This window comes from Triturus cristatus, chromosome 11, assembly GCF_964204655.1.
Source record: "Triturus cristatus chromosome 11, aTriCri1.1, whole genome shotgun sequence".
NCBI lineage: Eukaryota > Metazoa > Chordata > Amphibia > Caudata > Salamandridae > Triturus > Triturus cristatus.
Window position 1 is genome coordinate 181,034,343 of NC_140594.1, and position 144,179 is coordinate 181,178,521.

At 44.4% G+C, this 144,179-nt stretch overlaps 1 long non-coding RNA gene across 1 annotated transcript; it reads left to right on the forward strand.

Moving 5' to 3' along the window:
* Window positions 1–17,301: 17,301 nt before the first annotated feature.
* Window positions 17,302–86,502, forward strand: LOC146783868 (uncharacterized). Its single transcript, XR_014970625.1, has 3 exons — window positions 17,302–17,801; window positions 84,130–84,374; window positions 86,199–86,502. It is a non-coding gene; the product is annotated as an uncharacterized LOC146783868 (long non-coding RNA).
* Window positions 86,503–144,179: the final 57,677 nt, after the last annotated feature.

Sequence of the window (144,179 nt, forward strand, 5' to 3'; positions counted from 1 at the left end):
TTGGATCGCGGCTCTCCCCGAACTGTACGCCAGAGCCCTGCTGACGCCGTCGCGGCTCGACCCCTCCGAGATCCGGAGGTCCTCCAGCTTGAGGATAAGAACTGGGCCCCAGGTACCCTCGTACCGCACTCCTGCCAAAGACTGTCCCGCTACCCCTACCCTTCCAAAGAGACACTGAGACTTTTGGTGGATCCCTCGATCCCTTCGCGTAAAGATTGACCTCGTAACCTTTTTATTGCTGATAAAGAATTGCTTGTCTTGAGACAACCTCCTTGAGTCCTGTGTGGTGGTGTTACTGTGCTAGTACGTGATAGGAGAAGGATCTCTCAGGAGACTTCTCGGCAGCGCTCGGCTACTTCGTACAGTGTGAGGGCCCCCCTTGGTGGTCTCGCCGACTCCTCGGGGCCCGCCTTCCAACAGAGAGTAGTAGTAGAGAGAGAGTAGTAGAGAGTAGTAGAGAGTGAGTAGTAGTGAGTGAGTAGTAGAGAGAGAGTAGTAGAGAGAGAGTAGTAGAGAGAGAGTAGTAGAGAGTGAGTAGTAGAGTGAGTAGTAGAGAGTAGTAGAGAGAGAGTAGTAGAGAGTGAGTAGTAGAGAGTAGTAGAGAGTGAGTAGTAGAGAGTGAGTAGTAGAGTGAGTAGTAGAGAGTGAGTAGTAGAGTAGTAGAGAGTGAGTAGTAGAGAGTAGTGGAGTAGTATAGAGTGAGTAGTGGAGAGTAGTAGAGTGAGTAGTAGAGAGTAGCAGAGAGTGAGTACTAGAGAGTAGTAGAGAGCGAGTAGTAGAGAGCAAGTAGTAGAGAGTGAGTAGTAGAAAGTGAGTAGTAGAGAGAGTAGTAGAGAGTAGTAGAGTAGTAGAGAGTGAGGAGTAGAGAGTGAGTAGTAGAGAGTGAGTAGTAGAGTAGTAGAGTAGTAGAGAGTGAGTAGTAGAGAGAGTAGTAGAGTAGTAGAGAGTGAGTAGTAGAAAGTGAGTAGTAGAGAGTGAGTAGTAGAGAGAGTAGTAGAGTAGTAGAGAGTGAGCAGTAGAAAGTGAGTAGTAGAGAGTAGTAGAGAGCGAGTAGTAGAGAGTGAGTAGTGGAGAGTGAGTAGTGGAGAGTGAGTAGTAGAGAGTGAGTAGTAGAGAGTAGTAGAGAGCGAGTAGTAGAGAGTGAGTAGTGGAGAGTGAGTAGTAGAGAGTGAGTAGTAGAGAGTGAGTAGTAGAGAGAGAGTAGTAGAGAGAGTAGTAGAGAGTGAGTAGCAGAGAGTGAGTAGTAGAGAGAGAGTAGTAGAGTAGTAGAGAGTGAGTGGTAGAGCGTAGTAGAGAGTAGTAGAATGAGTAGTAGAGAGTAGTAGAGAGTGAGTAGTAGAGAGTAAGTAGTAGAGAGAGAGTAGTAGAGAGTAGTAGAGAGTGAGTAGTAGAGTAGTAGAGAGTGAGTGGTAGAGAGTGAGTGGTAGAGAGTAGTAGAGAGTGAGTAGTAGAGAGTGAATAGTAGAGAGCAGTAGAGAGTGAGTAGTAGAGAGAGTAGTAGTAGAGAGAGAGTAGTAGAGAGTGAGTAGTAGAGAGTGAATAGTAGAGAGTGAGTAGTAGAGAGAGAGTAGTAGAGAGTAGTAGAGAGTGAGTAGTAGAGAGAGTAGTAGAGAGTAGTAGAGAGTGAGTAGTAGAGAGAGTAGTAGAGAGTAGTAGAGAGTGAGTAGTAGAGAGAGTAGTAGAGAGTAGTAGAGAGTGAGTAGTAGAGAGAGAGTAGTAGAGAGTGAGTAGTAGAGAGTGAATAGTAGAGAGTAGTAGCGAGTGAGTAGTAGAGAGTGAGCAGTAGAGAGTAGTAGAGTAGTAGAGAGTGAGTAGTAGAGAGAGAGTAGTAGAGAGTAGTAGAGAGTGAGTACTAGAGTAATAGAGTAGTCAGTCAGTGTCAGTCAGTCAGTGTCAGTCAGTGTCAGTCAATCAGTGGCAGTCAGTCTCAGTCAATCAGTGTCAGTCAGTGTTAGTCAGTCAGTGTCAGACAATCAGTGTCAGTCAGTCAGTTTCAGTCAATCAGTGTCAGTCAGTATCAGTGTCAGTCAATCAGGGTCAGTCAGTGTCAGTCAGTGTCAGCTAGAGCAGCTCTGCTGACCTGGTTCTCTGGCTCTAAAGCAGCTCTGCTGACCTGGTTCTCTCTCTTTAAAGCAGCTCTGCTGACCTGGTTTCTCTGGCTCTACAGCAGGTCTGCTGACCTGGTTCTCTTGCTCTAGAGCAGCTCTGCTGACCTAGTTCTTATGCTACAGAGCAGCTCTGCTGATCTGGTTTCTCTGGCTCTACAACAGATCTGCTGACCTGGTTCTCTGGCTCTAAAGCAGTTCTGCTGACCCGGTTCTATAGCTCTAAAGCAGTTCTGCTGACATGGTTCTCTGGCTCTAGAGCAGCTCTGCTGACCTGGTTCTCTCCCTCTAAAGCAGCTCTGCTGACCTGGTTCTTAGGCTCTAGAGCAGCTCTGCTGACCTGGTTCTCTGGCTCTAAAGCAGCTCTGCTGACCTGGTTCTATGGCTCTAAAGCAGCTCTGCTGACCTGGTTCTCTGGCTCTAAAGCAGCTCTGCTGTTCTGGTTCTCTGGCTCTAAAGAAGATCTGCTGACCTGGTTTCTCTGGCTCTACAGCAGCTCTCCTGACCTGGTTCTCTGGCTCTAGAGCAGCTCTGCTGACCTAGTTCTTAGGCTCTAGAGCAGCTCTGCTGACCTGGTTCTCTCCCTCTAAAGCAATTCTACTGACCTGGTTTCTCTGGCTCTACAGCAGCTCTCCTGACCTGGTTCTGTGGCTCTAGAGCAGCTCTGCTGACCTAGTTCCTAGGCTCTAGAGCAGCTCTGCTGACCTGGTTCTCTGGCTCTACAGCAGCTCTGCTGACCTGGTTTTCTGCAATCCTGATACATGCACCCGACTTCGTGAAAATATATTTAAACAAATTATAAGTTTACTATAAGTACAAATATATTATTTTTATGAATATCTTACATAATCTCTTGCCCTAATATGTATATTAAAGACACATACATATCATTTTGGAACATCATTTTTTTTTTTGCGAGAGTCACGCACCCAGCGCGCCCAAGCACGTATAGGACGTCATCCGGGACCCGCAACCGCGCAAACATCTCGTACCGTAATGCGCATGTGTCGCGAATGCGCGGGAGCAGGAGTCGCGGACTGGTCGCATACCAATCGCGCACATCACGTGATATTAAATGTATAAGATGTAACTGAAAAGCACGCAGCCGTTGCACACCATATGCGGATCCTTCAGACTTTTCTAAAATGGCGGCTAGAATGCGCGCACCCACCGTGATGTGTACGCTTTGAGTGCGCGACTCCGAAAAAAAATTGATTTTTTTTTTAAAGAAAATAATATAAATATATTAAAATTAAAAATGAAAGCAAGAAAATTCATCAATATTTCAGTTTTTTTTTTTTTTTTGCAATTTTCTGAAAAATATATATTGTTATTTAATGAATAAAATATTTATAAATAAACAGTTAAAAAAACTGTAGAAAATTAGTAAAAAAAATAGGTATAACTACTATCACACTTAAAAATTTGCATTTAAAAAACCTTTGAAATTCACTGAAAAAAACATAGGTTTCAGAGACTTTATAGTTAGAAATTAGCATTTAAAAAAGCTTTGAAATTCACTGAAAAAACCATAGGTTTCAGAGACGTTATAGTTAGAAATTAGCATTTAAAAAACCTTAGAAATTCACAGAAAAAACCATAGGTTTCAGGGGTGTTATAGTTAGCTGGCCATTTCACTCCTACAAAACCATAGAAATTCCTCAGTTATAGTTAGTTCTGCTAACTATAACTCGCACATCCGCAATGCACTGCTGATGATGTCACATATTGCATCATTCATGACATGGTCAGTGACATCACTGATGACATCACTGATGACATCTCAAATGACATCGCTGATGACATCATCCACGTGACAATCTGATACACCTCATCATACACTAGTATAACCTTTCATCACTCACTGTAAAATACAGAGTACCATATTTGAAACCATTGACACACCAATACCAGTCACTACATACCCACTCACTGATTCCTAAGTCTACACACACAACTACCCATTCAACAACAGAATCATTTATACATGCAGTCACTAATTAATAGAACACTATCAAATGCACTTATACACCTATATAGACATTGACACATCAGCAGTCATCTTAGTCGGTTATGCAGTCATCCTACTCACTCATGAAAAAAATTAATCGCACTCACATTTACTCACTTACACAATTATCCAACAACACCTCATTTATTGAAACACATAGTAACTCATAGTTAATATGTTAAAAAAGCACCATTACAATTATACACTCATTCATATAGTTACTCTCACTATCACTGACTCTTACACATACTTATTTATATACACCAACTCTCACATACAATACCTTTTATTTTGTTACTTTGTTGAAGATGTACAACTAAAACATTTATTCGCTCACCAACACACAAATAAACACACTCAGTCACCCAAACAACTGTTTCCACATGCACTCTTAAACCTATACACCTAGTCAATCAACCATTCACACATCTATGCATAGAGTTACACACACCCCATCCAACCACACACAAACTCAGTGTCCCATACAAATACTCACCCAACTAATCAATAACTAATATACACACTCATGTAGTTAGTGACCAACTGATGCAGCATGTTATACAACAATAGAGACAGTGCTGCACACATTCACATAGTTTAGTTACTAATCCATGTATTAAGTGAGACACTTTTAATTACTCACTTAAACAGACAGTCAGACAGCTACTAAATCCTCCATCCAGACAGTTATATATCCACTCAATCTTCAATACAGATTGGTATATATATAATACATATTTAAATTTCAAACTAAACCACATTCACTGGATGATATCATCAGTGATGTCATCAGTGATGTCACTGACCATGTCATGAATGATGCAATATGTGACATCATCAGCAGTGCATTGCGGGCGCGCGAGTTATAGTTAGCAGAACAAACTATAACGGAGGAATTTCTATGGTTTTGTATGAGTGAATATATAATTGAAGTTTTAAAGTAGTTGCCTCGATGGACATGTGATGTGAGGCGAGGAAAAAAAAAATTGAGAAAAACATTTGTACAAATATTAATACAATTAAAAGTAGCCTAGGTTATAGCTTATCATACATTTGGGCTTGTTCTGGGTATTCTCAGTGTGACAGTAGGGGAAGCAGTCTTCAAGCAGAAGTTTCCTGGCGAGTACGGAGCATCACGATGCGCCTAGTGAGAGAGTGAGGAGATTCAACTAGAGTCTGGTAATACATGAGCTTACAGAGAGAGATACTCTGCAGGCTTGGGTGGAGAGAGTGATTGTCTGAATGAGGCTTCTAGGACATGTAATGAGCGGGTTACTGTGGATTAAGGGAGGAATTTGCTCATTAGGAAGGACTTAGCTTATTTTTTTAATTTAGAAGTAAAAGAGATTTCCTAATGCCTGGTAGGAGGGAGTTCCATATTCTTGGTGTGGTTCCGGAGAAGGCTCTGTCGTATGTTTTTTTCCTACGGCAGAGTGGAGGTTTTAGAAGAAGAGCGCTGGCGCTCTGTGAGAGTCTGCTTCCTCCAGAAATCGAGATTTTCTGTGCTAGGTAGAGTGGGGTTTTGGGATAGATTGCCTTATGAGTTATGCAAGCCATCTTTAGTTGGATTCTTGCTTCATGAGGCAGCCAGTTGAGAGCTTTCAGATGAGGTGTGATGTGGTCAAATTTTTTAGACCCAGTTAAGAGTCTCGCGGCTGCATTAGGACAGGCGTTAAGCGGTGCTGTTGAGGTTTTGGGTAGTCCTGATAGAGTGGTACATCCATATTCAAGTCTGGAGATGACTAACGACTGAACATCAGTTTAGAGGACTAGTGGTCCGGTGTACGGCTTCATTTTTCTAAGGTAGCTGAGGTGAGAACTGGCTTTTTTAGCCATTAGATTGATGTGTGATTGCATATTAAGGTTCTTGTCTAGAGTGATTCCTAGCGACTTGGTGGAGTCCACCAGGGTCGGAGTACAGTTTAGTGCAGTGATTAGCTTAGTCCAATCCTTCCTAACTGTGGAGTTTTTTGGGGGGGAGATTAGAAGGAACTCGTTTTTTGAGAGTTTAGCTTAAGGAGATTGTTTGTTAGCCAGTGTACCATCTTTTTTAAGGCTTGGTTTATTGTCTTAATTTCTACCAGGGAAGTGATCTTGATATATAGCTGAGTGTCGTCAGCATACATGTGGAGGGAGATGTTAGCCTGCTGTAGTATTATGGTTAAGGGTTAGATATAGAGATTAAATAATGATGGGGATAGTGTTGAGCCTTGTGGTATTCCTAGTAGGTTAGGGGATGGTGTGGATAGATTTAGATTAACCAGGAATCTTTGCGTTCTGTTGTCTAATATGGATTTAAACCATTTTAGGACCGTTCCCGATAAACACATCCTATTCTCAAGTCTCGAGAATTTTGCCATGGTTAACAGTGTCGAAAGCAGATGAGAGGTCAAGTAGTATAAGCAGACATGATTCATTATCGTCTAATGCTAGTAGGGCGTCATCCACAATATGTAGGATTGCTGTATTGGTGCTGTGCCTGGGTCCGAAGCCTGATTGGCAGGTGTCAAGCAGCTTGAATTCCATAATGTGTTGGTTAAGCTGTAGTTGAACACATTTTTCTATTACTTTGGCTAACATGGGAATGTTGGTTATCAGTCGGAAATTGTTTGGGTCCGAAAGGTTCTCTGTAGGTTTTTTAGGATGGGGATGACTTGGCCGGTTTTTAGGCAATCCAGGATGGATCCTTGAGAGAGCGATGCATTGATTATCTTGGTCCAAATGGGGATGATAGTATGGTTGATAGCTGTCAGGCAACTCGACGGGAGGGGGTCGTTGTAGTGGTTGTTTGATTATATAGACAATAGGATTTTGGTGATGTCTCTATGGTCATAAAGTTTGAAGGAGGACCAGTGGGCTTTATTTTTGGATCCTGATAGAGTAGGTTGAGTTGGATGAATGATTGGAGAATTTTTAGGGGAAGCAGGGTTATCAGCGACAGTCTTGAGTTCCTTCTCCAGGGAGGTGGTTTTAGCAGTAAAGAAGGAGGAGAATTCTTCGCTGCTTAAATGAGATTTCGATGTCAAGAGAGCGGATTTCGCCAGATTGTTTGATTGCTGTTTTAGTATTTTGAATTGTTTCCTCGCTCTGTTTTTGGCATTGTCAAGTTCTGATCTGAAGAAGTCTTTTTTAGATTTTAGGATACTTTTGTTGTAGGAGTTTCTGGACTTTATTAGCAGTCTTAAGTGAGGGGATGAAGGATATTGTCTCCATTGCCATTCAGTTATTCTCAGTTTACGTCTTTCTTCGTTGAGAGAACCATTGAACCAAGGGTTTTTGTCTTTGTCCGGTATACTTTTGAGTTTTGGCGGGGCTAGATCGTCAATAATTTTTGTCATTGTGGAACTGTAGTGGTCCGTGAGCTTGTTGACGTTCTCCATATTGGTGGAAGGTAGAAGTTCTTTCTTGTATTGTGTTGTTAGTAATTCCAACTTTTGTTTTTTTGTGTCACAAACCCATTGTTTAGGTTTGGTAGATTGTGAGGTCGCTTTCTTTCTTGTAGGGGGTATTTGGAAGGTGAGAATATGATGGTCTGAATATTTGCAGGGGTCGATTTGGATTGTATTAATCATTTTTTCTTTGGAGATGATCCAGTCTAGTGTTGCACCTTTATTGTGGGTAGGAAGGGTGCAGGCTTGGACTAGGGATTGGTCTGTAAGGAAATCTTTGACAGCATTGACTTAAGGATCATAGGGGTCTTCCCAGTGAAGATTGAAATCCCCAAGTAAAATATCATTAGAATGCGGGGCAAAGTTTGTTGTAATGATTTCTATTAGTTGGTCAATGTATAGGGCGTTTTTGCCTGGGGGGTGGTAAAATACGTGTAGTTTGCAGGTCTGGTTATCTGTGGATTTTAAGGAGATCCCAAGGTATTCACAAGATTCAAGGGGGTTGGAGTAAATTATAGTAATAGAGATGTCAGCTCAAGGGATACAGGCAATGCCTCCCCCCATTTTGTGTGGTCTGTCTAGCCTAACATTGTTGTAGTCGGGAGGCACAAGAAGGTCTAAGCAAGGGGAAGAAGATTCTGTAAACCCCAATTCCATCAGGATGGTTAGATCGAATTCTCAGCTCAAAATGAGGTCAGCGATGTCAGCAGCGTGTGTCATTGCTGAGCGGCAGTTGAGTAGAAGGCAGGAGATTGGTTTCGATGAGTTACCCCTGTTAGTTTCATGTATTTCGGGGGTAAATGTTACTTTTTTTTAGGTTATTTGGGTTAACCTTTCTGTTGTTTGGGTGAGTTGTTCTGTTTGCATTGATTGAGAGTGAGGGAATTCTATGTTCAACCAAAATGGGGGAGGATTAGGGGTGATTCGTAAGATAGTAACAGGGACTGCGTTTCCAAGTCTGTCAGGTATCGATGTTGTTTGCAGGTTCGGAGATTGGCGATAGAATGGAGGCAGGGGAATAGTATTTGACTTGCTGTGGTTTGAGAGAGTCGATTCTTGAAAAGGGTTGATTTTAGAGAGATAATTTTCTTAATTTCTGAAATGGCGTTTTGCAAGTTTAGATAGATCGTATCAGTTTGGGTTCTGAGTGTTTCTAGTTCTACTAAGGACAAAGGGAATGGTTGGAACAGGGTGCCGGGAGGTCTGGAGGTAGGAATGCTAGATTGTTAGACATCCGTGTGAGAGGGTCTGGTAGAAGTTCCATCTGACCTTTTTGGATTTTTTAAAGGGTATGACTTGGGATTCATTTCGGGGTTACATATTAGTCTTTGGTTGTCCTGGGCAGTGTTAGATGGTACCAAAATGACGCCGTTTTGAGTGGTTGAATTAGTAGTGTTCAGTGGTACGAGAGGTAGAGCTGGGTGTATAGGTTTTTCCTTTTTGCTATCTGGAGCCTGTAACTGTGTGATCCCAGTTGTAACCATGGTGGATTGAGGGGGTAGAGCGGGTCCTTGAGATGGGACTGGGAGCTGTGATGGTAATGGAGATGGGGGTGATTTGAGAGCTAAGAGAAGGGAGTTGCTGTCCCTTGTTTCAGGGATTCTGGTCGTAAGAGTAGGTTGCTGCAGCTCCTGAGAGATTATACATTCTATTGTGTCAAGGTGACGATCGGATTGAGGGTCAGATTGCGAGGAAACATCTCGATGGTGTGCAGGATATGATTTGTTGTATACAAGGTCTTTTAGTGTGGAAAAATAGCCGTTGAATAGCTCGAGGTCCTTATTTGCTGCTTGGATAAGAACTGTGCCATTTTTATAGGAGGTAATATTCAGAGTTGCTCTAAGATTATGTGAAGGTGCCGTTAGAATCTTTGAGCCGTATGGAATGTTTTTCTTTCCCTTGATATATAGCTGTTTAGTGAAGGTAGTACGCCATTTTGCCATTTTTCTGGTGAAAAATATAAGATCGTTTATAATGGTGCCTTTTTTATTAGGTCTCGCTTGCGCTGGTCTGGCGAGACTTTAAGTAAGGGCTTCAAAAAATGCTACCGCCGGCCACAGCTTGCAGTGCAGGTGCGCGGGCGCGCGCGTGAGCAGAGGCGCCATATGGCGTGATTACTGCTGCGCGCCCACCACTTGCACTGCAAGCTGTGGCCGGCTGTAGCATTTTTCGCCATCTGGCTTGCTGTAATGGCTCATTAAGCTTTACTCTACAAAACAAGAACAGTGCCAATGCTGCACTTAACTCTAATAGAGAATTGGACCATGAACTGAATGAAACAGTTTCACTCTTAACCACTTTTTCCGTTGGGTTTAATCCGCATTATTTTCATACAATACATTTGCTTTTTAATTTGCACGGTTTCAGTATAACACTTATCACATATCCAAGTAGAAAAAACAATTCAACATTGATATCCACATTACATATACACATTTTAACGACACCACCACTAACATACAACAATCACTCATGCATGAAACAGGCAAACTCATCAAACATACTAACTCGACACTGTTTATCACAAAAAATAATTGAATGTAGTAAATATACATCAAGCCATCAACAGGTATAACTTGTCACAGTTATAATATACTGTATTTGATTGTTTTATAAATGATTGGCCAAAAGCGAAGAAAGGTCTACGCGTTTCGAATCCCTTCGCATGTAGGGATTCTCATCAGGACCAACACTCTCTGAAACAAAACAGAAACAGAACTGAATTTTACTAAATAACCCTAAACCAATTGAATACCGAACCACGCACCTTATTCTGGCGTCTTACCTGCGACTGAATGTGCACAGAAGAGACTTTCAAAGTTAATTATAAATCCGTCAAATGCCCTAAAAAAAGTTGAGAATAACAAAGTTGTTACCTCCAAAACACAACCTTTATAATGAATAGGCGAGCTAAGGGGGCAGTCTTACTTGTCAGGCTGTTGTGGTGTCAGGATCTTGACACCACATTAAAAGAATCCCCGCTATTTGCTTTCAGGAAAGATAAAAGCATTGCCAACCAGATAGTGCGAGCTGCTCTACCGAAAACCAAAAGTCTCAACATGAGAAGTTTTTTAAGTCTTCCTCCAATCCAAGGCCATCACAAATGTGGAACGTGTGTGTGCTGCGAGTCAACTATGGAAGGCAACCACTTCACCCACAGGGGAATCCATTGGAAACATGACACCTTTTCCAACTGTAAAACGAAATTCGTGGTGTATGGAATCCTATGTCCATGTAACAAACTGTACATCGGGAAAACAAATCAGGAGACGAGGCTTAGAATTCAACAACATAAATCCAGAATTCGTAAGAATGTGCAAAACGCCCCGCTGGTGAATCATTGGCATCTAAACAATCATACGGAGAAGGATGTTAAATGGACCATAATTTCCAAAGTTGAACAAGACAGCCGAGGTGGTGACCTTGATGCTAAATTACTAAAAAGGGAAGCAATGCTCATCATAAAATTTAACACGTCAGTTGACGGCCTGAATGAAATCTCTGAGATCTACAATTTATAACTGCTCCCAGTCCTGACCTGGGCAACATTGCATTCAGTCTGTGTTGTTTCAGATATGCAAACATCGTGCGCAGACGCGACTTCTCACTTGACCATGCCAGTATATCACTGACGCGTTCCTATCAGGTTTAGACCTCTTGCCCCATGTGGACAATTATACCACTTGTTTTATAATAATGTCCTTTTTATTTTTGGAATAATTCAAATAAACCTTATGCCTTATGAGTCTGCTAATGCATTGGTTTTAGTTTCCTCTTTACACATCATGGTGTCTCATCTTTCGAATAAAGTTTTGTGTTCATATTCTGATAAAAAACATTTCAACAAGACTACAGTTCCCATGAACACCGAATCATCCGGATGCGTATACCTTGGTCATCAAGAAGCGACCACGGCTCCCTCACATGATAGCCACGGCACCCCTGCAGTCCAAATTGAACATTCCACGCCCACTCAGAGTAGGCTTCAATCCGTTTGCTGTCGCGAGTAATACACGCGCAGGACAAACGGCAAAAAAATCAATCTTGAAACCACAACTCCCAGGATCCAACTCTTGCGGAAGCATCTGCATTCAAATAGATGCCATTTCCACCTGAATTCTATTCCAATCACAATGGCGTCACACGCACGGATTGAGGAGTTTTCAATGACCTCTCACGATCGTCTTTAGGTAAGAGGCTCAGCCTTGCGCAGCTCCGCGACAACAGGTAGACCGCCATATTCGCCAAGGAGGACTACTAACTAAGTGCTCTCCTGATATTTTCTGTTTTACCAGAACACACAAACAATTGTAAAGGTCAATTCCTGCACTAAAGGCTTGGTGATTGCTGAACTGGGAACACAGCATTTCCAAAACTCAGACTTTGACGCTATAGGACAGAAACACCATCCTGACACCACAACAGCCTGACAAGTAAGACTGCCCCCTTAGCTCGCCTATTCATTATAAAGGTTGTGTTTTGGAGGTAACAACTTTGTTATTCTCAACTTTTTTTAGGGCATTTGACGGATTTATAATTAACTTTGAAAGTCTCTTCTGTGCACATTCAGTCGCAGGTAAGACGCCAGAATAAGGTGTGTAGTTCGGTATTCAATTGGTTTAGGGTTATTTAGTAAAATTCAGTTCTGTTTCTGTTTTGTTTCAGAGAGTGTTGGTCCTGATGAGAATCCCTACATGTGAAGGGATTCGGAACGCGTAGACCTTTCTTCGCTTTTGGCCAATCATTTATAAAACAATCAAATACAGTATATTATAACTGTGACAAGTTATACCTGTTGATGGCTTGATGTATATTTACTACATTCAATTATTTTTTGTGATAAACAGTGTCTAGTTAGTATGTTTGATGAGTTTGCCTGTTTCATGCATGAGTGATTGTTGTATGTTAGTGGGGGTGTCCTTTAAAATTTGTATATGTAATGTGGATATCAATGTTGTATTGTTTTTTCTACTTGGATATGTGATAAGTGTTATACTGAAACCGTGCAAATTAAAAAGCAAATGTATTGTATGAAAATAATGCGGATTAAACACAACGGAAAAAGTGGTTAAGAGTGAAACTGTTTCATTCAGTTCATGGTCCAACTCTCTATTAGAGTTAAGTGCAGCATTGGCACTGTTCTTGTTTTGTAGATTATATGTGGCTTGGCCTTGCTGCTATAGAGCCAAAACCCGAGTTTGTTCTTCATTAAGCTTTACAGCGCGCGCGTGAATCCCCTCCCCTACCCCCTCCCTTCTCCCGCGCGGCCAAAGCTTGTTACACTTGCACTATTGCTGCCTTGTCATCTTGTTGTGCCTCGTAAAGAAATCTCCAGTGTCTTCTCCTACCTCTGGTTTTCTCCTGCTTAAAGCATTGGCACTGTTCCTTGTCTAACCGCTGCTGCCCCTCTACTACTGCTGTCACCGGACTTCACACTGAAGCTTCCCTGCTTGCAAACATTTTTCCACTAACCGTGTATCTCGCTGTCGGGCTTCTCCTACTCACCTATTCTCGTGGGTGGGGGGTGCAACCCACGGGTCTCGCAGAACCCCCGCTGGACACAGAGCACGACTCCGTAGAAGAGCAGCCTTCCAGCTCCCAGCATGGTGCCACTTCTGACAGCTTTCAGGGAGGGTCAGCAACCGCTCTTCTACAACGGCGGTGGTTGAACGAGGCTGAGTGACAAATGACGCTGCAGGCATCTTTACGCAGTACAAACGAGAGTGATGAGGAAGTAGGCTGGAGTGGAGGGTCATGGCGGCTTTGCTTTGGTAGGGGCGGGGCGAGCTGCGGAGTGGCTGAGAGCGGAGGGGGCTACTTGAACTCGGAAGTAAAACACAGACACGGAATGTTACAAATTGTAATTTTATTTATATAGCGCTTACTAAACCCTGACGAGGCGTCATCATCCTGCTTCCAATTCGTGTCTATTTTCAACTAGTCTCACATTCTGTGTTCGTACGTCTCTTCTTCTGTTCGGTATTTTATTTTAGTTTTTCATAGCTGTCGAAATGTATGAAAAGTATGTTCATGAGAACAATGGACATAGCTGCCAAGGCTTCAGATAGCTATGTGTGACATTTTCATAATTTCAGTGTATTTATGAGTGACATTCAAATGACTACGAGTGACACTTTCTCACGAGTAAAATCAAGCAATGAAGACGGGGGAAACATACAAGTTACAGCCAGCCAGGGCGCTCATTGCTGCTCTCAAACCTGTTAATACTGGTCGAATGCTGAATCGACAGTGGAGTCACTAAGACAAAAAGTAATTAAATTCAGTTGTATGACTTTGGCCATTGCAGAAGAGCACTCCGCTTGTTGTCAGCTGTACGTATATTATTATATCTAGGGCCAGCTTGTTTGTTTATTGACGCCCCCAAATGACCACCTTTGCTACTGATTCCCTCAGTACCACCCTTTAACAGTGCCCCTCAAGACTCCATAACCACTCTCTTGCTCGCTCAGATCCATTTAATTAGGTTTATAGCGCCACACATACCCATGTAGGGTGTCAGAGCACTTTACATCACACACACACATTACAGAGACAATCAATCAAAATGTGTAAATCAGTATGAAGGGATGTTACGTAAGACAGGACTACAAGGTGTAAGAGTCACATGTCCTCCATACTGATAAGCAGTATAGTTTGAGTGTGTGGTCTAGAAAAGCACAAGTTACACCGTGGTTGAGGGTTCTCTTTAATTACAAGAACTTTTTTAACCAAAATGAACCCTTTTTGCACATTCTAATAATGAAAGACTGGGGGAAAGATTCATAGCGCTCTAATCTATACCTTGCAGGTTCCATGCAGCTCTTTTATGACAGTTATTAGCTCACTGGTCTATATTAGGACTTTAACTTATACAGTGCAAGTAAAACAAGCATTGGCATAGCCAATAGGTCTTGCTTTTGGGACCTTATAAGTGTTTAGCCATGCAACAGTTGATGTTGTTGCACCAAGGATATTGTGCTGCATAACTAAATACTTATAAGGTCCCAAAAGCGAGACCTATTGGCTATGCCAATGCTTGTGTTGAAGGAAGGGTCTAAGAATAGAATGTCTGGGTTCTTTCTGAGCAGGGTATATTTGAAATTTCTGGTTGCATTTTTAGAGAGGTTAGAGGGGTAAAGAATAGAGAAGGAGTTACTTCCAGTTGGATTCATATTTAATCTGTCATAAAGGCAGGGAAAATGGCGGGGCTATAGAGGGCTCGAGCATAACAAATCATAGATCTGCAAGGTCTACTTGTAAGGCAGCATTCACATCTGCCTAGCTGTTGGCATAAAGGGTCCATACATTCAGTGGCGGCTCCCCCATTAGGGCGTTGGGGCGTTGCCCCACTGCTTTCTCGCGGTGCGAGAAGGCAGAAACATAAATGGTAAAAACGACCATTTATGTTTCTGCCTTCTCGCATTGCGAGAAAGCAGAAGTGCCTCTGTGCTTGGTTGGGGGCGGGAGGGTGGGCGGTCATGCTCGAGGGCGGGGGGGAGTGGCTTACCCACTGTTGTAGATACTGAATGTTTGGCCATCGGCCCTAAGCCGACCAAACAGTCAATACCCACAACAGTGGGTAAGCCACTCCCCCCCCTGCCCTCAAGCACGACCGCCCACTCTCCATGTTTCTCTATGCGGGAGAAAATGGCGCGGCTGGGGCGCTCTCCCCAGCGCCTCACCAGCATTGTGATTGGTGGAGGGAGGGAGGCGGCCTTTCCAGAGCGAGGCGGCCTTTCGTTTCCAGTTGACGAGGAGGAGCTGCAGGAATTGGCGCTGGACCGGACGGCGGGAGTCGGAAGTCGTCGGACCCATCCAGAAGCTCTGTAAGTTTTATTTAATATTTTGAAGTATTAGTAAGTTATTTAACCCCTCCCGCCTCCCCCCATACCCCACCTGACTACCCCATTTCTACCCCCCCCGCCCATTATGCTGGCCGCGACTGTTAACTTCTAGCGAAGGTCTCACCCGGTTCGCGGGCTGCAGCCTAATTAGCTCCATTTTGTGACCCGTGGTCGGCGGCAGGAGATTAACATCAGGCTTAATGGAAAAAGCAGGGCAGAGGCAGACAAAAGGGGAGGCTTGCGGGGGTGAGTTTTTATGGCGCCTGTCAAAGTTCTGGGGCCGAGGGTGTGTTGTGCAGACTGCGCGGCTGGCTCGTGAGATGCCAACCTGCGCCTAGAAGCTTAGCCCAAAAGCCAGTGCTGAGCATTGCAACTTGAGCACTGATTCTCTGACACCTGCCTCGTGCAGCAGGGGATCCGCCCTCATTTTTCCGGCCTTAAGGCTTACACACCCTTGCTGTGTAATGTGTTCCGTTCCCTGCCGTTCTGATACCACGGTGTGAGGGAGGGCATGGGAAACCCCCCCATAAACAGTAATACGAGATTGTGAGTGACGATGCGATCAATTTAAAGAGTGTATTTTAATATATAATATGCGTGTGTGTTCATGCTTTAGTATCACTTGGCAGCAGTGCAATCAAGCAAGCAGTATTGCTTTCAGCAAGCCATAGCAATACATATTAAAAATATCAAATTATTATTGTATTGAGAAAAAAAAAAGCTTTAAATTCGCATTTTTACAATGCATGAACAGTGGGCAGCACTTAAAAGTATAAGGCGAATATGATTTGCCCTGGGAGGCGCTAAAGATGTCAAATTATTGTCCTAAAATGCAAACTGTATACGTTCATCCGGATCTCTGCGCAGCGCAGTCGGTTAATGGTTAAGCCTCAGACTGTCGCCGAGGAGTTAAAAGTATGTTCCCATAAACAAAACTGTGTTCTGCTGTCATCAAATGCACCCTCGAGAGCTGCAATCATTTTACCATCGAACGAAATCCAGTTCTCACTACTAAATTAACCTCGCTTCTACCCCCAACCCTGTGTTTTTGTTGCGACAACTACTGTGATCAGAAATGCTACCCCGTCCAAAGCTGATTCTAAGAAAGGCTGTGAAATGATCAGTACAATTAATAACAGCTAGGATAACTCCACAATAATCAGCGTAGCAGAGACTGGCCCCTGTGAAGAAATAAAAACGTGCTGTGTCTAAAAATTAAACCCTGGGTGCTCATTGCCAAAGGTTGCAATGGCTCGTGCATGGCCAGCATGCACGACTCGTCTGCGACAGTTATTTTAAAGGCTTCTTCTGGGCAGGCCTCTAAAATAACATGTGCTTCTCAGCATCTCCAACTAGGGCCTGCAGGGCCCCCGCTGGGACGCACGTCTCGTTCCTCTTCCCGGGTTTGCTGCGTTCTTTCACCAGCCGCCATGCTTTCCCTACACCTACATTTTCTCAATCATGCACTTCTGATATTATAAAGCAAAGATTTGCCCACTGTTTAAAGAAAAAAAGAACTCCCTCCAAACCTGCTTTATAATAGGCTCGATCACTTCGCTTGCGACATAACACTCAACAGCTTCTACGCCCCACAACTTTCAAATGTCACAAGCCGCCACTGCATACATTGTCGGTAAGACCCCCCAGAGTTCTGCAGGCAGGAGGCAATTGACCCAATACCCAGTAGAGACCGGAGCAAAGGCAGGGGAAAATGGAGAAAATGGCAGAACAAAAGGGTCAAAACAAAGCACTCTACATACTCGCAACGCTCCCCCGCGACGAAGCATCCCACTCTGCTTAGACGCCAGTAAAGCGGGCTCTAGACTGCCCCTACGTGACAGGAGACAGCTTGTGTGCTGCTTAGTAGCTCTGCATGCAGGGGCGTCTGTCTCGAGGAATGTCACATAAGTGGTGGCACGGTGGCCACTCTGCTGCAGCCCCGGGCACCAGACCACGCTAGACAAACCTGCGGCCAGCCTCCCTGGGGGGAGATCGCTGTAAATATCGAGGCTTCGATCCCCTGTCCCGTGTCAGCGCAGCGTCAGTGTCACGCAGGGCATCCCATCCTCGGGTAATTTTCTGCGCCACCTCCTCCGGGACTGGCGGCCTCTCCGTGGAGCTCACACCGGAACTCTGTGAGGTTGTTGCGCCGTTCCCTTGGGGTATCGGGAACCGTGGCGGCCACGTTGCAGCAGCAAACTGCCGTGATACAGAGGATGGGGGTGGGGGCGCAGTGACTAGCAAAGCGTCTGAGCTGCGCACGGAGGGGACCTGTGTGCACGCTGCAAGGAGAGCTCGCACCCGCCGTAGTTGGGTCGTACTCTCGACCGAGCGTCTGACTCGCTCACCTTCGCACGTCTCCACTTCCGAAGATCCCAGGAGAGGTGAGAGTGGCTCGCTATCCGCCGGAGTGCCTCCACGCCCAGCCCTGATGGCGTCTTGATCGTAGGTGGTGAGTCCTCATGTCCTCCCTTAATCCTCTCCCAAATGCATTCTAAGTCCATGCTGGGCTCTCAGCAGTGGCCGGTTGCTGTGAGTGAAATGGCCCAGGTCTGATGTATGGAAACAAACCTTGTAGCGCTGAGCCAGAGACTTAGTTTACGCAACATTTGGCGCTTCGGCATTCAGATTTTCGGGACTTTTTAGTAGTTTCTGATTGCACACTCAAAATACCAAATTTATGCTTAAAAATGGATGTCTAGACTATTCGGTGTAATATTTGTGTTACCTCCTACTTGTTAAACAGGGAGCGCCATATTTAACATAGGTTTAAGTGCTTGACTGATAAAAGGTTATTTCCAATTTGACTTGTATGAAGCTTATGGTTATTGAACCTGTATGCTAACATGGCACAAGTAGCTTCTATTGTGATAGGAGTTATTCCAGGGCACTCACACATATCTCTTAGCTAGATGTGTTCCTAACAGGAAGAGAGGGTGAATGCACATGCTGCATACCTCGTTGAAATATTTGTAAATGCATTCACAACTATAACCTTGCAAATACTGTAACTTAAGGGGGGAGTTTTGGAGTTTGATGCTATAGTCCCCAACACTGGGAGCTTTTAGACTTTACAAACCTACACCGTTTGTAGATAAATAGGTACACTACTGATACCTAAAGGTCTGTGTGAGACATCATGTCCACCAGGCATGGTTTGGTGGGTAATGCGCCATACATCACAGAATGTTAATAGGGTTTGCTAAATAATCACAAAGTCGCCTGTCACATGTTGGCAAGGGTTTCGACCATGTGCTGACATACACATTTTTACACTTCTACAAGTAATACGCATACTGAAGTAATATCAGTCTATAGGCGACTTAGACAATAGGTCATACAAATGACTTTTATAGGACTAGGTCTGACTGGACCAGCACAAAATGTGCACACATGCAATACATACAATACATGTTTATGTAATCAATACACAAATAGCACTTCAGGTTTGTGCAGCAAAAATGACATTTCCCTAGAATCTTGAAAGAACATCTGGTGGTAAATTGACCTAAACCATATACAGATTGTAGTGGGCATGCCACACAAAATTGAGGGAACATTCTGGCTGCATTTATCTAATGTTTGTGACATCATTGTGTGATGATTGTTTGCAGAAGTTAACTGGCCTCCAGGGTGAGAGGTAATAATATTGCCATTATTTCCTCCTCAGTACCTGAAGAGGGCAGGAGAAAATTATTCAATACAAGTGGGCTTTTAAAATAGGCTCCAGCCCTGTACAGGAATAAACCCGGGGTGGGATAACAAATACAGGTCCACGCCATTGCCTTCAGGAGTGAGCCCCAAGTGCAAGCTTATGTCTTCTGAGGACAAAAGCTAAACACGCCATAATAGCTATTTTAAACTAGCTAAAATATCAAGGCACTATAGTGCCTCGCAGTTCTATAATTGGACTTTATCAACTTCAACATGGATATAAGACATGCATGCACGCTCACAACACAGGATTAGAAATTAACCTAATAGAAAATGTACATTTAAAATAAACCCCGCACCTCCCAAGTTCAGGGGGCCGAGTGACCAATTAGGCCTATGACATAATCCTTAATGCCACTGCTTGCTTACCTCGGTGGCGGTATCTTATATCTCCTTATATTGGCACAGGGGCTTGATTGGCAGAAATAGTCTTGGGCACTTGATTTTCTGCTGCGGTGGGCTGCTGCCCTCGAACACTGCCCTTAACCCATGCTCATTAGTCAGCATCTGTAGGAAGGCACATGTGGCTGGAGAAAGCGTTTCAACAAGCTTTATTCGGTATGTGTAGCAACCAAAAAAGCGACAAATAAACACATACATACAATTATGTCCAATTATAAAAATGTAATAAAATTAATTTATACATTAGGATCGGTTAAAAACAGGGAACCACCTTTACAACGCAACTTTTACAACGCACTACACTTACAACACATTTTTTACAACGCAACATCCACTACAACGCATTCCATTACATAGCATGACACTACAACGCATTTTTAAAAACTACCTTTACAACGCATTCCATTACATCGCATACTACCTTTACAACGCATACCATTACAATGCATAATATTACACTACACTATCCAACACTTACCCTACTGTTGCACCCCCTGGAGTTAGAATAGTAATTTTTACCCCTATACTATCCAACACTTACCCTACTGTTGCACCCCCTGGAGTTAGAATAGTAATTTTTACCCCTATACTATCCAACACTTACCCTACTGTTGCACCCCCTGGAGTTAGAATAGTAATTTTTACCCCTATACTATCCAACACTTACCCTACTGTTGCACCCCCTGGAGTTAGAATAGTAATTTTTACCCCTATAAAATCCAACACTTTCCCTACTGTTGCACCCCCTGGAGTTAGAATAGTAATTTTTACCCCTATACTATCCAACACTTACCCTACTGTTGCACCCCCTGGAGTTAGAATAGTAATTTTTACCCCTATACTATCCAACACTTACCCTACTGTTGCACCCCCTGGAGTTAGAATAGTAATTTTTACCCCTATACTATCCAATACTTACCTTAAATGCAATTTAATATTATGCGTTGTAATGGTATGCGTTGTAAAGGTAGTATGCGATGTAATGGAATGCGTTGTAAAGGTAGTTTTTAAAAATGCGTTGTAGTGTCATGCTATGTAATGGAATGCGTTGTAGTGGATGTTGCGTTGTAAAAAATGCGTTGTAAGTGCATGCGTTGTAAAAGTGTGCGTTGTAACGACATACATCCGTTAAAAACTGTTAAAAAAGCATGATACTTTTCCTCGCATGGATTGATTTTAAAATAAATGTTGCATCATAAAAGCAGAGCTCAGGGTCTCTTAGTGCGATCAATAGGTTCATAGCACCGTTCTTACAGTATATTTTGTAAACAAGGGTTAAATAGGTAAGTCTATAATACAAATAAGACTTGCAGAAAAGTAAAAAGTGCATAGTGCTCTGTGGCAAGGAATAATAGGCCGTGTTTTCATTTCAGGAAACGCAACTAACTGATGTGCAATACCCAGTCTCGACCTTGTTAGTACAAAACGATGCGAGGGCCTTGTAACAAATAACAAATAACTTTGGAAACCATCAGTATCTACAATTGATTGGTAGAACAAGTATGTCGATTGTTTCCCAACGGTTCTCCCACGGATCTCATTTCTTTTGGTCAGGAATGTAGCCTTCATTTCTTGCTTAGACAATCCTGTCTCATAAATTGGGTTTTCCTGGATATTAATCCCAAACAAATCTCTATGAACATCCACAATATATTTTAACCAAGGGATAGATGAACTATTAGCCAACTGGAGGCAATCTCGAATAATAGTTTGGGTACATTTTTTCTCTTCTTTAGCCAAAATTAATTTCCATAACATTAGAGGTCTGAAGGCAATCAAATCTGACAAATATCCAAGCCCCACTTCTCGATGTACAATCTCGGTGGATGCGGAAGCCGGCAGGCATAAAAGTTGTTTTAGGAATGAATTTTCCTCTGTTTGCAATGCCTGACTAGTATTATGGCCCCACACCCCAGCACCGTATAATGCAATTGAGGCGCATCTTGCTTTATAAATGTCTATCATGTCCTTAATACGGCAGTCCCCCAGTTTAGATGCAAACCGGAAGACCCTGTATGCGCTCTTTAACATCTTGGCTCGGACGTTGGATATTTCAATTGCTCAATTACCCTTACTAGAAAAAGTAATCCCTAGGTAATAAAAATTGTTAACAGTATCCACTTTCGCATTATCGATAAAAAAGGATTTAGGTTTCCTGGGTTTTAGACCACTCACCAAGGTAAATGTTTTCGCCTTATTAATAAGCAACTTCCTTCCGGTAATAACATCTACAAACTTGTCTATTAGTCGCTGAAAGCCAACTAGGGTTCTAGATAAAAGCACAGCATCATCTGCATAACGCAGAACGGGTACCGCCTGGCCTGCAACTTGTGGTGTATCCGCCTGCATCAACTTAAGGGCTGTGTCAACTTCGTTAATAAATATTGTAAAAAGAAAGGGTGCTGAGACACAGCCCAGTGGGTAGTCACAATTCTTATTTAACCAATGGACCACTTTGTTTTTTAGAGTATCGTCCAATTCTTTTTGGTGCACTGTTAACCGAGGTACATTCGCCAAGACTACCACATATGGGCAGCATTCGGGGGATAAATTTATACAAATGCCGGTACCTCCCTCGGGGGCTCTCTTCGCAATTCACTTGTTCGGATTCAAGGTCATCTGGGTCCTCTCTGTCCTATCCCCTCTGATAGGGCATGGCTGATTATTCAGGATCTCACTCCGATTGGAAAAACCTGGGGCTACATTTGGGCCTTTTTTATTCCTTAAGGGTATTCTATTATGTCCCTCACAATTCCCATTATTAATAGCTAATACACTAGTTACCTCATTGGCAGTAATTAAACCCTGTGGTAATTGATCGTCACAACCCTCCGCAGCACGTATGTCTTCGCCCGGGTGCTTCTATCAATATTCTCCAATAAGGTACTAAGCTGAGCTATTTCCCCATTCAACTGGTCTAGTTTATTATGGAATGGCTTGAGTGATTCTTCCAGCTTTTGGGCTATCTGAGTGGTTTGCAAATCCATAGTGAGACCTTGGCCACGTGGATCTTCATGTACATCAGCTATCATGTTCTGTATAGGGCCTTTCTTTTTAATATTATTCTTCCCTATTTTCATTTGGCTTTTTTTTACGGCCCCTTTTCCTTTTCGGGGTAGGTGATCCCCTAGGCGAATGCAGTCGCAGTGCATCGGTTTGTGTATGTGGGACTCTACCAGGACTCCCTATGCTCTCTATTGTCGAAGAGGTACCTAGTTGTCTATTACAAGGAACGACCTCTACTTCTTGCTGGTTTATCCCACTACTCTCTCCAGCCATATCTTCTATCACTATGCCCGCTCCTAGTGAAATACGGCGTTCCGCCCTATCAATTTCAACATTGATTGCACTAACCACCCGCATCAAGTTTTTGTAATTTTTGTTGCTTACGCTTCGTCATCTTGAATTATATTATACTATTTTATTGGTGCAGACTGTATCCTCAAAGTGTAGAGTACGAAATACCAATAAATACCCTGGAAGGAAATACAACCTTAATAATAAAACAAGCCGTATCCTAAAAGTACAATGTATAAAAGTGCCAAATGCAAGTTGTAAAGTGCAAAGTGCCAGTAAGTACCCTGGAGGGATATACAGCCTTGGTGAAATTGGCCGTATCCTCAAAGTGCAATGTGCAAAATGTCAATATAAACTACAGAGCGAAATAGCAAAATACATTAGTATATGGAGGAAGGGGAATATAAAACTATCAAATATAATAAAACAGGGCTAGGTACGACAAATTAGTGACCCATGAGGATTAAAATAGGTTTTGTGTTAAAAAAACACCAAAAATTTGGGTTTTAGAAAAAAATTAAATTAAATAGCGCTAATCACCCCAAAAAAATTCACAATAAATTCGATACTAAACATATAATAAACAATATGCTACACATGGATAAAATTTAACCTATACGGTTGACCCGGTCTTAAAAATCCTATCTATAAGTACTTCAAGTAGCACAGACTACTTACAAACCATCCTGACTACAAAGTCAAATAGAGTCACACAGTCTTGGTAGCCATCTACTGCAAACAAAATGGACGGACCTTTATCTTAACAGCTCACCGTCGTACTGCTGAATCGGGCACCAAAAATCAATCCACAGGATCTGAAGCAGTATTTAGGCTCTATAATCAGCAAACCAAGAGGGGTTGCCCAGCCTCTTTCGGGCTCTGATGGGCGCAGACGGGCCTGCCCTTGGCCCAGGCACGCCCGCGTGCGTCCTGTGCTGTGGGAGCCCTGTCCGGAAATTAAGCACCTCCTGGCGTGAAAGGGAAATGTTGGCGGCGTCCTCGCCACAAGGCAGGCCGGAGATTGTGGTTCCTGTGGGCTTGGCTCCTTTGCTGTGGCTGAAGAACAAACTCGGGTTTTGGCTGTATAGCAGCAAGGCCAAGCCACATATTATCCAAAAAACAAGAACGGTGCCAATGCTGCACTTAATTCTAATAGGGATTGGACCATGAACTGAATAAAACAGTTTCACTAGCAACCACTTTTTCCGTTGGATTTAATCCAAAATATTTTCATACAATACATTTGTCTTTTTCCAATTTACAAAACATGATTTCAATATAACACTTATAACATATCCAAAAAGAGGAAAAAACAATACAACATTAATATCCACATTTAAATATACTGATTTGTTCGACACCACCACTTACATACAACAATCCCTCATACATACTCATCAAACACACTCATCAAACGTGCTCAGTAAACATTGTTTATGACAGAGAAAATAATTGAATGCAGTGAATGGACATAGGGCAGTGAGTCAACCATGGAAGGAAACCACTTCACCCACAGGGGAATCCATTGGAAACATGACACCTTCTCCAACTGTAAAACCAAATTTGTGGTGCATGGAATCCTATGTCCATGTAACAAACTGTACATTGGAAAAACAAATCAGGAGACGAGGCTCAGAATCCAGCAACATAAATCTAGAATCCGCAAGAATGTGCAAAATGCCCCGCTGGTCAATCATTGGCATCTTAATAATCATACGGAGAAGGATCTAAAATGGACTATTATCTCCAAAGTTGAACAAGACAGTCGTGGTGGCGACCTCGACGCCAAACTATTAAAAAGGGAAGCAATGCTCATCATAAAATTTAACACGGCGGTTTACGGCCTGAATGAAATCTCTGAGATTTATAATCTGTAATTGCCCTTAGCTCGTTTTGTAGAAGAGACCGTATCAAGTCTGTACCATCATACATTCAAAATATGGAGAGATCACAACTTTTATGAGCCTTGCCTAGATGTGATTTCCGTTTCCGTGACATGATCATGCCATCATGTCACTTGCGCGTTTCCAAAGATAAGATCATATGCCTTACATAGATAATTCCACAACTCGTCACACTACCCGCTGTAATAAAGTTTTTTTCGCCCTTGTTTCAAACAAATACAAATAAGCTACAAGCCTCGTGAATCTTAATACGCATTAGTGACAGCATCTAACTAGATGTCTTACACACTCAACCATGACGGTGTCACACGCTTTGAATAAAGTTTTTGTCAATATATATATTTTTTTAAAACGCAAGAGAAAGACTACAACTCCCATGAACACCGATTAACTACGACGAACGCACCCTGGTCATCAAGCAGCCAACACGTCACCCTAATGTAAAAGCCACAGAGTTCAACCATGATACAGTCCAGAGTTAAGACCATTCACCCGCCTAGAGCAGTTTTTTAATTAATCGCTCCTTTGAGTCGCAAGTGCGCAGGGCAGATAGCACAAAAATCAGGAAACTACAACTCCCATGAGTTGTCACCGGCGGAAGTGCTCGCATTTAAACAGATGACAGACAAACCTGAATTCTATTCCAACTACAATGGCGCCGCACGCCCGGAATGAGGAGTCATGTTGACTTTTCACGATCTTCTCGAGGTAAGATCCCCAGCCACGCGCAGCCCCGATAATAGCTAAAACGCCATACTTGCCAAGGAAGACCATTAACCAAGTGCTCTTGATATATTTTCTGTTCCATTAGAGTCTACATAAACAATTATAAGGGTCAATCCTTGCACGAAAGGCTCGGTTATTGCTGGACTAGGAACACAGCAGTTTCAAGACTCAGACTCTGACGCCATAGGAGTTTACCATTATTTGACACCACAACAGCTTGACAAGTAAGACTGCTACTAACCTCTTAGCTGGCTCATTTATCAAAAAGTTTTTTTATTGAGGTTACAATCCTGTTGGTCTTCACTCTTTTCAGGTCATTTGACGGTTTTAGAAATAATTTTGAAAGTCTCCTCTGCATGCATTCAGTCGCAGGTAAGACGTTAGAATAATGTGTGCGGCTTGGCATTCAATTGTTTTGGGTCATTTAGTAAAACATAGTTTTGTGTTTGTTTCGTTTCAGCAAGTGTTGGTCCTGATGAGAATCCCCACATGTGAAGGGATTCGAAACGCGTAGACCTTTTTTGGCTTCTGGCCAATCATTCAGAAACAATAGAATACAGTGTACCATAATTGCGCTAATTTATGCTTGTTGATGGCCCTATGTCCATTCACTGCATTCAATTATTTTCTCTGTCATAAACAATGTTTACTGAGCACGTTTGATGAGTGTGTTTGATGAGTATGTATGAGGGATTGTTGTATGTAAGTGGTGGTGTCGAACAAATCAGTATATTTAAATGTGGATATTAATGTTGTATTGTTTTTTCCTCTTTTTGGATATGTTATAAGTGTTATATTGAAATCATGTTTTGTAAATTGGAAAAAGACAAATGTATTGTATGAAAATATTTTGGATTAAATCCAACGGAAAAAGTGGTTGCTAGTGAAACTGTTTTATTCAGTTCATGGTCCAATCCCTATTAGAATTAAGTGCAGCATTGGCACCGTTCTTGTTTTTTGGATAATATGTGGCTTGGCCTTGCTGCTATACAGCCAAAACCCGAGTTTGTCCTTCAGGTTGTCTGGCGGGTGCACACTCGCGAGGTTGTTTTTCATTTGAATTTGTAGTAGTAGTTTCTTGTGGTGAGTAGTCGTCGCCTGTAGGTTCCCCATTTTGAACACTTGGTGTCTCTTTGGGCTTTAGTTTGGTGTATGAAAAGGAAATTTAGATTGTTTGAGCACTTAGTTTTTGTTTTTATTTATCAAAATTATGTCAGATCGCGACACTTTTGCATACAGTGAAGAACACATATTGAAATTAATAAATGACCCTCCATTGTTTGCGTCTGCCGCGTTGAGCGCAACAGCAAAAATCAATAATGAATCTGACAGACTGATAAGACTGAAAAAGAAACAAATCCGGACAGACCTACACGGACATTTTCTAATCGAACATCTGAGGGCAGGAACCAGCCCAGGAGGCCTCCAGATACGTAATGTTCCAGTTATATTTACTGATGATCCAATTTACAAAAAAGGATATAGTCTGATTGAAACTAAATGTAGTAGAGATCTAATGGTTTTCACTGTTGAGACAGCACAAAGACTCTCCAAACAACAATTAGAAGAAATTGCCAGTCTGGAAATTGAAATTAAATCTAACCAACTTATCACGGACGCTAAGGCACTTTTGGACAAAGTGGAAAAAGAAATTCTAGAATTCAAAGACTATTCGATCAACCAAAAAGGGACCAAATTCGAAAAGGACAAAAATAATTTCTCATTGGAGAAAGTCTACCCATACCTTCAAACTGACTTCTATTCAAGACCAGAATCACGAAAATTTCTACCGGACTATCAAGGTAGATCTAGAAATAATTTTATCACTTTTTCCGAAATGTCATCTTCATCGAGTGGCAGTGATACAGATAATCCTAACATTCGTGCAGATTTCAATAGACGTGGCAATTTCCAGCAAAATTTTCAACAAAATTTTCAACAACCGCCTTTTTCAGGAAGAGGCCAACGGAAACCTCGAGGCAGGTCCAGATATACCAATCAGCCATGGGAAATGTCGACAAGGCGCCAAAACTACAATAACTGAATACATCACCTATTTTCAACTTATCAGATAAAATTTTGACAGATGTCGAGTCCAGTGTATTAGAGAATGGTCTATGCTTCGTTCCATCAAAAGTAACCAACTTCGTCCAACTAAAGACAGAATTTATTGAATTTTGCCGAAAGATACGTCTCAAAACTTTCTTTTCTGAGAATCCATTAAAAGACAACATAGCAACAACAGGATTGAAGAAAAAATCTATGTTCTGCCCACCAACAGCAAAAACTCCTAAGGAGGTAATTATGTTCAAAAAAGTCATCTTGTCAGCCATAGCTGAAGCTGAAAAACAAAAAAAGGAGATTCACCAAACCTAATATCACCAGAGTTCAGAAAGAGGCTTTGATTGATTTAAAAAATGATTCATTCATAGTAATCAAACAAGCCGATAAAGGCGGTTCAATTGTCATCTGGGCAATAGAACGCTATACAGCAGAAGTGACTAGACAACTTTCGAATGAACAATGCTACAGAAAGATAGCAAAAGATCCAACGTATGAGCTACAAGGCAAACTGTTCAATATTCTCCAAAAAGGATTCGATCAAGGGTTCTTAGGTAAAAAAGAATACGAGTTCTTGAGAAATAAACACCCTCGCATTCCAATTTTTTATGTACTACCAAAAGTGCATAAAGATCAAAATTGTCCCCCAGGACGACCAATAGTCTCGGGCTGTGAATCACTCACTGAACCTATTTCGAAATTTGTTGATTTCTTTCTAAAACCATTCATGCAAGAGGTGAAGTCATATCTACAAGACACCACTGATTTTTTGAACAAATTGAACACAATGGAATTTGAAGAAAACATACATTTCCTTATCACGCTAGACGTGACATCACTGTACACGGAGATACCACAAGATGATGGATTGGCTGTCTTGGAAGCATTCCTTAATAGCAGACCCAAACCTGAAAAGGTTCCCACACAATTCATCATGGAACTAGCCACCTTCGCTCTAAAAAACAACTACTTTTGTTTCAAAGACGAATATTTTTTTCAAACTAAAGGCGTCGCAATGGGGTGTCCTTTCGCCCCAGAGTTGGCAGTCCTTTATATGTCCAAGTACGAAGACAGATTCGTACATAACAACAACCCCTTTGCAATTAATATTGGAAATTGGGTCCGGTACATCGATTATGTTTTTTTGACCTGGACTGGAGAAGAACACTAACTACAAGCCTTTGTAGATTGGCTAAATAACAGAACACCAGATATTAAATTCAGTCTTAACTACTCCAAACTCAGAATGCCATTCTTGGACGTTGAGGTCTATCCAAGTGAGGGCCGCCTTGTCACCACACTCTATAAGAAAAAAACTGACAGAAACAAAGCCTTACATTACTCAAGCAACCATCCACGTAGTTTAAGGGACAATTTGCCCTATGGTCAATTTTTGCGAATCCGCCGAAATTGTTCATTTAAAGACGAATATTTTTTCCATGCTGAAAACTTAAAGAACAATCTTTTATCCAGAGGGTACCCGAAAAAACTATTGAAGAAAGCAATCAAACGAGCTTGGTGGACCCCGCGAGAGACACTTTTGGAAAGGAAGGATAAATCCAAAATGGACAGGATTGTATGTGTGTCCACTTTCAGCCCCACGTCTAACTGGTTTAAAAAGATCATCACCCAAAATTGGCATTTGGTCAAGAATCTGGATACCACACTAAAAGAATTCCAATTGTTTGCTTTTAAGAAAGATAAAAGCATAGCCAACCAGATAGTGCGAGCCGCACTACCGAAACCTAAAAGTCTCAACATGAGAAGTTTCCTGAGTCTTCCACCAATACAAGGCCATCACAAATGTGGAATGTGTGTGTGCTGTGAGTCAACCATGGAAGGAAACCACTTCACCCACAGGGGAATCCATTGGAAACATGACACCTTCTCCAACTGTAAAACCAAATTTGTGGTGCATGGAATCCTATGTCCATGTAACAAACTGTACATTGGAAAAACAAATCAGGAGACGAGGCTCAGAATCCAGCAACATAAATCTAGAATCCGCAAGAATGTGCAAAATGCCCCGCTGGTCAATCATTGGCATCTTAATAAACATACGGAGAAGGATCTAAAATGGATTATTATCTCCAAAGTTGAACAAGACAGGCGTGGTGGCGACCTCGACGCCAAACTATTAAAAAGGGAAGCAATGCTCATCATAAAATTTAACACGTCGGTTTATGGCCTGAATGAAATCTCTGAGATTTATAATCTGTAATTGCCCTTAGCTCGTTTTGTAGAAGAGACCGTATCAAGTCTGTACCATCATACATTCGAAATATCATGGAGAGATCACAACTTTTATGAGCCTTGCCTAGATGTGACTTCCGTTTCCGTGACATGATCATGCCATCATGTCACTTGCGCGTTTCCAAAGATAAGATCATATGCCTTACATAGATAATTCCACAACTCATCACACTACCCGCTGTAATAAAGTTTTTTTCCCCCTTGTTTCAAACAAATAAGCTACAAGCCTCGTGAATCTTAATACGCATTAGTGACAGCATCTAACTAGATGTCTTACACACTCAACCATAACGGTGTCACACGCTTTGAATAAAGTTTTTGTCAATATATTTTTTTTTTAAAAACGCAAGAGAAAGACTACAACTCCCATGAACACCGATTAACTATGACGAACGCACCCTGGTCATCAAGCAGCCAACACGTCACCCTAATGTAAAAGCCACAGAGCTCAACCATGATACAGTCCAGAGTTAAGACCATTCACCCGCCTAGAGCAGTTTTTTAATTAATCGCTCCTTTGAGTCGCAAGTGCGCAGGGCAGATAGCACAAAAATCAGGAAACTACAACTCCCATGAGTTGTCACCGGCGGAAGTGCTCTCATTTAAACAGATGACGGACAAACCTGAATTCTATTCCAACTACAATGGCGCAGCACGCCCGGAATGAGGAGTCATGTTGACTTTTCACGATCTACTCGAGGTAAGATCCCCAGCCACGCGCAGCCCCGATAATAGCTAAAACGCCATACTTGCCAAGGAAGACCATTAACCAAGTGCTCTTGATATATTTTCTGTTCCATTAGAGTCTACATAAACAATTATAAGGGTTAATCCTTGCACGAAAGGCTCGGTTATTGCTGGACTAGGAACACAGCAGTTTCAAGACTCAGACTCTGACGCCATAGGAGTTTACCATTATTTGACACCACAACAGCTTGACAAGTAAGACTGCTTCTAATCTCTTAGCTGGCTCATTTATCAAAAAGGTTTTTTATTGAGGTTACAATCCTGTTGGTCTTCACTCTTTTCAGGTCATTTGACGGTTTTAGAAATAGTTTTGAAAGTCTCCTCTGCATGCATTCAGTCGCAGGTAAGACGTTAGAATAATGTGTGCGGCTTGGCATTCAATTGTTTTGGGTCATTTAGTAAAACATAGTTTTGTGTTTGTTTCGTTTCAGCAAGTGTTGGTCCTGATGAGAATCCCCACATGTGAAGGGATTCGAAACGCGTAGACCTTTTTTCGCTTCTGGCCAATCATTCAGAAACAATAGAATACAGTGTACCATAATTGCGCTAATTTATGTTTGTTGATGGCCCTATGTCCATTCACTGCATTCAATTATTTTCTCTGTCATAAACAATGTTTACTGAGCACGTTTGATGAGTGTGTTTGATGAGTATGTATGAGTGATTGTTGTATGTAAGTGGTGGTGTCAAACAAATCAGTATATTTAAATGTGGATATTAATGTTGTATTGTTTTTTCCTCTTTTTGGATATGTTATAAGTGTTATATTGAAATCATGTTTTGTAAATTGGAAAAAGACAAATGTATTGTATGAAAATATTTTGGATTAAATCCAACGGAAAAAGTGGTTGCTAGTGAAACTGTTTTATTCTGTTCATGGTCCAATCCCTATTAGAATTAAGTGCAGCATTGGCACCGTTCTTGTTTTTTGGATCCTTTGCTGTGGCAGCAACAGTCGCGGACTTGCTCGGCGCTCTCCCACACTGTGGGAGCCCTGTTCGGCAATTAAGCGCCTCCTGGCACGAAAGGGAAATGTTGGCGGCGTCTTTGCTGCAAGGCAGGCCCGGAAATTGTGGTTCCTGCGGGCTTGGCTCACCCGCTGTGGCAACGGTTGCGGACTCACTCAGCGCTCTCCCGCGCTGCGGGAGCCCTGTCCGGCAATTAAGCGCCTCCTGGCGTGAAAGGGAAACGTTGGTGGCGTCCTCGCCACAAGGCAGGCCGGAAATTGTGGTTCCTGCGGGCTTGGCTCTCCTGCTGTAGCAGTAACCATCGCAGACTTACTCAGCGCTCTCCCGCGCTGCGGGAGCCCTGTCCAGCAATTAAGCACCTCGTGGCGCGAAAGGGAAACGTTGGCGGTGTTCTCGCCGCAAGGCAGGCCGGAAATTGTGGTTCCTGTGGGCTTGGCTCCCCGCTGTGGCAGCAATGGTCACGGACTTACCCAGCGCTCTCCCGCGCTGCGGGAGCCATGTTCAGCAATTAAGCGCCTCCTGGCGCGAAAGGGAAACGTTGGCGGCATCCTCGCCGCAAGGCAGGCCGGAAATTGTGGTTCCTGCGGGCTTGGCTCCCCCGCTGTGGCAGCAACAGTTGAGGGCTTACTCAGCGCTCTCCCGCGCTGCGGGAGCCCTGTACGGCAATTAAGCGCCTCCTGACGCGAAAGGGAAACGTTGGCGGCGTCCTCGCCGCAAGGCAGGCTGGAAGTTGTGATTCCTGCGTGCTTGGCTCCCCCGCTGTGGCAGCAACAGTTGCGGACTTACTCAGCCTCCCCCCCGGAGAAAGCATTTAATTCATTGAACCTGCTGCTCCTGCACCTTACACCTATAATGTCCATTGCTCTACTTTCACCCAGTCCTTGGACGCTGCCCCTAACATCCGTTGCATTATTTAGTACCTAGATACGAGCATTTTAGGAAGAAAAGGCCCCAAGGCACCTTTGTTGCAGTACCTGCACACTGCCACAATGCCACTGCACTTTCTGGTCACTTAGACCATAACAATGGACTTATGGAACCTATGGACTTTTTAAGTAATTTTGTAACCCTGGGGAAGTGCGGGTACACTTAGAAGCAGGCCTCACTTTAGGGCGCACTTTATCATCACCTACCCTCTGCTAATTCACCAGGCTTTAAAGACTAGGGGCCAGTTTTAAACTATTTTAAGCTACAGGGCGGGATGTGAGCTTCCTTTGCAAACTCCTTAAAACATTAGACTTATATGGGCTCTCTGCTTCTTCAGTGAAGATGACAATGCTTTAATGATAAACATTCTTTGTGTACATTTTATAAATTTTACTAATGTTTATTATGTATGGCATTGCAATAGTTTTAATGAATTTGGCAATAAAGACTTCATCTTTACATTTAAAATGACTGAACATTTCCAATGGGGTTTTCAGCTAAAACATAGCACCCAAAAAACTGTATATTACCACTTTTCTTGTTCAAATAGGTTTCATTATTTTTATATTCCAGTGTAAAATAATTTATGGGCTAGTAATAGACCTGATTAGTTTGCAGTGGAACAATATATTACTCAAAGGAAGATACATACCTTAAAATATTTACATGAAAACTTATAATTATAAACACCTGACTAGGGTAGAACATTACTGCCCACCCATAGTTGCCAAATTAACTCTTAAAAAATGCACAATTGTGCAGTGTGTGTGTGTGTATATATATAAATAGAGTGGCACATAAATTATGCAAAAAAAGAAGCAGAGAACTCTGGGTAGTTCTCAAGTTTAGGTGGAAAGCAGCTCCTGTATAGAGCACCCTCTACACCAGCGACACTCTAGATCTGCTCACCTCAAATGTCTGCTTTTTTATCAAAGTCTTTAAGCATAGGATTAGCACAGTGCCATCAAGCAGCAAGCTTTTTTGCAATACATTTGCATGGTAGTATTAATAAATAATAATGATACTAATTCCACATTTGTAAAGCGCAAACTTATCACCCCTAAGGGTATCCAGGCACTGGGGGGCCGTCGGGGAGATTAAGTGAGCTATTGCCCAGAGTCACATGATGCCGAGCTGAGCTGCCGCCGGCGATCGAACTGTGAGCCCCGCGCTCCAGAATCTGCTGCTCTGGGCGCTACGCCACACCTCTCCCTCTAAATTATTACACATCATAATCAACTCCCAAATGTTTTACCCACACACGTACTACAGAGCTGTTCTCTGTGAATTGCTCCACAGCTGGTGGATGGCTAGTGTCGCAGTGCAGGAAACGTTTGGCGTTAGCAACGTCAAAGCGGTACACACTAAAATGTTTTAGGTACCTTCCCTGCACAGCAATTACCAATCTTTTTTACTTTTGTTATGTAAAGCTCATCCTTCAGTTCCCACACTAGAGCAGTATAAGATTCAGTTTTAATGCCCTTTACAACTTAAAATGTACGTTGCATACATTAGTGACTAAATGGATTCAGAAGAGAAGTCAATAAAGTAATAGAAATTTTAGGGAAAGTGGCTGTCTTTCAGAGACAAGGTTCTACGCACCATGGAGCAGAAAAGTGAAGGAATTCACATTTAAGGGAACTGTACGGCAAACTTTGCCTGGCTGAAGATGCAGATCATACCTTTCTAAGAAATCTGCAGGTAAACCAATCTCAAGCCAAGATCAGCACAGATATTTTAACAGTGATTTAAGCAGCTTCAAAAGAAGATGAGTCTTCAGATTCCTCCTTCACCCTCAATTCAGATAACATTCTAATGGTTTTCGAACCGGGATCGAAAGAGAAACATGGTCTAAGATGAGCGAGCTTCGTTATATTTAATCACAGCATGTCAAGGGGTTAATTCGTCTGCACATGCTGGCATAAAATCTGCAGTGTCAAAGATAAAGCACCAAAACGGGTGTCTGAGGTAGCCATCCTCAAACAAACTAGAGGAAAAATAAATATGTGAAGTGATGCATCATTTTTGACAATAAATGATACATTTTATTTTTGTATGACCCGTGCAGACATTCCACACTATTTTGATTGCCCTTTCACTGTGATCTTTCCCTTGACAATGTCAGGGCTAATCATAGATTTTTAATTTGTTGTAAAAAAAATTTGCAACATATTTTTATTGAAATTTTCAGATTTAATATACCGTACAACATACAAATCTTTCCAGTAATTATGGCATAACGTACAGTATGCGGTATCACACACCAGCTGTAGGTCCTGACGTAGATTCAGCAGAAAGATGATATGATCAAGTACGAGACAATGTGTGGATCCCAGGGGTTCGAATGAATAATATGTCACTTGTACAGGGGTGTAACACAGGTTTAAACTAGGGGAAGGGCATGGAAATTCACCTCCGGACCTCGTAACCGAGTGTACGAACTGTCGTGTGGGTGTGGCGCCTCAAAGAATCTAGCTTGGACCTCCTCCCAGGGTCGACCGGCATCGGTAATAGTATGCCCTATCAGGCTATTTGAGACTGCTCATCAGGGCTAATCATAGATGTAACTAATGTTATTTTATATAGGGTTCTGTTGAGGCAGGCTCCAGATTATTATGGGTTTGGGCCACAATGAAATGCTGATATGCTTAGGTGGTTGAAAAGACTTGTAGTATCAAACCCACTGGAGCATTTTTTACTTATCCTATTCAGGCAATGGTCCTGCATTCGCCTCAAAGACGTGCAGGGATGTTACGTCTGCTCTTGGTATTTATCTGCAATTCATCAACCTATTTCGAGCAAGTAAGCAGTTGGTTAGGTGAGCCAGCTTTGATGTGTTCAATAAGTCTTGACTACTGGTATACTAAATGCAGGACTGAGTTGGTTGCACAATCTGTAGGAAGTTTATAGAGCTTTAAATAATTTGCCAAGAGGAGTAATAGGGGGTTGTACTTCATATTATATGCTCAACAGGGCATATACCTCTTCTGGATCACCCTGGGAAGGTGGCAGAAGCAAAAATGCCTGACCCAGAATCTGAACAAAAGCTATTGCAAAACATTCAGAAGTCAGAACTAAACTATCCAATGTGATGCATTGCAACTCTGCCACCTGTGAAGTTAAGGTTTCTGTGGCATATGCATAGTCTATGTTCTACATGCAGCGTGACCTTCGCGAGCATCCTCTTCACGCTCGTGGACATCACGAGCGGTGTTATTGTTTAACCATGTAGGGGGGCTCGTGGTGGAACGGTGGGAGAGTGGAATGGATTATTATTGTACTGGACATGAAGAAATGCAGACCTGAATAAACCTTCCTGCCTCGACTGCTGTCTCTCCTGAGTGATCTGCATTTTGCTGCGTGTGTGGACTTAACTTCTTTCCTACACTGGCGACGAGCGGGCACGAAGCCTATGTTTTAAGGATTATTTTTTTTTTAAATTGAGAAACTTTAAAATCCGTTTTTCTTTCATTGGAAAGAGGAAAAAAGGAAAAGGCGCCGGCACCTTCAACTCTTCATGATTTCTCGTTTCATGTAGCCTAAGACGAAGTTTCATTTCCAGACGAAGTTTCATTTTTAAGCAAACAGAGCTACAGAACAATCTATGAGAGACCGACATTCTTGTGATACACGAACTTGGGAAGCAGAAGTATGCGCATACATTTAAAGAACGAAAAGAGGAAAATATAAGGAACAGAAACGGTAAAGTTTGTGCTGTTTTAAAACTACCGTGTGTTGAGTGGAACGCTGCCGGAACTTGTTTGCACTTGAAATCGGCATCGAAGGTTCCTCTGGAAGCCTCTGATTCTTCTCGTTCAAAGTTCCCTGCAGCATCGTAAGGAAGTCGTCACTGATCACGTGACGCTACGTGACTACATCACACTCTGTTGCTAGGCAAAAAGTAAACAAGTATGCCCTTTGAACTAGCGCGCATCCATTTTGGGGAATTACATCTGTAAAAGGAAATCAGTTCGTGTGAAGGAGGTTTTGTTGGAAGAAGGCTCAGATACTTTGGAAGCTATCCTGTCTCTATAGAGAGGTAAACGATTATTAAATACTTATTCTCTAACTTCAAAACAAAATTTAAATATAAAGGAACTCATTATAATACAGGTTATAAAAAAAAAAAGGAACTCATTATAATACAGGTTATAAAAAAAAAAAAAAAAGGAAAAAAAAAAGAGTAAAAGGGAAAGTATTGCTGAGGAATTCAATAGTTGTTATAGAAAAAGAGTAAAAGGAAAAAAAAAAGAAGAGGAAGACGGACAATAATTTAAGCACGTGTATATTTATTTTAAGTGACAAATAACATGTCAGGCATTGTACCACCTCCGTCTTTCCTCACGTCATCAGGTGATCCGCCCATGCCATGGGAAGTTTGGGAACCTGTATTTTTGGCTTATGTTGAAGTCCTTGAAGGGGACGATTGCGAACCTGAGAGAAAACTATCCCTGTTAAAACATTGCCTTGGGGGTTTCGGGCTTAAGGAGTACAAAACACTACCTGTTCTGATTAATCCTGGCAGAATAAACGTATACCAGTATGCCTCATCACAATTAAATCTTCGTTTTGGAAAAAAAAAAAATGTGGTAATGGAGAGGTTTATCTTCTATTCACGGAAACAACGCCCTGATGAATCAATTGAGGATTACGTCTTTGCTCTTAGGTCCTTGGCAAGCTCATGTGATTTTGAACGCATTACTTACGAACAAGTGTTGAGAGACCAAATCCTTATGCGAACCAACAGTAAGAAGGTTCAAGAGAAATTGTGGTCCACTTCTGACTTATCGTTAAATGCTGCCATCGATATTGCAAAATCTATCGAACATTCAGAGGAGTTTGTAAAAGAGATCAGAGGTAACGAAAAAGGAGATGTATTTAGTATCACCAAGGATTCAAAAGAACACGTTAAACAGAAAAATACCTCCACACAGAAGTGTGACCATCCATACAAATCTGAGAGCAAACATAAGAATACAAATACAGTTCCTGAAAAACGAAATACGCATTTACAATGTTTTAGGTGTGGGAACTCTAACCATTTAGCGAACTATAAAGGTTGTCCTGCTTTCGATAAAGTGTGTTCAAAATGCAATAAGAAGGGGCATTTTAGTAAATATTGCAAAACCAATTTAAGGAAAGTAAACTATGTACAATGCATAGATGATGACTGTAATTATTACAGTAACAATGAGAATGAAAATGAAATTAATACAGTAATTAATATGTGCAGTGATGATGTGAAATCAAAGTTTCCATCTTGTATCATCAACGTAGATGGGAAAAGTTTGAGATTTCTAGTGGACTCTTGTGCTTGGTATTCTATCATATCAGCAAAAGTATTTTACGAGAACTGGCCTGACAGATTACAATTTCATCCTGATGTATCGCCTGGGGGTTATACCGGTCATAAAATAGATTTAATTGGCTATTTTAATGCTGCCATAGTGTTCTCAGGCCGCAACACTATTAGCAAGATATATGTAGCGAAGTCAGGAGAATCCCTTCTAGGGTGGCCACACCAACATGAATTGGGTATTAGACTCGATCCAAGAGCAAATCCTCCTGTTTTCGCAATTGGTTCTGTTTCCCGGTGTGAACCAGGTTTGGTTGATAAATTAATCAGTGAATTTCCTAGTGTTTTTAGCGGGAAACTTGGAAGATATGTAGGTTTTGAACATGTCATTAAACTTCATGAGAATACCATTCCCATCCGGCATAAAGTAAGGAATGTTCCACTTTCATATAGAGACAAATTGAGTGTCATGTTAAAAAATCTTTGCAATGATGGCATCATAGAACCCATAGAGTCTTCCCCATGGGTTTCTCCCATAGTTATTTCGTTAAAATCGTCAGGGGAACTTCGGTTGTGTGTTGACTTACGCAGTTTAAATCGCGTAATTTGGGTTGATGCTCATCCTCTTCCCAATCTACATGAGATGGTATCCAGCTTAGGTAATGCACAAGTGTTCTCGTGCATTGACTTAGCGAGTGCATATCATCAAGTGGTTCTTTCAGAAGATTCTAAGAATTTCACAGCATTCATTACCCCGGATGGCCTTTTTAGATACTGTCGTATGCCGTTTGGTCTAGCTAGCGCAGCTTCAGTATTCCAAAGATTAATGAAAGAAACTTTGGAGGGATTGTCTGGAGCAATAGCTTTCCAGGACGATATTTTGGTATTTGGGAAGGATAATGAAGAACACGACAGAAATCTTTACAATGTAATTGCAGCACTAGCAATGAAAGGCCTTACCCTTCGACTGGATAAATGCAAGTTGAAAGCGAAGGAAGTAGAGTACTTAGGTCATACAATCAGCGGGAAGGGCATTAGACCCAAGCAAAAACACATTCAAAGTATTATTAATGCCCCAGTACCTTCATCAAAGGAACAGTTAGTTGCCTTTCTTGGGCTAATTGAGTTTTATGCAAAATTCATTCCAAATTACTCAGTTAAGGTTGACCCTTTCAGGTGCCTACTAAAAAAAAATGCAAAGTTTATTTGGCTAGAGAACATGACTGAGGCATTTGAAAATTTAAAAAAGTTCATAGTAAATGCACCTTGTTTGAAACCTTTTGTCCCTGGAAAAAAATGCATTGTTATGGTAGATGCAAGTAATATGGGCTTAGGAAGTGTTTTAATACAAAAAGACAATTGCACTGAATGGGTTGTAGCCTATGCTTCTAGGGCATTAAGAGATGCAGAAAAAAATTATTCAGTGATTGAAAGAGAGCTTCTTGCTTGTGTATGGGGGGCAGAACATTTTAGAAGTTTTTTGTGGGGGACTGAATTTATTATCAAGACAGATCATAAACCTCTTGTGTACCTAATGTCTCCTGGGGGAGGTAGATCAATGTCAGCACGCTTAGCAAGGTTATCGTCAAGATTACAATCATTCCGTTTCAGTATTGAGTATGTCCAAGGGAAAGCAAATATGCATGCAGACTGTATGTCAAGATTACCCATTGACAGTGGGGAAAATCACCAAGATGATGATTGTGAAGTGGCTTTCACTACACGTGATATAAATGTAATACATGGTTTGGGTAAAAATCTAAGTGAGGAGGTTTGGATGTCTGAAATGGAGAAAGACAATGAATTAAAAGTTGTAAAGAATCACATCGTGCAAGGTTGGCCAGAAATAAGGAAATTAACAGGTGACATGATGAGTTTTTCAAAGATTCATGAGGAACTAGCTCTTGAAAATGGGTTAGTCATGAGAGGAGACAAAATAATTCCACCTTTTGGGCTTAGGAACACAATCATGGAGATTGGTCATGAAGGTCATCTTGGCATTTCGTTTACTAGAAGACGAATTAAGGAAGCGTTTTGGTGGCCTGGGATAGATTCTTCCATTGAGCAATTTGTACAAAAATGCAGTAATTGTTCTAGCAGTGATAAATCTGCTGTTCCTTTACGGGTGGAATCTCTTCCTGTATCTTATCCCGTTAGTCCATGGAGGAAATTAGGTCTTGACATCATTGGTCCCTTTCAAGTGTTACCAAAGGATGAGTGTTTTGGTATTGTTCTCATTGATTATTTTTCAAAGTGGCCTGAGGTCAAGATGGTTAAAGAAGTCACTTCACAAAGAGTAATTGAGTTTTTAGATGAGATATTTTGTAGGGAAGGAATTCCACAAGAAATTATCACAGATAATGGGCCTCAATTCATCAGCAAGGAGATGGAGTCATTTTTGGAGAAGTGTAATGTAACGCATAAAAGAATAGCTGTTTTCCATCCAGAGGCTAATGGTCAAGTGGAACGGTTTAACCGTGTTGTGAAGGAAGCGATACAATTATCGGTGAAGGGGGGTCTAAATTGGAGTAATGCATTGCAATCCATGTTACTGGCATACAGAACGTCACCAAATTCGGTAACACTAGCCAGTCCTTTTGAATTATTAAGGGGACGAAAACCAAGTACTTGTTTAGTACCGTGGTGGTTAAAAAAGGGTTGGAGTGACAAGAATTTTGATGCCATTGACTATGAAGTAGTTAAACAAAGAGTCAATGAACAAAAAGAGAAAATGAAAATATTGATGGATAAGAAAAGAGGTTCCAGTAGTAGAGCAAAAGTGTTAGTTGGTGATCTTGTTCTTGTGAAGAGGAAAGAAAATGTAATTAAAGGGTTACAAACTTGGTCAGATCCAAAGAGAGTTATAGAGGTGTTTAGCAAGGCTGTAAGAATAGAAGGAGGAAGTGTCTGGAATTTGAATAGGATTTCTTTGTTCAGAGGTGTCTCTCACTCAGCTAGGAATGTGGAGAAGAATAGACACTCAAGTGACGATCACAAGGAACAGCAACCTCCTTGTTCAAATTCGAAAGGGGATTCAAGGGGGAAACGTGAGCATCGTTATCCAGGAAGATTCAAGGATTATGCCATGTGTTAGTAGATTCTAAAAAAAAAATAAAAGGGGGAAGATGTGTGGCATATGCATAGTCTATGTTCTACATGCAGCGTGACCTTCGCGAGCATCCTCTTCACGCTCGTGGACATCACGAGCGGTGTTATTGTTTAACCATGTAGGGGGGCTCGTGGTGGAACGGTGGGAGAGTGGAATGGATTATTATTGTACTGGACATGAAGAAATGCAGACCTGAATAAACCTTCCTGCCTCGACTGCTGTCTCTCCTGAGTGATCTGCATTTTGCTGCGTGTGTGGACTTAACTTCTTTCCTACAGTTTCCAAAGCTGCTGACGAGTGTCTCATCAAAGTTTGAGAAAAGCTTCCTGATAAATAAATATTTGAGTTATCTTACAGACCACCCGTTCCAGGTCTTGGGGTAGAAGGCACATGAACTGTAATCCAACTTTCACTGCCTGAAAAACAAGATAGTTGTCCATTGAGCACATTAAAAGCATCATGTGTCTGATTCTCTGAAACCAAGGGGCCTCCAGAGTACAGCGTCTCGGTCTCTCCCTACTCTGGAGGAACTACCCCAGGAAGAGTACTGTGATGATGGTATCCTGAGTCCCAATCCAGGGATCCAGGTCCGGACTGGCCGTAGTGGGCATTGGGTATTTTTCCGGGAGGCTGGAAGGGTGGGGGACGGTTTTGGAGCAATGGTGGCAAGTTTTGTTACAGGGTGCTGCAATATCAGCCCCCTGTAACAGATGCAGTAGCGCTTCACACTTGCACCACCACCCTGTCCCTCCCCCGGGGGGCCTAGCCATCAAAATTGCCACAGCTGCTTTGAGTCCCCAGTCCAGCCCAGCCCAGCAGATACTCCAGAGCCTACTGTGTCTGCGGCTGTACACCAACTTCCAGATTCCACATAGGAACCTGCTGCTGCAATTTCAGAAATTCTACGCTTTTAACTATTGCTCTGATTTACCATGAACTTCAACATGATTCTACATCGACATTGATGATGCCTTTTTGAGCAACAACGCTTTATGAAAATGAATCTGAATTCTACACAGAGAACTTTTCATCAAAATTCACAGTCACTCTACGCCAGTGATTTCTTTTTGTGGTTCTTTGGTTTTGTGACAGGTACCTGATACCACCCTGGTCCTATGGTTGGATCACTACAACAGTGTTTCTTTGTCAGTATGTGGCTAACAATGCTGATTGTTGTTCTACTGCTCCTGAAGAATAGACATTGCGTCCCTGAAAGAACTGTTCCAAAAACCGCGGTTCGAGACCTTCAACTGTATCGCTCATGCCACAGAGCTCAACAAGATCTCTACACTGTCAGCATTACAGCTTATCCTGTGCCTGAGGGCATAGTCTTGGAAAGGATTCCTAATTAAGTTATATGCCCCAATGAGACATTACAATTGTCATATGTGTTGAAATGTTTAATGAATTATATGATTACTCCTGATTCATTTTCAGGTTCCCCTGGGACTTTAATAATGTATAACAAATTATTGACTAATTTGTTTGTTTATGCTACCTTTGAAAAGGAAGGTTCATATTTTCAAGTTTTAAATTACAAAGAAATGTTTTCATACTTTTGGGTATTATGAAACTTGAAAAAAGCATTGCATCCTGAGAAATGTACAATTATACACATTATGCACAATAGGAACACTGCATGGACTCGCACACAAATAAACAACGCTTTCAGAGAATGTTTTGTTGCTGACACGTCAAGGACATCTGCTTTTTGTTACACAACGAAAACAAGGAAACTTCAGAGAAATCTGATTAAACACGAATAACACTCACAGACTCAGTTACACTGCACATTTTTTTGCAACTCTTACTGTCCAAGGCTACAAGCATTGGTAAGAAAACCCTACTGATAGTAATTTCACTGAAACGATTCAGAATGGAATTTTCAATTTGGCTGTATTCAGAATTATGTTTTCCATTTGACTGTATGTGATTTAATGCAAAGCCTCATGGCTTCAAGGTACAAACATATGTTTTTAGGCAATAATTCATGTCTTATTATGCCTACATGCTAACTCTGCAAAAAGAAATGAAAACGTTGTGATATTATTTAACTTTTCCTTGTGAAAAACATTGTTGTGAAAGCGTGCCTTAGCACAAAAATAGATGTGATAGATTATGCGCATTGGCAAATTAAAAAGAGCTTGTTACGACCTAAATTCCAAAAGGGGTATTTTAACCTCATGCAGCAAGAATATAGTTGTTTTTCCTGCTAAGACCTTACTGTTCATGAGAGTGAGAGACTTTCAAAGATTGGATTTCCTACTGACTTGGATGCTCTGTTGCGCAACAACATCTATTTTTTAAACCATCGGCATAGAATACAGTTATCTACAGCAACACAGTGCCTTAAAAGTGGCATGCTACTTTCGGAGCAACTATCTGTGAATCTGCAAGCAAGGGGACTATTTGAAATAAATAGGTTGCTCTAACCTGTTGCACTGCACTGCAGTTGCCCATCCAGAATCATGCAGAAGTTGATGGGTCATCAAATCACTGAATACAGCACTCGCCAGAGTAAGGTCACAAGACATCACTTCTTCGTTGGATTCCATTGACAGCACGGATATGCTTTGCCTGCTCTAGCAACATAGGAAAATAACGCGCTTTCTCTGCTCCATTCAAATTGAGAGCTGTGTTATTTATTCCAGAAGATGTTGTTCTATTAGCTCTGCTGTGTAACTGTCGCAAAAGGCCATACAATGCTCAACTTTCAAATTCAGTCAAGAGTGCACGTCCACATCATCAAAGGAGCGAAACAAAGGTGACCAGATGTTATCCCTTTACATGAAAGTAACTGTACCTGTTTTTTTGTTTTTTTAAAGAGTTTAAAATGGGGCTGGTTACACTTTTTGCCTTCTTTATATTTTTCCTTTTTGAACCCAGCTGCAATAATCAGAAAATGAAAAAATGTGTCTAGCTCCCGTTTATTTTTCATTGCGCATAAAACTCTTGTTTGTATTCCTCGCATATGATGTTGCTTATTGCAATGAATTTGTTTTAATGTATCTTTCTTATCAAGGGGAATGCTGTAAGGATCATTTCTTCTGGCTCAGAGACCCCCGATTAATTGTTAGCTTGTCAAATGCACGTTTCAGGTATGTGCTTTTATTCTGTAAATGTGTAATGAATATCCCTCATAAGCAAGATCAATCAAAAACACATTCAGTGATAATTTAGTAACTATTTAGCTTAGTCTTTTTTCCAGCAGCCATAAATCCTATGACCTTTTCTCTCTATTATTTTAATCACATTCGTTTAGGCTTCTTTCTTTTAGTTTTAGGTTCTGAAATACTTACAGGACAGGTTCCATATTAGCTATAGTTTCCATTTTAGTTAGCCTTTCCAGCTTGTTTACCTTTGGCCCTGAATTCATCCTAGGTAATGTAGACTGCCATCTTTGACAATGGAGGCTGCCATTTTTCCGCAAATTATGCAGAATCGTCAACATATCTTTTATGCGGATGTCATATTTGCCTATCTTTCCAAGAACTGTGAAAGTGTCAAGTCATTCAGATACAGCCATCAATAAAACCCCCAGTGTGACATCAGTGTGGGACAGGTGTCTCTTTCAAGGTCATATAACATCCATAGCCAAAATATTGTAGCCTAAATTGACGTCCTCTCACCTTATATGTCCATAAGGAAACGTCTGTCGCTCCCAGGCAGTTCGAACAGCTCAGTTCACTGCTCCCAGTGTGCATATCTCCTGTGGTGTTCCCCAGGGTTCCTCTCTTTCCCCTCTACTATTCAACCTTTACCTCCGTGCCCTTGTCCGCTCCTTGCAGGATCGGAAAGTCTGCACCTTCAATTACGCCGATGATTTCCAACTTATCTTCTCCATCAGTGATACCCCTGAATCGGTCCACGCTTTCCAATCTACTATGCTGTACATCAGCACCTGGATGAACAAGAATCACTTAAAACTTAATCCGGACAAGACAGAAGTCATTCTAACTGGCGGTATTGCTAAAAACCCCTGGGGACCCCACTTCTGGCACGGAGAACTAGATCTGCCTCCCACCCCCTCTAGCACAGCTAAAAGTCTGGGGGTGCACATCAGTCAAGACCTAACTTTGAAACCCCAGATTAGCTCTGTGGTATCCACTTGTTTTTTCCAAGTTCGGAAAATCAAGAAAATTTGTAAATACCTTACCTATGATGCCCGCATTCAAGTCATCATTGCTTTGGTTACGTCACATATTAATTACGCCAACTCACTGTACTTTGGCATTCCCCTTCATTTATCTAAAAAGCTGCAGCTCATACAAAACCAGGCAGCACGTCTCATCACTCACCTACCCAGGCATCACCATATTACCCCCGTCTTGAAGCATCTTCATTGGTTGCCTGTTGCTCAGCGCAGCGCTTTCAAAATCGGCTGCCTCATCTTCAAATCACTCAATGGACCCAGCCCGAAATTTGTCAATAACATGATCACAAAATACACCCCCGCGCGCCATCTGCGATCTGCTCACAAAAATTTTCTCTCGACCCCTACTTTCAAACTCAAACGCACAGGTGGAGCCAGGTTCTCTGTCCTGGCCCCCCAGTTTTGGAACTCCCTCCCCTCTGAAATCCGTCTCTCCCCCACTCTTCTTATTTTCAGACGTCTGCTGAAGACTTGGCTTTTCCGACAGGCTCTCTAACTTTTCTTTTTTGGACCAGTTTTCGGCTTATCCAGCGCCATGAAACCTCCCCGGTGCACGTGCGCTTTACAAGTTCTTATTGACATGACATGACATGACACATAATCTATTTCAAACATTCCTCAACTTATGTCAGGAATTCCAGTCTCTGATAAGATTCAGTATATAAGGAATGTCACTTGACTTAGTTAGGAAAGAAACGTCACCCAGGATACAGGCGCAAATCGCAGATCCAGATGCACCTGGCACCATATTCCATCCCGACCAAAAGAGCTTCAAGCAAGACCCCCCAAAGTTCTGTAAAGTATTCCCTTCTGCTTACACCAACTGGTGCCAGGATTGTGGTCTCTTATAGACACAATCACCTAGCTCTTGGCCTTGTGCTTGAAATAGCTACCAAGCTAATCCTAACAGATAACACATCCTGTTGTCCAGGTATGCCCACCACCTCTAAAACTAAGGCTTATTATTTATTTATCTGCTAGAACTAGCAAAGCGCTTAGAAATAGCACAGTCAGAGCATAAGGGCTATAAATTGTGATGTTACAATTTTTTCCTGTTAGCACTGTTATCGAAAAGCTTAGCTGCTTTTTATTATCTTCTGTGATGTTACCAGTGTTATGTACACTAAATCCCGGCATGCTAAAATAAATATGTTGAAATGCATATTCCGTTTCTAATGATCTTGAGTGTGTAAATTATTAATGAACAATTGTTTGGATTACCACTGCTCCTGGTTAGTGACCCAAAAGCGTTGACACCACCTCATTTATATATTGGGTGGGGATCTGCGGGGCTACAATAACCTGTCTTTCACATTCAACGCTGGTGCTTTGGACTAAGTTCACTTGTGTCACCAGTGGGTGTGAAATCAAACCTTGTAGAGCTGAGCCAGAAACTTTATTTACGCAACAAATCCTAATTCCATTCGTACTGCGAAGCAAAACTCTATGTCACCAAGCATCAGAAGATCCTGCGTCGGGACCGGTCAAAGTCCAAAGGTCGGTATCGGTCTTGTTTCCGGCCCAGTCCAGAAGCTGGTCTCTAGGTTGATCATTGTTGCGCTCAAAATATTAAAAAATTCAAGCGTGACCTGGCCCCTTCCCACCACACTTGTATACCTGAGAAGGCTCAACGGCATCACCATGTCTCCAATCCCGTTTCAGAAGTCTGTTGACATCTGAGCCAATCCTGCAACTTGTCTAAGCGCAACCTAAGTTTCTGGAACCGCCTGTGACACAGAGGCAGATCCAAATTGCCATCCTGTTACTAACACTATGACACTAGCAAAACTTCCAGAGAAATGTGTACACTTACAACTCTGCAACCACATTGACCAGTTTCAGCTCCTTGACCATTGCCATTCTGGCTTTAGAACAGGTCATAGCACTGAAACGGCTCTGACACACATTTTAGATGACGCCTTGAGACTACTTGATCAGAACGAACCTTGCCTGCTTATATTCCTTGATCTCTCCTCTGCATTTGATACGGTCAAACATGATAAACCTTTTGGAGAAAAGGTTGAGTTTATCTGGTTCCGTCTTAAGTTGGTTTTCCTCCATCTTTCATAATAGAGCTCAACGAATCAAGGTCAATCAAACCCTGTCGGACATTACTCCAGTCTCAATGGGAGTAGCTCGAGGATCCACACTCTCTCCTACGCTATTCAACTTGTTCATGGAACCACTTACGGAAATTGTTACACACTCAAATATGCAGTACCACATGTACGCAGATGGCAAACAATTATACTTGAAAATTTCCTCACCTGAAGATATCAAAACTCTTAACTTCGCCCTACCGAAAACTCAACAATGGTTAAACCGCAATCACCTTATGCTTATTACACAAGATCAGAAATTCTCCTCATCACTCCCTACAATCTCTCTACTCCCATGAATGAATGTCTCAAACAGCTGACAGCACTCAACTGCGCCCCACATTTTGTTGATTCTACTAGACCTCCAGGCAATATATTGGACCTCAATATGCAAGATCACATCAGTGCAACTACCAGAGGAGCAAATTACTAATTGAGCACTCTAAGGAAAATCAAACCATTCTTATCCCCAGATGACATTGTTAGCAGTCCAATCCCTAGTCATCTACCACCTAGACTACAGGAGTGCCACTCTTGCAGGTCTACCCACAATTAAATATCTCAAATGTTTCCCGTTTGAAGGAAGAATTCAGACCCATAAGGTTCTTCATCACAACACTCCCGTCTACCTGGCAAAAAAAACTTGAACCATCGGGTGGGAGTCGCTCCCTCAGAAGTTCTAACTCTGTATTGTTGACGCCACAGAAGTTTAAAAAAAAACCTTAGAATCGTTCTTTTTCTGGTTTTGCTCCTAGAATATGGAACGCAGTTCCACCTGAAACTAGATCTAATCCTTCGACTATCTTCAAAAAATAATTAAAACTGTTGTGGCTGAATAGATCCTTACAGCAGTAGTCCCGATCTCATGAAGTTTGGACTATCTTACCTGTATACATTTCTGTAGCCTGAGTGCTCAAATTTGCTTGTTTTCACTGTATATATTTTGTTTCTTGCCTGTTCCTTTTTGCTTTTGCTGTTACAACCTATTTGCTATTTGTACAACATACCACTAACTGTATTTGTATCTGTTTATTGCCTATTTTCTCTGTGTTTTAACATTATTTTGCTATTTGTACAGCACTCTGATACCCAGACTGAACTTGTATGTGCTATATAAAACCTCTTAACTAAATAAATAAATAACTAAATAAACAATTGCTGTGTGAGGCCATGCGGTGACTCTTTCAATCCCTTCCGACTCCCTCTGGCATGCCTGCGGGAGCCCATAGAGCCGGGAGGTCCGTTATCTGGCATACTGCCAGCAGGTTTTCCTTCAGCACCAATTGGTCCCTCTGATCTCATTATCAGGCCTCTACAGGTGTCTTTTCAGACTTCACTTCCAGCTCCACGTTACACGCCAGTTCCGAGAATGTAAATGCTAATGCTAACTTCATTGACACCGGTGGACATGGCACAACCCATTGTGCTCTCTGACTCCGAGTCGCCACCACCTGGAATTCGACCGAGGCCATGCTCTGTGTCCATTGAGCCGCATACTTTGCCTGCTCAACGTCTAGGTTCTGCAGGGTAGGTCTCATACACTAAGGGCCATATGTAGGTAGAAAAGAATTTGCGAATCTTAAATTGCGATTTTTCGCGAATCGCATTTTCAGAATCGCAATTTCCAATGTAGGTATATTTTCGCAAAAATTTAGCGATTCCCAAAAATTCGCAGAATTATTTAGCGATTACCCAAATTGCGATTCCTTAATTGCGAGAACGCAATTAAGGAATCGCAAATCTGGGAATCTGCAATTCAGGTGCAGAATAATGACATCACACCCAGGAAGTGTGACTGCCCATGCTGCACCTGATTGCCAGCAGCTGTGTTAGAGCCAGTAGCTGTGTGAGAGCCTGTGTGGAGAGGAGAACAGTTGTGCTCAGCTACTGAAAGCAAGCCAAATGGAGTCCCAGGGGCCAGAGAAGCAGCAGGAAGAACCACCAAGGAAAAGGAAACAGAAATTCAGCGAAGGGGAGCTGGAGGTCCTCACCCAGGAAATTGTCAGCAGCCATGATCTCCTGTTTGGCAAAAGTTCCCTACGTGTGCCAGAGGCAAGAAAACGAAAAATATGGAGTGACATCCAGGAAAAAGTCAATTCCATTGGCGTCACACACCGCACAGTCGAAGACCTCAGAAAAAGGTGGTACGATATGCGGCAAAGGTCAAAGGAGAGGGTGGCTACAAGACTGGCCGAGGCCAAAACAAACGGTGGTGGGCCGTCCACAGCAACAGAACCAACGCCCCTGGAGGAGCTGGTGGAGGGCACACTTCAGCCTGAGAGTGTGAGTGGAGTGGCTGACCTGGACAGCTCCGAACACACAGACACCAGACAAGGTAAGATGCATGCCAAAACCCCCTGATACATCCCCCAACCCTCTCACACACCCCAAAAGGCAACCTGAGTGCAACTCCAGTACATGTCCACCAGCACACCCAGAAATGCATTATGGGAGATGTAGTCACATGCACTGATAACTGGGCCAATGAGACACAGCCAGGTGGAATAGGGAGGACTCCATCATGCAAATAGGGAAACAGACAGATAGTACCCATGTGAATTTTATTGTGTAAACTATAATGCATTACAAATGCGAGACAGGACACAGAACTAATGTGTGCCATTCAATTCACAGCACCACCACCAACACAGAAAATCGTGCCTGAATGTGAGGAAACTGCAGAAATGGAGGACGAGGCAGGTCAGGAGGAGCAGGGCGAAGCCAGAACTTCAGACTCTGCACCATGCAGGCGGCGCAACATTGTGTCACCACTGCCACTGTTGGAGGCACAGGCACCAGACAAAGCAGCAGAGCAATAGCCAGTGCACAGGCAGCGTGCAGGACAGCAGCCAACACAGTCTCCTGAACACTCCAGAGTAGGGAGAGGGATGAGACGCAGGGCACGCCCGTCCACCAGCACTGCTCCTGCTGAAGAGGACACGGTGTTCTCGGGCCTTGAGAGCAGCATGCTCAAACAACAGCGCCTGCAAGTGAAGGGGATACGGTCAATACAGCGGCAACTGGCAGCACACAACCACAACATGACCGAGTTGCGGGCTGGTGTAATGGCCATGACTGGTGCTTTGGAGGGACTGTGCAGGGAGATTATGAGGGACAGGGCAGCCCGGCGCAGGGAGAGACATCGCCTCCACACACGCCTGGACTTGTACACTAGAGCAGTCAACCGCCAGTCAACCGCCACATCCCTGCTGGCCAGAAGATGTGTGGGCATGCAGCGTGACATGGCCCACTGCTGCCAGGACGTTGGCAGTGTCCTGGTGCAGGTAACACATGCGGTGGACCAGATGCGCGCAGCTGCCAGAGGTGGCATAGGCACACTTAGTGCAATGGACACAGACGAACAGTCCAGCAGGAGCAGCATCACTCCCCCAATTCCACAGGACAGACGCCGGAGTGCACGCCAGGGCAGAGTGGATGATGACTCCAGGGAGGGCACTGCGCAGACACAGCGAGGGGCAACAGGGCGTGCACGTAGGAGGTGAAGGGACGCCAGGGACTAATGGCCATGCGTGACGCAACACAGTCCATACTGACTCAGTGGCTGATGGCAGTTATTGCACTGTGACACAAACATGTGCAAGCACGAACTATAAAGTCACGATGTAAGATAGATGTATTCCTGCAACTAAGGAAATAAACATCACTGTCAAACAACATTCAGTGGCATTGTGTCCTCATTACTCACTTAGAAGTAGGTCTGTGTGATCTCATCTCGTCTCATGCGCCCGGCAGCCGCACCGGCACCACCTGCTGGTCCGCAATGTGGAGCTGGTCCCTCCTCATCTGAGTCTGTCAGATCCACTGGGGTGCCTTTTTTGGTAGCGATGTTGTGTAGCATTGCACAGGCAACCAACATTTTGCAACATGTCTCAGGGCTGTACTGTAGCACACCTCCACTATTATGGAGGCATCGGAAACGGCTCTTTAGGATTCCAAAGGTCCTCTTAATGGCACAGCGTGTAGCTCTGTGTGCGCTTTGTACCTCCTCTCACCTGCAGTTGCTGGATTCAGGTACGGTGTGAGGATGTAGTCTCGTACAGCATACGCACTGTCACCTGCAGGGTATAAGCAGATTCATGTTCAATACTGTCCTGCCACTGCATCACTCTACTGGTTCTGTGTCTGTATGGCATGCATTTACCTAGCAGGTAGCCCTCTCCGAATTCGCCATTTGTGAGTCTGCGATGTAATGCACAGTGGCGAAACATGAATGAGTCGTGTGTGCTTCCTGGGTATTTGGCAACAATATCAGTGATTATATGTTGGGCATTGCACACTACCTGGATGTTCAGGGAATGATATGACTTTCTGTTCCGAAAAACATACTCATTCTGTGATGGGGGTGAGATTGCGACATGGGTCCCATCTACGCAGCCAATGACATGGGGGAATTGGGCAATTTGGTAAAATTCCTGCTTGGTCAGATCTAGTGCCTGTTGTGTGCTTGGAAATTGTATGTGGTGATGCAGCCTCTGTACCATTGCATCAAGGAAAGCGTGGAGGAAGCGCGAAAGTGAACTTTGCGAGACACCTCCTGCTGTGGCAATGACCCCCTGAAAACTCCCTGATGCCAGGAGGTGCAGTGAGCACAGCACCTGAACATGGGTGGGAATGGTGTGTGCCCTGCGTGTGGGGTGTTCAAGTATGGGTGTCAGCTCCTCTATTAAATCCAGGATGCTGTCTGGGTGCAGCTTGTAGTTCACATGGATCTCCTCGTCGGTCAGTTGCTCTGTAGATCCTTTCCTGGCGTTTCCTTCTCTGTGTGGCATCCCTGATTCGCAGCCTCCTGGCTATCACGTACAGGCCAGCCATGGTGGGAAGTCCCAGTGGCATTGTGGGCCTGTTTAAATAGGTTGCACATGGTTACCACCTGCTCAGAGTCGGTGGTAATTGAGAAGTGCAAATTTGCGAATTTCGTGGATTCGCTAATTGCGATTTTTCCCTACATATATTTTTGCGCATTCGCTATGTGCGAGATCGGTAATAGCGATTTTCGCAGTTGATGTGACGCAGACTGCGATTACGCTAAATAATTCGCAGAATCTGCGTAACGCAAAAATGCTAATCGCTAAATTAGCGATTCTCATTTTTGAGCAGCGGAAACCTTTCCTACATAGGAACGGTCTGTTTTGCGATCGCAAACACCCTGATTTTTGCAATTCGCAGTGTTTGCGATCGCAAAAGTGCTTCCTACATATGGCCCTACATTCTTTATTTGGTAAGGATAGGAGTATGATTGATAAGCAGTATGATGCAGGAGACAAGTTTATGCAAACCTACCGTAAAGAAAACTGGTATGAGAACCTTCAATATGCCAGTGTCTTTTTTTTCTCTACTGACACCCTCCTAGTCTCCATGCCCTGACACTGAGAAAAGTGCCTCCTTCACAATGATTATGTGAGGGCAGAATAGGTTCTCAGCCTCAAGCTCCCCACTTTGGATGTCAAAACGAACGCCTATCCAAAATTCTTCAACCAGGGCAGACCTGTTCTGAGCCTGTGCTGCCCTTTAATGATGCCCTCACCAACACCCTATTAAGAGCCTGGGTCAAACTTTGCTCTGGTCCCCCATTGAATCACTAGATTGCGCGGCAGCATCATCCTGCCAGTGGCAACCCCACTTTCTTGACTCCACACCCTTCCCCTCAGTGCTTGGTGGTGCAAGCTACCTCCAGCAGGACAAACCCGAATGCCTTCCTGATTACTCCCCCAGATAAGGAGTCTCAGAAAGTAGATTCCTTTGGAAAGAGAGCATTTTCTGCCACCAGTGGTTCTTCAGTCACTTAATGCCATTTGCATTGTGGGCCACTCTACCCATACTCTCTGGGACTCTGTAGCTCAAGTCCTCCCAGGTGTCTCGGAAGACCTTCATCCTCTACTGACCCACGCTATACAAGATGGCCGTGACGCTGTTAAATTTACCATCCTTTGCGGCATCGATACCACATATTCCATTGGTCGAGCCAGTGGCAATAGCATCTCTATCCATTGCCACGCCTACTTGAGATCTATGGGTTTCTTCAGTAATGTTCAGATATCCCTCAGGGACATGCCCTTTTCTGGCACTCGCTTTTTTGGGGGATAAATGAGACTCCACTCTGGAGTGTTTTTCAAACAAAGCAGGCCCACAGACGCTCCCTAGGCTTGTCTGCTCCACCACACCAACTGCATCAGCCTTTTCGCTCTTTCCCCAGCTCTAGCAGGGGTGCCCCATGCAGACATCCACTACAGCCTCAGCAGGGTTCCCAACTGTTTCATGGCAAAGGCTGTTGCACCCACAAACCCTATGGTCAGGGACAGTGCCAAGTCAGTCTTCCGACTGCCCGGACCCACCTGCCAAACCCCTTTAGTGTGCCCTTAGTGGAGCACAGCCACTCGGTTGGAGACAGGATCCAATGATTTTCAAAGAGTCGTTGGGCCATAACATCGGACAGATAGGTCCTGCAAATTGACCAGAAGGGGTACACCCTACCCTTCCTGGCCATTCCATTGCACCTTCCACCATCCCCAGAATGACTGACGGAGGAACAGCTGTCCATCTTTCAGCAGGAATTACAGGTCCATTTGGCTATCGAGAGGGTGCCTGCATAGAAAGTGGATCATGGTTGCTACTGCCGCTACTTCTGATGCCAAAGAAGGACAGAAACCTTCATCTCATTTAAGACCTGCATCTTCTGGAAGGACAAATTCAAGATGCTTACTCTGGCCCAAGTCTTGCCTGCTCTCGACCCTGGAGACTGGAAGGTAACGTTGAACCTGCAGAACATATATTTTCACATCACAATTCTGCAGGCCCACAGGCCCTGTCTGTAGTTCATGGTGGGGCAGGAGCATTTTCAGTTTGCTGTGCTCCCCTTTGGTCTCACAAGCACCCCTCGGGTGTTCACAAACGTGGTGACGTGGTGGCAACACATCTTCGAAGGTCAAGGGTCCCAGTCGTCCTTTAACTAGACAACCCATTCCTGAAGGCAGGCTCACCACAGGTAGTCGTCACCCACATCCAGGCTACGGTGAACCTCCTGATGTCCATGGGGTTCATTAGTAACACCTGACTCATTCACAGATGCCTGCTTTCATATGTGCTATTCTGGACACAGACTGGTTAAATGTCTTTTCCCCTGAAAAGAGAGTCCAAAACATACAGGCTATGTTCCTGATCTTTCAGCCTCTGGCCTGGATTTCAGTGATGTCAACTGGGAGGCCGCTGTGCCCATGGACACCAAATGGTTGCTACCGGTGGTGCAGGGGGAGGAGGACTGGCCAGATACACTAAGATTTGGCTGACCCTGGTGGCTAGAGTGGCAAAGTGCAACATCGCGAGGTGTTGGGGAGCAACCCTCCCTCTGACAGTGGCTGAGTGGAAGAGTGACCCTGCATCTAGGGAAGGCTGGTGCAGGTGCTCACAGACAACGCCATTGCCATGTGGTATTTCAACAAACAGGGCATCCCCTTCGGGGGAATCTGCTGTCGCAGCAAGAGACATGGGGCTGCACCCAGTCCCCGATGACAGCTGAACACTTTCGACCTTCCCCTGGAGGTGATTTATGTCATCTTGGCTGCCAGGTATTCCTCAAAAAAACTGTACATGCCTATTATTGGGATACATTTGTGTTATGGTGTGATACATGAGAGATAGACACACTCCAGGCCAGGCTATATGATTTTTTTTGTCATTTGTTCTGTCCCTCACCCACCAAGGATTTGCTTTGGGCACAGTTATAGGGCATCTCTCTGCTCTTTACACCTTCTTATGGTTACCCGCCCAACCCTTGTTACTTAAATCACATGTTGTGATGCGTTTTTTAAAAGGGCTCCAACATTCCTTTCCTCTTTTACCATTTGTTATGCCACAGTTGGATGTTAACCTGTTCCTCACATATTTGATGTGCACTCCCTGTGAGGATGTAGTCTCGTACAGCATACGCACTGTCACCTGCAGGGTATAAGCAGATTCATGTTCAATACTGTCCTGCCACTGCATCACTCTACTGGTTCTGTGTTTATATGGCATGCATTTACCTAGCAGGTAGCCCTCTCCGAATTCACCATTTGTGAGTCTGCAATGTAATGCAGAGTGGCGAAACATGAATGAGTCGTGTGTGCTTCCTGGGTATTTGGCCACAATATCAGTGATTATATGTTGGGTATTGCACACTACCTGGATGTTCAGGGAATGATATGACAGCTGTCCTTTGCGGCTTCTTTCCCACAACATCAGCACAGTGGACCCCAAGCTCTGCGTGGAAATCCTCCATATGCCACCTGCCTCCCAGATAAATTGGTTCTGCAAACTTGGGCATCATTTCTTCCAGAAATAGAGATGCCTTTCTACATCGCTCAAACCATCTCCTTACCAGCGTTCTATGCTCTGCCTCACCCCTCTAAGAAGTAGAGAGAATTCATCGCCTAGGCCCCACAAGAGCGCTGACCTTATATATCAATCGTACGAGAGATAACCAAGTGGATGATCAGCTTTGTGTCTGGTTTGTGGGAGTAAAGAAGAGCAAAGCCATGAAGGAAAGGACCATCTTGTGCTGGATCGTGCTCTGCATCAAGATCTGCTATGCACTAGCCAAGAAGCACTCCCAAAAGGATTAACCAGACTACCAGAGCCAAGGCTGCTACCACAGCACACAGAGTTCCTGTTCTGGACATTTGCCAGGTAGCTACGTGGGTGTGTCTCCATATGTTCATAAAGCACTACTGTCTGTCCAGCCAGGTTCGCCAAGAGGGGCATTTCGCCTGCTCAGTTCTAAAGGACTTCTTGGTTTGAACCAATTCACAGACCCACCTCTGAATAGGTATTGCTTTGTTTCTATTTAAAAGGTGAGGGATGAGCATTTGGAAGTCTCTGTCAGAAGAACGTTACTTACCTTCAGTAATGCTCTCTCTGGTAGAGACTCTATCTTCCCCATTACATGAATTGGGCTTGGCCCATTTAAAAAGTTACCAAGTCTCGGAATCTGCACACTGGTCGAAGCCAATAAGCTGCTGTGGCTCTGCGTGTAGTGGTGCAGACAGCTTCGAAGCAGCTGTTTTCAGCGCCCTGTAGTGGCGCCTATATTGGCTCCTCACGTCCGTTCTGGAGAGGGACGTGTCAGTGCGGAACCTCACAGTGCCACCTGGTGGCACAGAGAGCTACTTCTAAAAAGTTGCCTGGTCCAGTCTGATGGCTAGTGAAGTATTCAAAAGATGAGAAATCTGCAGTTAGATAAAGTCTCTCCCAGAAAGAGTAAAAATAAATTGTTCTTCAAGCATTTGAAAACATCACCGCTAGGTCCCAGAGTAGAAATGTTCTCTGTTCATGGCACTTCAGCTTCCAATCTTTGATATCGACAGCTTGAATATTTGCACTGAAAACAGCTTGCCATGCTCTTGCAGTTTGCCCTGCTTTTCACTCAGTTTGGGTATATGGTGGTGGTCTTGATCACCTTTGGAATACCAGCTCCTTGTCCAGTACTAATTTGCAGTCTTTTTTTTCCATGACTAAGGCTGCCCCTGCACCTTTTCTGTGCACTCTGGGGACCTGGGCTGCTGCTACAAGTCACGCAGTCCATACTTCATCGGTGTTAGCAGACCAATCTATATGTAATGATACTATCCAGACCTACGCTAGACTCCCACTCCCTGGTGCGTGGCAGATTCATTGTCTCCCAGTCTCTTTTGTTTAGCAGTGTCAAGCTTGGATTCCCTTTCCTTGTGAAGATGGTGGGAAACATTATATGTTTCCTCCAGATGTTAGTTGTTTGCTAGAGGTAATTCAGTGTGCCAGCAACCATTGTAAGTTTTAACTGTAGTCATATGTAGCCAGGTCTTTATATACGGCAAGACCAACACATCATGGCCTCTTCGTTGGCTCCCTCTTCGTCCCAGGTATTTCCTGCTTCAGGGCTACACAATCCATTTTAGATTTGTTGCTCATGGCACTGGAACTCCTTTCGCTTGCTCCTCTGAGTCATCATATTGTTCACAGAAAGATTCTTCCAGCTTTCCTGTCAATGCCTTCCCTGCCTTATTTTCGGCTATTAGCTCCAGTTCTGGCTATTCACACCTTACTCATTTCTGCATTTGATTTTTTGGTTTGTAAAAAGTTTAGCGCCATTTGACAAATCTTCACAAAATATTCACTTAAAACGTCTATCCACCTTATCTCCTTCTTGAAATGTTTCGTGTAGGTCTGTCAAGTGGGGGGCAAGAGAAAGGTATGGTCCCAAAACACTTTTTCTACATAGAAAATTAGACTTTGAGTGTCAGTCACGGTTTGTCGGCTTCCTGCTAGTGAGTGTATTGATGGGGAGGTCACAGGCCTCGACGAGCTGATGGGAGTGTGACATGGAGCCTCTCCCATATCTTCGGTCTACTCCGAGTCGGTGTTCAAACCATGGGTTATCTTGAAACATTATACATTCCGGGTGACCACCTGTTGTACTCTCTGCACTGTGACCATGGTCCCTTGCACCTTGACAATGGTCCATTCTTCCTCTTCATACGGTGTTCTGAACTTCCAGCAGGGGTGCCTGTCTTTAACCACAACGCTATCCCCAACTTCCAGCTGGAGCTCTTTCGCTCCTCTGGTAGCACTGGCCTTCTGGTTGGTCACACTCCTCCTATCCTGTGTGGCTATGTTGTCCCTCTCTGGAGGTTTCCATGCTGAATCAGTTGGAATGCTGTTCCGTGGGGCTCTTCTGAAGAGCAGGTGAGATGGGGCACACCAGGTGGTGCTGTGGGGCGTTTGCCGGTATGCATCTAGAAATTGGTTGAGTGCCGACTCAACGTCTTCTCCTTGATCCACGGTGATGCACAGAACCCGGTTGAGCGTGCGCATGAAGCTTTCCACCTCCCCTTTAGCTTGGGGCCACAGAGGTGTGAACTTTCTATGGCAAATCGCCTTGCTCTCTAGGTACCCTTGGAACTCGTGGCCTTGGAACGGTGGCCCGTTTTCCGAATGGATTTCATCCAGCAGGCCTAGGAGGGCAAAAATCTTATCTAGAATTTTCTTGACGTGCGTGAACGCCGTTGACGCTAGCACTTTGTTAGACCTGTCAGCCCTTTGGGTAGTCCCTCCTCATCATTATTTATTTTGTCCCACTTTTGCCTCAAACCATGTTAGTATTTTTTCCTTTTTGGGAACCACCAGACTTTTTCGTATTGATGCAGATTCAGGGAGCCATTTTATCTACCCCTGGAACTTCTGTCTGAGGGCCTGGAGCACAAAATGGTGGCCACCTGTGACCTCATCAGAACCCACTGGAACCTACCAGCACCTTCCAGAACATTCCAGAACCCTGTGACAGTTGGAGGCGGTTTAGAATGTTGGGAAGCTAAAGCCAGAGTTGACAGTTGGAGCTGGCAGTTGGCACCTGACTGGTGAAGAGAGAGGAGCAGAAAACTGAAGGAGGAAGGAGTGAGGCAGCAGGGGTGGAAACTTGTGCCTGGAGTGGGGTCCATAAACTCACCCTTGATACTAGTCCCTACTGACTGAGCCCAGCCTGGAGCCCTGTGTGGGACAAAGCAAGAAAAACCATCTTAAGGACCTGGACAGCAGGAACAGGCCTTAGAAGTAAAGAAAAGCAAGAATCTGACCTGTTTATTGGTTTCCCTGGAGTCCGACGTCGAGAAGCCTGAGACCTGGAGCCCAAGGTGGAGAAGCGGCGCTGACTGGAAAGCAGACGTCGTACCCGGAGCCGCCAGAGGTCGAGAGAGGGCGCCGACGGAGGTCGTGAGGAGTACCAGAGGTCGAGGAGGAAGTCACCCGAGGTCGAGTGAGCGGAGTCGACGGGGGAGTGAAGTCCGCCCTCCGGAGTCGCCGGAGACCGAGGTGAAGCGTGCCGGAGGTCGGGAGTGGAGATCGCACTCCGGAGTCGCCGGAACCTGAAGAGAATCGTGCCGGAGGTCGGGAGTGGAGGTCGCACTCCGGAGTCGCCGGAACCTGAAGAGAATCGTGCCGGAGGTCGGGAGTGGAGATCGCACTCCGGAGTCGCCGGAACCTGAAGAGAATCGTGCCGGAGGTCGGGAGTGGAGGTCGCACTCCGGAGTCGCCGGAACCTGAAGAGAATCGTGCCGGAGGTCGGGAGTGGAGGTCGCACTCCGGAGCCGGCGGAAGTCGACATCGAGCCAAGACAGCCCGACGTCATCGAATCGGAGGTCGACATCGAGCCGAGGCTGCCGACATCGAACCGGAGCTGCCCAAAGTCGACATCGAGCCAAGACAGCCCGACGTCATCGAATCGGAGATCGACATCGAGCCGAGGCCGCCGACATCGAACCGGAACCGCCTACCGGCGTCGTCAAGAACTGACATTGTGCCGAGGCCGCCGACATCGAACCGGAACCGCCTTACGGCGTCGACACGACTCCAGCGGCGTCGGAGCTTCATAAAAAGGGCAGTAAATGGAATAGAGGGCGCCTAAGGCCCTGTGGAGCTCTAAGAGACCATCCTAAGGGATAAAGAGGTGTTAGAACCAGCCTGGAAGTGCCAGGGGTGGACTGAGACTGATACAGTGACCTGTGTGAGGGGTGGTGTAGTTTGGGAGAGCCAGATTACTAGATTACCCTTGATCTACCTCAGTTTTAGCCTCAGCCTTACCCAAGCTAGGTGAGACACCCTCAGGCCATCCACCTAACCACAAGCTGTGACTGGGCCAAATCAGCCCATAGTATTTTAAATGTGATCTGATTTTACAAATGTCATTGTTGGCTGGTATTATTTATTGAGGGTACTGTATTTATTGTATTTATCTAAATTATTCCTGTAATGTATTTATTGTCCTGAGCTAACTTATTCCTGCACAGTATTTATTCCCTCACAGTATTTATTTGACCTGAACCTATTTATTGCACCTGTAAAGTGTTACTATTTATTTGACCTGCACTTTTTTTAAGGAGAAGCCTTGTGTTCTGTGATTGTATTATTATTTATTTAATCAGCAACTAAGAGAAAAGAAGATAAACACAGAGATATTTTCATAATTTTTAAGGTGTAGTGTCGTTTTTGGAACGGATGCACGCATGGTTATTGTATGGGTATTGCGTATGCTTAACACGGTGCCTGACCCCTGACCACTCGAGCCAAGCTACCACTGTGTATGTCTGGAAGGACCCCGTTACCACCACCCTTTCCGGTGTGGGAGTGGGGTTTTTCTAACATAATTGGTGTTCAGCGGTGGGATTGAGCTGTGCCTACGCATACTCGACAATAACTGTGGGTAGTCCATAGGCCTACACCTGGAGTTTTCTCAAAGCGGCCTTCCTAATTGTGAGTTTTTGTTTTTTCCAAATTTACTCTGGTGGTGGGAGGAGGTATTATTAAAGGTACCCCCCTGCATTGCTTCTGTAAAAACCTGTCTTCTGACCTGAGTGGGCAAAATGGAGTTTGTGCTAGAAGACCTGGAAACCTATACTGTGGCCCAACTCAGGGAGTTTTGTCAGCGGGAGGGGGTGTATTGTCCCCCAGGAGCAAAGAAGGGTGCACTCCAAACCAGCTTAAGGGCTTGGGGGGAAGCACGACGAGAAAGCAAGGCTGAGGAGGAGGACAGGGATAGAGAGCCCGACAGTGAGGGAGCTGGTGTGTACCAACCTGAGGTGGGGAACCTGTTAGCGGGGCCCAGAACCATTTCCAGGAAGGGCAGCAGTGCCTCTAGCGGTGGCTTATCTGAAGTGGAGTTAACAGACCGGAGGGAGAAAAGACAGCTCACATGGGACTTAGCAAGGCTGGAGAAAGAGGAGGAGGAACAGAGGATGTCTCATGAGCTAAGGCTGAAAGAGATAGATCTTCAGATCCTAAGAGTCGGGGCACACACTGTTCCTAATGGTGGCAGCAAAGACCAAGAAAGAGAGTTCACTAGGGAACCCAAACCCTACCTGCCAAAGGACATAGTAGCTAGCTATGGAGTGGGCGACGATATTGCCAAGTGGCTAGCGGCCTATGAGGTCTCGTTAAGGGCCCATGGGGTTCCAGAGAAGTACTGGGGAGCGGGATTGTACAAGTACATGCCTCCAGCTGGTAGGGATGCTTTATTGGCCCTAGAGGAGGATGAGCAGACCCACTACCCCACCATGAAGGTGGCGCTCATAAGAAAGTTTGGACTAACACCCGAAAAGTACAGACAGAAGTTCCGGGGTAGTCACAAATTGGGCACACAGAATTGGGTGGACTTCCTGGACTATGCAAAGAAGCACTAGAGGGTTGGATTCAGGGCAGTGAAGTGAGGAACTACGAGGGGTTGTTTGATTTAGTACTGAAGGAACACCTGCTCGAAAAATGTTTCCCTGAACTGCGTCAACACCTGGTGGAGAGCAAGCTGACCAATCCCCGGAAGCTTGCTGAGGAGGCGGACATTTGGGCTAGTACCCGGGTGTCCACAAGGGGGACTGGAGGGGATATTCAAAAGGCCGGACAGGGCGCCCCCCAGAAGAAAGAGGGAGGGGAAAAGAAAAAGGAGTTCTCCAAAGGCCCCCAAAATAACTTCCAAGGGAAGGGAACAGGATTCACCCCTAGGGCTAACCCACCCCGAAACCCTAATCCTGGCCAGAGTCAGCAGCCAAGGGTTGTCCATTGCTACGAGTGCGGTGGCGTTGGACACTACAAGGGAGATGCGAAGTGCCCAAAACGACCACCCCCTCCCATTGGAGGAAAGACCCCCGGAGTAGCTAGTGTAGTGCTCGGGGAGGAGATGCCTTTAATTAAGGGAAGGGAGTGGGCGGGTGTCACTTTAGTGTCCCTGGGAGAACGGGAGATGGTTCCTAAGATCCAGGTGTCCGCAAATACCGTAAAGTATGGGCAGTGGGTCACCATCAACGGCCAAAGAGGGGAGGCTCTGAGAGACACAGGAGCCAGTATGACTATGGTACGTAGCCATCAGGTGTCTCCAGAGCAGGTAATTCCCGATGTACTCCACCCAGCCGCGATGGCTGACGACAGAACAGGCCACTATCCGGTGGCCGAGGTTCCCTTTGAATGGGGGGGGGTTGCAGGTTCACTTCGAGTTGCCGTAAGCCCTGCCGTGCCAGTCGATTGTCTACTGGGGAATGACATGGAGCACAATGCTTGGAAGGAGGTGGAATACCGGACTCATACTGAGATGCTGGGTACACCTGACTGGGCCTGTGTGAGCACGAGGTCCGTGACTACCCGGAGAGGGAGTTCGTTTCGGCTGGAGCCTGGAACAAAGGCCCAGCCAGCTGCCAGTCAAGGGAAGAACCGAGGACAGGAGGAGCCTGCCTCGGCGTCCACACCCCGTAGGACGGATAGGCCACCGGAGGTGGTGGACCAGGAGTCTGCGGTGGGGGATGTTACCAAACTGGAGGACCTACCCATCCCGGCCGAGTGGCACGTGGAGGGAGGCCCGACCAGGGAGGAATTCTGCCAGGGCCAGAGGGAGTGCCCTACCCTTGGTAGTCCCTCAACGTTATCGAGCCTTCCTTCTGGAGTTGGCTCACGAGATCCCATTGGCAGGACACCTGGGGCAAGACAAGACCTTCGCCCGTCTTGTCCCACACTTTTATTGGCCTCAAATGAAAGTGTCGTCCGATACCTACTGCCGGACATGTGTGTCTTGCCAAGCCAGTGGGAAAACAGGGGTGAAGCTGAAAGCTCCCCTGGAACCACTTCCTGTCGTTAGCACCCCCTTTGAAAGGGTGGGCATCGACATTGTGGGTCCGTTAGATCCACCTACTACAGCTGGTCACAGGTTTATCCTGGTTCTGGTGGATCATGCCACACGGTACCCAGAGGCAATACCTCTGAGGACCATTACAGCACCTGTTGTGGCTAGGGCCCTGATGGGAATCTTTACCCGAGTGGGTTTTCCCAAGGAAGTTGTGTCCGACCGGGGGACCAACTTCATGTCAGCGTACATGCGGGCCATGTGGAAGGAGTGTGGAGTGACCTACCGGTTCACAACTCCTTACCACCCCCAGACCAATGGTCTGGTGGAGAGGTTTAACAAAACCCTGAAAGGCATGATCAGAAGTCTGCCTGAAAGCCTGCGGAGGAAATGGGACGTCCTCCTACCCTGTCTACTCTTTTCTTACAGGGAAGTGCCACAGAAGGGAGTGGGCTTCAGCCCCTTCGAGCTTTTGTATGGGCACCCTGTACGTGGACCTCTCAACCTGGTGAGAGACGGATGGGAAAGAACTCCCAGAAAGCTTCCCCAGGATGTGGTGAGCTACATGCTGGCCTTCCGGAGCCAAATGGCTAAGTTGTGGAAGCAAGCTTCTGACAACTTGGAAGCCAGCCAAGCAGTAATGAAGGCGTGGTATGACCACAATGCTCACCCGGTGGAGTTGGAGCCTGGCCAGAAGGTGTGGGTGATCGAACCAGGAGAGCTTAGCGCCCTCCAGGATCGCTGGTCAGGACCCTTTGAGTTGTTGGAGAAGAAGGGTAAGGCTACCTACTTGGTGGATCTTAAGACCCCTCGTCAGCCCCTACGGGTGCTGCACGCCAACCGCCTCAAACCCCACCACGAGAGGCCCGAAGCCATCTTGATGATGGTGACTGACGGAGCAGAGGACGCGGAAAGCGAGCCTCTCCCCGATTTGTTTGCGTCTCAAGAAAAGGATGGGTCGGTGGAGGGAGTGATTCTCTCCCCATCTCTAACTCCTGAACAGCAGGAGGACTGCCGCCAGGTCCTGGGGCAGTACTCTTCGTTGTTCTCCCTTGTTCCGGGTAGGACTCACCTGTGCGTCCATGACGTGGACACAGGAGACAGCCCACCTGTGAAGTCCAAGATCTACCGGATGTCAGACAAGGTGAAGGCCAGCATTAACAGTGAAGTCACTAAGATGCTGGAGCTAGGAGTGATCGAACCTTCTAGCAGCCCCTGGTCCAGTCCGGTGGTGTTAGTACCAAAAGCTGCACCACCAGGTGCCCAACCGGAACTGAGGTTCTGTGTGGACTACCGGGGACTGAATTCAGTAACCAAAACTGATGCTCATCCGATCCCTAGGGCGGATGAATTGATTGACCGGCTGGGAGCTGCCCAATATCTAAGTACCTTTGACCTTACTTCTGGGTACTGGCAGATCTCTTTGACTGATGGAGCAAGGGAAAGGTCAGCCTTCTCCACGCCCAATGGCCACTACCAGTTCTGTGTGATGCCCTTTGGGCTCAAGAACGCACCTGCCACGTTTCAGCGCCTGGTAAACCAGATCCTCACCGGAATGGAGAGTTTCTCTGCTGCTTATCTGGATGACATAGCCGTCTTCAGTAACAGCTGGGAGGATCACTTGCGTCACCTGCAAGCTGTTCTCCAGGCCCTGAGACAAGCTGGATTGACGATCAAGGCCAGCAAGTGCCAGATCGGGCAGGGGTCGGTAGTGTACCTTGGACACTTGGTGGGTAGGGGAGCGGTGCAACCCCTCCAGGCGAAGATCGAGGCCATCATGGCCTGGGAACCCCCCAAGACACAGACTGAGGTCCGAGCTTTTCTGGGCCTCACGGGATACTACCGCCGCTTCGTGAAGGGGTACGGTACCATCGTAGCCCCCCTCACGGAGCTCAAGTCCAAGAAACAACCTCGACGGGTAGTCTGGACGGAGGCTTGTCAGCAGGCCTTTGTGAAGCTGAAGCAAGCCATGTGCTAGGCCCCGGTCTTAAGGGCCCCAGACTTTTCCAAGGAGTTCATTGTCCAGACAGATGCATCAGAACATGGCATTGGGGCAGTGTTATCGCAACTCAATGAAGAGGGTCTGGATCAACCCGTGGTCTTCCTATCCCGGAGACTACTTCCCAGGGAACAGAAGTGGAGTGCAATAGAGCGTGAAGCCTTTGCAGTGGTATGGGCTCTGAAGAAGTTGCGGCCATACCTGTTTGGCTCGCACTTCCTGGTTCAGACCGACCACAGACCCCTTCGTTGGCTGATGCAGATGAAGGGGGAGAATCCCAAGTTGTTGAGGTGGTCTATTTCCCTACAGGGAATGGACTTTCAGGTGGAACATCGGCCTGGAGTGGACCACGCCAATGCAGACGGTCTCTCAAGGTATTTCCGCCTTAGTGATGAGAACTCCCAAGGGGTTGGGTAGCTCTCCCCACTTTCAGCTGGGGGGGACGCGTGTTAGACCTGTCAGCCCTTTGGGTAGTCCCTCCTCATCATTATTTATTTTGTCCCACTTTTGCCTCAAACCCTGTTAGTATTTTTTCCTTTTTGGGAACCACCAGACTTTTTCGTATTGATGCAGATTCAGGGAGCCATTTTATCTACCCCTGGAACTTCGGTCTGAGGGCCTGGAGCACAAAATGGTGGCCACCTGTGACCTCATCAGAACCCACTGGAACCTACCAGCACCTTCCAGAACATTCCAGAACCCTGTGACAGTTGGAGGCGGTTTAGAATGTTGGGAAGCTAAAGCCAGAGTTGACAGTTGGAGCTGGCAGTTGGCACCTGACTGGTGAAGAGAGAGGAGCAGAAACCTGAAGGAGGAAGGAGTGAGGCAGCAGGGGTGGAAACTTGTGCCTGGAGTGGGGTCCATAAACCCACCCTTGATACTAGTCCCTACTGACTGAGCCCAGCCTGGAGCCCTGTGTGGGACAAAGCAAGAAAAACCATCTTAAGGACCTGGACAGCAGGAACAGGCCTTAGAAGTAAAGAAAAGCAAGAATCTGACCTGTTTATTGGTTTCCCTGGAGTCCGACGTCGAGAAGCCTGAGACCTGGAGCCCGAGGTGGAGAAGCGGCGCTGACTGGAAAGCAGACGTCGTACCCGGAGCCGCCAGAGGTCGAGAGAGGGCGCCGACGGAGGTCGTGAGGAGTACCAGAGGTCGAGGAGGAAGTCACCCGAGGTCGAGTGAGCGGCGTCGACGGGGGAGTGAAGTCCGCCCTCCGGAGTCGCCGGAGACCGAGGTGAAGCGTGCCGGAGGTCGGGAGTGGAGATCGCACTCCGGAGTCGCCGGAACCTGAAGAGAATCGTGCCGGAGGTCGGGAGTGGAGGTCGCACTCCGGAGTCGCCGGAACCTGAAGAGAATCGTGCCGGAGGTCGGGAGTGGAGATCGCACTCCGGAGTCGCCGGAACCTGAAGAGAATCGTGCCGGAGGTCGGGAGTGGAGGTCGCACTCCGGAGTCACCGGAACCTGAAGAGAATCGTGCCGGAGGTCGGGAGTGGAGGTCGCACTCCGGAGCCGGCGGAAGTCGACATCGAGCCAAGACAGCCCGACGTCATCGAATCGGAGGTCGACATCGAGCCGAGGCCGCCGACATCGAACCGGAGCTGCCCAAAGTCGACATCGAGCCAAGACAGCCCGACGTCATCGAATCGGAGATCGACATCGAGCCGAGGCCGCCGACATCGAACCGGAACCGCCTACCGGCGTCGTCAAGAACTGACATTGTGCCGAGGCCGCCGACATCAAACCGGAACCGCCTTACGGCGTCGACACGACTCCAGCGGCGTCGGAGCTTCATAAAAAGGGCAGTAAGTGGAATAGAGGGCGCCTAAGGCCCTGTGGAGCTCTAAGAGACCATCCTAAGGGATAAAGAGGTGTTAGAACCAGCCTGGAAGTGCCAGGGGTGGACTGAGACTGATACAGTGACCTGTGTGAGGGGTGGTGTAGTTTGGGAGAGCCAGATTACTAGATTACCCTTGATCTACCTCAGTTTTAGCCTCAGCCTTACCCAAGCTAGGTGAGACACCCTCAGGCCATCCACCTAACCACAAGCTGTGACTGGGCCAAATCAGCCCATAGTATTTTAAATGTGATCTGATTTTACAAATGTCATTGTTGGCTGGTATTATTTATTGAGGGTACTGTATTTATTGTATTTATCTAAATTATTCCTGTAATGTATTTATTGTCCTGAGCTAACTTATTCCTGCACAGTATTTATTCCCTCACAGTATTTATTTGACCTGAACCTATTTATTGCACCTGTAAAGTGTTACTATTTATTTGACCTGCACTTTTTTTAAGGAGAAGCCTTGTGTTCTGTGATTGTATTATTATTTATTTAATCAGCAACTAAGAGAAAAGAAGATAAACACAGAGATATTTTCATAATTTTTAAGGTGTAGTGTCGTTTTTGGAACGGATGCACGCATGGTTATTGTATGGGTATTGCGTATGCTTAACACGGTGCCTGACCCCTGACCACTCGAGCCAAGCTACCACTGTGTATGTCTGGAAGGACCCCGTTACCACCACCCTTTCCGGTGTGGGAGTGGGGATTTTCTAACACACTTCTACAACCGGGAACTTTGAAAATGAATCAACGAGCACCAACGTGTTGCAGCCATCGGGGAAGCTCCCGAAGTCAATGCAGACCTTTGACTATGGGAGTTCGATTGACTCTTCAGTGATGATGGGTGCCGGTGCTGGGTCGCCACCCATGATGGTGCACAAGTGACATTGTCGCACCGTGTCCTCGACTTGGGTGTCCATCGCCGGGAACCAGACCTTGTTTCGCAGCCGAGCTTTGGTTTTCGCCATCCCTTGATGCCCCACATGTGCCAGCTGGATGATGCGGTCTTGCAGCGCCTTCGGGATCACAATGACATGCCCTCTCAGGACTACTCCCTGTTCTCCTTCGCTCAGCTCGTGGCGGATCTGCCAGAGCTGTCGCCGAGCATGGCTCTCTTCTGCCCGGCACGACTGGGCCCCATCCAGGAAATGGGTCCACCCGTTGCTCAGTAGGGCGTTTTTCAACCTGGCGAGCATCTCGTCCTCGGCCGTTGCTTGGCCAATCTCCTCCAATGTCATGGCTTTTGGGCACGCCCCGTACGAGACCATCTTCACGAACGCCTCCGAGTATACCACATCCACAGGTGGGGTTCGAGCGAGCGACTGACAGCTCAGGGTGACGTGAGAGGTAGTCTGCTGGGTTATGAGCCCCTGGACGGAATACGACCTTGAAGTTGTACGCCTGCAACTGAACGGGCCACCTTTCAATCCTGGGAGGCGCCAGCCTCGATGACCCTGCAAAGAGTGGGAGCAGCGGCTTGTGGTCCGTCACTACCTGGAACTCCTGTCCATACAGATAGAGATGAAAATTTTGACACACCCACTGTATTGCCAGGGCCTCCCTCTCGATCTGGGCGTATCTGGTCTCGGTGTCTGATAGCACCCGGCTGGTGTAGGTGACTGGTTTCCTTGTTTCCTGGTCATGTTCCTGTAGGACTGTTCCCAGGCCTACTGGGCTGGCGTCTACCACCAACTCTGTTTGTTGCCCTTGGTGGAAGTAGGCCATCACTTTCTTGTCCATGAGGGCAGTCCTGATGGAATTGAATGCTGCATTGGCAGCTGAGGTCTATTACCACTGACGGTCACTGTGGGTCAGGGCGCGGAGCGGCTCCGACAGAGAGGCCAGGTTCGGAGTGAAGCGAGGAAACTGCAGACTTCTGTGGGGGACTTCATGGTGCTCGCCGCTCGGATGGCCATCGCTTTCTTGGGGTCCACCCTCAACCCGTCTCTGGTAAAGATGTATCCGAAGAAGTCGACTGACTCCTGGTAAAAAGAACATTTAGCCCTGTGGAGGGTAAGTCTGCAATCTTCCAGTCACTGGAGGGTAGCTCGGAGATGAGTGTGGTGTACTTCCAGGGTGTTCGAGAACAACAGGATCTCATTCCTCAGATTGATGACGCCCTGCAGACCGGACTGTGCTTCCTGGATGGCATTCTGGAAGACCTCAGCTGCAGGCGACACCCCGAAGCTCAGTCTCTTGTACCTCCTGAGGCAGATGTGGGTGGAGAACGTGGTGATGTACCTGCTCTCAGGCTTCAGTTCTAGCTGGTGGTACCCTGTGTTCAGGTCTAACTTGGAAAACCACTTGACCCCGTTCATGTCCGCCACAATGTCATCTATGGTGTGGGTAAGATGACGTTCCCTTTTGACTGCTACGTTCGAGAGCCTCATGTCCACACAAAGTCGTATGGCTCCCGGCTGTTTTCCCTTGGGGGCCACGACCAACGGGGACACCCACGGGGTGGGGCCGGGCACCTTCTCAAAGACATCGATGTCCTTGAGTTTCTTCAGTTCCGCCAATACTTGTGGGCGGAGGTTAAACGGCACACTCCGGTGCCTGAGGGCCGAAGGCCTCATGGTGGTGCCAATGTGGAGCTTAAACCATTTCCCTTTTAGCTTGCCAAGTCCTGTGAATAGTGCCGGGAATTCTTGCAAGATGGCATCAGCGTGGGAGTCGGGAATCTGATGAGTGAAGAAAACCAGCCCGAGGTCTTCTGCGGTGTGGCACCTGAGAAGGGTGCCTTTCCTCCCTTCCATGATGTGGAATCGGGCTCTCGTGACGGGTTTGTAGCCGGTGACCTCCGCCTCGATGACCCCCCTGAGGGGCAGAGGGTGCATAACCCATAGGTGTAGATCCGGGCCTTGGTAGGTGCAAGAGGAGATCGTTGTGACAGCCGCTCGTACTGCTCTGAGTCCATGACGTTGACGATGCGCCCGTATCGATGAGCGCCTGGTCTGTAGACCCTCCAACCAGGACAGAGCACATCAGCGGTGGCCGTCAGTGCTTGTCCGACCTGCTGACGAAGGATATGATAAACACCTCGTCGTCATCTTCTTTAAGTGCAAGGCAGCTCCCCTGTGTCGAGTCGCCATCATGCGACTGTGTTTCGTCGAGCAACACCTGGTGTAGACGTTGCATCATACTTTGAGGCCTGGCATATGTCTGTCTCAACCGGCTGCTTCGGCACACCTTGGTGAAATGATTCACCTTCCCGCAGCGGGAGCACGTATTTTCCTTTGCTCCGCACACCGCAGTTGGCTGGTGTTCCACTCCACAGTTGCCGCAAACCCCACTCGTAGACGGTCTCGGTGCAGGGCGAGCCGTACGGTGGCGCTGTTGTATGGCCTCTACTCTTTCTTCCTAAACGGGAGTATACTTCAGCGTCTGTGGCGCCGCGACGGTTCAATGAAGGGCAGCTTCCATTTTGCGTGCCCGTGCATCTGAGAGCTCATGGGACCTAGCCAGGATGAGGATCTCGTCCAGAGAGATCCCTGGTTGCTGAAGGATCAGTTTCCTTAGCAGCACTGAGCGGCATCCCTGGATGACTTGGCCGTGTATTTCTTCTCTCCGGTCCGTGAAGGCGCACGTGCCTGCCAGTCTGTGGAGCCGCGTATAAAACATGTCCACGGACTCTGTATCTGACTATGATGCCTGCTTTAACTTGAATCGCTCAAAATCAGGGTTCAGCTGGGGGTCGAAGGGCCCGTCGAGCGCAGTGACCGGAGCTTCATAGTCATCATCATTCCCTGTGTTGGGCAGTGTCTCGTAAAAGGTCATAGATCTCCGCACTGCCGTAGTATATGAGCAGCGACCTTTTTACAGCGCCGTCCGTTTCTCTAGTGCCCCTGAAATAATGGTTCAAACGTCTGATTCACGCTTTTCAACGTGGGGCCGCCGTTGCAGGGTCAGCGGTCTCGCTGAAAGGCGGTAGCGGGGAAACGATTGTGTGGCTGTGACCCGGGGGCGGGGCATTCTCCTCTCTTTGTGATCCACCAGCTCCGATTTGCTGGCCACCTGTGCTTACGGTTGACGGCGTGCTCATGGCGTAGGCGCGCTCGGGCACCGTGCCGGCACTATGAGTCCTGAATACCTTGTGTGGTTGGTGTGCAGCCGTGTGCTTCGCAGGTCTGAGGAGGCGCGCTGCGTCGGACTTTCCTCCTTGGACGAGGTGGCTCTAAACTACTGTGGGCTGTGTGGACACTAAGACGCTCCCCTGGAAGCCTGGCTGTCTGCTCGTGGGTTGAGCTCAGCTTGTGGAGCCTTGCAGGGCCTGCAGTGCCTGGAGGGCTCGTTCTGATTCAGGCTGCTGGGTGTAATGAGTGCCAGTGGCCACCGGGGACCTGCTGTGCGTGGCCGGGTCTTGTGCTGCAGACGAGGGGGCGGGGCGGCACCGGTCACCTGGAGCGCTTCTCCTGCTCCTGCCTGCCACTCAAACCCATGCGCACCACTGCGCGCTGCTGCAGTGGCTCCCCCTGAGACACGGGACTCACCGGTGCGCTGGCGTCTTCCTCTGGCCCTCAGTGCACACACCGCCGACTTCAGCATGGTCCCGGTGACTCGTGAAAACATGCGGGCGGGTACAGGACGTGCGCAGTTCCCGGCAGGCCGTGGCGACGGCAGGGAGTACGGTGACGCACGGCCAGGGTATGGTGCGGCCACGCCGGGCAGTTCCAGACGGTGGAAGGGAGGTGAGAGGCTTGATGGTTGCAGCAGCGCAGGGCACAGGAACCACAGCCAGGCCGCGGACAGCAGAGACACGCTGTCCTCTGGATGACGGAGCATCGTGGGTGGGCTCCGCAGCAGGCAGAGATCATGCACCGATCATGCACCCGCCCTCGTCGCCAATGTAGCGCGGCGGGGCCTGGGGTAGCTGGGCCTAAACAGTGCCACTAATGAATGCACACCACACAGTTGGCTATGGTATGGCGGGAAGACCCAGAGGGGTCTTTCGCCGTGTATTATATCTCCTCGGGTTGAGCCTGCCCCAAGATGTGCATGCTGTACACATTGTATAAGAGAGCCCGGGTTGGTCTCTACATCCCCTACGCCTACGGGTATTCGTTCACGCTTTATAAATGCCAAAATAAATAAATAAATAAATAATAAACGAGTGGCTATATATCTGACATACACGTTACATCTGTTAGTACCATTCCTGAGTGACGCCAATATGATAATGATTAATGTATATACCATCAACATACCTGATACCTTGGGGACCAGCACTGTGTTATGCCACAAAGAAATTCAAGATCATTGTGCCAAGCTACGGTTTTATATGACTCTTCTGCCCTAATCATTAAGTGCGTTGGACACCAGTGCAAGGATAAGCCAATACTATATGACCTCCTTTTGTGAACCTTTGAGAGAACACAAAAAAATCTGTATCACTAACTATATGACCTCCGTTGTAAGGAGCACCACTTTGGGGCCTTTATATATTTTACTTTTTAGGTCATCTCGAAGGGTTATTTATTTGGTTTTTGAGCTTTCATTTACTTTTCCCATGAACTTTGACATGCCTTCTACATTGTTGGATCGTTCAGACATCTGTAATGTCGTGCGGGGTGATCGCACGAACACCGCATGGAGCCTGGCCTCCTAATGATGAGACGGGGACACAGAGCCTGTTTAGTATCGTCCGCCGCCGTAGCCGTTCTGGCGTACGTGCGTGCGCGACTTGACTTTTATTAACTATCTCACGTGACCTGACACGTACGCCTCGGCGTATCGCGTCAGTGTCACGACACTACATTCCTCCCCAACACACAAAAATTCTAAAACATTTCAAAGCAAATTTCAATACCCCAGACTGGAGAGTCCCGTTCATCCTGACATCATCCCCAACTCTAACATTTACTTGCCCATTAAACCAACTCAAAACAACCTTACTTGACGTAGTCCTTAAGTCGGCGAGAGGGCTCGGGGTGCTGTCGCAGGTTGTACCTCGACTCTCCACTGTCCAGCACGAGACCAGAGTTCCTACTTGCAGGGACATCACTACCACTCTCACCTCCGGCAACTGCGGCCTCCGCTTCAATTGATGGTGACACATCTGGCCGTCGAGCAGGCCACCGTGAGTCATTGTCCTAAGACTGGGAACCAGCTCCTCCAACCGCTAGGTCCATGGACTCCGTAAGCTCTGGCGACACATCCTCACTCCGAGGGCAATCCTGGGGTGGATCCTGATGCAAGCTTCCCGTTCCGATGAAGGACGGAATCCTTTTGAAGTACGAAATGTTCCGAGTCACTTTTTCCCCTCTTCGCCTCACTGTAACGCAGGTACCCTTGACTTCTTCCACGGTCCACGGATCTTTTTCGAAATTCAATCTGAACTTGCTGCCGGGCGTTCGGCTTTTGATGAGCACCGTGTCCCCAGGTACCATGTCCGGCACCACTGCGCGGCGTCGGGTGTCGGCATGCGCATATGCCCTTTGGCGCCTGGCGTCAATGGCGCTGTCGTCGGGGGATTCCGGTCTCCACTCTGGATGATGTGACCACCCTTCCCATCATCAAGTGGGCGGGGGCCGTTCCGGTAGTAGAGTGGGGCGTCTGGCGATAGCTTCGGAGGAAAGTAAAAATGGCGAGTTCCACAGACTGGCTTTTGTCATGTGCAATCCGTATCACCTTGTTAAGGGTTCTCATGAAACGTTCAGCTTCCCCATTTGCTTGAGGCCAGCGGGGCGTGATTCGTCGATGACGAATACCCAGAGCTTGCAGATATGATGCGAACTCTTGGCTCTGGAAGGGGGACCCATTGTCCCATTGTCCGTTCTAATTTCCTTTACCAGTCCATGGGTAGCCATTATTTTCTCTAGTTTTGGAATCACCTCGCTGGTGCTTAGGGCCGCCAGTATTTCCACTTCAGGATACTTCGAGTGATCATCTATGGAGACTAAAGTATGTCTTCCATCCGGCAGACTGCCAAAGTCCACGCTTATGTGGGACCATTGTGTTCTTGGACGAGGTTCCATGACAATGGGGGCAGGCCTGGGTGCTTCCCCGGTGATCTGGCAGGCGTGACAGGCCCGAACTGTGGCTTCTACTAAGTCGTCCATGACGGGGAACCAGACCTTGGAGCGTAGTCTCGATTTGGTTTTCACCATGCCTTGGTGACCGATGTGGGCGAGATCTACCATCCTTTGAGTCAGGGACGTCGGGACGACCAGCCTGTGCCCCCTTAGCAGACATCCGGTGTCATCCTCGGTCAATTCCTCCCTAACATGTTAAAGACTGTCCATTATCTGTTTCGCCCGGGGCGTCAGGATCTTCCACTCTTCTCTGGCTCTATTCCAGTTATTATTCTGGACAGCTAGCTTGGCTCTCTGCAGACACTCATCTTGATCCGTGGCACGTAGCACACTGGCCATGGACACCGGTATGGGACACGACCGAGCAGTGACACACCGTACATACTCCTCGGTTTCCGCCGCTTCTTCCATCTCCTGTGGAGTGGCCTTGCGAGGGTGACGCAAAAGATAGTCAGCGGGATTCCGTGCCCCCGGCTGGTATTCTATTTTGCAGTTGTAATTTTGCAACTGGAGCATCCACTTCTCAATTCTCGGTGGCGGTTTCGTGGATGTGCCTGAGAAGAGCGCCACCAGGGGCTTGTGGTCGGTGGTCACGACGAAGGGTTTTCCGTACACATATAAGTGGAAATGGTGACAGCCCCAGTGAATTGCGATGGCCTCTTTCTCTATCTGAGAATACCTTTGTTCCGTCTCGGTGAGTGACCTACTGGCAAATGCCACTGGGGCCCATTCCTCTTGACTCGTTGTCCTCTGTAGAAGGACAGCACCCAGTCCGACCGGCCCAGCATCCACGGCGATTAGGGTGAGCTTAGCGGGGTCAAAGAATGCGAGTGTAGTTGCTTCTGAAAGCGCATTTTTGATTTCTTCGAATGCTCGAGCATGCTCGCTGCCCCACGTCCACGGGGTGGACTCTTTCGTTAGTTCTCTCAGGGGTGCTGTTAGGTTGGCCAGGTCTTTGATGAATCTACCGCAGTAGTTGACCATTCCTAGGAAGCTTCGAACTTCCGTGATATTGGTGGGGGCAGCCGCTTCTTTAATGTCCTTCCCTTTCTCCGGATCCGGGTTGACTCCCTCCGCTGAGAAAGTGTACCCGAAGAACTGTAGCTTATCGCATAAGAACTCGCACTTTTCTCGATGTAACGTGAGACCCGCTTCTCTTATCCGTCGTAATACTTGGAGTAGTCGCTTGTTGTGTTCTGCAACCGTCTTGGCGTGCACCATAATGTCGTCACTGACATTAATTGCCCCCTGAATCCCAGCGATGAGCTCCTGGATTACGTTTTGGAACACCTCGGCAGCGCACGATACTCCGAAGCTCAACCGGGTGTAACGTCTTAGTCCGACGTGTGTAGAAAACGTGGTAATATTCCGAGACGCTTCATCCAGAACCAGCTGGTGGTATCCTGATTGGAGGTCCAACTTCGAGAACCACCTGGCACCCGCCATCTCCCCGATGAGGTCGTCGATGGTGGGGGTGATGTGGCGCTCCATTTTGATGGCAACGTTGGGGAGTCGCATGTCAACGCATATTCTGACTGCGCCTGGTTGCTTGGGCTTCCTTGCCACTACTATGGGAGACACCCATGGGGTAGGTCCAGACACCTTTTCGATGATTCCGGCCGCCTCCAGCTTCTTCAGTTCAGCCTCCACCAATGGCCTGAGATGGAATGCTATTCGCCGGTGTCGCAAGGCTATTGGCTGAACGGTGTTGTCTATATGTAAGTGGATCTCCTTGCCCCGGAACTTGCCTATCCCTTGGAATACCTCTTCAAATTCTTCCAGGATGTGGTGCATGGACTCTTGGTGCACCCCGAACGCGAAAGTCACTACTCCGAGGTCTTCGGCTGCTCGGCAGTCTAGGAGCATGCCTTGCCCGTCCTCCGTGACGTAGATGTTTGACGTGACCGACCGGGTTCCATGAGATATAGTGGTTTTGAACTTCCCACACACCTTTAACGGTTCCTCCTGTCCATACGCGAACACCGTTATTGTTGACGGGTGTAGCACCGGCTTCGGGTGCATGGAACTGTGCAGAGCAGCAGCCATGATGTTGATGCTGGCCCCCGTATCCACCACTGTGGTGATTTCTTGCGATCTACCCGGACGTTGCACTGCGGGAGCCGTCGCGTCTTGCGCATTGCAGCGCCTATCATGTGTATCCGGTGTATCACTTTCTCTTCTTCGCCGTCGTCATCCATGTCGCTGGCCCCTAGTTCTCCTTCATCCACAGCATTTACTGTTTGGCGGGGTTTGCGAAACCTTTTCGACCGGCACACCTTTTCGAAATGGTTGAAGCGCCCGCACCCCAGCCACTTCTTCCCTCGCGCGGGACATTCTGCCGCGGCATGTGGCGGCCTGCCACAGTATCCGCATGACTTCAGTTGTTCTGGGGCGACAGCACCCGCCCCTTTTCTGGGCCACCTCTGTTTCGGCTTGACTACTACTGCGTTGACTGGCTCCACCTTCACCGGTACCTGCAGGGCAGCTTCCATGTGCGCGGCGCGCGATTTCGACAGTTCTTTCGTCCTGCCCATTGTTAGTATTTCTGCCAGGGGTTTACCGGATTCCTCCAATATTCGCTCCCTCAGTTTGACCGATGCGCACCCTTGTATGATCTGCCCTCTTATTTCTTCCGTCTCGTCCCGGAATCCACATGTGGCTGCTAGATTCTTGAGGCGGGCATGGAACTTGTCTAGCGACTCCTCGGGGAGCTGACGCGCTTGGCGGAATATGAATCGCTCATAATCGCGGTTTGCCATTGGCTTGAAGTGCTCATTTAGCGCGGCTATCAATGTAGTATGCGTTTTGGGGGTGTTTTCCACGAGCGTCTTGACTATATTGTGAATGTCTTTCCCCCCGAGATGAATGATCGCGCGTTTCTGGTCCCTATGGACTTTTGTGGCTTCAAAGAAGATCCGGAATCTGTCCTCCCAATCCTTCCATCGGGCTGCCACCGCTGACGGGGACCCCTCTACTGTGAACGGCTCAATTGGGGGAATGTTCGCCATGTTGCGCGTGGGCTGCCTGTGCTAGGCGAGACCTGTTGCTGAAGTAGGTGTGGTTTCCTTCAGTGTTCCTCTCCCCCGTGGCAGACTGACACCTCAAGGTTTGGGACCTCCCCCGTGATAGCTGGGCTGTAAAAATCACTTGGGGCCTTGATGAACTAGCCTCTAGCACCCTCCAGTTCTTCCACTAGGGTGAGTCCCTGTACAACTGCCTAGAGATAGGGCTCATTACTCACGCAGGCTCCAGGCTGACAGCTTTTCCTGCTCCTTGCTGGCGCGTGACAGCGCTCCAGGCCGGCTTCAGGCAGGACACCCCACGTGGTGATCCGCGCGCTGGGGAAGCCTCACGGACGCCTCGCGCAGCGTCCGCTTGCACACACCGCCACAGAGGCGTGGTGCGCGAACAGCCGGTAGGCAGGTGCACGCTCCGGACACCGCACCAGGGGCCTGACGCAGACCTAGGTCGATGACGCGGGGGCACGAGCACCGCGAGTGGAGCCCGCTGGACGGCCGCCACACCCGCGAAGCACAGAGGCGAGGGCACGCCCACCCTCGTCGCCACTTTGTAATGTCGTGCGGGGTGATTGCACGAACACCGCATGGAGCCTGGCCTACTAATGATGAGACGGGGACACAGAGCCTGTTTAGTATCGTCCGCCGCCGTAGCCGTTCTGGCGTACGTGCGTGCGCGACTTGACTTTTATTAACTATCTCACGTGACCTGACACGTACGCCTCGGCGTATCGAGTCAGTGTCATGACACTACAGACATCTGGATTCTCCTTAGACATCTAACGATGCCGATAGGCTTGCAAATCGGTACACATTGACATGACGGCGTTTGACTTTACGCACAAGGGGCGGAATCATGACGTTGGTTGTACAGGCGTACGAGTGACAGAGTCTCAATCCAGCACGCACTTTGGCATTTTAAACCCTGTCAGCAGGTACCGACTGCAGGGATTGTAGGTTCTGTTAGTTACCACTAAGGTATAGAATCATTGACAAAATGAGAGCGGGCACCCACGGGGGAAGGACGCTTAGGTTTTGAAAATTCCTCGCCATATTTTTCACTTAACTTTCTCTCTGCATCTCCCCTTTGATGTGCTTTCTTCACACTTCTGACCTAATGTTATTGTGTTTTCATGTGCATGGTATTCACACCGTTCGCGTCAGTGATACCAGTTATCATAGCCCTTGCGGCTTACAGCATGACATTTGATTATCATGCATGATTGATAATACAATTTTTTGCCGCACTGTGACTCACACCATGAAGTCTTGTAGTGTCTGCAGACGTCACAAGTGGTGAGATGGCATCCAGTTTCTAGATTAGTGTATTTACAGACAATAACAATTAACCTTTCCTTCATGTTGTTGTGATGTGCTTTGTTTGGTTTTACAAGTATCAAGCAAATCAAACCCAAAATGTAAGTACGTTTTTTAAATGCATGAATGAATGTCGTTTTCACCACCCACACTATAACATAACACGTACATCGGAAATTGCTTTGGCTTAAGACACAAGCTGTGGGATTGTGTGTGGGATTGTGTCCCGACACTTAGAGAATTCACAGAGATCTGTATTGAGGTCCTTAGGAAAGCCACCAGACCCAACTTGGGCTTAACTGGCTGAAACATGTGGAACAGTTGTGCAGGGGATGTAGGGGACCCGGAATTTATCTCAATTCAACAGACCTCCTGTTTTTAACATTACCCAAGTAGACATAAACTTAATACAACTTTTATTGGGAGACTTGAGGTAATTTTAAACTTCCTAAACAGAGCCCACTAGAAATTCCCCTAAAAAGAGCTCCCTTACCCAGACACACAAGGTTCTCTGGGTAAGGACTCGATGATGAAGCAAGCCACTGGAGTATCCTAGTGGGTGCGAGTCCTTTTAAAAATAAAAAGCATTCTCATGTCAGGCGAGGCTTCAATGTGGCTCCATTCCCTTTTTAGGTCTCGCCTGAGCCAGCGCATGCGCTGCCTCAGGCGAGACATTTTGTATACAGGATTTCAAAGTGCTACCAGCGCTGGCCTAACGCTTGCGTTCACGCAAACGTGCACGCGCGCAGCCGCCAATCACGGCTGTGCACGCACCACTCGCGTGCTAACCACACAGCGCGCCCTTCCTCGCGATCGCGATCACTTTCAACTTTGATCGCGATCGCTTTCGCTTTAACGGTCGCGCGGCTGTTACTTTTACGGCCGTGCTGCCAATGCTTGTTTTCATATTGCTTTTATGTGTAATTGTGTCTGTCTAGTTTCAGAAACGAGAGCATTTCGACATGATGTACGTAATAACAGTAGTCGCAGCACCCAGTTAAGATAGATTGTCAACATCAGGTGATCTAGAGATTCATAGCTAGTGTAACGGTTGCAACTCACCCCTCAAATAATAGAACCTTTACCCATGTATTTCTCTATACCGCCTTAGATCCACTTTTGCACAACATTTTATAAAAAAAAATGTATTAAAACAACGATGATTAAACATTTCTCCATTGCATCACCTATGTGTAAATCGAGTCATTTGCCCGCTCGACCCCAAGCAGGGGGAACTGGAACTCAAAGGTCAAATCTCGGTTAATGTGTACCTTTCTGTTCGAAACTTACGCACATGGATCAGTCCAGAAGTAATAACTCTCAGTAGACATCCGATCCTTACCTGACTGTCTTAGTCTAATTAGGCGAATGTCAGCTTGCATTCATCCAGGTTTCGATCGCGATCAGCAAATCACATGGACTGTCATATTTCGAGCAGGTTACGTCTGCTTCTAAAAGCAACAAGCATTGTCATAGCCAATAGGTCTCACATTTTGGGACCTTATAAGTGTTTAGCCATGCAGCAGTTGATGTAATAATATTGTGCTGCATAACTAAATACTTGTAAGGTCCCAAAAGCGAGACCTATTGGCTATGCCAATGCTTGTTGTTTGTTGGTATTTACATTTGGAAGTTGAGTAGACCCAGTCCTAATAATTCTACCTCCTCCTTCATGAATATTGATAAGCTAGTGATTTGCCAAATTTTGGGCAAGGCCCTTTAGTGGTATGGGTGTGACATTATTGTGTTGCAGTGGAGTGTTCAATGCATATTAAACTAATAATTAAAATAATGAAGCACTAACATTGGTGTTTGTTTCGCAACTTATATCCTCACTATTATTATCTTTATAATACAAAAGTAAATAAAAATCTGTGTCTGTGTTCTTAACAATTTAAAACAATTATGTTTCCACTCGAGTTGCAAATGTGTAAGGCATTTAAAAGTATGCCTTTCCAAACAAACAAACAAACTTTCTTTTGAAATGGCGCAAAGAAATAGTTACTGCTTAAAGTTCTCTATCGCTGTTGCAGAAGTCAAAAGCGAGTAGTATCTACTATGTCATGTTATGTTATAGTATGTTAAGCATACTTATAAAGCGCATGGCTGCCCCAGCAGCAGGGCGTCCCAGCGTTGAGACAGACAGGTGGCTTTCGGGAAGGAATTTAACTAGAGGTTAGAAAAAAGCCAGGTTTTAATCAGTTCCCTAAATGCCCAGTGTTCTTGTGTGCCCCGAGCAGCAAGAGGGGCAAAGTTCAATAAGACGGGTGCCATGGCCCTGAAAGAGCGCCCCCCTGCTCTTAGCCTGCTCACTCGGGGGGTACAGACCAAATGCAGGTCAGCGGAGTGCAGGGCTCGAGTCGGAACATACGGTGAGCACAGCCCTTGCAGAATTTGGGGGACTTGGCCATGCAGGATTATGTGCATAGTACAGAGAGTCTTAAACTGGACTCTCTGTTCTATCGGCAGCCAGTGGAGCAGACGAAGAAGATTAGAGGCATGGTAATGCTTTGGTAGGGCAAAAAGAGTGTGTGCAGCCGCATTCTGTCATTGGAGTCTTTTGGTTACAGTCTTGTTTACGCCGAGTAGGAGCCCATTGCAGTAGTCTAGTCAGGACTGTACTGCAGCCTGGACAATCGTTTAACGGATGGGTGCGTCGAAAAATCCCAGAATGGGTTTCAGGCTGCGTAACATGGGAGGGCACTGTCCATCAGAACTCCTAGATTCCTAACCGCGATTTTTGGTTGGGGAGGGGTACCCAAGGCCGTAGGCCACCATTGGTTGTTCCATTGATGGGCATCGCGGCCCACCAGGAGCACCTCAGACTTGGTGGAGTTCAGTTGCAAGTAATTATCCGCCATCCAGTCCAAGATGGCCAGAAGATTCTCTTGAAATTTAGCCTGGTCCTGTTTGGGGTTATTGGAAAAGATAAATACCAGTTGGGTATCATTGGCATATGATGTCATTTCGATGTTTCGCGCTTTGGCCAAGAGACCCAGTGGGCGGGCATATACGTTAAATAGCGTGGGGTTCAGGGCAGAGCCTTGGGGAACACTGCAACCAAAAGGGTAGACACTGGACAAAAAAGGGGGGGCAGAGACCTGAAAGGAGCGATCGGTCAGAAAAGACACAAACCAGGCCAGGACCTTGCCCTTGACCCCGATCTCCTCTAACCGTTGTAGCAGAATCTTATTGGAGACCGTGTCAAATGCCGCACTGAGGTCCAGTAAAATCAATGCCGAGGTATTGCCATCATCCAAAGTGGCCCGTAGCTGCTCTGTGACTGCAAGTGATCCAGCGGGTTACCAGCCTCAGATACTCAAACACCATATCCTCATAAACACACACATTCACATAGGCTAGTAAATACCGCTGTGGGTTAATTTTTGTAAATGCTTTTTTATAAGATTAGTTACCTGTCATTCTTAAACTAATCTTTCATTGATCAAAAAGTTCTTTCCTCTGGTCAATGGACCTATTAGTTGGAGCTAGTTGATAGTGAAATGACATAAAGTGAATTTCCTTTCTATATTTGAAATAACCACAGATTTGGGAGAAGTTTTAAATGTTTATCTAGTTAAATTCATGTGAGCCAAAGTCGAAAATACAGTACGAACTCCGTTTTCCCAAGGAAGAAAAAGTCAATTAATCCAATCCCAGTCATCTATATTAAACGAGATTTCACAATGACAGTACACAGAAAAGAGAGGATAGAGAGAGCAGTACCAGGACATACTACACAGAAGTATATGTACCTAGAATGGTGTGCAAACCAACCCCTTGGCCAAGGAGCTGGAAGGGTCCCCTGGGATAGATCAGGTGACAAAGATTTCAGGACAGGTTTCAGGACAGGATAGAGGACCTCTTCTAGATCCGACGCCTGCGTCTCACCCCCCTCTGACACTATCTTCCTCCTCGATTCTTTCGCGATCTTCTTCTAATCGATTTCCTTATACCCTCCTCGATACTTCCGCGAACTTCTTCTAATTATTTGGCTTAAAATTCCAAGTCTGCAAATTGATTCTTCTTCAGCATTCGCTCACCTCTCGGACAGCATCCCGGTCTCTCAGCATTCTGGTCTTGCTGCGATCACTGTTCTAACTAAACTACCTCAATTATACCTTTCTAATGATATGTACCACCCATTAATGTTTCAACTTCATGAAATTCTTAACTCTGATTGGACAGACAAGGGGGGATGATCATCAAACCATGCTAAGTTTTAATAATTTTCTTTAGTTCTTTGTTTAATGTTCCCGCCCCTTAATTCTTATTCCCAAGCTTTATTTCCCACCCTCACATCTTTATCAAACAAAAGTATGCGTATGACATTAATTTCTATTCAACATTCAGGATGTCTAGCAGGTTCCCAGAACATGTTGCAAAGATGGCCATGGACGGGATTCAAAAAACAACATCATGGCTTCTTGGCTTGTTATTACTGCGCCTGCGTGAAAGTCACGTGTGGTATGGACTTCTGTCTTACTCGGAGGCCCAAATACAAACTAATAAAAAGGTCAAAAAGAAACATAATAATTTTAAAATAAAATGATTTCACTGTATACCACCTATCTCTATTCTAATCCCATTTACTTATAAAGGCTCTTCCCGCATTAGCACTTAGTAAATAGCTTATTTTAGTTTCAGCGAAGCAGATGCTTAGCATGTGAGCTTTTAAACTGCCATTTTAGATGCATTTGCACAGGTGCAGAAATTTCCCTTCAAGCGAAAGAACATCATCCTGCGTAGATGCATTTGACACATGCGCAGTACAGTTTCTCGTGTTAGCAGCCATTTTAAGTTTCACTCGGGTTACTTATTAGTAAAACAGGTAAGCAAGCTTCATCTTTGCTAAAATATGGAATGTGGTGCATATTATTTTATACAATACGCAATTAATACGGTGTTACATGTTATATGAGAGGATTGCTTCCGAGCAAGTCTCTTTTATACGAGTCCTTGCTCCAACACAAGTAGTGCAGATTCGGTACTGTGTCTGGGCCGGAAGCCATTTTGTGACCTGTCCAGAATCTCATTTACTTCCAGGTATTTGGTCAGAGCAATGTTTACATAGGACTCCATAATTTTAGCTAAGTATGGGAGCAGAGAAATTGGGTGGAAGTTCTCTGGCAGAGACGCATCAAGTGTAGGTTTTTTTAAACAAAGGAATAACTTTAGTGTGTTTCCATGACTTAGGGATCACTGCAGTTTGGAGTGACCTGTTTATCAACTCCCGGCCCTCAGTCAAGAGGCAGTCGTGAAATATCCTGAAGAGGTCAGGTTTTAAAGGATCGTCGGGAGAGCCTTATTTTGAACTTGGCCGACAAGACATCCATGTCTTTAGGAGATATGGGCGGAAGGTCTTGTATGGAGTGGGATAAGATTGACATAGTAGAGTTTTCCGGAGATTTGGGGGCATCCTTCCTCGGACCAAATGCACTATAAAGACTTTTTTCAGTGGCAACTCAGTTTCCGCATCTCATGGCCCTCTAATGCCTTTATGAAAATTATGAGGGCTGCCAACTAGCCTCGAAAATGGCACATCTTATTTTTTTTATAACAGTGCACATTTTTCTCATAGTAAGTGTCTCGTGTAAGGTGAAATAATGTATGGCTTCATTCACACAACAAAGCACTCTTTTACACAAATAAGTGTGAATTACTCATGAGAAATCCAAAAACAGAAGTCATACTTGTTCACTGAAAAATATCTGTATCAGGCCCATATTTTATTTTACATACATTAATATCTGGGGGACACACATGATGTAATAATAAGTTGCCAAGGCATGTATCCTCAGGAACACAACCTCCCTGTAGATTACACAGCAGCACTACTCTGTATTGAAACAGAGGTTTGGAGTGGCCAGGTGAGGGGAAGGTAATTAGGAAGGATACTTCAAGTAAACAAAAATACTGATGAGATGTTAGTCTTTGACTCTGTCACTATTATAAAGAATATCAAATATATTTGTGGAAAATTTCAAACCCCCTATTTACTTTGTTGTACGTTTTAATAATTGGTTTCCTTTTCAATGTGGCCATATGATCGCACCCGGGTAAGACTTTAAGAAAATGTCAGCACAATGATAACAATGAAATATTCAAATACATATATCATCATCAATGAAGAATAATGTAAGTGAAAGATATAGTGTACACCAATCTGATTGAAACAAGTGCAAAAGTTTGAAATACAATAAAACAGGTTGTTATAAAAACAATATCAAATATATTTATTTAAATGTTTCCTGCAATGTCACTAGTATGTATGCTCTCTTTTCTGCAGGTTAATCAAATCTAGGGAGAGAACACAATCAGATAAGCTGCAGGGATGTTATCAAAGAAACACGAAGACTGTGAAGATTGTTACTAAGGTCTGAAGAGGTGTGGTGCCGCGGCCAGAGTGACTGCCTCCGGAATGTGGGGATCACGGTTTAATCCCCGGCGGCAGATTAGCCTAGCACCATGTGACTCTGGGCAATAGCTTGCTTAATCTTCCCGACGGCCCCCAGCGCCTAGAGACTCTTACGGGTAATTGTTCGCGCTTTACAAATGTGGATTATTATTATTATAATTAGGATGCACTAACCTTAACTCTTCTTCAAGGCACCACAGCAGAGACAAGATCGAATGATCAGTCCCTCTTAGATATTCAAATGTTCTGTTACTTCACAGATTTATATCAGTGCCAGTATTGCAGTTCTGAAAGTTCTGAATGTACATAAAAGGTCTGCAGCTATTGTAAGATGCAAATCAGACTGTGACTCATGTTCTGGGGTATTGCTGATTACACCACTGCCCTCTCACTCCAACGGGGGGATTGTGCTACTGAACATCAAGCAGAGGATTATCAGGATATACTAATATTATGAACAGAATATCGAGAGACAAAATGTCGAAAAGTAGATATAGAGGCAGTATAAATGTACTATTCCTAACCCCATATCTATACATCTTAAAGATAAATATGTCGTCAAGGTACATATATGTGGAGTTAGATATAGAAAATCTATATTTACTTACCTTTCATAATGTTGTCCCTCGATATTGTGTCCATGATATTTGGTGCTATCAAGATTTCTACCTACGCCTTCAGGAGGCACACCATAGGGGCCAAGGCACACCTGCAGCCAAAATCCATAGTCTCTCTATGGATAGAAAAAACGATTATCACATCAAATTTTAGGAAGGTCTTCTCGGTAGTGTATGTGTTGTGCCTTTCTCCCCAACTCCTGTTGTCAAATACTTGTGAACAAAACAGTTTACCAGGATATTCTAAAGTAACGAACAGAGCGGTCTTGGGCTTGACCCTATTTATAATGAAGTCACCAAGATTTACAATGATCCAGCGAGCATTTTATTTCTAGGCTTGAGGGATCAAACTAAATTCCGGCTACCAAAAAGCACTTCTAACAATCCCTATAAGAAGGCTTGACATCTCTATCACTTCTGTGCAGAAGCTTGAGCACAGACCTGAGGGAGATATCCCCAGGCAAGGAGCTCAAGTGCAAGGTGGACATAGAGACCCAGGAGGCCACCCCTGCAGAGCAAACCACCATGACAAGAAGTTATATTTAACATTACAATTGTAAAAGTACAGCCCCCTGTGCACATGAGAAATATCAAGGTTGCCCAGCAAATTGCAGGTTTTTCTGTTGTGCCAAGTTATTATTGTCATTGTGGAGCATTTGATATTTTAAAGTGTCTTGGTATTGGAAGTCTGAGCTCGTTAGTGACAGCTTCAGAAAATTTCAAATGTTAAATGATGTTATCTGATTCAGCCGAAAATGTATTAGGAAGTTGTGCTTTGTTTTGGGGTGCAGTAATATTGTATCTGGATTGTTAGAAAATAAATACATGTTACTATTAGGCAAGCAGTGAGGCGTGAGGCATCGGATGACCTTTTAGTCTTTTAATTATATTTATGTATCATAGATTTATTAAGAATAGTGTGTATATTGTAAGGTTTCTTTAAAACTAAACAATACATTTGTGAAATTGGAAAAATATTTATTGAATACTGTAAGCAAACTAACCTTAAACATTAGTACTTACCTTTTAAATCCAGAACCTTTTACTTTTATTGAAGGCATTACACTTGAAACAAGAGATGTACTGTTATGCTACACTTTTACCAGTCCCCACATGGACAAAGGTTGAAGTGACTGACTTTACAACAGGAATGTGAGCATAATTCCAATTACATTGCACGCTTTGCAAAAAGTGGCAGTTCATGCCACTGTTCATGTGTCATGGGTAAAGACAGAGTGCTGAGGATCAGCTGTGCCTTGTTGCACTTTAATTTTGTTATATATGACAGTTTTCTGATTAATGTTTAATTGTTTCTTTTTGCAGAGACACCTATGAGAACAAATGAGAGCTGGTTGGGTGGAAACTAACATTCTGAGTTCAGCACAGTATATAGCAGAAGGACCTATAGACCAACAATATTTGGTACAAAGTACCCCCTGTAGTACATCATAAGGATATTACAGATCACCAAGGAGATCCCTAACCAGACAGTGGAAAGAGTCCGAAGGCTGAGTTCCTTTATAAGGTCATGGAACTCCAATTATAAGGTCACAGACACATGCACACGCTCCTCATGATTGACATTTGCAAGTAGCCTTGACAGTTTTATATGTGACTTATTGTGTGATCCCCCACCTAAAATAAAATCGCTTCCAGAGATGCCACAGAGTACAAGTCAAACTTTTTAAAAGATAAGCTATAAATCAATCCTCCTCCTGGTGTTGTGGTTCCCTAGGTCTTTGGTAAATAACATTGTCTCTCTTTCCTTTTTTATTTCCCTTCTACCTGTTTGTAATTTTTTCTTTCCATACCTCTGTCTGGCTGACCCTGACTTCACCTCCTAGTTCCCTCCTCCCTAATTGAGTTTTGCCTTCTTTTTCCGGTTGTTCTGTAGTGTAGTCCTAATAGTACCCTGTCATGCAGGGCCTACGCTGTTTACGGATAACATATACTGTGGGTCTGGTGGCAGACTGACTCCGTGCGCCCCTGCTGCATATGTTAGCCTAAGATTTGCATTAGCTAGCTCGCAGTGCCACTAGAATCCTCTGCTATCAGAGAGATTCGTTTTTGACAACCTCAGAACACAATAACCTCAGAGTGGTGGAAACAATATACTACTTTTCACCCAGTCACTCGTGCTTGCTTGTTTTGCTCTCAGAGAGATACAGAGAAGAAACAGTCGAGTGTTTTTACAATAAGAATTTATTGTACCGTAGTTCTCATGTAGAATAAGTGCGCTGTTACAACTGTAACACAGTAGCAGAAATATAGAACCAGCTGTACAGTGAATAAAAAGGAATAGTATTGTTCTACCATTTTGCAATAGTCGCGAACATATACATGAATATGAAATGCATTTATAAAAATAAAGTGCGTACTCATAAGATGCCTAACTAGATGTACCTAAGTGTACCTAGCATGTGAGTAGGTGCTACAGAGCCTAAGTCTAAGAGCCTATTAGCCAAGAATCCCGCTAGGATTGAGTCGAACCCCTATACCTGAATAGTGAGAGTGTGGGACTTCGTCCTGGACTTGAGCTGGATACTCCGCAAGGGATCGTCAGACCACTGTCAGCTGGAGCGATGGCATGCCGGAGCTGCAGCGTCTCTGGTCAGTGTGTCGGTCTTGAAGTCTCGTTTCCCTCCTTCCTTCTGATAGCAAGAGGTGCTGTATTTATACAGTCTATGTACGTGTGTTACCCATTGTTCAGTGTGAGGATGACGTTGGGGATTAAACCTTGTGCGTCGATGGGAGAGGTGTAGTATGCCTCCTGGAGAGTGTACTCATCAATTATTCATATATGCTAAGGATGACGCCTTAGCAATATCGATTGGGAAAAACCCACCCTCGGCATGGAACTAGGTGAAACGTTTAGTCCATAAAGGCCTACAGTCCTTATAAGGCGTGATGTCCCTATAAGGCATTCTGTCCTTATTTGGAGTTATGTCCATATAAGGCTCGTTCATATGAAATAACGGGAGCTGATGTAGGGAAAGTGTACGATGTTCCCTGGACCTATATTAGGGTACCGATATGAAATACAACTCCCACTCCACCTTATACTTAACAATAATAATACACATTCTGGGATACACATTTTCATAACAGTGTCAGTGTATAAAATTATCAAGCAGTCATTTATAATGTTTGTAAAAATGTTTAAAAAATCATTTAAAAACAGTTTAAAAAACGAGAAAGAATGTTCTTTGGTAAGGTTTGACATTGTCGTAAAGTTCCGCAAATCACAGTTCTAAACGAGTTCGATCACACAAGTTGAATTACTGCAAGCGTACTTAGAAGGACATGCTTCGTGATAGAAAGTGTCAATTTGAAAAAGTTATTTTAGAAATATAGAGGGAAGGAAAAAGTTCCATATTCGTTCCCGGCACACAGTGAGCCAGATTCAGATTAAATGTCCAGGCTGGGAGACATAATATTATTACTGCCTGCTACAGCAGGGGACAAACATTGCAATACCTTGCATAGCACGTCAAGTGTGCATAGATGAAACTCCTCGCTGCCAACAGCTGGTGTGTAGGCTTCCGGTACTGGATACGAAACCTCGGTGTCAATGCTGGAGCTGAAATTTAATTCAGTTGTGAAAGGCACCTGCGGTTCCTCAAGGAAGGCATGCGTCAATATGGGAATACGCTGGGGACAGAGTCGTACATGGGACCACAAAGGTTCCAGCCTGGAGTCTAAGTCCGCTGGCGTCTCCGTCAGAGGTGTCAGACAGAAGTCCAACTCGCATTCGCCTCCGCAGAACAGGCATCGGAAGACAAGTACGATGCAGTCCTCAAAGACTGGTCTGAAGGATAAGAACCAAGAAGCACTTAGTTCTCATAGGCAAGGTGCACCGAGATGCTGTATCATGCGCTCACGGTAATGTCTTTCCAGGAGAGCTTTTGCAATCTCGCTGGCGGATGGTCCATTCATTGCGCAGCAGGTAGACGATAATCAGGATTCCAGCTACAGCGAGCAGTATCAGAGGTAGACCCGCACAAATGCTTCCAAACACGGAGTATATGAAGTTAGGAATAACTCCAAGGATAGTCTGGAAAGTGCTAAGGAATCCGGACCCTATGGTCTTAAACAGGTGTATAATGTCACTTGTATCTGACATATTAAAGATACGTCCCACCATTTCTACGAAATGTAGGGGGCAGTTTGTTTGAATTAGCGCCTGTATCTCGGTCGAGGTCCTTGCAACTTGAAGTTCAAAGGTTTCTCGAGCGGAGGTCAGTGGCACGGTTTTCTGTAAAAGCATGGCTTTCATTCTGCTCAAAGCATCAAAATGTATCAAAAAAACATTCAGTGAAGGCCATACTAGCGCCTCCCTGACTGTATTTGTCGTAGGAAACAATACTTGCATACAGCAAGTAACCCTGGTGTTCACGGTGACCAGGTACGCAACGCCTGGAAGCATGCCACAACAACCTTGATCGTTCAGCATCATGTAACTCCCATTTGTAAGTAACTCGAACACTGGCGATATTAAGACAGCTGGTGTTCCTTTCATGTGGCAAGACAGATTTGAAACTGAACCATTACAGGCTCCGTACAAAACGATATCTTGGCATATGAGAGAACCGCTAAAAGCGTTCTTGCAGTTGGTACCACTAAGAAACACTTCTCGATCCCCACTCCGGCATCAAAATCTATATGGTAAATCCCAGAATTTCTTAATGTATTCTTTGCCCAATTTTTCATATCTGCCTGCCTGCCTTTGCTCAAGGCAATAGTGAAACTGAAATGTAGTGACCGGGAGAATGATTTGGCCATGGATTAGCCACTCAGTTGATGGTAATTCAGCTACTGTAAATGGTAGTCTGACCAGTTTTTCAATTTGCAGCATTGTATATTTAGCTCCCCTTTGTGCCATTTCAATCTGTGTATCAGTTAGATTGTATTCTGAAAACAGGGACGAACTGTTTATAAAACGCCAAGGCACAAGGCCTGCACGCAAAGATTGTAGCGTCCAGCTCAATAACATAATAGAATGTAACTGTGATTGGCCGTGTTGTAATATGGCTAAATCCTGTTCCAGTATGTCAATAGCAGAAGATACAATGTTGCCCAATGAATATACTCTGGAGGTCAAAGTTGTTAATCCATTATCCACCAGAGCAAAAGCTTTTTCTAAGTTTATATGGTCTATTTCCCTTATTCTCTCTGCGGCTTCTTTTTGGGAAATCTTCCAGATTTCATTATCGGCAGCATAAATGCCTGCATTTATGAAATGTGTTTGACTTTGTTTCCTAGGTCCTAGTAAAAGGTTCCTAAGATCCAGGTCTTGTGAGAGTAAAGATAAGTGTTGTTTCACTTCTGTAAGTGTTGATGTTTCTAGCCAATCTAGGCACAACTTCCCAGCACTATAGGATGTAACTACCCCTGGATGTTCTCTCTGTACATATCGTGGATCTGGCCTATGCATACTGAGTCCCTTGGTGATGTTCAGGTACCTTTTATGACATGTGTTTGTGTCTAAGGGCTAAACCACCCACTCCTTGCAATATGGGGTCTGATCTATTGTACTGTAGCATGTCATCAACTGTAGCCCCTTCCTTTGTAGAAGAATTCTGCCACCCCTGTGTTGGTGTAGGTGACCTTGGAGCGTTCAGGTCCTTTATCTTGGCTATTCCAAGACAGGATGTCTGTTGCACAGTATCATTCAAAAAGATCATCTGCTGTGGAATGAGGCATGCTCTAAATGGTGCCTCTGTACCCTGGACTTGCCAGTTCCTCGAACCCCAAATTGATTTTAAGTCAATTTCGTCTTTCCATAGGTGGAAACCCTTTTCAGACAATTGGGCCAAAAAGGAGTAAATCTGTTTGGTGTTTGTCAACATAATTTTCTGTGCTGATGTTGGTGCAACCTTATAATAAAATGAGGCTGGATCTGTTGTGTTAAATCCTGAAAAGTATGCAAATCTCTGTACAAACACTAGTTTTTGGTGGTGTTGGGCAAGGTTTCCACTGATGGTACTCATGGTACTCAAATACATTCCTAGGTGAAATGGAATTGTGCAGGAAATGATGACCAAAATGTTGATAACAGTACAAAGTGCCATAGTCTGAAGAACCATCTAACATTTCATTATTAGAAAATGCAGCAGTTTTCTCTAAATCAGACAATATGTTATTAACTGTTTCAGTGTCCCAATCACCAGAAAATGTACTGGAGGTAATGATATAACTCAATGAGATTTTAAATACATCATTAATTTTTAAAAGTTCGGTCGGGCCGAAAATGTTGAAATCAACCTTGTCCCATACTATACCATTAGGTATAGGACCTGCTGTAATGTTCACTGATGACAAGTGTCTTCGTTCACGATGTGACGATGTGTGTGGCTTCAGGAGGATGTTGACCTTTCGGGCTGTGGAATCTTGTTGAAGATAATGTCCATTAATAAGCATACTAAAAGTCAATACTAAACCTAGCCATAAAAGAAAAAACATTATCCCAGAAATTACCAAGAGTTCAATCCAAGGTGATACCAGTTATGTCTTTGGAAGAAAGAGAAGAAAGTTCTTTAATTCTTGCTTGAATGATGTTTTGGCTGGCGTTGTTTCCGACTCGCTTGGATCCAGAGAAAACGTATCAAAGTTAATGAAATAGCCAGAAACAGTTCGATCAATTATTGGAATTGCATCGGGATTAGTTGAAATATTATTTTCCTCTTGACGAGGCATGTTGATGTAGACGTCTGTATTAGGTCTAATTGCAACTTGTGAATTATTCAGTTTTTCATTTAGAATTTGAATGTCTGGTTCAAGTGAAACAAGTTCCATAGCATTGTTGCTTAGTCCTTCCATTCCTTACAGATGGCTCTTCAAACGTGATGAGTCTTTCTGTTTGAACTTCTTGGATTGTAGCTAGAGGAGGACGTCTGCTACATCGGAGTCCACTAGGCCTACTGTTTAGTATCGGCCACATAGCGTGGTTTGGATAAGTCAATTGAGACAAATCTTTTCTCCTTTTTTCCGGTAAGAGGCGGGAGCAGCACAGTTCTTGTTCCGTGTACTGCAAGGATTGGTACAGGTTTTATGTAAGAGGGTCCAAATTCCTTTTTGTCCGCAATTTTCTCTCTGACCAGATCCCCAATTTTTAGGATCTAGACAGGTCTTGCCGTGTCTACCGTGACTTCCTCAGTGGCGGTCTGCTTTAGATGGACATTGCTTTGTTTTGTCCAGTATTCTTTTGATCCTGTAAAACAGCCAAACGATCATGGATGGCAAATGGTTTTTCATCCGCCACTGCGCCTTCCCAATCAAGATCAGGTACCCACATTCGTGTCCCAAAGAGGACCTCATATGGAGTGACACCCTCAGAGAGCTTCTTGGCTGGTTATTTAATGTCCGCTGTACCCCATAAAGGCGTGTGACCCAATTACCGCCTTTGCCTAATACCCTAGCTGTTAAAAATTACTTTAAGTCTCATTTTTTTCTGTCCACAACAGAATTTCTCTCAGGATGATATGGAGATGAGAACAGCAATGCTACGCCCATTCTTTCCATGGCCCTAACGTGCTAACTGCGTATGTACCGATAAAGCCCCACAAATCTTTTATAACAGTTTGAGCGTCAGCAGAATGCTGAGGCCAAACCCATAGGAATCACGAGCATGAATCCCCTGCCACCATGATATACCTGTAAGCCCCGTCCGTTTGTAAGGGGCTGTAGTGGTCCAAGTACACACATGCAAAAGGTTTGTCTGACTTTAGTAATGGCGTCTGTGCCGGGCGTGCAACGGTGGAGCCTTTCATCTGCTGGCATATGTCTCATTTCAAGACATAGTCTTTAGTTTGCTTAGTTAACCCTGGCTACCAGTAGCGCTGTTTCAGTAAAGAAATAGTCGCCGTAACGCCTGTGTGCACAGAGCCCAAACCCTCGTGTGCAGCTAGTATTAAACCTTGCCTACGATCCATATTTGGTATTACTCTATCCCCCACTCCAGGAATTTGAGCATATGGAATGTTTTGTGCATCTAACTTGTAGGAGTATTTGAGTGGAGAAGTGTGGCTCAATGATTAGAGCGGCAGACCCTGATGCAGAGGTCTAGCCTGGGACCAGGGTTCAATTCCCCGCCTTGGTGGGTCTTGGGCTCAAAAATTCCACGGACCTGATAATTCTTGCCTCGGTGCCATTCCAATCATGGAGTCCCACTCTGCAACTCTGGGCAATAGCTTGCTTAATCTCCACAACAGCCCCCACAACACTAAGGATGCCTGGCCTCCACCTTGGGGGTGCCTAGGAGTGGACGCCTCACAGGGAAAGCCAGGTTGGGTTCCACAGCGGTATTTGTACAAGCGCCTTGAGACCCTTGCGGGTGAGTAGTGCGCTATACAAGTATCAATTTACATTTAGTGGACATTTTTTAGGTACTGCTGTGCTGCCTTTGCGTGATGCGATTACAGCTGCCATTATATCTCCGACTATTCTCGTTTTAGAACGAGTCAGCGCTGATACGGAAGCTGTGTGTACAGCCCCCTTTGTGGCTTCATCAGACAATGAATTCCCTTCAGCGTGAACACCATCACGTTGATGACTCAGCGTATGGATCACGTGAGTCCTCTGTAGCTCGGATTTCAATTCCGCTACCTGTTCCAATAGTATTTTGTGCTTAATTGTGCCACCTTTTGCGTCCTTAAACCCGTTTTGTTCCCAATGCTGTAAGTACTCATTGTATGACTGTAAACAGTCAAAAGAATCACACACGATTAGTGTGGGGAATTCGTGGTCTGTATTCACAAGTGGCAGTATCAGTGCTTTTAATTTTGCCAACTGAGCCGTGCAGTCTCCTAGAGATTGTGTCTTTGTGCAGCTAGGATGGAACTTGCCATCACGCATGCGACCTTTAACGATAGCACATGCCGAAAAATAGTGCTGTTTACTTCTTATCGCCAGTTGAGCAGATCCGTCAGTGTAAATAATAGATTCATACTGGTCAAGAGGCAAGATTTAATTTGGTATTTGGTTTTGTTCATATTGCAGGAATGCTTGTGTTTTTAAACTTGGATCAAATCTGTATTTAACATCTGTTGCAGTAAGAGAATTAGCCTATAGTATCCATCTTGGATGTAACGCTTTCGCATTCAGGATGCTGGCTTTTGTAACAGCTTCTAAAGCCGGTACTGGAGTTACGACAATAATGCGTTTCCCCTGAGCCAGTGCTCTTTCTTTTGCTACAGCAGTCTGAACGGCTGTCAGGATTTTTTCTGTTGAAGTGAAATGCATTTCTGCATTTGTGTACAGGTGTGATTTGTATGCGATTGGTACAGTTTGTCCTTCATTGAAGGTCAAATAAGTGTACCCGCTTTGACCCGCAATTATTCGAATCACCAAGTGGTGTACGTTTACACGTGTTTGTAAGTGTTTGGAAGCAATCATGTCTTGCTGGAGTAAACAAAGAATATTAGTATGTTCTTGTGCCTAATCTCTGGCTGAAACGTCAGGTTTGATTAATTCATAGAAAGGTTTTACCCTTTGTGCATAATCTAAAATGTATGGTCTGCCAAAATTTAGGAATCCTAGTATTGATTGTAAATTTTTCCATGATTTGGGAGGCTGGAGCAGTGCACACTTTTCTAAAAAGTTAGCTGCCAGACTTTTGCCATCAACTTGACAGCTCATTTCCCAAAAATAGGACATTGAGGTGGGCTATTTTTGATTTTTTAAAGTTGAATTTGTAGCCCTCTGTGGCAAATCCCATAATAATGGTGCTTACCCTGGTCAAGTGCCTCTCTAAGTCGTCGTCTGTCATATAAATATCCTCCACATAGGACAACGTTTCTTCATCAAATTTTTGAAGTAACTCTGTTACTCTTGCAGAAAATACCCCGGGGTTATTTTTGTACCCTTAGGCGAGTTGACAAAATTGTCTTTGGGACCCTAACGCACTGAAGGCTGTTAGATACCTGCTTTCATACGCTATATTTTGGCAGAAAAATCCATTTGAGATATCAAGTGTGGTTTTGTATTTTTTGCGCACAGTGTTATTCATTAATGCGGCACTGAGTGCATTTTGGACAGCAGATGTCTTTGTGCATGAGTTTAAATGTCTGTTATCTAAAACTAGATGATATGTATTGTCAGGTTTAGCTACAGGAAACAAAGGATTGTTCATTGGAGAGGTACATTTTTCAATTAAACCTTGGTATTCAAGTTGATGTAAGATCTCCGTGACCTGTTTTTTAGCTTCTTGCTTTATTGGGTATTGCCTCTGAGCATTAGGTGAAACTTTTAATGGAATCACGTGGTATGTTGAATTCTCATCCCACCCTGCATGATTTTTGTACAATGCCAGGGCTTGGGCTACTGCCCACTCCTGTGCATATGTATGTTTAAGGTAAACAGGAATGTGGTTGGAAAATGCAGGAAAAATTATATTTTTTCCTCTAGGGCACTCTATTACGAATGCAGGCGGCCAATCTTGTTCTGCTAACAGGATGTCATAACCAGATGATAAGTTCTTCCAAAAAAGACCTTTTACTGGGCTTGTCCCCCTCCATCCGGAGTGTTATTTCAAATAACTTATGTGAGACGCTCACCCTGGTGTCTGGTGTTTCCACTGTGATGTAATCATTCAACTCCACTGTCACCAGAAATTCTTTCAGGTTCAGGCGAGCTGGTGTAACTTCGACCGCACTGTCTAGCATCGTCAGGGCCCATTCCCCGTTCAGAAGTTGTGTCCTCAGAATTCTGGGCATGTCTGATCTTCAGACCAGCAACTTTCTTTTTCTTAAATTGAGGTTTTGGATTTTGCTTATCTTCTTTTTCAGAAGTAATGTCTTGAGGGCGCTGCTTGTCTCTGGACTGTGTGCGCTCCTCTCTGTGTTTTGACCATCCTTCTCTTTCGGAGCCTTTCTTCAAGCCCTTAAAGGAACGAGAGGAACGTTTATCAGTATCCTGATACCTGTCAGGTTTCCTTATATTATCCCTATTCCTGAGGTTGTATCTCTTTCCAAGGGGCTCCTGTTGAGGAGACCTACCTCGGGACTGAGATCTCTTATCTTTAGAGTTTTCTTTTTTATTATCCCACTTCTTTTTAGAAGAAGTAGGTGCCTGTATAAAATTGTCCTGCTCAGGACTGCCCTGTAGTTGAGGTTTTAAAACTTTTCCCCCCAAACTATCCCTGCCTAATTCTGCATACGCAGGGTCAATTATTTTGGGTATTTCATTCTCCTGTTCTAATGGAGAGAACTCCCTTAGGTGTTGGCGGATTCCCACTGATGCTGCTTTCTCTTTAATGTTAGCTAGTATTATGGCAGATGCCTGGTCATAACAACTTCATCCCTAAATTCAGGGCAGGTTCTGCTCCATAGTCGTTTTGTATTTGTCTAAATACATCTGGTACTACTGTTAATGAAGGAATACCATGAGTTCTAGTACATATGGCAGCAAAGCCTGTACCCCAAGAGGTGCAATCCTCTAACTGTGGTGTAATTCCCATGGGCAAACAGATTGTTAACATTCTGTGTTTTTCAAATGGTGTGGTATTTGGGAATACTGCTTCTAACTGGGTTCTTTTCTGAGCTACCCAGAAAGGAACTTGTGAAGTAATGTTAGTGCCTGAGCTTGTGTAGGAGCTGCAGTAGGTATAATTACTGTAGGTTGGACTGCTAGAGTCCTCAAGACAAAGTGTGTCATGTTTCTGTAGAGTTTTATCAACTCTTTGTGTTGAACAAGTAGTTCATCCTGTGGCATTGTGTCAATGTCTGGATGTGGTGCATAGGTCGCTAATATTTGCCATGTTGCTCTGGAATCCCTAAAGCACCAAGCCTTGCTCTTGTTTATATGTGGGGTAGGGTGCCATTAAACCAGAAAATATGTTCCTGGAAAGTAAGTGGAATCTCAGTCACCTCAAACGGAGTGTAGACCGTTGGAATGTCATCATGTATGTAATAATGAAAAGCTTTTGTTACAGCTTCGGCTTCTGGGAATATAACCCATGAGTAGAATACCTCTGTTTTGAAATCTTTGTGCGCCTCTATCACGAATATTACTACACTTCCTCTGGGCTGTAACCCATGTTTGAGTAGTTTTACTGTTAAAGTTTGTCTTACTTTGGGTGCAATTTCTATTGCATCTGCATCTTCCTCACCAGACTGATTCAGTCCAGGGGCTAGATGGTTTAAATCTCCCCCTTGTGCAACCATTGTGTTTAGAACACGGAATGACTGTTTTAAGGAAGTTATGTAAAGGTTTTTATGCAAAGGTTTTATGCACAATTTTGGGAATATTGTCCTTTCAAGCTTGATTAACCAACAGCCAATACATAGGATATCTCGCCTACTCAGCTGTGGCGGAGTTTTTTGCCCACTTACTCCATACATCTCTGGATTTTGTAAGTAGGGTCTCTGAGAATGAGCATGACTGGGCAACTCAGATTCTACTGTTGAGTAAATTCTCCATCAATATATCACGTTGTACGCCATATAGTGTAGTCCTAATAGTACCCTGTCATGCAGGCCTACGCTGCTTACGGATAACATATACTGTGGGTCTGGTGGCAGACTGACTCCGTGCACCCCCGCCGCACATGTTAGCCTATGATTTGCATTAGCTAGCTCACAGTGCCACTAGAATCTTCTGCTATCAGAGAGATTCGTTTTTGGCAACCTCAGAACACAATAACCCCAGACTTGTGGAAACAATATATTACTTTTCACCTAGTCACTCGTGCTTGCTTGTTTTGCTGTCAGAGAGATACAGAGAAGAAACAGTCGAGCGTTTTTACAGTACGAATTTATTGTACCGTAGTTCTTCTCATGTAGAATAAGTGCACTGTTACAACTGTAACACAGTAGCAGAGATATAGAACCAGCAGTACAGTGATTAAAAAGGAATAGTATTGTTCTACCATTTTGCAATAGTCACGAACATATACATGAATATGAAATGCATTTATAAACTAAAGTGCGTACTCCTAAAATGCCTAACTAGATGTACCTCAGTGTACCTAGCATGTGAGTAGGTGCTACAGAGCCTAAGCCTAAGAGCCTATGAGCCAAGAATCCCGCTAGGATTGAGTTGAACCCCCATACCTGAATAGTGAGAGTGTGGGACTTCGTCCTGGACTTGAGCTGAACACCCCACAAGGGATCGTCAGATCACTGTCAGCTGGAGCGATGGCATGTCTGGTAAGTGTGTCAGTCTTGAAGTCTTGGTTCCCTCCTTCCTTCTGATAGCAAGAGGTGCTGTATTTATACAGTCTATGTACGTGTGTTACCCATTGTTCAGTATGAAGATGACGTTGGAGAATAAACCTTGTGTGTCGATGGGAGAGGTGAAGCATGCCTCCTGGAGAGTGCACTCATCAATTATTCCTATGTGCTAAGGATGACGTCTTAGCAATATCGATTGGGAAAAACCCACCCTCGGCATGGAACTAGGTGAAAGGTTTAGTCCATAAAAGGCTACAGTCCTTATAAGGCGTGATGTTCCTATAAGGCATTCTGTCCTTATTTGGAGTTAAGTCCTTATAAGGCTCATTCATATGAAATAACGGGAGCTGATGTAGTGAAAGTGTATGATGTTCCCTGGACCTATATTAGGGCACCGATATGAAATATAACAGTTCAGCTTCAGGACGCAATGTCAGGATGCCTATCTTTTCTTGTTGCTACCGGAAATAAATCCCTTCCTCTTCACACATCTCCTCACCTAGATCTTTCAGTTTGGGAATATTGCCTACAGGAAGCCATGAGAAAAAGTCTGTGTTCCCTTGCTCTTTCCCTATTTTATGCCTGACCACAAAACTACAGGGTTGGTGTGAAAGAAACTACCTCAATACTTGTGGGTTGTTTTCTTTATTCTGTGATAATCAGGCCATAGGAGCATGTTTCATATATAGGAAAAACTGCTACCTTCCAAATAATAATTAAGCTTGTCCACTGCCCACGTTTTAGCTAGTAATTCCTTCTCAATGGTTGCATATTTATGTTCCTGTGGAAATAACTTTCTGCTAATCAAACTAATTTGTCTGTCCTCGCCAAATACATCTAAATGAGGCTATATCACCCCAATCCCTATATTAGAGGAATCTGTTTGTAATGCAAATGGATGATTAAAGCTTGGGGACCTTTATATTAGTTTTGATGCAATGGTGGCTTTTAGGGTTTTGAATTTTGTCAGTCTTAGGGCCAGATTAAGAGTTTGGCGGTGTGTGAGCGTACCACCACGCCACTGCCCCGCTCCCACACCGCCAAACTGGACCACCGCCCGCCAGATTACGAGTATTATCGTGGTCTGGTGGGCGGCATGGCTGTCCTGCAGTGATGCAGTTTAAAGGCTCATATGTGAGCCTTAAACTGCACCACATGAGTGACTGACAGTGTATGTTCCTGCACGGCATAGACTGTGCAGTCTATGCTGTGCTGGATTGGGATGCATGCACACAGGGGGGCACAACATATGCCCCCCTACATGCACCTCCGTGCAAAGGGCCAAGAGGGGACCCTGTATGGCTCCTTTTCTTCCCTCAACCCCAGCAGTTTCATGGAGTAAGAACCTCCGTGAGACCGCTGGCGGTGAGGAAAGTCATAATATGCTTGGTGGTGCCACAGAGCACCACCCAACATATTGCAGCCCTTTGCGACACCGGCAGGGATCTCTGATGGCAGATGCGGCGGTGTCATGGCGTTCTGACCAAGTTGTATCGCTGGTGCAGCGATGGCTGGACTGCCTCCGCTGCGCCACTATGAGTTTGGAGGTCCTCGGACCGCCAAAACTCATAATAAGGCCCATAGAGACTAGGGTTTTTTATTTGCTTGTTTGGGACAGACTTTCTTAATAATTCCATAAGAGAAATGGCTATTGAGGAATAGCCTGGGATGAACCTCTGGCAATATCCATGTAAATCCGAACAGGCTCTCAAATCCATTTTAGTAATAGGGAAGAGAATGTCTTCATTTGCCCGAATTTTCTGTTTGTATTGTGCCTTCACCCAGCATGCATCAAAAGTATCTTAGTCGATCCTTGGCAATCCTGGCCTTTTTTTGGATTGCCATGAAGGCCACCCTTTTTAAGAGTATTCAATATAGCTGTTAGAAACTGTTTTTATTACTCTCAGGATTTACTAAAGATTACAGTATCATCTAGGTATGCTACAGAAGAGGTGTTATGTGGCCTTAATAAATTATTTAAAAGTCTCTGGAATGTTGCATGTGCACCATGTAACCCAAAGGGCAGAAACGTAAACTTGTAAATTCCCAACAGGGTGGCAAAAACATTTTTCTCTTTATCTTCATGATGAAAAGGAATCTGTTACTAGCCTCTAGTCAAAACACTCATACTGATATATCTGACCTGCCCTAATTGTTCAATCAATTCAACTATACGAGGTACGGAATAATTCTGCAGCACACATTCAAAGAGGAAAAAGCTTCAAAGAATAGTTTTTGTGGAGGAAGGTACCGAGTCCTGGAAACCACCCCTTGGTCCACGAGCATTATGGGGTTACTTTGGCCTAAGGGGTCGATGTCCCTCCAAGTCAGGGTGAAGTCCAGTGCAAAAAACAGTTGCCATTGGTCTACTGGTCTCCAGTTACACTAAAAACAGCAGTTCCTTTAACTGTCAGTAACTCCCGTCTGGGGGACAAAACTGCACCCCAACAGCTCTTCCAGGTCAAGCAGATTCAGGTGCAACTTTTAAGGGACGGGACTCGGTCTTTCAGGCTGCACCTCGGCGTTGAGCGACAATCAGGTTTCTTAGCGTTGGGCTCTCAGAGGAGCAGGCTTCTCAGATTTTACCTGTTGCTGTAACAGGGAGTCAACCAACTGACTCTTAGAGTCACCTTCTCTGTCTGGGACTCAGGATGATGGTTGCTCAAGTGGGACACCACAGGCACAGTCCTTTCTTTGTTAGCCCAGAATGCAACAGGTGCAGTCCAGCCTTTGGTGCAGGCTCCCCATCCTGGGTCCACAGAACAGCAGTTCTTCTTTGATCCTCCTTCCAGTTCAGACGTGATATGAGGTCTGGGTGCCACTTTTATGCCCGCCCCCAGGGGATGTGGTGAATACTAGCCACTGGGCTACTAGGTCTCCTACTGCTAGTGATGGCTACCTGCATGTGTGGCGTCTAGCTAGCTCAGAATTTACTATTTTTCCCAACCCCAACACAGCGGCACCCTTCTCTTGGTATGTGGAGCTCCCTAACCCAACCCATAGGTGTGGCTACTTGGAGGCCACACGCCCTCTGAAACAACGGTTTGACAATGTTATTTTAATTTATACAGCGCACAGCTACTCGGAAGTGTCCCGGCGCTATAGACCGCTGGGGAACCCGTCCTGGCTATCCCTGTGAGATGGTCCCTTTCTGGGTATCCCCAAGGTGAAACCAGGCATCCCCGGCGTCTGTGGGGGGCCGTTGTAGAGATGAGGCAAGCTTAATGCCCAGAGTTGCCGAGTGTGTTCCAGGTTAGAGTAGGTACCGAGGCGAGAATTATCAAGTCCGTTTTGACCCTGGTCCACGACCCTGCCGCGTCGGGAATTGAACCCTGGTCCCTGGCCGATTCTCTGCTTACGGGTCTGCCGCCTCTAACCAGTGAGCCACACCTCTCTACGATGGCTTCTCCCTCGCTACCTAAGATGCCAGACGGTTTTTCCAAAAGAAAAGGAGCAGCCTCTTCCATGTGGAACTTTCATTTGTCCTTCAACGGCGTTTCCCCCCTTGAAGCTTGCCTTTTGGAACTCACACCCCCTCTGGCCATCCTGCCAGGGGAAGTCACACCTCTTCCCGCAGCAAGTCCTTTGTGTGGCTTCCTGGCAGTTGTTCTCACCTCTCCCTAGGAGGGTAGAAGTCGGTTTCAAGGACAGAAGTTTGTGTGTAACCATGAACGGCTATTGGAATCTTTGGGAAACATAGTGATACCTTTCTAAAGTTGTTCTTTCCATAAAGGTTACATTAAATTACACTTGAGAAATAAGTTGGGTTTAATGCATCGATTTGTTTGTTACCTTGAAGTACCATGTTTAGTAGTCCCATTTGGAAGATAGCACTGCTAAATTGTCAAAGTGTAACTCCATTCTCGTGAATGAGGATAATAGCCTTTCTACAGTAAGAACAACAATGCAGGGTTTTTACTGCCAGAACATGCAAAGTTAAATAAACCACATGTCCATCTTCTCCAGAGTTCCCTGCCATCACCAGACACCACTCTTTAAGAGATGTCTTTTTTTTTTTTAAAGTCTAATTTTTTTAGAATTCCCCTTCCTGTCTGCGATTCCTCACACGACTGGGCGGTGAACATCCTGGCTCGCTATGGGTTCAGTACGCCTCCTTTGACTGGCCAAGGAACTCATGTAATGCATGGAGTTGCTCCTCACAACCGGTCTCGCCTTCTGCAATGCTCCTCCTGAAGCGCCACTTAATTGATGTACCACTTTGTGTCCATTTCTTTGGGGCAAATTCCCAGTCCACAGTTTCCCCATTTATCCACAGTCCTCCTCCTGGTGTTGTGGTCTTATGGTTCTCCTGTGACGGCCTCCTCCAGTGTCTGGGATTCCATGTAACATTGTCTCTCTCTCCTTTTTATATCCCCTTCTTCCTGTTTATCACTTCTTTCTTTCCATTACCTTACCTGCCTGGCCCTGATGTCACCTTTTAAGTTCCTCCTCCCTAACTGAGTTTTGTTTTTCCTTTTCAGGTTGTTTGGCTTTAGGATTCTGCATTAGGATATGTATAATTTTTCATACACCCAGTAAGTAATTCCCTTTCTCTTCACAGAGACCTTTAGCACACTGAAAGGGTCATAACACAAGAAAGGCTAAACTGCTGAACTCTTGATACACTGATAGATCAGCCATGCTGCTAAGGGTTCAATAGCACAAACAGGAAACTACTACCAGGACATAGGTCTGAGGAGCTGGATTTTTTAGCGATGCCAAGACTTGGCTGGAGGAAGATAACAATGCTGAAGAACAAAAGAAGGCTATGGCCCTACTTAGAGGAAGAAGTGTGTGTTGCTGGAGTCCTATGAATAATAGAAGAGAATTCAGTTCCTAGGAAGAGGGAGCAGGAGAATAGAGCGATACAAATGCACACTCACTGCCTTGATCATTAACACACTCACCATGATTCACATACCTTATATAAGTACAAACACACACACTGTTGTGTTAACATATATGCACATACCACTGGAATACACAAAATTCACAATTCTTGCCCTTACCATTGACGCATACACCACAGATACTCGTGATTATTCACATATACCATCCCTACAAATCTCATTTACATACAGACCACTACCTCTCAGACACATATGCATACAACTTTTACTTCACATTTACAAAATGCACGCTCACACTACTTGTGCTCCACTCAAAGTTACACCATTCGTAAACACTATTCATGCAATACCGGTGAACTACAAAGACCTTACTCCCAGCACTCACACACACACAAATTCACAAACACTGTTTGCATGCTAACACATTTACTGCTCGATGGAACTAGATGTTTTTGAACATGACCAAACTGGAGAGAAAGCCTCAACATCCTCATGACCTTTACTGGTTGACTTATATCATCCATATTTGAACACAAAGAACTATGCTAGTTGTGTGTTAAAATAAATAAATTGTGTTCAATAATGCTTTGTCTTTTTGTAAAAAAAAGTCCCTTTTGAGACCTTCTGTTAAGTGTATCTTGTTTTAGAAAACTGTGCAAAGGTGCTTTACAAATATGGAGCTTTGCTAATGTTTGAGGGGAGGCTTCATAGGGAGCACCAACCCCCCCTCAAGAATTTGCCTATTAGACCCTTGACTGCCAGGGTTCTTTGCACACTACTGTGCCAGATACTTTGTACCATGTTTGTAAAATCCTTGTTCAAACATTTGAGAACACTGTCGGTAAAGTGTGGCTCAAGCCAATTATATATATATTTTTATGCCATATCTGTGGGCATAAATGTGGCCAAATAATATGTGATTTGAAACAAGTCTACTAATAAATGTACTTTCCCTCATTTAATACTACAGTGCAAAGGCCACATTCCATGTTATTGTCACAGTACAGCTTAGGACTTGATAGCACAATGCTTATTGTCTCACAGAATACATTATAGAATCAGTTCACAGAATCAACTAGGGCCGTTCTCTCAAGGCTTAGTTGTTGTCATTCTGTCTTGCTGCACTGATTTAATGCATCATACTCTGGATATGGATGTATACCTTGATTTCAATGGATATATACATTTGTTTACAACATATGCACAAGAAAAAAAACAACTCCATCATTGGATCTACCTTTCCTGAATGGCTGTCCTGCCGACTTCTGGAATTTGTTATGGTGTCTCCTATTATTATTATTATTAATATTTAAATTTATAATGCACAAACTGCCACCAGGCTAGTATCCTGGCGCTGATAGCATAGAATAAACACACCTGCTGCTGGACCTTCAAAACAGAGCACTATCTTGGACAATTACTTAGGAAAGAGCCAAGTCTTTTAGGCCTTTCTAAACTTCAGTAGATCTGTAACTGATCTAAGAGAAGGAGTTAGTTTATTCCATATCTGTGCAACTTGAACTGTGAAAGTATGACCCCACTGTTGTTTTTGTGAAATTTATTCACACAGACCAGATTTGCTGGCATAGATCGGAAGGGTCTCCTTGGCATATAGCTTTGATCCTTTGTTGCAGCATCACCATACTTTTACCATGAGTAACCTTATGAACTATACACATTGCTTCGAACGTAGCCCTCTCACTTGCTTACCTGGTGCGGTTGAAATATGATGACAAAATGAAATTATGCCCAGGTAAATTAAAAAATATTCTTGAAAGGGGTTCTAGAATGTCTGTTAATCCTCATTTTTATTCTTCAATCTATGCTTTCCTAATTCTATTAAAAGTTATTCCTTTAACCACCTCTATCACCGTACTTTCTTTTGGGAACAGAGCCTTCTAATTTCTTTATGTGACTTATATGAAGAATCTGTTCTTTATTCCTTCCTGACAGTGGAATATGGTTTGTAACTTCATTTATTATGTGCCAAAACTTGATATGGTTCCTGCATACTACTAGCATCTTCTGGTCCTCGGAAGGTAATAGTAATAGGGACATGTCTTCTACCTAAAACACTCTCAACTTTGCTCCTTTGTTACATTGGATTTCTGGCTTACGTGTGCTTGTTTTTCTCCTACTAACTGACATAGTTTCACCAGAATCTTTACTACTTGACATAGTCTAATAAAGATGTTTCTTCACTTTGTGATTCTTCCCAACATTCCTTAGTCATTTCTAATAAACCTCCACGTCTCCTGTTCAACAGCAGTTCAAAAGAGGAAAATCGTAAGCTGGCTTGAACCTCACTCTGAATTGCCAAAAGAGCTAAAGGAACTAATTTGTCCCACTCCTTTCCTTCATAGTTTAGTAATTTCTTTAACATGAGCAATATAATTCTGTTATATCTCTCAAGTAATCCATCTTTCTGTAGTGGTACACTGATGTTCTTAATTGTTGAATATTCAGTTCTTTACATACTTGAGCCATTAGTGTAGGGACAAACAGTCTACCTTGATCGGTAAGTTTCTCTTTGGAGAACCCCACTCAAGGGCGTAGCTTCAGGGGAGGGTTGTTTAGGGTGTGACACCCCCCAAATAAATACATTATTGGCTTGATAGTTGTATCTGGGGGCCCTGAGTCGGGTCTGCTATGTCTATGTTCGTTTATCTTGTCATTCTGATTTCACAAACAGGTTTCAACTTGTTCATTTTTTTAATCAGGAACTTAAATATATTTAGGCCCAGATTTACACAGATTTTAAATCCAGGTTATTCACTTTTTTGATGCAGCCCAGATGCAAAGTCCTTCATGGTATTTATAAAGTCACACAAATGCCTATTTGTATAGCTTTGTAAGAAAAAAGAATGCAGCATATTGCGCTACCTTGCGCTACTTTTAGTTGGGTAGGCATTCTATCGGTGGTGTATGGATGTTCGGATCTATCCACCCATGGATTCCGACGCAAAACCATATTCACAAAGAGTTGTAGACATGGGTTTGCACCAAAGTGGTGCATCTGCCTGATACTGGCATATCAAAGAGAAATATCTTTTTTTATCCTTGTTTTTTCCACTTTGCATGCGTGCTGCATTCTGCAGCACACATGCAAAGATGAAAAAGCTTCAAAGAATAGTTTTTGTGCAGGATGGTACCGGGTCCTGGAAACCACCCCTTGGTCCACGAACATTATGGGGTGACTTTGGCCTAAGGGGTCGATGTCCCTCCAAGTCCGGGTGAAGTCCAGTGCAAAAACCAGTTGCCATTGGTCTACTGGTCTCTAGTTACACTAAAAAGAGCAGTTCCTTTAACTGTCAGTAACTCCCGTCTGGGGGACAAAACTGCACCCCAACAACTCTTCCAGGTCCAGCAGATTCAGGTGCAACTTTTAAGGGACGGGACTCGGTCTTTCAGGCTGCACCTCGGCGTTGAGCGACAATCAGGTTTCTTAGCGTTGGGCTCTCAGAGGAGCAGGCTTCTCAGATTTTACCTGTTGCTGTAACAGGGAGTCAACCAACTGACTCTTAGAGTCACCTTCTCTGTCTGGGACTCAGGATGATGGTTGCTCAAGTGGGACACCACAGGCACAGTCCTTTCTTTGTTAGCCCAGAATGCAACAGGTGCAGTCCAGCCTTTGGTGCAGGCTCCCCATCCTGGGTCCACAGAACAGCAGTTCTTCTTTGATCCTCCTTCCAGTTCAGACGTGATATGAGGTCTGGGTGCCACTTTTATGCCCACTACAAGCCCCCAGGGGATGTGGTGAATACTAGCCAATGGGCTACTAGGTCTCCTACTGCCTAGTGATGGCTACCTGCATGTGTGGCATCTAGCTAGCCCAGAATGCACTATTTCTCCCACTCCCAACACAGCGGAACCCTTCTCTTGGTATGTGGAGCTCCCTAACCCAACCCATAGGTGTGGCTACTTGGGGGCTACACGCCCTCTGAAACAACGGTTTGACAATGGCTTCTCCCTCGCTACCTAAGATGTGAGATGGTTTGCCAAAAGAAAAAGAGCAGCCTCTTCCATGTGGAACTTTCATTTGTCCTTCAACAGCGTTTCCCCCCTTGAAGCTTGCCTTTTGGAACTCACACCCCCTCTGGCCATCCTGCCAGGGGAAGTCACACCTCTTCCCGCAGCAAGTCCTTTGTGTGGCTTCCTGGCAGTTGTTCTCACCTCTCCCTAGGAGGGTAGAAGTCGGTTTCAAGGACAGAAGTTTGTGTGTAACCGTGAACGGCTATTGGAATCTTTGGGAAACATAGTGATACCTTTCTAAAGTTGTTCTTTCCATAAAGGTTACATTAAATTACACTTGAGAAATAAGTTGGGTTTAATGCATCGATTTGTTTGTTACCTTGAAGTACCATGTTTAGTAGTCCCATTTGGAAGATAGCACTGCTAAATTGTCAAAGTGTAACTCCATTCTCGTGAATAGGGATAATAGCCTTTCTACAGTAAGAACAACAATGCAGGGTTTTTACTGCCAGAACATGCAAAGTTAAATAAACCACATGTCCATCTTCTCCAGAGTTCCCTGCCATCACCAGACACCACTCTTTAAGAGATGTCTTTTTTTTTTTTAAAGTCTAATTTTTTTAGAATTCCCCTTCCTGTCTGCGATTCCTCACACGACTGGGCGGTGAACATCCTGGCTCGCTATGGGTTCAGTACGCCTCCTTTGACTGGCCAAGGAACTCATGTAATGCATGGAGTTGCTCCTCACAACCGGTCTCGCCTTCTGCAATGCTCCTCCTGCAGCGCCACTTAATTGATGTAGCACTTTGTGTCCATTTCCTTGGGGCAAATTCCCAGTCCACAGTTTCCCCATTTATCCACAGTCCTCCTCCTGGTGTTGTGGTCTTATGGTTCTCCTGTGACGGCCTCCTCCAGTGTCTGGGATTCCATGTAACATTGTCTCTCTCTCCTTTTTATATCCCCTTCTTCCTGTTTATCACTTCTTTCTTTCCATTACCTTACCTGCCTGGCCCTGATGTCACCTTTTAAGTTCCTCCTCCCTAACTGAGTTTTGTTTTTCCTTTTCAGGTTGTTTGGCTTTAGGATTCTGCATTAGGATATGTATAATTTTTCATACACCCAGTAAGTAATTCCCTTTCTCTTCACAGAGACCTTTAGCACACTGAAAGGGTCATAACACAAGAAAGGCTAAACTGCTGATCTCTTGATACACTGATAGATCAGCCATGCTGCTAAGGGTTCAATAGCACAAACAGGAAACTACTACCAGGACATAGGTCTGAGGAGCTGGATTTTTTAGCGATGCCAAGACTTGGCTGGAGGAAGATAACAATGCTGAAGAACAAAAGAAGGCTATGGCCCTACTTAGAGGAAGAAGTGTGTGTTGCTGGAGTCCTATGAATAATAGAAGAGAATTCAGTTCCTAGGAAGAGGGAGCAGGAGAATAGAGCGATACAAATGCACACTCACTGCCTTGATCATTAACACACTCACCATGATTCACATACCTTATATAAGTACAAACACACACACTGTTGTGTTAACATATATGCACATACCACTGGAATACACAAAATTCACAATTCTTGCCCTTACCATTGACGCATACACCACAGATACTCGTGATTATTCACATATACCATCCCTACAAATCTCATTTACATACAGACCACTACCTCTCAGACACATATGCATACAACTTATACTTCACATTTACAAAATGCACGCTCACACTACTTTTGCCCCACTCAAAGTTACACCATTCGTAAACACTATTCATGCAATACCGGTGAACTACAAAGACCTTACTCCCAGCACTCACACACACACAAATTCACAAACACTGTTTGCATGCTAACACATTCACTGCTCGATGGAACTAGATGTTTTTGAACATGACCAAACTGGAGAGAAAGCCTCAACATCCTCATGACCTTTACTGGTTGACTTATATCATCCATATTTGAACACAAAGAACTATGCTAGTTGTGTGTTAAAATAAATAAATTGTGTTCAATAATGCTTAGTCTTTTTGTAAAAAAAAGTCCCTTTTGAGACCTTCTGTTAAGTGTATCTTGTTTTAGAAAACTGTGTAAAGGTGCTTTACAAATATGGAGCTTTGCTAATGTTTGAGGGTAGGCCTCATAGGGAGCACCAACCCCCCCCCCCCCCCCCCCCCCCCTCAAGCATTTGCCTATTAAACCCTTGACTGCCAGGGTTCTTTGCACACTACTGTGCCAGAAACTTTGTACCTTGTTTGTAAAATCCTTGTTCAAACATTTGAGAACACTGCCTGTAACATGTGTGGCTCAAGCCCATGATATATATATTTTTATAGAAACCAAGCGTTATTTCCCGTAGGAGTAACGTCCCCAAATGTGCACTCCTTAAATGATTGTCAATAAAGTTTCAATAATGTTTCATACAAATCTTGTCGATTTATTCTTCATTGTTTATTGAATTCATTTGGTTTCATACTATTGCATTCATAATATGTCTTTTGTTCCACATTTATTTTGCCTAATGCATTTCCGGCTGAGCCCTTCTTCAGGGAACTTAAATTCTGAAAGTATAAAAATGATGTGTCACACCAATAGTACTTTTAAGCTACCGTAAAAATATATGAAACTAAGTGCATGAACAAATGTCAGGGTAAAGCCTAGAGTTATCTTTGTGAATAGCTGGCGTTTCTTATATTCTTTATAGTCATTGGTGTTTTAATTGGCAGTGTGAACTGGTCGACGTGTGCAATACCTAAATACATAACGATGCAAGTGGCGTACGACAATGGTTCATGTGATTGTCATCAACGATTCATATATGCAGCGATTAATATAGTGCCCATGAATAAAGTTGAGAGATGAATTAAGAGGTGCACCGAGAAAGAGAAATGCCGATATAATGATTTCTTTTAGTAGTTTGTAATACGATTTATCTCGTGCCTGTAAATAAATTAAATGAATAAGTTACCGGGTGCTCAAACCAAAAACGAGTGCGTGCGCGTCTTCAGAAAAACGAGTGCGTGAGCGTTTTAAGAATAGAGCATGCATGAACGTTAAAAAGTGCTTGGGTCAAACATGTAACTGTCTAACCTTAAATGCGAGTGAGTTTCATTGGAACTTTGTTGAAAACATATATTTCGAGAGAGTCGAAACAGGTCGGCGTCTGTAGTCGCCTGTGAATTAAAAAAGGTCATAGTTGTAACCACGGGTATACAGAGTATAACCAAACAGGACGGCGAACCGTATGCCCGCTTACCTTCTGGTCTTAGTTAAACGCAATCGTGAGCGGTGCGTGTGTGTATCCTGTTAACGCGGGTGTCTATTTGAAATGGTTACGTTCTGATCATGTGATCTGATCATGTGATTAAAGATAGTGAAAAAATATTAAAAAAATAAGCGGGTGAAAACAGACTTACTGTATGTGTGTTATGCTGATAATGTGTGCAATAAAATAGTCACATGCAACGTTTTCAAACATTCAGTAAAATATATACTGGTACGTTACTTTAGGAATACTGACTATAAAAATGGCTGTGTAATCAACAATGCCTTGAATATTTTAACAATGCGTTTTTTGAAAATCATATTTACGAGGTGTGACTGTCAATAAAGTAAAAATTCTGATATGCATAATAACTCCAGAATTAAGATCATGACATGGAAGTATATACAGAGTTCAACTGTATACAAATATTAACACTTGGTATGCAGTATATTCTTTCAGTTCATAATCCTACAATTGCAGTGATTGACAGTTTATAAGAAACATCCAAAGTCTAAACGTTCATTCAGACCCTTTGGTTGTAACGTCGATAAGTAATTTATCCAGAAGGTTTCCCTCCTTAGCAGATGTTGCGAATTATCTCTTCCGGGTAATAATGGCAAATTTTCTAAAATACAAAAGCGTAACTGACTGGGATTGTGATTGAACTGGTTGAAATGTGTCACGACTGTTGATTTAGTGTTCTTTAGTCGTATGTTACTTTTATGTTCAATAACTCGTTTTTATTTTTCTTTGCGTTTTGCCGACATACACCAGTCCGCATGGACATTTCAACATGTAAATTAAATTGCTTCTGTCACATGTTCCTGTAACTCGTAGCTTTATGGGGGTTCCCCTTGTTGGATGAGAAATTTCATTTCCTTTGATTATGGCGTTACAATTCCCACAGTTGTAGCATGGGAGGGTACCACGATATTGTATAATCGGTGTTTCCATTTTTTCTTTGAGTAGTTCTTTGATGTTTCTGGTGCGCAGATATGCGAATCTAGGATTAGATGTAAAAATACCTTTGAAGTCTTCTTCCAATGCAAGTAATGACCAATGTTTTAGAATGGATTTTTTAATCCTATGACTTCTGCTGGAACATTTAGAAATAAACACGGACCTTTGTTCATCACTTTGAGGTTTGGACATGAGAAGTTGATTCCTTTCTAATTTTTGAACTCTTTCCATGGCGTTGTTTAGTATGGATTCAGGATATCCTCTCTGTTTGAATTTTTCAAGCGTGATCATTTTATGTTGATTGTAAATTTCCTCTATGGAAGCGATTCATTTGATTCGTAAGAGTTGTGAGAATGGAAGGTGTTTTATTAAAGATGGTTGATGGAAACTGTTGTAATGTAGTAGATTATTTCTGTCTGTAGACTTGGTGAATATGCTTGTTTGTAGTCTATCGTTGTCATTTGTAATAAATACATCTAAAAACGATATTTGATGTTGACTGATGGTAGATGTAAACGTGATTCAGTCATTGACCTTGTTGAGATTTTGAATGGCAGTGGTCAGTGTGGTTTCTGATCCTTTCCATAAGATAAACATGTCATCAATATATCTTTTATATAAAATCAGGTTTTGATTCCATTCCGGTTGCTGTAGTATGTTATCCAATTCAAACCGGCACATAAAGATATTGGCGTAGCTGGGTGCGGCACAATTTCCCATCGATGTACCAGATGATTGTACGAAAAACTGGTTGTTCAACAGGAGCTTAGTACAACCCTGAACAAAGAGGAATGGGATAACGTACTAAAAGACATCAACCAACAACTAGAGAACTATACCAAAGAAATTAATGATCGTAAAATCAGAAAATTTAAAAGAGACACAACGGATTACAGACTAGGAGAAGTCTACAACTGGGCTGAGATATACGCACGGCGGAGGCAACAGAAACCAACTTCGGATAGATCATCTGAAGAATCATCATCTGATGACTCACAGTACAGAAAACGAATACCCACAACTGCAACCAGTGAGAGAACGGATAGTACTCATCCTTCTACATCTGGTAATCCAAGACCCCAAACGTCGACTACCACTTCTTCTTCTTTTTTAGAACAAGATCAACAACAAGAAGATCCAGGAGGAGCAGAAACAAGAAGAAAATTAATCCCAGACCCAGTTGCCAAGAACACGAGAAGCCAGAGACCTTAGTTATAAACATTTCCAAACAACGAATCACGGATTTCCAAATACAAACCTTACAGAAAGGAACTTCGTTTGTCCCCACATATCATTCTAACATCCTTGAAACACAGATATGCGTGTACAAGTTTCTATGATCCTTACGACTTAGACACTTCTTTACCAACGTAATAGAAAGAACAGACGCACCCAAACAAGACAACTTATTGGGATTAAGGAACAAGAGCAAATATTTGCCACCAGTCAGTCACAAAGTACTTGACGCTTTTGAAAAAGTCATTCTTAAGGATATGGATCAAATTTTCAAACAACCCAAATCTAAAACTACCAACATCACGCAAAAATTGAGACAAGCATTAAAACAATTAGCTTCAAACAAAGACATGACCATACGTCAAGCAGACAAAGGTGGAGCCCTTATAATCATGGATACTGATTTCTACATGAAGAATGTCAATGAACACGTTAACGACGTTGAAATTTACATGAAACTGGACACAGATCCTACTAATGAATTCATAAATATCTTAACACAAATCATCAATACTGCCATTAACCGTGGTACAATAGGTGGAAAAGAGAAGGAATATCTGATCAAAACCAATCCAGCCATCCCGTATATTTACATGATTCCGAAAATACATAAGCACGCCACCGATCCACCATTCCGACCGATTGTTTCCACGATTAATTCAATACATGAACCTATAGGGAAATTCATCGATAGACATTTACACACCATCGTTAAGAACATGTCTACGTACATAAAGGACACTACCCATTTTTTAAACATTTTGGAAAACCACAAAAAGTCTTTTACTAAGGAGATGATTATGAGCACGATTGATGTGAAATCATTATATACCTCAATTCCACATGATCTAGGATTAACAGCAGTGGAAAGCTTCTTGGTAGAGAGCAACAAAGAAGAAGATCTCAAAATATTTCTGATGGAGTTACTTCACTTTACACTCTTCCACAGTTATTTTCAATGGAACAACTAGTTTTTCGTACAATCATCTGGTACATCGATGGGAAATTGTGCCGCACCCAGCTACGCCAATATCTTTATGTACCGGTTTGAATTGGATAACATACTACAGCAACCGGAATGGAATCAAAACCTGATTTTATATAAAAGATAGATTGATGACATCTTTATCTTATGGAAAGGATCAGAAACCACACTGATCACCGCCATTCAAAATCTCAACAAGGTCAATGACAGAATCACGTTTACATCTACCATCAGTCAACATTAAATATCGTTTTTAGATGTATTAATTACAAATGACAACGGTATACTACAAACAAGCATATTCACCAAGTCTACAGACAGAAATAATCTACTACATTACAACAGTTTCCATCAACCATCTTTAATAAAACACCTTCCATTCTCACAACTCTTACGAATCTAAAGAATCGCTTCCACAGAGGAAATTTACAATCAACATAAAATGATCACACTTGAAAAATTCAAACAGAGAGGATATCCTGAATCCATACTAAACAACGCCATGGAAAGAGTTCAAAAATTAGAAAGGAATCAACTTCTCATGTCCAAACCTCAAAGTGAAGAACAAAGGTCCGTGTTTATTTCTAAATGTTCCAGCAGAAGTCATAGGATTAAAAAATCCATTCTAAAACATTGGTCATTACTTGCATTGGAAGAAGACTTCAGAGGTATTTTTACATCTAATCCTAGATTCGCATATCTGCGCACCAGAAACATCAAAGAACTACTCAAAGAAAAAATGGAAACACCGATTATACAATATCGTGGTACCCTCCCATGCTACAACTGTGGGAATTGTAACGCCATAATCAAAGGAAATGAAATTTCTCATCCAACAAGGGGAACCCCCATAAAGCTACGAGTTACAGGAACATGTGACAGCAGCAATTTAATTTACATGTTGAAATGTCCATGCAGACTGGTGTATGTCGGCAAAACGCAAAGAAAAATAAAAACGAGTTATTGAACATAAAAGTAACATACGACTAAAGAACACTAAATCAACAGTCGTGACACATTTCAACCAGTTCAATCACAATCCCAGTCAGTTACGCTTTTGTATTTTAGAAAATTTGCCATTATTACCCGGAAGAGATACTTCGCAACATCTATTAAGGAGGGAAACCTTCTGGATACATTACTTATCGACATTACAAACAAAGGGTCTGAATGAACGTTTGGACTTTGGATGTTTCTTATAAACTGTCAATCACTGCAATTGTAGGATTATGAACTGAAAGAATATACTGCATACCAAGTGTTAATATTTGTATACAGTTGAACTCTGTATATACTTCCATGTCATGATCTTAATACTGGAGTTATTATGCATATCAGAATTTTTACTTTATTGACAGTCACACCTCGTAAATATGATTTTCAAAAAACGCATTGTTAAAATATTCAAGGCATTGTTGATTACACAGCCATTTTTATAGTCAGTATTCCTAAAGTAACGTACCAGTATATATTTTACTGAATGTTTGAAAACGTTGCACGTGACTATTTTATTGCACACATTATCAGCATAACACACATACAGTAAGTCTGTTTTCACCCGCTTGTTTTTTTAGTATTTTTTCACTATCTTTAATCACATGATCAGATCACACGATCGGAACGTAACCGTTTCAAATAGGCACCCGCGTTAACAGGATACACACATGCAGCGATCACAATCGTGTTTAACTAAGACCAGAAGGTAAGCGGGCATACGGTTCGCTGTCCTGTTAGTTTGGTTATATTCTGTATACCCATGGTTACAACTATGACCTTTTTTAATTCACAGGCAACTACAGTCGCCAATCTGTTTCGACTCTCTCGAAATATATGTTTTCAACGCGGTTCCTATGAAACTCACTCGCATTTAAGGTTAGACAGTCACATGTTTGACCCAAGCACTTTTTAACGTTCATGCATGCGCTTTTCTTAAAACGCTCACGCACTCGTTTTTATGAAGACGCGCACGCACTCGTTTTTGGTTTGAGCACCCGGTAACTTATTCATTTATTTTATTTACAGGCACGAGATAAATCGTATTACAAACTACTAAAAGAAATCATTATATCGGCATTTCTCTTTCTCGGTGCACCTCTTAATTCATCTCTCAACTTTATTCACGGGCACTTTATTAATCGCTGCACATATGAATCGTTGATGACAATCACATGAACCATTGTCGTACGCCACTTGCACCGTTATGTATTTAGGTATTGCACACGTCGACCGGTTCACACTGCCAATTAACACACCAATGACTATAAAGAATATAAGAAACGCCAGCTATTCACAAAGATAACTTTAGGCTTTTCCCGGACGTTTGTTCATGCACTTAGTTTCATATATTGTTACGGTAGCTTAAAAGTACTATTGGTGTGACACATCATTTTTATACTTTCAGAATTTAAGACCCCTGAAGAAGGGCTCATCCCGAAATGCAGTGGGCAAAACAAATGTGGAACAAAAGACATATTATGAATGCAATAGTATGAAACCAAATGAATTCAATAAACAATGAAGAAAAAATCGACAAGATTTGTATGAAACATTATTGAAACTTTATTGACAATCATTTAAGGAGTGCACATTTGGGGACGTTACTCCTACGGGAAATAATGCTTGGTTTCTATGTGATTTACTTACCCTTGTGCTCAGAAGGGTTCACCAATACGGCACCCACCACTGTGATTAAATCCACATTCCAATTGGATTTCACCAAATATATTTTTATGCCATATCTGTGGGCATAAATGTGGCCAAATAATATGTGATTTGAAACAAGTCTACTAATAAATGTACTTTCCCTCATTTAATACTACAGTGCAAAGGCCACATTCCATGTTATTGTCACAGTACAGCTTAGGACTTGATAGCACAATGCTTATTGTCTCACAGAATATATTATAGAATCAGTTCACAGAATCAACTAGGGTCGTTCTCTCAAGGCTTAGTTGTCATTCTGTCTTGCTGCACTGATTTAATGCATCATACTCTGGATATGGATGTATACCTTGATTTATATGGATATATACATTTGTTTACAACATATGCACAAGAAAAAAACAAAAGACACACAGACGATAGACGGAAGGCAGAGCAAAACAAACATTCATCCCCAATCAATAGATATGGGTTAAATCCATTTTTCCTATGCTTACCATGCCATCCCAGTTTAGACCCAGCCATATGCAAATCAGTTTTGACCCTGTGCCTCATGGGAACAGTCCAGCTAGAAATGCCAAGCCAGGTCCTCCCTGACCCAGAAACAAGCCTCCTGGGACTGGTTTCAGGGCATCACCCCATATCAGTCAGGCTAGCTTGAATCCAGTGACACAATGAGCCCGTAACCCACGTCTGGGCACACCCGGCACACTCAGGGCGAGAAAGATAAAGAAACACATATGATGGACGGAATGCAGAGCAAATCAAACATTCACCCCTAGTCAATAGATCTGGGTTAAATCCATCGTTTTTTTGCTAACCGTGCCACCCCAGTTTAGACCCAGCCATATCAAACCAGTTTGACCCTGTAAAAAAACAGCATGGCATAGACGATACATGCAAATGTGGGGAGCATAATATGCTATTCATTACCACTGTTGAAATAGTGGAGGAGCATCATGACCCACTTGGGACTGCTCGTGGATCCTCCTCACACTCAACAGTGTTAAACAGCATATTACGTTCTGTGCATTTGCATACACACTACACAACTATCATGCTAGTTGCTTATAGACTCCGTTTTAGGTCGCAGCCTATCATACAGCGCAGCTGTGTGGTATGCGTAAGACATCTTGGGGAGTTTCAGAAAGTTGACCTGGGAATGCATTCTACCTGTCACTTTCCATTGGCTTTTTGATTTGTAACTCACCTTTTCCTGCTCCCCACTTGCTGGCTTTATTTGCTTTCGGCTGTCCAGGTTCAGTTTGTCCCGCCCGATAGGAAAGCCATATTCACTGTATTCTTACAAAAACTCGTTTCCTGTCAACAGGCCTTTAAATCTTGTTCTGATCTCGTCACATTTGCTGGGCATTCTAAGACGGAGGTCAAATGTAAAGCTGTGTTTTCATGGGGGCCTGGTTATTTGGCTTTAGGCTGACTTCAGAGTCAGAGCATTTATAGAAAAGAGGAATCCAGCGTACTTTCTCCATAGAGCCTGCATGCACCCTTTTAAACAAATCTTATTTTAGGCAGCGATCTCAAAAGGTATCTTGTTTTTCATCGGCACAAAACATTTGCACATTTTTTGCAAAATTCCTCTTCTATGGGGACTCCATTTACGTTGTGAAACTTCAGTTTTAGGAACAAAGTACAAAACTGCATTTCAGTGGCAGCGTCAGCGTAACATATGGTGATCATGGGTAACTTACACTGTTTATGGCCCATTCACTGTCAAGCACAGGATAAGATTTTTTCAGAGGAAAGAGCCAGCCATATTGTAACATAATTTAATAATGCTTGGTTTTCACTTTGATGTGTAAACATATGCTTTATTTATGACATCTGTGGCAACTCGTTTTGGAGAGTTGGATAAGTTTAAAGGCACTTTTTATGAATGCTTTTGTGTTTATGTTCACCTACACAATGATTATGTATTCCTTCTGCATCTGTGCCTTTTTTCGGAACGCATACATTACTTGATATAAACGATTTCCTCATTTGTCCTTGCAGGCACTAAGGACATGATTTGAATGGTGCAGCAGGTGCAGTGGCACAGTAGCCAAAAGTTCCAGGAAACCCACTGAACACCGATTACTGCTATATGTTACTGCTAAGCAGGCAGTCACAAGTGCAGTTACCTTGCAGGTACTAGGGCCATGATTTGAATGGTGCAGCAGGCGCAGTGGCAGAGGGGCCAGAAGCGCTAGGAATCCCACTGAACACTGATTGTTGCTTTATGTTACTCCTAAGCAAGCAGTCACAAGTGCAGTTATCTTGAAGTCACTAGGGCCATGATTTGAATGGTGCAGCAGGCACAGTGGCAGGGGGGCCAAAGGTTTAGGAAACCCTCTGAACACTGATTATTGCTATATTTTACTACTAAGCAAGCAGTCACAAGTGCAGTTACCTTGAAGGCACTAGGGCCATGGTTGAGAATGGGGATAATTGACAAAATTATCAAAACCACAAATATCTTGGGAAATAAATATGTGTCAAAAATATCGAGTACACAAATATCTTCATTCTATACTTATAATGTAAATAAAAAAAATATTTATGTAATACATTAATATTGAACACACAAATATTGTTCCTTACCATAAACATAGTAAACATTAAGGGGCTCATTCAGCTGTTGGCTAGTGAGTCGTTCTGTGTCATAATAAAAGTACCTTCTGCATTAGATTAATCTTTAACAAAAGACAACAAGTATGGAAACTAAACCTTTGCCATTTACTGCAGCAAATGATTTCAAATTAGGTTTGTGGCAGAGGCTAATATTCAAGTGTCTACATATTTTTGGTGATATTTTGCAGGTGAAGGGTTTCCCATAGAAATGTTCTCAGGTAATGTGATACTGTTTGTGTTCTGAGAGATGCAGAATAGTTTTCAGGAGTTTGGTGAATTAGATTGTTTGTATGCAGTGGTCAACAAGGAGTGGTATGTTTTAATTAAGCAATCCACCTTATGTTGTGTTTCTTGCAAGGTTTGCTCTTGTGCACAAGTCTTAGGGCCTAATTAAAGGTAGTAGTGCGGCGATCGCCACACCGGCGGTGCAACCGCCCTATTACAAGTTTTGCAGTTGAACTAGCAATTGGACCGCTGCAACCACCGGAGAGTCGTTATCCCTCGGCGGTGGTGCGGTGGCCAGAGGCTCGCAATATGCTGGTGGTGCTACAGTGGCACCCACAAGCATATTATGAATGTCCTCCCTGCCAGTTTTCATGGCGGTTAGCCCACCATGAAAACTGTGGCAGTGAGGAAACAAAGTTGCCTTAAGGCCTGGGGATGCATGCAAGGGGACACATGGTGCACCCCCTGTGTGCTTGCACCCTCTGTTCCTACATGGCATGGACTTCACAGTCCATGCCGTGCAGGTACGGGTTTTAACACTCCCACAGCTCTGCCTTGCTAAGGCTCACAAATGACCCTTAGCACAGCACTGCCGTGGGAACTGCCCGCCAGACCAGGAAAAAACTGCTACTCTGGTGGTCTGGGGGGCGGTTAAGTTTGGGAGTGTGTAAGCGGGACGGGGCGTAGCGGCCCGCTCCCACACCACCAAATTCATAAACAGGCCCTTAGTCAGAACATGATTTCAGGCGGCAGGTACGGGTGTGTAAAGTGTGCATGGGTGATTAGATTAAGATCCAAGCAGGTGACGGAAAGGTGAGTCGATATATAAGGAGTCATGGGGAAAGAGGTAGAGTGGTGAGAGTTTGAGGCTCTCTGAAATGCTGTGCTTATCTGAACTGGATTGCAGTACTGGTTCTTGGTGTTGTTGGTAAAGAAGCTGTTGTATTTGTGTTCTCGTTGAGGGGACTTTCCTTATGATGTTCTCGGTGTATGTATGAGGTTAGTTATGTTGTTTCTGTCTTTGGTTGTTTGTGTAAAAAGGGTAAAATCTATTAGGCTTTGCATATGTTGTGTGTGTTAGGTCTTTTGTTGCGTGAGGGTCTCTGGACTGGGTTTAGGATACTTTGTTAGGATGTTGGTTGGTGGTTATTGATTGCTGCTTTTGGGTCCATCTGTATCACAATGAATTGACAGAATCCTACTTTCAGTGGGACATTTATTTTTGACACCTATTGTCCTTAGCTTGGCTTGGGTCTCTGCATGATACCCAATAGCTAGTGCCATAGACCCAACCGGTAAATACATTCTGGTTACACTGCTGTCCAAAGCAAATGCCCTTTTTGCTACGAGGACCTTGAGAAACCCCCTTATTTCCATCTTATTGGCACATTTCTTCCTTGGGCATCACCAACCCAAGGAAAGGAATCACTTGAGGATCACATTCAGTGATAAGCAGCTGTTTATCCTGAATGTTTTCTCATCAAGAATGTGTTTTTATCTCTAGCTACTATGTGGGATGCTGCTTCTGCTGCTGGTGCCTCATCGGATTGGCTGACCTTTTCACCTGTCATCTCAAGAATAGTGTTTAAATTGCTCGCCAAAACAAAAACAACAGGGGTCTTTTTGCAGTGATTTTTCATATATGATAAGTAATTTCTAGAAAGTTTTTGAGTAAAATTCTTTTGGGGCAAGTTTTCTTTTTTTTTTTTTTAAATTGCCGTCTTCCTTCTGGAGTAAGTTAAAGTAAGTTGCAGATAGGAATGAGTCTAAACACAACCAAGCAGAAATACTCCAAAACTACTGCTTGCTTGAAAATCCACTCAATTTTAAGTTGTTTCTTTTTAAGAATAGCTAAACTTTCACACACTATTAAAAGAAAGGATCTTCTATAAATTGGAGACTTACAGCTTTATTTGAGGTTTGGCCGGCAAATGTCGAGTTTTTAATATAGACATACATAAATATCGTGATGCAGAAATATTGTTTACAAAAATATCGATTTTTTTAAGGTAAATTATATCGTTGTCAAAAATATCTGTGTTTGTTAATTTTATTTGTTTCTTTTATTATTATTTTAAAATATAGTTTCTAATTTGTTTTTATTTTTAAATGTAATTGTTAATTGTAATTTATAGTGTCGTAGCATACTGTGAAGTTTGTAGCGGTACAGGGTGGAAAGTTCATTAATTATAAATAATCAATAATTAATTTGTAGTTAATATTGTAATATTAATTATTTAATCAGTAATTAATTATGTAAATTGTATAACTAATATATTTTGTATGTAATATGTTAGGTGTGGGTAATTGGATTTGTAGGGGTAAAGAGTGGGAAGTTAGTTAAGTATAATTAATTAAGAATTAATTATTTATTTGAGAATTAATTATGTAAATTGGGTAATTTTATTTTTAAGATATGTTTTAGATACGGGTTGTTGGGTTCGAAGGGGTAAAGTATAAGAATTCAATTAAGTATAATTAATTCATAATTATTAATTTATTATTGTTTAATTGATCATTAACGATGCACATTGCGTAAATATATTTGTCAAGCTATATTTTAGGTGCATGTTGTGTTTGTAGGGGTACAGGGTGGGGAGTTAAGTAATATTTAATTACTAATTACATTCTATTGAAATATTTAATTTATTGATAATTTTGTACATTATTTTATATAGTAGGTGTGTTTTGTTGTGTTTGTAAGAGAATAGGGTGGGAAGTTATTTAAGTAATAATAAAAGAAAAAGTATTTATTTATTTATTAATAATTGTTTTATTTATTATAAAGATGTTATTATAAGAACCCCTGGCCCCCGCACCAGCCATGAACACCGCCTCCGATACGACGCCAGCACCCTCACTGCTCTCAACCCAGGACGGACCCTCACCTGCTGCAGGGCCGCCCTGAAGCGCACCCACGGTCCCTTCGCCTGCCGGAACTGCAGCTTCTCCTGCATCGAAGACGCAGAGACACCCGCCACGACAGAACACAGCCAGCTCCGATGCATCCTGATCAACACCCGCTCCGCACGCAAACCCACCATCGAGCTCTGGGACCTACTCGACACCACATCACCAGACGTCGCCTTCCTGAGACCTGGATGAACAAAGCCTCCTCTCCAGACATCGCCATAGCCATCCCCGACGGATACAAGATCGCCCGCAGAGACCGCACCAACGGAGTTGAAGGAGGAATCGCCATCGTCCACAAGAAGATCATCAGGTCCCAACAAACACTGACGACACTCTCAGCACCGCCGAACACATGCACTTCCAGATCCACACGGACCCCAAGACCACCCTAAGAGGCACCCTCGTCTACAGACCACCCGTACCCCAACCACAATTCTGCGACGCAATTGCCGACTTCATCAGCACGCACGCACTGACCTCCGCCGACTACATCCTCCTCGGAGACCTGAACTTCCATCTGGAGAACATCAATGACAGCAACTTCTCCACCCTAATAGACAACCTCGCCAACCTCGGACTGGAACAGCTCATCACGATGCGGACCCACATCGCCGGACACACGCTCGACGCCATCTTCTCCTCAAGCCCCCACGTCTCCTTCAGCCACGTCTCCGAACCCACCTGGACCGACCACCACTGCATCCACTTCACCTTCCGGAAACCCGCCGCACATCACCGCACCCTACAGATCTCCCGTCACTGCTGGGGCAAAATCATCGAAGTACAACTACAGACAAACCTCGCACTCAACCCACCGACCAACCCCTTCAACCCCGACGATGGTGCACGCACCCTTAGACGATGGATGGACGACTGCACCAACACCTTATCCCCGCTGAATAAACAAATCCCCAGAATAACCAGCAAGAGAGCCAACTGGTTCACCCCGAAACTCCCAGCGTCAAAGCGCACCTGCCGGAAGTTGAAGAAAATATGGCACAGCGAGAAGTCGCCGGGCAGCCGCGCAGCCCACAACCACCACCACCTCATCAGGACCGCCAAGAGGACTTCCTTCAAAGACCGCCTCAACAACAACGCACACGACAGCAAGGAGCTCTTCAACGTCAAGAAGGAACTCTCCAACGCCAATGACATCCCGCAATCGCAAGCCCTGTGCGACACCCTCACCACCTTCTTCCACCGCAAGATTGCCGACATCCACGACGTCCGAGCTTCAACCCCCGGATGACCCTAACAGGCCACAACACTCCGGACCCACCACACCCCACCGACCACGACCCCCTGACTACCTGGGCCAACGTGAGCATCGAAGACACAATCAAGACCATGGGCACAATCCACTCCAGCTCCCCGTCTGACCCTTTTCCACACCACATCTTAAACAAAGCCGGCAGCTCCATCGCACCCCACCTGCGTAACATCATCAACCTCTCCTTCGAGACCGCGACCTTCCCTGAGAGCTGGAAACACGCCGAGATCAACGCCCTACTGAAGAAACCCAAGGCGGACCCGAGCGAAATCAAAAACTTCCGGCCCATCTCCCTACCTCCGTTCCCAGCTAAGGTCATTGAGAAGATAGCCAACATCCAGCACGCCCGCTACCTCGAAGACAACAGCATCCTGGACCCCTTCCAGTCAGGATTTCGCAGCAACCACAGCACTGAGACTGCCCTCATCGCCGCCACAGATGACATCAGTATCCTACTGGACAACGGCGAGACGGCGGCCCTCATCCTTCTGGACCTCTCCGCCGCCTTCGACACCCTCTGCCACCGCACACTACGCACACGACTCCACGACACAGGGATCCGAGACAAGGCTCTGGACTGGACCTCCTCCTTCCTCTCTGGCAGAACCCAGAGAGTCCGCCTCCCCCGTTCCGATCCGAAGCCTCCGAGATCATCTGCGGCGTCCCGCAGGGATCCTCCCTCAGCCCGACGGTGTTCAACGTCTACATGGTGCCTCTCGCACGCATCGCCCGACATCACGACCTCAACATAATCTCCTATGCCGACAACACGCAACTGATCCTCTCCCTCAACAAGGACCCCCTCACCGACAAATCCAACCTCCACCAGGGAATGAAGGCCGTTGCCGACTGGATGAAGGATAGCCGCCTTAAGCTGAACACAGACAAGACAGAGATTCTCATCCTCGGGCCCAGCCCCTCAGCGTGGGACAACTCCTGGTGGCCCCCATCGCTGGGGACACCCCCCGCACCTACCAACCACGCACGCAACCTGGGAGTCATCCTCGACTCGAAACTCACCATGACCAAACAAGTCAACGCTGTCTCCTCCACCTGCTTCAACTCCCTCCGTATGCACTGCAAGATCTACAGATGGATCCCGACTGAAAACAGTCACCCATGCCCTAGTCAGCAGCAGACTCGACTACGGAAACGCCATCTACGCCGGAGCCCCGACCAAGCTCATCAACAGACTGCAAAGAATCCAGAATGCCTCTGCACGCCTGATCCTCGACATCCCGCGCCGCGACCACATCACTCCCCACCTGAGGAACCTGCACTGGCTCCCCGTCGACAAAAGAATCTCCTTCAAGCTCCTGATCCACGCACACAAGGCACTCCACAAGACCGGCCCAGCCTACCTCAAAAGTCGACTCTCCTTGTACGTACCCAACAGGAAACTCCGCTCCGCAGACCTCTCCCTGGCTACCGTCCCACGCATCTGTAGATCCACAGCCGGAGGCAGATCCTTCTCCCACCACGCCGCCAAGACCTGGAACACCCTCCCCCTCAACCTACGACAAACCGAAGACCTTCTAACCTTCAGGAGACGACTCAAGACCTGGCTGTTCGACAAGTAGCAACAGCACCCCCCCCCCCCCACACTCCCCACCCTCAGCGCCTTGAAACCCTTGCGGGTATGTAGTGCGCTTTACAGATTGATTGATTGTGTCACACCTTTTTAATTTCAATTGCATTTTAATTGTTGGCTGTTATGTTTGTGGAAATATAGTGTGGCATTTTAATGGAAATTGTGATATTTGTTTTAGTATATAGAAATTACTATAAATGCTAATAATTATGTAATTTGTTGATTTATTTTTAAATTTAGACATATAATGAATAGAATTGTTAAAATATTTTATTTGTTTGAAGTGAACCGCTCTTTCTCTACTGCTGCACAGAGTGGAGTGGGAATAGTAATTATTACCACTCCGATGTCCAACGCTTTCCCTACTGTGGCCCAGACTGGAGTGATAATAGTAAGATTTACCTCTCTGGAGTCCAATGCTTTCCCTACTGTTGTATACATTGCAGTAGAAATAGTATACCTATTTTTCACAGCTCCTACTCCTCTTTTAATATTATTTAAATAGATATAATATTATTTTTTCTATTTGTTTAATTTAAATTTATTTGTGTATGGATATATATGATTATTTATAATTTGTAAAATTATTCTTGGAAAATGTATTTTTTTGTATAATTTGCTAATTATTTTATGTTTTATATATATATATATAAATATAATACCAGCCTGACAGCGTCCAACAAACAGGCACCGACTCCGTGAGTAATTCAGCAAAGAAAGAGTTTATTCCAACGTTAGGCACAGACGCGTTTCGGCGGAAACAACCGCCTTGTTCACTGCATCCAGTTCTAAATAAATCATGCATTATTAAGTAGTCGTTAGTTTTACACTCTCTTAGGGTTGTCATAGTAACCAACAGCAGAACGCAATAGACATAGTGGAGGTCCTGTTAGGTTTAGTTGTTATAGCAACTAGAAAACAGACCTACATTTGCTTTCGAGACGAAAATCTAATAAATAACGTACAAAGTAAAGAACTGTACTATGGTTATATTGTCACACAATAGTAGCGAAAAAGAAACTGAAACAATACTGGATAATAAGTTTCAAACAAATTTTTGCAATGTGTTGGTTACATGTGTAGACCTCAAATGTGAATACGCCCAAGGAAAGGAAAAATAGTTAAAGCACTAAAATAGTGAGCAAGAGGGGTGCGAGCTTTATAGTTGCGTACCATAGGAGTACTCAAAAACGAAATTGAATGACCTAGTGCAGAGGTGTGGGTAGAGTACTAGCCAGGAAACACTAGTTGGTCCCGTGCGTAAAGAACCAATTAAATACACTTTAAGTAAATAAGTATTTATTTTAAAGTTCAAGGGATTGTTCTTAGAGATAAAGCCCGAGTGGGCAGAGAAGTGACCATTCAAACCCACTGTTGCGTGGTTAGTGAAAGTCTAGTTGTGTTTTGAGCAGGTAATCACAGTTAAAAAGAAAGTGAAAAACGACGGGTGTGCCATCGATGAGGTAGTGGAGCGTGCGAGAACTGAACGCTCAGAGGAATGGAGCAGTTCCGGGAACGGAGAGTGTGTTAATTATTACAGATGGACACTGAGAGCTTCATCGGCATTCATCCCATGTGGGATTTTGGAATTGAGGAGAATGATGTACCTTGACTCCAGTCTCCTGAGTGCCAATTGCCTGTTGCCTCCCCTAGGATTTTTGGGAATATTGTCAATGACAAAATAGGAAAGATCTTGAGATCTTCCTGCATGTTGTGAGTTTATGTGTCTGGCAACAGGATATGTTTGGTCATTGTGCACGATGGCTCTAAGATGTTGCAGGATACGGACGTGTGCTGGGTGAATGGTGCTTCCTACATAGTTTTTACCACAGGTGCATTGTAGGACATACACGGCAAAGTCTGTTTTGCAATTGAAACTCCCTCTTATTTCAAATGGTGTATTTCTGAAAGGCATGTAGACTATTTTGGTATTTTTTTCCATGTTTACACGCTTTGCATTTACTGCATTTAGTGAATCCCTTAGGTGTTTGGAACCAATTGGGTTTTTTAGTGATGCTAGGTGCATTACGCACTAGTTCCTGACGCATGGATTTAGCACGTCTGAAACTGATTGAAGGGACTTTAGCGCATGTTGGTCCTATGAGGGGGTCATTCCTTATGTTGTTCCAATGTTTGTATAGGATTTTTCGCAGGGAAGTATGGTACGCATTGAACCCTGTGATCAATCTTGGCGTATCTATTTTAGCGAATTCATGCTTGGCCTGGTTTTTACTTTTCTTAGCAAATAGGAGTTCTTCTCTGGTGGTTTTCTCACTTCTAGTTTTGGCATTGTTTAGGATTTTAGTTTCGTATCCCCTGCTCTTTAGTCTATTGAAGTGGTCATTAGTGGATTTGTTTAGACTCTCTTCCGTGCTGCAGTTGCGCTTCATTCTTAAGCATTCTGCATAGGGAATGCCCTTTTTGACACTGTCATAATGAAAACTATTAGCATGCAGGATCGCATTGCCTGCTGCAGGTTTCCTGTACGTTCTCGTTTGAATTTTGTCTTGGTCTATATACAATTCTATGTCCAGAAATTGTATACATTCTTTACTGGTATGGCTTGTAAAAGAGAGGTTGAGAGTGTTGTTGTTCAAGTCTTGTGCAAACTTTACTGCACTTTCCTGTGTACCTTGTCATAAAACAAAAATGTCATCTATGTACCTGACATAGATAACTAAATTTTCTTTCATTTCCAGACTGTGTGTTGGCATGAGTACTTGCTCCTCCCACCAGCCCATATGCAAATTAGCAAAGCTGGGGGCGAAGCAAGTACCCATGGCTGTGCCCTGTAGTTGTCTGTAAGACAATTTGTCAAATATGAAGACATTGTTTTCCAGGCACCACTCGGCCATTTGTAGCAGCATAGAAGTGTGTCTGTGTAGGTGTATAGGTCTTTTGTTTAGGTAGTGCTCAAGCGCATGTAATCCGTCCCTATGTCTAATGCTTGTATTAGCGAGCATACATCCATTGTCATGAATACATAATTGTCATGCCATTTCACATCATACATTTTGGTCAAGAAATCTCCTGTATCCTTAATGTAAGAGGGTAAGTCACAGACAAAAGGCTGGAGAAAAAAGTCAATAAATCGAGAGGTGTTTTTAAACAGTCCACCAATGGCAGATATGATCGGTCTGCCAGGTGGATCGATAGCGTTCTTATGTATTGTAGGGATTAAATACAATTGTGGTCTTTTGTACCTGGCTTCCCCGCGTAAATCGCTGATAGTGCTGGTTGATGTATTGCACTCATTTGGCCTCAACTCCGGCCTAGTCATCAATTGGGCTAAATCCTGTGTATGTCCTCTCTGGGGAGGCTCCTATCCTTCCGCGGGGTTGTCCTATCCAGATTGCCCCGCAGGGATTTAGGTACCTGGGTATCTTCATTACCCTGGACGCGGAGGCCCGGTATAAACAGAACTTGCTTCCCCCCCTCCAGCGCCTGAAGGATGATGTCGCGCGTTGGAGGCGCTTGCCGCTCTCGCCGCTCGGCCGGGCGGCATTGTTTAAGATGATGTCGCTGCCACGTTTCCTGTACGCCTTACAGAACACAATGGGCGTTGTCCCGGCGCGCTACTTTCGCGAGGTGGAGAGTTTGCAGCGCCGCCTGTTCTGGGAGGGTAGACCGCGTATCGCCCTGGCGAAGCTGACGCTCCCGTGGTACGACAGGGGGGTTGCCCTCCCAGACATCAAGCGATATTACTGGGCCTCCCAGCTGGCTGCGATAAATCACGGCCTTTACGGGCCCGCTCTAAACCCGGCCTTTGAGATGGATAAAATGTTACTGCCGGGCGGCGACTATAATCGTGCGCTTTATTCTAGCTCGCTCGACGCACGTCTGACGGGCCCCACGCGGGTCATGGTGCGAGTGTGGCACGCGGCTAACTTGGCGATGGGGTGGAAGGATCGTTTGACCCGGGCGACGCCACTATACGCATCTGTCAAGAATTTCTCATTTGTTTGTTTTCATTCTTTTTTTGATATGTGTATAAATACGTCTATAAGTCACTGTATAAATGTATATATTTGTCACAATTTTACATCTAGAACATTTGTTTTGAAAATTGAAGTTGTGTTCACTCAGCCTTGAAAATAACAAGAAAGCAAAATAATATATTTTCAAACCGCAGTCATTAAAAAGGCTAGCAGGAAAAATACTTTTTGTGATCAATGGTGTCAGAGGTATATGCATGTTAAAAAAAGTTATTATAGATTCCAGTCTCTGATCACCTCATAGAATCCCCCCCAATTTTTGTTTACTTCTATGCAGAGTGGGCACCAAGCCCATGAGGGTATAGGTAGAATAATTCTACTAGGGAAAATAAAAACCCTTGCCACCTAGACCAAAAAATCTAGGCGCCAACACAACGAGTGAACACTCCCCCTTTTTCTACATCAACCACCAGTACAAGCATTACAAAATAGCGACGTTGTAGCCCAACTTACGCCCTCAAAGTTCAATCTCTCAGACAAAAAAGCCCCAGATACTGCAGTCCACACACACATCAATGACAGAACCCAAAACCTTAAGCTTTAGAGAGGAAGACATTGAAGAACTCCTAAAACGACCATCCACATTCAACCTAGGAAAGAATCCAACTAGCTTTGCCCAGCAATCTGATCTGGAAAAAATTACCAGATTGAAGAAAAAACAAATACGGACAGCCCTACACGGCGAAGCATTATTAGAACACCTAAGAACCGGCACAGTACCAACAGGTCTTCAAGTCAAGAACATACCCGTGATTTTCACAGACCAACCAGAGTACCTCGAAGGCTTCAGCCACATTGGAACAAAATGTTCGAGAGATTGGATGTTCCATTCAATAAAAACTGCTGAACGCCTGAGCATAAGAGAACTAGAATTAATTAAAGAACTGGGAGACGCATTCTTAAATAATTCAACAATAGAAGACGCAAAAAATCTCCTGGCCAAATTGGAAAAAGAAAACTTAATCTTCAAAAAAAACACGGAAGACGCTAAAAGATCTAAACTACAGAAAGACATAATTAACTTTTCAACAATTAAAGCCTACCCTTACTTAGACAAGGAATACTACAAACAGCCTCAAAACACAGGAGCCCTAAGTATATACGGAGGCAGAAGCAAAAGAAGGTTTCTCACCTTCTCGGATGGTTCATCCTCATCCGGTACCTCAAGTGAAAGCGATTGTCCAACAGAGAACAGAAATAATCAACAAAGACCACTCTACCAGGCGGCACCTTTTTTAGACAGAGGTACCAGCCGTCCACGAGGCCGTCCACGAGCAAACAGATGGTACAATCCCCAATCGAACCAATATCAAGGGGAGATTACAACCAGGAGGAATGTATACCGCTGGTAACGGAGGAAACAGAGGCCATATACAATCTATCTAACCACGTCCTTTTGCCAGACGAAATTCAAGTACTCCAGAAAGGTCTATCATTTGTCCCTGCGGTGAGACCAGACCTCACACAAACCAAAATGGAAATAATCCAACTATTCAGAAAGATGAGACTTAAAATATTTTTTCAAGATAATGAAGAAATGACGTCTCGAAATTTCTCTGGTCTAAAAAATCCATCAACCTTTTTTCCCAATGCATACAACATGCCTATAGAACTCCTAACATTCGAAAAGAATGTACTAAGAGATCTAGAAAATCTTGAAAAAAAGAAAACTTTCACAAAATGGAATTTGACAAAAAAAGAAAAGGAAGCCTTGGATCATCATAAGGATCTCATAATTAAACCGGCAGATAAGGGAGGAGGAATTGTCATCTGGCCGAGAGAAAAATACGAGTCGGAAGTACATCGCCAACTAGCAGACAATAGTTACTACAGAAAAACCAACGAAGATTGGAACAGGAAAATCAAAGAAAAACTCCTGCCAATTATCAACACCGGAAAAGAGGAAGGATGGCTGACAAGTAAAGAATCACATTTTTTGATCAATGACAACCCTAGGACACCCATTATGTATGTCCTTCCCAAAGTCCACAAAGACTCCAGAAACCCACCAGGAAGACCCATAATTTCGGGAGTAAACTCAATACTGGAAAGACCAGCGAACTATGTGGACACTTTTTTAGGACCACTGATCAGAGATACCCCAAGCTATGTTAAAGACACCATGCAGGCAATCACTATACTTGAAAATTTCCCATTTGATGCGGAAAATGAAATTCTTGTGACTCTTGACATTGTCAGCTTTTATTCCAATATCCCACAAGAAGGCGGACTAGAAGCTATACAAGTGTTTCTGGATAAACGTGAACGACCACACAACGTACCAACTAATTACCTCATCCAATTAGCAGAAATTTGCTTAAAATACAATTTCTTCACCTTCAACGAAACACAATTTCTACAAGTCATGGGAACTGCGATGGGTTGTCCCTTCGCACCGGAAATGGCCATAATGTTTATGGCCCTTTACGAAGAAAAATGGGTGTACAACAATAACCCATACGATGGCCACATAAAAATATGGCGGCGTTACATCGACGATGTGTTTCTGTTATGGAGAGGCGACGTACAAACACTAGAGAATTTTGTGACATGGTTGAACAATAGGAATTCCAACATTCAGTTTACAGTGAATCACAACAAAACAGAAATGAATTTTTTGGATCTCCTAATCAAACATGAAGAAGGCCACCTATACACAACACTCTATACCAAAAAAACCGACAGAAATACATTCCTCCATTTCTCAAGCTTCCATCAACGAAATTTACGGGAAAACCTTCCCTTCAGCCAGTTTCTGAGAATAAGGCGAAACTGCTCGAAAAAAGAAGACTACTTGAGCAATGCGCACTCATTAATGGAGAAACTGATAAAGAGGAATTACCCTAAACAACTACTCAAAAGGGCATTAAAAAGGGCTTGGTATACCCCTAGAGATTCCCTCCTCACCCCAAGATCAGAGAAACAAAACGCACAACTGGTTTGCGTCACGACATTTTCAAGCAGAACAACAGAGCTGCAAAAAATCATTCGAAAAAATTGGGACACAGTAAAAGGCATCTCGCCCTTCACACAGATACCGATTTTTGCTCTCAAAAAAAACAAGAGCATACGAGAAAAACTGGTACGCGCCAACACAATGTGCAAACAACCAGCAACATCCTTGAGGTCCATGTTGTCATTACCGCCAATAAAAGGTCACAGAAAATGCGGCACATGTGTATCCTGCGACAGCACTTTGGAGGGCACAAAGTTTCAGTACGGGCAGAAATACATTACCCATGAAAATTTTACCAACTGCAACACACACAACGTCATCTATTGCGTTCTGTGCCCTTGTCCATTGGCTTACATCGGAAAAACCACCCAACCCGTAAAAAATCGAATTTCCCAACACCGCTCAAGGATCAAATGCAAAACACCCAATGCCCCGATGGTGTCACACTGCTTTGAGAAAAATCATGGTCCGAACGACCTCAAGTGGACAGTTCTGCGGCACATAAAAGGAAAAAACGTGGACGCAAACTTATCAAAGACAGAAGCCAAAACTATTATGTTCCTAGGCACCATAGAAAATGGGTTAAATGAGATGACGGAAATAACACATATCGTATAACAGGGGTTCCATATGACACCTCACCTGAAGCTTACAAGCGGATAGTCACTTTGTACCACCATCACGTGACAACAATTGCGAGAAACACACAAAAACCCTCTGTGCTCCTCGCGACACAATCTAACCATATTAACCATGCAAAATATTGGAGCCTTCCAACTTGTCCACAAGCATTCCCCTCCAATAACTTCCCAATAATAAGCTTACATCAACAACGAGCGATCGCAACAATTTCAATCCGTTTTCTATTTAATATGATGACAGAAAATTCCAACAGGCGGGCCAATGAAACATTTCCCATACAACAAAGAAAAAACTCGCCCTGAAACGTAACGTTAATGCTTTATTCAATCCCTGACATTCCGGAAAAACATAAACAACTTTGTCACCATGATGACGTCCTACGTAAGCACGCCGGAAATCCCTCAAGAACCTCCCAACACGTAGAAGGGGCTCAGAGCAACATAGAAATGCCGGAAACGTAAAGAAAGGAAAACGCCGAAGAAAAAGGAAAAAAGAAGACCCCGCATGAGAAGACGGCTCGTTATTCGACAATACAGAAAAAGGTATGGGACACCCAAACGAGCACAATTTACTAACAAGCATGGGGCTTAGGAGAACCCGTAACCTTGTAACACCGACATCAGCAATACAATCGGACACTACGCGGGAGATGTAACCCCACCAGGAACTAAACACCAAGGGCATAACATCCGGTACTCTAATTCAGGCGTTTACCGTTTCACCACCAGTTATTACCTCTAGTAACCAACACAGGGCACTAAGTTCCGCCAGTCACGTTACGGTCACCATCAGACGGCATGGCCACGCCCCCACAAAGCACTAGTTTATAAGAAACCTTTTAGATATCTAATCGCACGAGGACAGTCATGACACTAATAGACCTCTCTGTCACCCTTGACTACATACTCAAAATCCCCCCTCCCCTTTCCATTTGCAGTCTCGCAGAGAAAAACCAGTCATTTTAAACAAGACGAATTCAATCGAGAAAGTTGGTCATTTGGAACCAAGAACCGTAAGGTAGGAACAAGATTACAGTAACACATGATTACAACCAGACAAGCGGTACACCAAAAGTACTAAAACTTTCACAATTCATTCATATATTACAGACAAAGTCGACAAGTCTTCATTACCTGAGTGCACGTAAGTCCTTACAATATCTCAGTGTTTACAACGTCCCACTTCAGTGCAAACATTAAAACAGCCACATCTTTGTCCCCACAGGAATAGATGTCCGACCCCAACCGTACAACAGCCATGAAGACGACCTCACAAATATAATACAGGTCCCCTGTGCTATAGGTCGAAACGCGTTGGCTATCAGGCAGAGATCTAGAAAACACTGGGAGAGATCAATCTAGACTTTAGAACTCCCCAAAAGAGCGAAAACAGTAAACATCAAAGAAGTCCAGTGCTCCCTTTAACTATCGTGTCACAAGTATTTGACTCTGCCAAGGACCGTACTAACTTCAGGAACTAGAGGAATTAACTTGCTTCAGTTCTTAGAGATATAGAAAATCGGACAACCTATTATTGTCAAGAATTTCTCATTTGTTTGTTTTCATTCTTTTTTTGATCTGTGTATAAATACGTCTATAAGTCACTGTATAAATGTATATATTTGTCACAATTTTACATGTAGAACATTTGTTTTGAAAATTGAATTTGTGTTCACTCAGCCTTGAAAATAACAAGAAAGCAAAATAATATATTTTCAAACCGCAGTCATTAAAAAGGCTAGCAGGAAAAATACTTTTTGTGATCAATGGTGTCAGAGGTATATGCATGTTAAAAAAACTATACGCATCTGAGCGGCTGGGCTCCCTGTGGACCTCGAAGGGCTTTGAGAAGTGGGACATGATAGGCATCAGCAGGGTGGGCGATCTCTGGACGAGGGGGGGATTCAAAACGTTCGATGTGCTGCAGACGGAATTCCAGTTGCAGGACAGGGAGTACTTTCGATATATGCAGATCCGTCATGCGTTGTGCTCCGTATTCCCGGACGTTGCCTCCATCCCGGAGCACTCCCCTCTGGAGGATAGAGTGCTAGATGGGCATGTACCGGACGCCACGATTTCATTAATTTACAAAAAACTCATCAATGATCGCTCGGGACTGCTGACTGGCCTTCGTGAGGCGTGGGGGGCTGATGGATTGGAGCTGGATGACGAGGACTGGGTGTCTGCGGTGGCCTCCCCGAAAGAGGTGGCCATACCGGCTCGCCTTCGCTTCGTCCAGCTCAAGATACTCCATAGGGTCTATGTTACGGGGCCGAGTCTGATGCGTATAGGTTATGCTGTGGACGGGTTGTGTAAGCGTGGGTGTGGTTCTTTGGGGACCTTTCTCCATATATTGTGGGAATGCCCGGAGGTGGCGCGATTCTGGCGTGGTGTGCACGAGGTCTTGCAGGCAGTTACGCATGTGCCGCTGCTGCCCGAGGCGAGGAGATGTCTCCTGAATGTGTGGGAGCCAACCGACTACTCAGTGCCGCAGACGTGGTGGATGACTCTGGGATATATGGTGGCCAAGCATGATATTGCGCAATTGTGGGGTTCCCAGAGGTCACCGACTGTCTCGGCGTGGAAGGACAACATGGATTGGTGTATGTTTCGGGAAAAGGTGGTGTATGTTGCGAGAGGTAAGCCTGGGAAATGGGTGAAAGTGTGGGGCCCCTGGAACGCCTACCGTGGGGGAATCTGTACCCCGCCGCTGATGCCTGATCCGTCACCGGCCCCGTGTCCTTAGCCTGCTTGTCTTCCTGGTTCTGGGCTTGAGTTCACTTTGTCTCCGTCCCGACCTATCCCCCCCCTTGATATTCCTGTGGACCGGTAGGGTCCCCCCCAGGGGAGCACATGCTATTGTTTCCGATTGTGGGTTGCCTTGTGGACTTGTTTTCTTCGTTATTTATATAAAAATGAAACCGTTGTGTGGGGTCCGGATGGTGTGGCTGCCAACGCTTCTTTCAACTCCTGTGATCTCTCTTCTGCCGCAGCGTGTGTTCTACCGTTTGTATTATATGCTCTTTCTGTCTGCTAGCGGCCGGCCTGAAGGTTGTAGGCCCATCCTTGTATATCTTTTGGATTCTGTAATAAATGGTTTAAAAAAAAAAAAAAATACAATTGTGGTGTGGTAGGGTAGTCATTTTTTAAGAAATCGAATTCTGGTTTGGTGAGGAGACCTTGGCTTCTCCATTCGTAAAGGGCTTTATGGTATCTTTCTTTTACACCTATGATGATAGTTGGTGCAATACGGCTGTAGCATTCTCTGTCACTCAATTGTTTCTGAGCCTCAGTATTATATTTAGTTAGTGGCCAAAGGACCACATTGCCACCCTTGTCTGACCATCACAATGTCTTGCCTTTCTTTGATTTTATTCATGACAGTGTTGTATTCCCTTCTGCTTGCATTGAATGTTCGATTGAATTCTTGGCTGCTTCTAAGCGCCAAGGATTTAAGGTCTTTGGTAACATTGTCTGCGAAGATATCGAGGCCATCTCTCGGCATTATAGGAGTGAAAACTGATTTTGGTCTGAAAGGAGTTCGTTCAAAAGGAAAAGTGTCAATGATGTTATCGGTTATGCCTGTTGTAACCGGTGCGGTAACGCTTTGCTCCTCATTTTGCAATTGGATCATGTCCTGTAAGAGTTCCATGTCGGCCACTGTTAAACCACTGTTCGTTTCACCACTAGGTGTTTCGTTGGGATCCTTTTTAGAGATGGAGAAAAAGTGTTTTTTCAGTTTGAGTTTTCTAACAAATTGAAAAAGGTCGATCCGGGTTTGAGGGTAATCAAAATTGGTTTTATCACAGAAAGAAAGTCCTAAAGCAAGGATATTTTGTTCTTTTTCTGTAAGTTCCATATTAGTAAGGTTGATTACTGTGTTGACATTGTCTTTTATAGTGCTTATCTGCGCTTGTTTCTTCTGTAGGGTTGTTTGTTTGTATTTTGCGTTTTTCTGACCCCATCTCCTGTTTTTTCGCCGCCTTTCTCTCGTTGTTCCGTGTTTACATTGCTGTTTTCTTGGCGCGGGGGACGCGGACGTAGATTCATGGTTCTCTCTATGCGTAAAAAACCCAATTCCTGAATTACAGTTGGGGCCATTCGTGGTTGTGATGCATTTGTAATAGATTCTGTTTCAGATTCTAGTTCAGAACTGAGTTCTGATGCACTTGGTTCTGTAGTTTTTGGTTGTGACTCAGCTGCAGTAGACAGTTGTTGTCTGCGTATGTTGTCGAATTTTTTAGAAAATGTATATATTCTTCCTTGTATATAGTCATTTCTGTCTCTTTGAAACTTTAATGCTTTTCTCGCTTTGATTGACTCCTCGTGTTTAACCAGTCTTGCCTTCATTTCACTTAGCTTTTTCTGTATATCTTCCTGATTTTCACATTTCTCTAATTCTTTCAGTAGTGTTTCAATCTTGGTTAACATAGTGTTGCGGTCACTTTCAGCGTATTTTATCAGTATTTGCAGCATTCTCCGTGACGATTCCGCACTATTGTCTGCCCAGTCCTTCAACATTTCTGGGTTCGGATTTTCATATGTGGGAGCGACAAGGATCCTAAGGCCTCTCGGGATCCTACCTACATCAAGGTATCTCTGTAGGGATTTGCATTCCCACCATTTTGCCATTTCACTTTTTCTAAGTTTCTCCAGTTCTTGCAACATTCTGACACTGTTGCTAACTGACTTTTGCTCCGTATGCCCAGCTGCACCTGTCGTCGGCCCTGTGCTGGTTTCACCATCATTAAAGACATCCAATGCTGCCTCTTCACGCTCTCTGATCCATTCCTCGGCCATTGTTGGAAAATCGTGTTCTCTCTGTGCTGCTCACTGCCCGTCTCGTAGTACACGGGACTACCTCTCCCAGCAGCCACCACTCATTACCCGCCAACACTCACACAGCCGCTCCAAGGAGCTTACCTGATACTCCGATCGCCCTCCGGCCACCACGAGGATCAGTCACTCTCCTTCTACGCGGGATGCACGGTGTTGAAATTGCGGTGTCAATCGAGTTTTGTCCGCTGCAGGGGGGCTCTGTATTTTCCTCTTGAAAGGAACTGTTACCATCGAAGTCCGTATATCCAGAGCTCCTGAACGAGGAGGGTCAGTGTCAAGATCCCGGCGAATCTTTTTATATAATACCAGCCTGACAGCGTCCAACAAACAGGCACCGACTCCGTGAGTAATTCAGCAAAGAAAGAGTTTATTCCAACGTTAGGCACAGACGCGTTTCGGCGGAAACAACCGCCTTATTCACTGCATCCAGTTCTAAATAAATCATGCATGATTAAGTAGTCGTTAGTTTTACACTCTCTTAGGGTTGTCATAGTAACCAACAGCAGAACGCAATAGACATAGTGGAGGTCCTGTTAGGTTTAGTTGTTATAGCAACTAGAAAACAGACCTACATTTGCTTTCGAGACGAAAATCTAATAAATAACGTACAAAGTAAAGAACTGTACTATGGTTATATTGTCACACAATAGTAGCGAAAAAGAAACTGAAACAATACTGGATAATAAGTTTCAAACAAATTTTTGCAATGTGTTGGTTACATGTGTAGACCTCAAATGTGAATACGCCCAAGGAAAGGAAAAATAGTTAAAGCACTAAAATAGTGAGCAAGAGGGGTGCGAGCTTTATAGTTGCGTACCATAGGAGAACTCAAAAACGAAATTGAATGACCTAGTGCAGAGGTGTGGGTAGAGTACTAGCCAGGAAACACTAGTTGGTCCTGTGCGTAAAGAACCAATTAAATACACTTTAAGTAAATAAGTATTTATTTTAAAGTTCAAGGGATTGTTCTTAGAGATAAAGCCCGAGTGGGCAGAGAAGTGACCATTCAAACCCACTGTTGCGTGGTTAGTGAAAGTCTAGTTGTGTTTTGGGCAGGTAATCACAGTTAAAAAGAAAGTGAAAAACGACGGGTGTGCCATCGATGAGGTAGTGGAGCGTGCGAGAACTGAACGCTCAGAGGAATGGAGCAGTGGGAACGGAGAGTGTGTTAATTATTACAGATGGACACTGAGAGCTTCATCGGCATTTCCCTACTGTGGCCCAGACTGGAGTGATAATAGTAAGTTTTACCTCTCTGGAGTTCAATGCTTTCCCTACTGTTGTATACATTGCAGTAGAAATAGTATACCTATTTTTCACAGCTCCTACTCCTCTTTTAATATTATTTAAATAGATATAATATTATTTTTTCTATTTGTTTAATTTAAATTTATTTGTGTATGGATATATATGATTATTTATACATTGTAAAATTATTTTTGGAAAATGTATTTTTTTGTTTAATTTGCTAATTATTTTATGTTTTATATATATATATATATATATATATATATATATATATATATATATATATGTCCAAATACCAAGCCTTCAAGCACACGGAGCCTCCAACCCTACGGGCGGCCTAGTAAAACAGTGGGCATGGAGCAGCCCATCAAACACCTTCATGGCAAACAAACACTGAGCCCATTTCTGAGACACAGCAATTATTCCAAAGGCATGGCTGCACGGGTTTCCGTATCCTTACGCGTTTCGGCGTTAGCCTTATTCACAGGTGGAAACGATGTAAGTTCAAAGTGCATCGTGCTTGCTGATTTCTACTAAAAGTCACATGATCCGTATTTAAAAAATACATGTCCCAAAATGCATCATACTGTTATCGTTGTAATGTTCCATGGAAATATAATAGATCCTCATCTCTTTTTGGTGTTTTTAAATTGTACAATGTACCTGCATTCGGTCGTGGCAAAGTTATTATTTACACAGTCATGTGCCATAAGCCATATCCTTGATGCAAAGTGCTCACGTCTTTCGTCAGACTCTGGACAATACCCGTCTCTCATAACGGTCAGAGAGAGCAGCCACCTCCTCCGGCCCCCTTCATGCATCAGTCACCTTTCGCTGCTACTGACATCTCCTTGTTAGGCAGGTGACTGAGAGTGAGTCATGCTCCTGATTTGAATCCAAATACCAAGCCTCCAAGCACACTGAGCCTCCAACCCTACAGGGCGGTATAAAAAAAAAATTGGCATGGAGCAGCCCATCAAACACCTTCACGGCAAACAAACACTGAGACCCATTTCTGAGACGGAAGCATTTATTCATTTAGATGATAGATAGATAGATAGATAGATAGATAGATAGATAGATAGATAGATAGATAGATAGATCGACAGATAGATCGATAATATGTATATATATATATGCATTTTATATTAGTACATTTAAAAAAACAACAAATGTAATATTGCAAAATACTTTTTTTAATAATAGTTATGTTGTATATTTGTATTTATAAATATACAAACATATATTTATATGGGTATGTTTATGTAAGTATATATTTATATATAGTATAAAATGTTACTTACATTTATGTATTTTATATTATAGTTATGTTATATATTAAAATATGTAATATCTATTTTAATCTATATATTTCAATTACAAATATATATTTGTATTTTTTAACAACGTTATTTTGGCGTTCGTGCCATAAATGTTTACACATCATTAGTGAACAAGCAGCAAGGATAAAAAAGATAAATAAATAAAACATATGTAGTATTCAAAAACAGCTATAATAGGAAAATAAATGAATGTAAAACTACCAGCTAGAAGATAAAAACCATAAATATACAGCCATCAATTATAAAATAAAATTAATACATTAGGACAATTGAGCTTTCCTCCTAATGCCCCACATGTGCCTTAAGAACTTGGCAACAGCACATGCAAATAAGGGTCTAGCATCTGAACCTAGGATTTCAAAGGCTATTTCATAATTGCGTGTTCCCAACTGTCTACAAATTGGTTTAATCCACTTGACTCATGGAAGCACATATGCTAGGCAAGCAAACACTACATAGGCAACAGATTCATTTTTTGGAATCTTTTTATTGAACAAGCCCATCAGACAATGCAAAGTCTGAAATCACATTGCAAGCACACAGTTACAGTACGGCAAGTGTATTACATTGTGGAGCTGTGCAACCACAACTTCTGAATGGCTCAGGGCCAACATGACAATACACAGTTTAGTGTTGGGTGTGGGCTTCCCACTTCCCTCTCCAACCCAGTACATGGCCCCAGACACTACGGCGCAGGTAAATCATGTCTCCAACGATGCACCCCTGTACTCTCGCCAAAGGGCCCAGATCTTCTCCCACTTTTACTTTTTAGGGCACCCTCTGCTATTTTAAACCACTTCTTCTACCCTCAGGCACCAGACCAGATCAGCCTCCCAATCTGCCACCGACGAGGGGAGAGGAACTCCCCCACCGCCTTGCTATGTTGCGTTTCGCCACTCTTGCCGCCAAAGCCAACCAAAGCCGCTTATGTGGCAGCCATCCCTCTTCACTTTGGATCATCAAAAGCAGCCAATTAATGTCCATTGGCACCTTTACAGCTAGGACTCTATACATCACAGTCGTCACCCCCTGCCAATACTTGTGAATCATGGGGCATTCCCACAGGATATGATAGAACGAGCCCTCCTGCGCACAGCTTCTCATACATTGTGATGTCTCTACCGCCCCGAGTTTATGTAGCAGAGTGCGTGGATAATAAGAACGATCCAAGACTTTAAGTTGTATCAGCTGGAGTCTGGCTAGGATGGCTATGTCTCAGGGTCTTTGTAGGGCTTTTACCCATTAATACTCATGAATGCCACCTATGTCATCCATCCAGGCACGCCTAAGGTAGCCCAAGGGGTCGGGGGAATTGTCCATCAATTTCCGATAGATTACCAATATCCCCTTTTCTGGATTGAGGGCACAGAGTCGGCCCTGTTGGAAGTGACAGATCACATTAAGGAAAAACTGGGTCAGGGTGGTTGGGTCATTCTGATATTACTTGACCTCTCGGCAGCTTTCGACACGGTCCCACATGAGAGACTTCTCGATAGATTGAGGCACTTTGGCATAGGTGGGACGACTCTGACCTGGATGACTTTTTTCTTGAAAGACAGATATCAGGAAATTTGGATACCTCCTTTTTTATCTCCCATGCCTAGCATGAAGGTAGGAGTACCCCAGGGCTCCATACTTAGCCCCACTCTCTTCAATCTATATATGTCTCCTCTTGCGCCTTTAGTAGAGGATTACGGTGCCAAGATTATATCCTACGCAGACGATACTCAACTAATTTTCACCTGTGAAAGAGAAGCCGACTTTGATGGAGACAATGTCAGATCCTGCCTCACAAAGGTGTTCAATTGGCTCAAAGTGAATCAGTTGAAATGCAATTCGGATAAATCCAAGATTGTCTTCTTTGGCCAGCCAGTAGTGAGCAACTGGAGTTTATGGTGGCCGGAGGAGCTATATCCCTCCCCCCCCCTTTCAGCACAAACGCTGGTTAAAAATCTGGGTATCTTCATTGATTGCGCCCTCTCTATGAGGTCCCAGGTTCAAGGTCCTAGGTTCCTGTTTCAGTATACTTCATATGCTAAAAAAATTCTTTCCACCTCTGTCATTAGATACTAGGAAGATTGTGGTCCAAGCCATGGTGACGTCAAGACTGGACTTCGCCAATGTCTTGTTCCAGGGCCTACCAGGCTATCTCATTCAGATTTTGCAAGTGGTGCAAAACGCAGCGGCCAGGGCGATTCTTAGACCCAATCCCAGGTCCCATATGACCCCCATCCTTAAAACCCTACACTGGTTGCAAATGAAGGACAGGATCAAGTTCAGAGCTCTGATGATATTCTTTAGAGCCCTTGATGGCTTAGGAGCCAGCTATCTCAACAAGTGCGTAAACGTTACATTCCAACGCAAACTTTAAGATTCTCTTCTTCCGATCTTGTCCGCACCCCTAAAGAGGCTTGGACCGCATGGGGGCAGGTCTTTCGGGTTTTTAGGCGCACAAGCGTGGGACAGAATACCAGCTTCACTGAGAGCCATAACTGACCTGGCTACTTTTAAAAAACATCCAAAAACTTGGCTTTTTAGGAATTAGTTGCGCCACAGAACCTGCCTTGCTCCCACAGCGCCGGGACACTTATGTTGAGTAGCTGAGCGATATATTAAATACCTTTCATTCATTCAAGCAAACGGTCCTCTAAAGGGGAGAAGACAGGGGGGTCTTTACCCTACTGAATTTGAACCCAGAGGGCATGTCCTAGCTGAAGGTAATGGAGCCTGTAGGTGGCCGACAATTCATATTCCTGCCCAAGGGTTTCAAAGGCTAATAATGCTCTTTTCCTCCACACGTCACCCATGTGTTCAATACCTAGCTTTGCCCACTGTGAGAAGCCCCGTAGACTGGACACCTTTCCTCAGCTGATCACAGTGCCACAGGTGGGTCATGGCCGTCAGCCTAGAGTGGCATCCCAGACAGCGAGTCACCTCAGTCCAGCACTCCACAACAGTCTTCATATGTAGCAGCAAACCCACATTCTCCCGGCGGGTGTATAGAATGGCCTTTTAATTACCTGCTGGCCTCCCCGCTCTGACAACCCTGTAGGCCGGCTCATCCCAGTCTGAATATACCCAGTCGATCACTGGGAGCTGCGAGGCCCGATTGTTTTTTTTAATGTCGGGATTGCCAATAAATCGTCATAGATCCCTCTGTGTAGTTTTACTAAGGCAATATGTGGTATGCCCCCCTGCTTAAGTAAGGTCCGGAGCTCCTGACCAATTTATTTGAACGTAGGTGGGACAGGGGAGGGCGTATTTTGAAGGACATTTAGAAGGCATGAGAGGGCCATCATCTTATATAAAGCCACTCTGCCCATTAAAGACAGGGGATTGGTGTGCCAGTGCGTTGCATCAGTGTGGAGTCAGTCCAGATATGGGGTGAGGTTCCGTTGTATGAACAGCTGTGGGTCCCTTGTCACAAAGACTGCGAGATACTTGAATCCTTCAGTCACAATGGGGGCCACACACCTCGTCAGAAGCCTCGGGGAGGTCCTGACAGGGGACACAACACTGATTTGGCCCAATTTATATTGTAACCTAAGTAGCTCCCAAAGATCTTGAATATGTGCAGAATTCTTGCGATTGAAAAGTATGGCCTGGAGATGTACAGGACTATGTTGTCTGTTTGGGCTGGACTGTTCCCATGAGACACAGGATCAAGACTGATTTGCATATAGCTGGGTCTGAACTGAGGTTGCAAAGTGAGCTAAAGAACGATGATGGATTCAACCCAGATCTGTGACTGGGGGTGAGTGTCTGAAAAGATTCACCGCTCCGTCCATCATCTCCTTGTGTTTGCTTTGTTCGCCCTAAGTTGGCAAGGTATACCCAGACGTGGGTCCTTGCTCACTTTGCCACTGGATTCAAGCTAGCCTGGCTGATGAGGGGTGTTACCCCAAAACCGGTCCCAGGATGCTTGTTTCCAGTTCAGGGAAGACCTGGCTTTGCAGTTCGGGCTGGATTGTTCCCATGAGGCACAGGGTCAAGACTGATAGGAATATAGCTAGGTCTGAACTGAGGTGGCGAAGTGAGCTAAAGAACGATGATGGATTCAACCCAGATCTGTGACTGGTGATGAGTTTCTGAAAAGTTTCAGTGCTCCATCCATCATCTCCTTGTGTTTGCTTTTTTTTCCCTAAGTTGGCAGGGTATATCCAGACATGGGTCGCTTGCTCACTTTGCCACTGGATTCAAGCTAGCCTGGCTGATGAGGGGTGTTACCCTGAAATCGGTCCCAGATTGTTTGTTTCCAGTTCAGGGAAGACCTGACTTGGCAGTTTTGGGCTGGACTATTCCCATGAGGCACAGGGTCAAGAGTGATAGGAATATAGCTGGGTCTGAACTGAGGTGGCAAAGTGAGCTAAAGAACGATGATGGATTCAACCCAGATCTGTGACTGGTGATGAGTGTCTGAAAAGTTTCAGCGCTCCGTCCATCATCTCCTTGTGTTTGCTTTGTTCGCCCTAGTTTGGCAGGGTATGTCCAGACGTGGGTCCCTTGCTCACTTTGCCACTGGATTCAAGCTAGCCTAGCTGATGGGGGTGTTACC